The 141997-nt window shown below is 43.7% G+C and overlaps 10 protein-coding genes and 1 long non-coding RNA gene across 18 annotated transcripts in view; 4 read left to right on the top strand and 7 right to left on the bottom strand.

Annotated features, from left to right (window-relative positions):
- Window positions 1-13555: 13555 nt before the first annotated feature.
- On the bottom strand, window positions 13556-66275 carry tbc1d1 (TBC1 (tre-2/USP6, BUB2, cdc16) domain family, member 1). 8 transcript variants are annotated; one of them, XM_029259062.1, is made up of 22 exons: window positions 66247-66275; window positions 64824-65366; window positions 44926-45483; window positions 41935-42024; window positions 41153-41257; window positions 39463-39595; window positions 39077-39168; window positions 38330-38446; window positions 37646-37768; window positions 37194-37283; window positions 36805-37067; window positions 36321-36482; window positions 35480-35602; window positions 33730-33878; window positions 27698-27868; window positions 22591-22752; window positions 21294-21452; window positions 18945-19189; window positions 18596-18755; window positions 17636-17805; window positions 15116-15292; window positions 13556-14721 (listed from the first exon to the last, which is right to left on the bottom strand). In XM_029259062.1, exons 2-22 carry the CDS (start codon window positions 65331-65333, stop codon window positions 14494-14496), a joined length of 3987 nt encoding a protein of 1328 aa, XP_029114895.1. In that variant the 5' UTR covers window positions 65334-65366; window positions 66247-66275; the 3' UTR covers window positions 13556-14493. The 8 variants fall into 8 exon arrangements, with proteins under 8 accessions (XP_029114895.1, XP_018593492.1, XP_018593491.1 ...); XM_018737976.2 differs by lacking the exons at window positions 35480-35602; window positions 36321-36482 and having other exon boundaries at window positions 64824-65051; window positions 65256-65366; window positions 66247-66268; XM_018737975.2 differs by lacking the exons at window positions 35480-35602; window positions 36321-36482 and having other exon boundaries at window positions 64824-65051; window positions 65184-65366; window positions 66247-66268.
- A 1250-nt stretch (window positions 66276-67525) lies between these two features.
- pgm2 (phosphoglucomutase 2) lies at window positions 67526-77940 on the bottom strand. Its single transcript, XM_018737843.2, has 13 exons — window positions 77724-77940; window positions 76041-76208; window positions 75569-75760; window positions 74051-74134; window positions 73321-73514; window positions 72200-72389; window positions 71412-71509; window positions 70896-71076; window positions 70450-70543; window positions 69797-69926; window positions 69431-69620; window positions 69204-69337; window positions 67526-68824 (listed from the first exon to the last, which is right to left on the bottom strand). The coding sequence occupies exons 1-13, from the start codon at window positions 77796-77798 to the stop codon at window positions 68722-68724; spliced, it is 1833 nt and encodes a 610-aa protein (XP_018593359.2). The 5' UTR covers window positions 77799-77940; the 3' UTR covers window positions 67526-68721.
- A 1669-nt stretch (window positions 77941-79609) lies between these two features.
- On the bottom strand, window positions 79610-81163 carry LOC108925685 (thymosin beta-b). Its single transcript, XM_018737840.1, has 3 exons — window positions 81066-81163; window positions 80574-80687; window positions 79610-79886 (listed from the first exon to the last, which is right to left on the bottom strand). Exons 2-3 carry the CDS (start codon window positions 80671-80673, stop codon window positions 79852-79854), a joined length of 135 nt encoding a protein of 44 aa, XP_018593356.1. The 5' UTR covers window positions 80674-80687; window positions 81066-81163; the 3' UTR covers window positions 79610-79851.
- Window positions 81164-81759: 596 nt separating this feature from the next.
- Window positions 81760-88700, top strand: slc25a51a (solute carrier family 25 member 51a). Its single transcript, XM_018737839.2, has 2 exons — window positions 81760-82015; window positions 85041-88700. The coding sequence occupies exon 2, from the start codon at window positions 85090-85092 to the stop codon at window positions 85978-85980; it is 891 nt and encodes a 296-aa protein (XP_018593355.2). The 5' UTR covers window positions 81760-82015; window positions 85041-85089; the 3' UTR covers window positions 85981-88700.
- LOC108925686 (uncharacterized) lies at window positions 82010-83740 on the bottom strand. Its single transcript, XR_001965425.2, has 4 exons — window positions 83678-83740; window positions 83250-83389; window positions 82501-82657; window positions 82010-82124 (listed from the first exon to the last, which is right to left on the bottom strand). It is a non-coding gene; the product is annotated as an uncharacterized LOC108925686 (long non-coding RNA).
- Window positions 88701-91072: 2372 nt separating the features above from the next.
- On the bottom strand, window positions 91073-100342 carry frmpd1a (FERM and PDZ domain containing 1a). Its single transcript, XM_029259294.1, has 15 exons — window positions 100242-100342; window positions 99917-100071; window positions 98956-99058; window positions 98794-98839; window positions 97986-98090; window positions 97401-97496; window positions 97049-97174; window positions 96814-96933; window positions 96501-96637; window positions 96160-96283; window positions 95968-96060; window positions 95611-95793; window positions 95309-95453; window positions 94142-95042; window positions 91073-93506 (listed from the first exon to the last, which is right to left on the bottom strand). Exons 1-15 carry the CDS (start codon window positions 100340-100342, stop codon window positions 91073-91075), a joined length of 4869 nt encoding a protein of 1622 aa, XP_029115127.1.
- Window positions 100343-116993: 16651 nt separating this feature from the next.
- Window positions 116994-123625, top strand: LOC108925700 (F-box only protein 10-like). The gene is made up of 10 exons (XM_018737861.2): window positions 116994-117578; window positions 117687-118478; window positions 118908-119057; window positions 120539-120675; window positions 121038-121108; window positions 121358-121510; window positions 121704-121979; window positions 122105-122415; window positions 122512-122702; window positions 123445-123625. The coding sequence occupies exons 1-10, from the start codon at window positions 116994-116996 to the stop codon at window positions 123623-123625; spliced, it is 2847 nt and encodes a 948-aa protein (XP_018593377.1).
- A 917-nt stretch (window positions 123626-124542) lies between these two features.
- Window positions 124543-129505, bottom strand: polr1e (RNA polymerase I subunit E). Its single transcript, XM_018737869.2, has 12 exons — window positions 129309-129505; window positions 128789-128892; window positions 128573-128649; window positions 128351-128436; window positions 128205-128263; window positions 127907-128051; window positions 127041-127151; window positions 126682-126778; window positions 126468-126601; window positions 126226-126307; window positions 125647-125778; window positions 124543-125070 (listed from the first exon to the last, which is right to left on the bottom strand). Exons 1-12 carry the CDS (start codon window positions 129370-129372, stop codon window positions 124911-124913), a joined length of 1251 nt encoding a protein of 416 aa, XP_018593385.2. The 5' UTR covers window positions 129373-129505; the 3' UTR covers window positions 124543-124910.
- Window positions 129506-131274: 1769 nt separating this feature from the next.
- On the top strand, window positions 131275-135847 carry zbtb5 (zinc finger and BTB domain containing 5). Its single transcript, XM_018737838.2, has 2 exons — window positions 131275-131932; window positions 132270-135847. Exon 2 carries the CDS (start codon window positions 132273-132275, stop codon window positions 134454-134456), a length of 2184 nt encoding a protein of 727 aa, XP_018593354.2. The 5' UTR covers window positions 131275-131932; window positions 132270-132272; the 3' UTR covers window positions 134457-135847.
- Window positions 135848-137841: 1994 nt separating this feature from the next.
- On the bottom strand, window positions 137842-139467 carry LOC108925699 (stabilizer of axonemal microtubules 1-like). The gene is made up of 4 exons (XM_018737860.2): window positions 139351-139467; window positions 138917-139102; window positions 138521-138714; window positions 137842-138332 (listed from the first exon to the last, which is right to left on the bottom strand). The coding sequence occupies exons 2-4, from the start codon at window positions 139081-139083 to the stop codon at window positions 137842-137844; spliced, it is 852 nt and encodes a 283-aa protein (XP_018593376.1). The 5' UTR covers window positions 139084-139102; window positions 139351-139467.
- Window positions 139468-140194: 727 nt separating this feature from the next.
- LOC108925709 (perilipin-2-like) overlaps window positions 140195-141997 on the top strand; it is a 2807-nt gene continuing 1004 nt past the window's right edge. Inside the window, exons 1-5 of the mRNA XM_018737872.2 lie at window positions 140195-140298; window positions 140675-140716; window positions 140831-141026; window positions 141317-141399; window positions 141585-141858. Of these exons, the coding sequence (XP_018593388.1) occupies window positions 140242-140298; window positions 140675-140716; window positions 140831-141026; window positions 141317-141399; window positions 141585-141858 (652 nt within the window). The 5' untranslated portion in view covers window positions 140195-140241. The remainder of the gene's footprint in view (window positions 140299-140674; window positions 140717-140830; window positions 141027-141316; window positions 141400-141584; window positions 141859-141997) is intronic.

Raw genomic sequence — 141997 nt, forward strand, 5'->3', positions numbered from 1 at the left:
TTGGAAAAAAGTATCAGCTAAATTAATCAATGTAAATTTGAAAAAAGGCAGTTCTTATTGCATTGTCTATACGGCCTATAAATGGCTGTTGGTTTCTGCACCGGTCTCAATTGGAAAGATTTATAACAAATATGTGAATTTGTTATTTGCTCTTTTAAAGATATTTAGCTGAGGTTGGTTTGTTTGAATTGCTTTTTAAGGAGGAAATCAAAGAATAATGATGAATTATGTTTCCTATTGAATTTATCATTTTGATTTTTTGTGCTACATTGGATAGGGTGGTGCAGATACATTTCTTGTCACAAACTAATAAAGCAGCCATAAAGAATCGATACAAAATTCTGAAATGTTTGCTGAAATGAATTTAAAACAACTTCAGGTCCAGTAAAGTTGCCTTATAGGTCAAATTTAGGTTTTGGCATTTCAGACATTCCTGAAATTCCCGTTCTCAGCGGTAGAACCAGTCTAAAGTACACCCTACATTTCTAGATGTGAATAATTTCACCTTGGTCAGTTCATGCTTTCTCACTCATAGTTAAGGTGTCATGAGTGAGAATAATCCAAAGCTCCTGATCTGACCAAGCTGGAACGAATTCATGCCACTGTCAAACTCTTGGTAATAACCTGTATTAACATGTCAGCATCTGTCTTTTCAACTGACAGGAGATCAGTAAGAGCAATAAATAATCATGACAAAAATAAGCAATATGTAAATATTTTGCATTGCATTTTTCTCTGAGATGTATGTTGTTTTGGAAAAACACATCTACTTAGTGAGTAAATGTAAATTTCACAACATGTATTTACTTAGCAGATGCTTTTCTCCAAAGCAACTTCCAATGGATACTATGTAGTGTTATCAGCCCACACACCTTATTCACCAAGATGACTTACACTGCTGGATACACTACTTAGAATGGGTCACTCATCCATTCGTCAGTGGAACACACTCTCTCTGTGTCACTCACACACTATGGGTGAACCTGCATGTCTTTGGACTGTGTGAAGAAACCAGAGCACCCAGAGGAAACCCATGCAGACACGGGGAGAACACGTATACTCCACATAGACTGAGCGGCGATCGAACCCACGTCCTCTCGCACCACGTAGGCGCTCCTCATATTACCTGTTTGCATTTCTTCTAGGGGAATGTTTGCTAATACATACTATTTTCTCAAATGATAAATTCAAGCTTGTTTGCTCATTACATACTAGATGCTAGAGCTACAAACTGAAAAAATATCGAGTTTCGGATGAGAACAGCCTTGACAATAGAGTTGAGAAGATAGCAGACATCTAACATGAACGAGTAAATGAGACCTGAAGTTGGTATGACTGCAAATAACTACAGTTCCGTGCATGATACAGGTGCTATGTCAAGTTGTCATTTGATTCGTGTTGTTCATGCAAGTGTGGGCATTTGTCCTGCTAACTCCTGGAGACGGGTGTCCACTATCTATTTGTCTCACAAAAGCTTAATTTATTGGTGTTCTTCTTATTGTTCTGGGTGGATAACACAATCCTCCTGAGAAGCTGGGCTCGGCTGAGGTTCAACGTATAATTTTACCTAAAGGTATTTACAGTACATTGGACAAAGTCCATTGTTCACGACCTGAAACTAAGTGACAGCAAAACCAGAAATGCAAGAATAAAGGAATGAACTCATTAACATACAATAAAGCTACAGAAATTCCAACAAACTTGATTTTAAAGCTATTGATGCAAAGGCATTGCAGCACACTGTTAGAGAAGAGCACTGCAGCAGAGAAAATAATCCATTTACCTTTTATTCAAATGGGTTTCAAAAATACATTACATTTATTCATTTAGCAGACATTTTTCTCGAAAGCGACATACATCTCATAGAAAATACAATTTGTTCATTACATTAGGAGAAAGAGACATAGCTGCAGATGTGGGATTCTTGCACTGTTAGTTTCTTTTCACCATATGCACCAATCTTCACACGATTAGCTGCATAAAACTCAGAATATCGACGATTCCTCATCACCTTCCTACCAATGTTTTTTTTATTATTGAGATACACAAACAGTTACGTACATTATAGGAGCAGCTGCGTAAAGCTTTATCCGGACATGATCTTAACGTTATGGTGCATGAACATTTACGTTTTTAAAATATATTTTTAAAAGATAGAAAATACTAAATATGGTATTTTTCTAAGTTCAGTTGTGTTAAAATTGTTTTGAATCAGAATACTTTTTCAGAACACTATAGGTGGCGCAGTCGTTAGCATCGCAACTTTGCGGTGGGATGCAGGCTTGAATCCCACCTCGTGCTCTAGTACATTTGATCAAGATCTTACTCTGAATTGCTCCCATAAAAATCACTCAACTATATAAATGGGTAAGTCACTTTAAGTTGTTTTGAATAAAAGTGTCAGCTAATAAAATAAATGTGAAATGTAATTAAAGGATCTGTGTGCCTGTGTTCACCCCTCCTGAGTTGGAGTGGTTTGGAGAGGAAACAGGAGAACTGTGTAATTGGCCACAAGTTAAGCGGGATAAAAAAGGAGTAAAATATACATGTGTAAGATATATAAAAACACTTTCTCGGCTCATTTTAACATAACTCTTAACAAAGCATTTAACAGCTGATTTGGGGTCATAGTAACCACAATCTTGTCTCCTTCAAAAATGGACTGCACAGAACTACATGTTTTTAATCTTCGAGGATCGTCGTCAAGTGTTTTTGAACACAATTACCTTCATGCCTCTGTGGGACAGCATACATGGAACTCCATAATTGGTCTCAGATGACAGAAAAGGAATTTTTGATGAAACATACTTGTAGCCCAGAACATTTGTCAGCTTTCAAAATGGATCTAAATTTACATTTACATTTATTTATTTAGCAGACACTTTTTTCTAAAGTGACTTCCAATGAACTCTATGTAGTGTTACCAGCCCACACACCTTATTCACCGCGGTGACTTACACTGCTAGATACACTACTTACAATGGGTCACTCATCCATACATCAGTGGAACACACTCTCTCTGTGTCACTCACACACTTAAATGTAAGCAGTTTGTGATAAATACTTGGTCCCACAGTCAATCCTTCACACAGCAAGTGCCTTGGTCCCCTTCAGCCAAGATTCCAGTTAACTGAAAGTTGTCAGTCATGTTTCTTTGTGCTGTCGCATCTCTCTGGGCCCTCATGTGAGGAAGGACACATTGCACATGGCATCCCTCATTGAAATATTTACCCATTTATCTGACACTTCTCTCCAAAACAACTCACTACTTACATTGATTTTCCCATTCATACATTTGGGTAATTTTACTGGGGCAACCTAGGTTAAATACCTTGCTCAAAGGCGCTACAACAGTAAGCAGGATTTTAACAAACAACATTTGGCTCCAAAGGCAAAATACTGATTTTCCCACTTATACAGAAGGGTACCATTAATATGTCAATTCAGGAAAGTGCCTTGGTCAAGAGGACTACAACCGGATTGGGGATTTAAACCCATGACCTTCAGATAGTGAATCAACAGCCCTAAGCGTGACACCACCTGTTGTCCCCATCAGAAATAGCGCACGCACACTGTCTGAACCGCTCATCCCATACAGGGTCGCAGTGAGCCAGAGCCCAACCCAGCAACACAGGGCGTAAGGCTGGAGGGGGAGGGGACACACCCAGGATGGGACACCAATCTGTCACAAGGCACCCCAAGTAGGACTTGAACCCCAGACCCACCAGAGAGTAGGACCCGGGTCGACCCTGCTCAGAAGGAGCATACAAAGACAAACCCTCTAAGACCCAAACTTGAATTTTGGCCCTGCAGAGAAGCCCGCCCCTCTCACAGTTGAAGTTTAACCACCCAGCTTCAGCTTTCTCCAGATCAGCCAGTAGTGGACAACGGGCAGCAACATAGCATACTTGCGGAGAAGAGGTGTGCAGCATTTTATTGCCTTTGAGAACAAGCTCTTGCCTGTCATGCTAAAAACACCATGAAGCTTTTGAACACAACAAAAGACTCACTCATTACTGCAGCGCAGAGACGGGGAAATCAGTGCTGGGAAATTCTGTCAGTCATTAACTATTTGCACCTGCCTTCTGTGTATGAAGGTAATGAGCAGAAGGCACCTAGCAGAATGCATCACCAGGGACTGAGGTTGAAACAAGCGATGCAATACCTGCTCCTACCTGCACATGGGAGTGAAGATTGCATAATCGGGTGCCCTTCATCAACACAGACACGTTTATATGCCCCAGTGATAATCTATTACACCGCTTTTGTATTTTCACACAACACGGTTCCCATAACGACGATATTTACAAAACACAGATCGCTTTCAACAGAATAGCCAAAAGTGTTCTTGGTGGTTTTGACAAATGACTGTATTCACTTGCCCTTGGGTAAAAAGGGACATTTTTGCATTAAATGAAAGGTATTAGTGTAATGTAGAAGAATAGAGCGTAGTCCGTCACTCCTCTTCCCAGCACAGCTAGGAACAGCTTCTTGTAGAAACATGTATAATTAAAAAGAAATAAATCACATCAGTCACACCTAAGGCAAGTTTCTGCGCTGTTAATGTATGAAATGTGCAGACTGGACATGGACTGGAAAGGAGGTTTGTGAGTCCACACATGGGTGTTGTTTTTGGAGCAATATCACCAAGGGTGTGGAGGTAAACAAGGACGCTCTATGCCTTCCGTGAATACCTGAAAGACCACACCTGGCCTCGCCCTTCTTTGGCATATTACCTGGTAAGTCTGTCTTTTTATATCAGTGTGCTACAGGGGTGTGCTGCTATGTGATCTACAAAAGGATGCGTTCATGGTCCAACTGATGCCAAAAACAGCCCTGCTCAGACCCACTGGCTATGCAGCATGTGCTCTAGACAAAACAGAAACCCGGCGAAGTGGAGATGTCCTTGGAGGACTATTAAGGCCCTGATCCATTCTCCAAACCACAGCTGCCTGTGTAAGAAGAACACGAACATTAAGAAATTGCACATTGATATAACTTTACTGCTTATACATGAGATTAGAAGCTAGAAAGTACCTCATGCTCCTCCAGAAGCGTGTCGGTGTCGTGTCGGTGTATTCAAGCACGTGAGCGTTGGAAAAAAAAAAAAAAAAACGGATAAATTCAAGGTTGTCAAACTCTGGTCCGCATTTGGCAACAGCGCTGCAATTTTCAGAAAAACATTTAATTGCTGGCTGATTTTACAACAGAAGACAGTAGGTGGACTTTAAAGCTTTTAAACCGTAAAAGGTCAAGCAAATACTATGATGATTAGAAGCTAGAAAGACCCTGCAATAAACAAGCAGGAAACGTAAAAGGAAATTCTTTGCATTATGTTTTGTCAGAGCAATGAGACTGCAGGTTTTTAAACAAAAGTTCTTTATTAAGTGCGGAAGTGTCCTTTTTTAAAGATAATACGAACACAATTAGCAAAAGATAAACTTAAAACAGAAAAACATTGAAAGTCTTAACCATATGCTGCAGGGAACCCTCTCCCTTGTCCAGACCGGCCCACTCTCCATACTCTCAGACAAGCTGCATTAAATATAGGTGCTGAATTGTCCCCTGAACAAGAGGCAGCTGGTCTGCTTTTTACAGACCAGGCACTGGGAAACTGTTCATCTCCTTTCCTAAATTAATTTACAAGTAGTCCTCAACTTACAACATACGCAACTGACAATGGCTGTCCCATCAATTTTATCGTATTACAGATGCTCCTCGGCTTACGATGGTTCGACTTACGATTTTTCGACTTTACGATGATGAGCTGGCCATAGACATTCAGTAGAAACCGTACTTCGAACTTTGAATTTAGGTTTTTTTTCCAGGCAAGCGATACGATGCTCTCTCATGATGCTGGGCAGCGGCAGCGATCTCCATCTCCCAGTCCGTCACGCGGTCGCGATATAAATACCCCCTGTATCTACGCTGTGTTCTGTGCATCCATAATGTCACAGAAACACCCATCTCTGCCTGCTGTTACTGGTGGGAAGAAGAAGAGGAGGGCAATTATTCTTGAGGAGAAACTCAAGATAACTGCCCAGCATGAAGCCAGCAAGCCCGTAATGGCCATCGCACGTATGCTAGGCTATGATGCTCGGTAGGTTAGGTGTATTAAATGCATTTTCGAATTACGATATTTTCATCGTACAATGTGTTCTGCGGTACGTAACCCCATCGTAAGTCGGGGACCACCTTTATTTTTGAGTGCTGACATTTCGCAGTAACATTGGACAAGTACTGCTCCATTTGCTGCATGATAACACTGGCTGGTCCCACTGCCTCAAGGCATCACCTTTCTTATTGATTCAGTCACCGTGTCCATCAGCCACAGAGTTTTATTGACAAAAATGTTGTGTTATACACTGAATAAAAAAAACAATATAAATGCAGGGAATTTAATGTCTGAAATCCAAAGTAAAGCGATATGTTACTTAACAGTCACCTGTGGAGAATTCAGTTTGAGATTCATTCAAGCTACTTTTTTTTATTGATAAAGTGATCATTCTGGTGGAGCTCAAAAGAAAAATCCGAAAAAAAAGATTTAGAAAGGAAAGCGAAAATAACAGTGCAGCGTGAAAATATAATTGTAATACAGTAATAATGTATTATTGTTATTATTCTATATTAGCATTAATTTTAATAAGTAATGTGTAAAATTTGCGAAAAAATATAAGAAAGCCCTGCTGTACAACATAGCATTCATGCATGTCACCTATTCATATGTCCTTGCAGTTAATTACAGAGATGGTGACTTAGGCAAAATCGACTTACAATGAGGTTGTTGGAACGGAACAGAATTGCAAGTCGAGGCCCATCTGTATCGGTACTTAGGAATGCCACAGCAGGAAGTGTTAACGCAATGAAAAGTTTTCAAAATTCCTGTCATAATTAACCCCTTGTGCTGTGTCTGACAACTTTCTGTCTTCTTTTGGCTGTATTTGACCAAGCAAACTACATACAGCATGTATACAATCTGAATATACCATGTAAGACTGAGTGAAACTGGTGATCATTAACTTCATGTGGTCGGTATCTAAAGCGGAGGATTTCATGAAGCCTTATGGCAATCAGAAGAAAGAAACCCTATTTATGAGGGAGAAAAGCTATAAACCGTCCGAATTCGACAGGAATACCACCCGATGGTTAGCAAAGCTGTAATATGATGTACACCAAGAATATGATGTAAAGTGATTTCTAATTGTTAAATTTCCACAAATTGAACTCACAAAAGGCCAAAATATCAGCAATTTTCATACGTGCATTGAAAGAGATGTCCATACAAAAAAAAAGTTAGTATTTAAGAAAAAAAGAAACTTTCTCCACATACTTCACACAGCGGTATCACTCTCGGTGAAATTATATTACGCATACACACAGACATTCGATTATTTCACCCTTGCTAAGGAAATGCAGGGCAAAAAAATTGCCTTCACCAGGTTTTCAAGTTGTATGTTCGACAAAAGTCACTACTGGTGATCCTGCAGAACATCAGTTCACAACAAGGGGACAAAAGTCATTGCAGGTCTTCATATCAACTTCCATCATGTAATTTCAGTCCAATGTCTCCTCCTCGCCAAGAATATAATAGGGTTACAGGCTCTCCCGCATACAGATGATATTTGAGCCACACCCACTACTGGTGACTCTTTTTTGATTGTGGGATGGATTTAATGATTCTACCTTTACGCTGTCCCACTAAACTGTCCTCAGCTGAATGGAGACACATGAGCTAAACGTGACTCGCAGGTATTACCTGTGCTTCGGTTACCGAGATTTAATATTCTCCCCTTATCATTCTTTAGTTGGCTGATGCCTTTGTCCAGGGCAATGTACAGTGTCAAGAGTTCCTACAGTAAACAAGAGCAGAAAGCGGCAGACAGATAGACTGCCGTACGCACGCATGCACACACACAGATGCAGAACTTTGTATAGTAATTGTTGGCTAGCAAGTACTACATAAGCTTTAGGACAACAGAAACATTTAGGAAGAAGATGGTTACGCACACAGGCCAGCTGTTAAACTCTTGACACGAGGAAGCCACACCTCGAACTCTCAAAAGACCCCTCTTCTTCGCTGCCCAACACAAGCTGAGAGCACGTTTTCTCTGCAGCAACAAGACAGCTATTCAGAGAGACCTGGGGGGGTGCATGCTCGGGTCGGGGTGTCACTGCAGCTGTGCTTTCCAATGCGGGTGGGAGGGGGCCTTGGCGCCACATTTTGGGCGCGCCCCATTTGCCCTGTCAGCACATCCGCTTGTTTCCGAACCCCGCCCAGTCACCCCGCCCTCACCCTGTTGACCGTGCAGCCGTCCACCAGGAACAGCCCATTTCCTACAGAGCGAGGCACATCGACTCAGTGGGCCCACCCACACTGAGCACTGCTTATCCACTGTACAAAAAAAAAGCATGTAAACTGAAAGTACATGAAGAAGGACCTTTGCATCAAGCTGCCCATGTGTGGCCTCCACTAACTTGGCCACCAGCACAAAGATGTGCACTGCGGAGAAACTCTTGGTTCAACCAGGGATCTCTGAATGCTTGGATCCAGGCTGTCTGAAGTGCATCAGAGGTCCTTTTCTGGAGTGGAACCAGGGCCAAGCAGCTAAACTAACCCACTTGGCTCTGGATCTCAACCCAGTGAACTGATGTTCCTGTCTGTCTCCTTGTGGCCAGACTCCCAGCCACCTTCTTGGGAAACCATGACTCTGGCCTTGCAGGAAGCAAAGGAAGCGAAACTCCTGGCTTCGACGCCTCCTTACATCCGAGCAGCCCGAGCAGAGCCAAGAAGCCTTCCCAGAAGTGCATCCAACCTCCGCTACTCGTGAGTGCCCACAGCCTCAGGTTTTACTAAAGTACTTGTCAAGGGCAGATGATGACAAAAAAAGCTCTTCTTCTCTTGAGGTCTTCATTTCTTGCAAACCATTCCTCCGCCATTCAGCAAGACGCAAATCTACAGCAAGATGCGCTCAGCGAAACAGCCAGATGACTATGATGTAATGCATTCCCGTGGCAATGGAATGGAGTTGGGGCACATCTACTGTACGACTTTACTCCAACAACTCCGTCACTAGTGCGACACTGCAACTAACTTTTACATCTACCCACCGCAAGGTTCCCATATCGCTGTAGTAACAGGGAGCATAAATCAGTCTGCAAAGCTATTCGCTTCCAACAGAGAGGTGGAGATAACAATCTGCACACATCCAGACTAGTCATTCCGGACCAGCTGTATACCTTGGTAGGACCTAGGGTTCTGTGGAGAGAAGCCAGCTTCCTATCATCAACCCAACACCCAGGGGTACCAAGATGTGCCATATTGAGATTAAATGGTCCATCTCATTCTGGCACTCAGAGAACCAGGTGAGAAGGCAGTAATTTGAGCCACAAACCAGGAAACCTCTCACTGACGCAAAGTATAGATTCCAGCAATGTTGCTTTTACATAAATAACCTGAGGGCAAAAGGCAGAGGTTCACAGTAGTTCATGGTCAACGGAGAGACAAGTTGATAACACTGTTACACCAGGTACCTTCAGCATTTACACTGATGTAAAGGCAGATACTTTATCAGTTTTTCTCATATCATGTGTCAGCAGCTTGTTACTGGTGCAAAACCGTTGTGCAATCATATAGCAGATTTACCTTATTATCCATGGAGTGGAGGTCCAAAATGCTGTTACGTTACCGGTAAATCAACCTGTTTCTTACCAAAATTTAGTAACTACCTTTCTCTTTTAGAAATTAAACAGGAAAAGCTTTTTTTAAAAGTCTTCTATTTGGTGATGAGTCCTCACTATACTGATGAGCTCACAGAGGCTTGCATAGTGTTTCTAAGAGAAGCCTTTGATAAAGTTCCCCTGATAAAGGTATTCAAAAGGGACTGATACTCATGTACTTATGGTTTCATAATACAACGTGCTTCCTGAACTTGTCATAAACTGTAATGTGAGTGGAAATCTACTGGGGGCATGGTGGTACAACAGGTGGTACTCTCAGGCTGTGGGCTCAGACACAGATTTGAATTCAGCTTTCTGTGTGTAGTTTCAGTGCAATGCATTGCATTATCCACAACCGTTCGTCCCAAACGGGGTCGCGGCAAGAAGGAGCCTACCCAGCAACACAGGGAGCAAGGCCAAAGGGGGAGGGGACACACCCTGGATGGGACCTGTTTGTAGTTATAATATAATATAATATAATATGGATTTTACTGTGATTGTATGGGTTTCCCACTGTACAAAGACATACATTTCCCAAGTGAGTGTGTGTGAGTGTGTGTGATTGCCCTGTGACGAACTGGTGTCCCATCCATAGTGTACCATGTTTATGCCCTATGTTTCAGGGATAAGCTCCAGACCACTGAGGTCCTGCACTGAATGAGCAGTTATTGATAATGGATGGATGATGGAAAACGACTGAGCAGCATGAATTCAAGTCAGCATAGACTGAACAATTTACTCTACAAAAGGCTCTCGATACGGATCGCTCCTGTTACTACTCTGAGCTGATAGGAAATAAAAACAGACCTCTTCATTTTCAACCCTGCAGTTAGGCTCAACAAGAAGAAATTAGACCTCACGTTGCTTGGCGTAATTTTAGGAGTCCATATTTTAAAGATTTTTTCAGAGATTTAATCCTAAACAGAAAAGTAATACTAAAGCTCAGAGCCAACCTCGTCTCCTAACTGCAGAGATGCTTTGCATCCTACAACAACAATGCTTCAGACATAGTTGATGAACTTGAAAGATTAATCAACAAGTCAGTGTTGCTGGCAGGGGGTGTGGTGGTGCAGTGGTGCAGTGAGTTAGACTAGGTCCTGCTCTCTGGTGGGTCTGGGATTCGAGGTCTGCTTGGGGTGCCTTGTGACAGACCGGTGTCCTGTTCTAGGTGTGCCCCCTCCCCCTCCAACCTTACACCCTGCTGGGTTAGGCTATGGCTCCCCGCGACCCCACATGGGACAAGTGGTTTCAGATGGTGTGTGTGTGTGTGTGTCATTGTTGCCTATCTGACAAATCACTCCAGTACTAAAAATATTTGTTGTTACATGCTGTCAAATCAATATCGACTCTTGGCGACCATGCAAACAGTTCACCCTTAGACCATGGTGCCCTTTATTTGTGTCCCTAAGTTCCAAAGTGGTGCATCCATTGTAGCTACGACAGCCCAGCTATTAAAAATATTTAAACGACAGAAAGGTTCAGTCTTGTTTTTGCTGTGGTCATAGCGCTAAAACTCCATTAAATACAGGTGATAATGACACGGTTCTGCTGTACTGCTGCTATTCATCCATATTTCTGTGCAATCTTTGATGAAATAGATCATACTCATAGACAGTCTAGAGTCATACAATGGTGTGTGGATCAGTGGTTTCCCTCTTATCTAGGAAACCATATACAACTTGAGATTTCTGATTACTGTGCCAAATCTTAGATGTTTCAATCTAAACGTGTCTATTATGTGTCATAACCACAAATACGTGTGTTCTTCCTGAGAGCAATGAAGGCATTGTTTTTCATCTGCTTACCAGAGGGCATCTGGATGAGCACCTGACCACTCCAGAAACTGCTTATAGAGACTTACTTCTTGGGGGCAACAGATAGCATTGGGGTTATAGATGTCACTTGGCAATCTGAAGGTTCTGGATTCAAATTCTCATTCCTGATATAGAATTCTTAAGGTAATGACCCTGAATTTCACAGTAATACCCTATTTACCTATAAATGGGGAAATCATTGTAAAGGTGTAAGTCACATTGGATAAAGGAAATAAGTAAATTACCGTTGGTAATTTATTGGCAATTGTGCTTGCATACGAAGAAGGGTGAACAATCAGTCAGCCTTGAACTAGAGGTTTATTTTCCTCTTGGACCAGCCTTGCTACATGTTTCTTTGTGTTATTTGTGTAATACTTTGTTAGAATCTCTGAAGCAACTTTTTGGAAAGGACACTACAAAAAAAGTAGATGGTATGTGGACTACTGCGAACATTGTGCAAGTGGGAGAAAGACGGGAATAAAATTACTGTCACAGACAATTACCTGTCAAACCAAAACCAGATTTAATATAACTCCTTAAATGTGGCATTTCATAAAAGTCATTTTCCCACAAAACTTTTTTTGCAGTGAGCATTGAATTCCAACTTCGCAAATATCAAAATCTCTCCAGTGCCTCCAAATCTAATTGGGAATTTTAAAGTGTCATCTGAATAAGTCAACATCCAAAAACTGCCCAAAAAAAACCACACAGGAGTACAGTGATCAAAATAGAGAATGCGATATTCACTGCTTTCCGCTGTTCTGTTTGTAATACTATTAGAGGAGCATTTACTTTGATTCCCTTGTCATATTTCCACCCAATTTTCCACAGGTTACCATTGTTTATAAACTGATAGGAATCAGATCAAGAGAAAGTACAGCATGGCACCTCCCCATTAGCTGTGTGGAAACAGACTGCAGCCCATACAGCTGGAACCCCTGGAGATGTCCTGCCCTTCCACAGTGCCAGGAGAGGTGCAATGGTGGTAATTCTCAGGGCAATGGATGAGTACCTTTCTGACAAAGGCCAAGACTCCCAACTGCCTAACATGGGATGGTATTGTCATTCATGCCTCACAGTGGCACGGTGGCACAGCGAGCAGCACTGCTGTCTCGCAGCACCTGGGTGGCACAAGAGAACATCGGTGCGATCCCTGCTCAGTCTGTGTGAAGTTTGCATGTTCTCTCCGTGCCTGTATCGGTTTCCTCCCACAGTCCAAAGACATGCTGTTCAGGTTCCCCCATAGTGTGTGAGTGACACAGAGGAGTGTGTTTCACTGATGTATAGATGAGTGACCCATTGTAAGTAGTGTATCTAGCAGTGTAAGTCACCTTGGTGAATAAGGTGTGCGGGCTAGTTACACTACATAGTACCCATTGTAAGTGGCTTTGGAGAAAAGTGTCTGCTAAGTGAATAAATGTATGTCCCATGTTCTGTCTGGGTAAAAAGGCAACATTTTCTAAGTCAACAGAGTCAAGGGTTTCATTAACTGACTGTTCAGCTGCACACTGAGCAGCTTGGGATGGAGAGAACTGGTACAGTGTGTGAATTCCTCCTGAACAAAGGAAGGACAGAATCTAGCAGCCTGTGATGCCTCATGGCTGCTGAGGACCCAGGCCAGTCTCATTCGCTGACAGACAGATCGGCACTTTGAGAAGTACATTCAGGTTCAAGTACAACAGGTCTGACCTGCACAGAACACTTACAAAGGGTTACCCTAAAACCAAGGCACTGTGATGGAACAGGATTGCATGTTCTCCTTAAGGCCACACCCTGTGGTTAATCTCATTTCTAAATCCATTCCATATAACTTTATTTTCTTATTCTACTTACATGGAGCTTTTAATTAACATATTTAATGCTGATTAAATTTGTACATTGAAAGCTTCCTGTAAATTAACTCCCTACTTCCTCACTCCATTCTATATCCAAAAAATAACTGGATATAACTAGACAAAAGCTTTCAAGAAAGACAGGCATGTGACGATCATAAAAAGAAAATCTTTACTGTGATTTTACTGGAAGAAAATTAAATGTAAATTAAAGTATACAATAGTTAAAACAAACATGTGCAAAGGGTACAATGAATCACTTCAATAGAACTTGCATACAATGTAGTTTGGGAGAAAAATCATAGACTGACAAGTACAGACACGCTCTCACATACACCTATGTACAATGCAGAAATTCATCTTCGACAAACAGTTCTTAATGTCTCCCATTTTGAACAGCTTAAGCTGCACTTAGTGTATCAGACAGTAAATATCTTCCTTCTGCAACATACAGCGGTGGTTAACCAAACAAAATTTAAGCATGAAGGCAACTTCAAAACATGAAGGCCTTACATATTATTCTGATTGTTACAGGTCAGACAAAGCACATCAACATCTTTGTCACAGTGTTGATGTAAATATGCATAGCACAAGGGGAAATAAATGTAATTAAGGTCTTTAAAGCCATTTTTACACGTAATGAGCAATAAATTGGAAAAGAACTCTTTGGGTGTTACAAAGCAGCCGAGGTCTGTGTTCCATGTGACAGTACATAACTGAGTGGAGTGCGACAGTACTCCCTACTTAGACAGTACTACCTACTTACCAGAAAAGAATGTGGAAGTACTTTCACTCAAGTACGTGTGAACCTAACACCACATCCATGTTACATTAACTTAGCCCTTGCTATTCAGTGCGACAGTAAGGAGGGTGGGGTCCAGAGGTCCCATTTCCCACTAAATACAATCTGTATGGCCTGCAGCTGTAACACAGAACGGGATCTGTAACAGAGTCTCTGATGCTGGTTTACAATGCCTCTCTCATCAGTACTTGTGGAGGACTGCTGTGGTCATCATGTGTCTGGGTCACGGTGCAAATGTCACAGCCGGCACAAGTAATGGAACTGCTCAGGGGGCATCCTGCTTCTCTGACCTGCCACTCTACAGCTGACGGAAGGGGGTAATGGTTTCTTAATGCTGGATGGCCCCCTCGGCAGCTAGGCTCTGGTCCCCGCTCTGGTTTAGGTTCTGGTTAGATGGGTAGCCAAGCTCTGCCAGCTGAGCCTGGAGCATGGCCACTGTGTCTAGCAGCGCAGAGCGCTCCACTTCCAGGGACTGCACCTCTCGCCGCAGCCGGCCCTCACTGCTCACCAGTCCCTCCACACTTTCCTCTAGGCTTCGGATCTTGGCATGGGCCACCTGAGGTGCAAACAGAGGAACACAAAGGAGCATGAAGTTTCCACAGAACTGCTGAGTGCCTCACAGGATTGAAGGAAGGTCAAAACAAAAGTCATATTCTGGGCTCATTTCTTTCTTGAACCCCTGGCAGCTATGTAAATCTGCATCACATTGTCACAGTTTTTGTATTTATTTGACAGCTATTCCAGTAATGTGATCCAGCAAAAAGTGTCTGAAGTTAAAACCCTTTGTCAGTGAAATGCAGTTTTCTTTACTCTGAGTTTGAGAAAAGCACCTGCTAAATCAACAATTGTAAATGCAATGTAAATGTGAAGGGCAGCACTACACATCAGGCTTTCAGCTTTCCATAACTCAGATTTAATTTTTGCTCATGAGGGATGACATGGCAATGCACCTGCAGCTCCTCCAGCAGATCCATGTTCTGTTGCCGCAGGCTGCTATTGGTCTTTTCCAGCTGAGCAGCACGCTGCTGCTGACTGAGTGGTGAGGGTGCATCCAGCAGCTCATCCTGCAGCACATGGTACTCCACCTCATAGGCCTGCAGCTGTTTGGACAGGTCCATTTCAAACACCTGCATGCAGCCAGAGAGACCGGGATGATCAGATGGAGGGTGTGGTGACTGGACAGGCTCCACCCTACTCCTTGTTTTGCACAGGGAAGAAAAGCAGTTATTAACTTCTAATCAAACAAGTAAGCTTACATAAGCTACGCCTTATACATGTTGAGGTTTTTAAACATAACAAACTGTTTAATATATGCTGTAGTCCTTTTTATGGTGTTGATTCAGAGATTTTTTGACCAGTGAGCGTCCTTAAACCAATTGTGCTGCTGGGAACAACGACAGGACCACAGCCCTGGATACAGTTACAGTGCAGAGCCGTGACCCCATGGGCGAAACCACGACCCGTGACACACACAGCCAGTCTCAGATCCATGGCGCCATGCCATCACACAGCGCGTGACTCAGTGGGGGCCCCTGGGTGGGGCCTGACAGGCAGAGACAAGCCAGAGGCCTGGAGCCGGTCTGAGCATGCCCCATCAGCTGCCGCTACAGCATGTCCTTCAAATTGCCTTGGGATGGGGGGATAAGGAACAGTTTACTTTTTAAATCCACCTTTTAAGTTGTATTCTATCCAAACCATCTATCACTGTTCAAGCCTCAAATGACATGTGAACACTATCAGATAAATTGTGACTAATAAATGTACTTCATAAAAATGGGAGTTTCCTTTGGGAAAACAAAGGAATACTATGCAACAGAAATACTGCTGCATTTATAGTAAAGAATAATAAAAGTCCTTTCGTGAGGCTAGCTCAGATGGAGCTGAGATTGTAGTGGACGTCAGCACTTGTCTCAGACACTGTGTCACTGTGTCTGTGCCCGTGTTTTGTTTGTGGGACAGGATGGTGTGGAACATGTGGCACAAGGAGAGAGGAAAACACACTTCGCTCAGTGGTCCAGCCTTGTGCCAGGCACGGTTGTTACCCATTACCACAGTGCAGTTGCACACAAAGGCCTCTTCTGACGGATACGAGACTGCAGTCAGCGTCTAATGTGCGTCACCTCACAGAGTTCAGCTGTGCCAACATGCAGAACATCATTCTCTCTGATGGGTCATCAACATCATATAAGCTGCATCAGTGGTACACTAACCAAAAAAGGCATTTCTCTTCAGTTATGTGTACTGTGCCAAAAACACGTGTTCCTCACCCTGTTATGGCATAACTGGTGCAATACTATGAAATTTCGAAATAAAATATGTCCTAAGACAAGAAGATCTCCATGGACATTATTAAAAGCAAAAAATCCTTTGTTTTTGCAAATATTAACCTGTTTATACATTTTCCCCAGTTCGGCCAATGCTTTAATCCTAAGCAACTTGCAACTGTTACTCATGTATACAATGTATTTTCATGTATTTTCCTGTGGAAGCTGAGGTTGATAAGTGGCTTGAGGAGACAAGAGCAAGTCAACCTTCAGGTTACATATACATATTATTATATATATATATATATATATATATATATATATATATATATATATATATATATATACACATACATACATACATACATATATATATATATATATATATATATATATATATATATATATATATATATATATATATATATCTCCATATCCATCCCTAACCATTAGGCCACATGGAAGTATCTATCACCAGACAAACAAGGAACAAGTCATTTTATTTCATCTGCTGATAATAGAATGTTGCCTTATTACAACTTCAACTGGCACTAAGGTTTTTCACCCTCCTAGCTAACCTGATCATATTTTATTCCCACATTATGTGCACAACAAGTAACGGTAGGCAAAGTGATCACACACTGTGACCTCATCAGTGGCAACTCCTGCAGAAACACACTACGGTCTCTCGCATGGCCACCGGCAAAGTAAGACTTGCTGTCACTTTAATGGTGTGAAGTGGAGAATTCTGAGCCACTTCCTTATTCAATAAAAGAAAATAACATTGTCTCCACTGAAATGCATCCTTTCTGCAGACTGGAGGACCCAGCCCATGTTTGCACCGCTCCACAGGGACCCACACCCAGAGCATGACCACGTCACAGAGTTGTTTGTTAAGAAATATGTACTGCTTAGGAAAGTTTCTGTTACCTACAAATTAATTGCAATCAGTAATTTCCTGTTTGTTTCATGAGTGTACACAGGCAAAATGCACACCTGTGGAAAAACCCACGGCCATTAAAAAAAAAAAAAGTGTCAGTTTTGACGGCTGGTTGACTAAACATTGAAACAGCTCATCAGTGTGACAACCTTAAATATTTAAATCTTAAGCCTATTTCTCCATTCCATTCTCCTAGCACACACACACACACACACACACACATAGACACCATACAAGTCACACAAGAACCCCTGGCCAAAACTCACCTGGTTGATGGTTTTCTCCATCTGCACCAAACCCAGGTTTGGCAGAGTGGTCTTTATAAACTCCACAATGGCCTCCAGGTTGTCGTGCTGCATGATCAAGGGCTTGTGACTTCCCAGCAGGCTGAGGGCCACCTTGAAAATGACCTCTGACCCCTGCAGGAAGAGCATATCTGCACCAAAACACAAGAACACAGAGACTTCAGAAAAGGAAAACAGACATCACACCACTCATTTTGTGCATGGGGACAGCAGCACTGATCAGAATGGGCCAATGTCTGGAGGACACAACAACACATTCCTGTGGCTTCCAGTGCAAACTGGCAACGTCAACCTAATGATGTAATCCAATTATACAACAGGAGAAAGTAGCTATTGCACAGTATTGTGCAGTGATTATCATGGGTTTGGGTCAGGATGCCTGATTAGAGCTTTTCAACCATTTTCCACGGAGCACCCAATGAGGTATTCGGACAAAGAAATAAAACTAGCTGTTCCCCTCAGGAACAGCTGAGCTGAATGTATCTGAATGTATTGGGTGCAGCGATGGCGGCTTAGCATCTTTCCTGATCACGTCAGAGCCTCCACCCTTGCCAACATGACTGCACTGCTATCAGATGGTGCTGCTTCAGTGACCATGGAATGTATGGGTGGGAACATGGGGGATAAGGACCAAGGTCACCTTTCACAGGTAAAAGAGCGCTGGTATGCTGACGACTTTGACTGGCTGATCACACCTGGTGTGGGAACACCACAGTGGCCTTGGCGCCCGGCAGACTAATGATCATAAAAACTGCGCCAAGATCTGTCTGGCACCAAGGCTGATCTTGTCTATCAGTATCCTGATCATGCAAAAATATGTACAGTAGGAAGAACAGCCCTTTCCATGGAACAGGGCAACGATGAGGTGAATGTGATCTCAGCTATGCCTCCATGACATTAAAAAGCCAAAATGATGCATACCAAAGACACGTGCAACGAAGCCCAGAGGGAAGTGCGATGCGAAGGCTGTGAGGAACCAAGGTGCAGCATACAAGCTGGGTCCAATCTCATGTTGTTCAAGGTGGCAGTAGAGATCCCGATGGTAGTCATGAAGCAGCCGGGAAAGCTGGTACATCTGGATCTGAGAGGAAAACACAGGAGACGGGTAGGGTAGACCCCACAATACAGTGTGTTACCAGCACTCTTACAAATGCAACAGACACACATCAATTTGTGGTGCTTACAATTACCTTTGAAAGCACGACACACACACACACACACACACACACACACACACAGAAACACAAGAGGTTGCAGGTAGGAGGCTCACCTGTAGGATGATCATGTCAGGCCGGTACTGCCTGCGCAAGCCCATATCGTACATGAGGAACTTGAGCATTTGGAAGGCCTCCTCTTCACCCATGTGTAGTAGCAGGACTCCAGCCACAAAGCTCAGCCCCTGGCAATAGCCAACCTCAGGGTCCAGCAGGGAATAAGCCTTCAGTAGGTTGTAGAGGGACAGCTGACCTGCCCCAAGCTGGGCCGCGAAGTACGGATGTGTGGGAAATGTGCGGCCTGTGTGGACAGAAAATGTCCATATTATCACAGCTGAGACACGGCTACATTGCTCACTGGAGTGTAGGTTACAGTCCATCATATTCTATGAAGAGGACGGATTTCAAGAGAAGTGCAACAACTGCTACTCTTCCAGATACAGCTTGCCACATAAGCTGCCACTCAACAAAAGGAGGGGAACACCGTGGTCAGTGTTCAGTCATTATTTTTAAGGAACGGTGTTCTGGGAAAAGCAAGAGTCACCAAATACTAGAAAAGAAAAAGCCAAACGTATGTGAAGGTCAAAATTCACAAAAAAAAAACCAATTTAAATGCAGGTAGCTCAGGAAAACACTGAATTATATAAATGAGTCCGTTTTCTACAAAGGATGCTACTGCCTGGTGGCTATGTGCCAACAGACTGTGGACTCTTTTCAAGCTTCTCTTCACAGAAAATAAGCTATTTAACACTCAGAACAAAAGTCTAAAAACTGCATAAATGCACCCTTACAGCCCCACAGCAAGAATCCTGTGGCTGTTCAGCTCATCCCAATCCTATCAATGGAAGTACATTTATAATGAGCCCTCCCCACTGCAAAGTGTTTTCAAACAAATGAAATCATAACATCCATCTGAGTTTGATGGCAAAACCCAGCAAGGAATCAAAACACAACCAGGCCATTGCGAGCATTGCAGGTCCGTATGAGGCAATCCTTGTCCAGTAAGAACCATTTTTCATGGTTCTGCGTGGGAGGTGATAATAGAAAGCAAACTGACGTCAATGGACACATCTAACTGAAGAAATGAGACGAGGATGTAAGTAATGGACAGCTGAATGAGCCACAGTATTACACTGTGGATTCCAAAGGAAGATAAAGAAAACATCAATTATCAAACTCTAACTAAAGCTAGGATTTTGAATATTTTAATAGACAGGAGCGGAGAACAAACAATATCTAGAAGTTTAAATTTGACTAAAGCTGGAGAAAGTTTTTAGTTATGTAATGTGGGAAAGAAACACACACACACACACAAAAAAAACTTTCCTCCACCAACTGTCTACTCCAAGAACAAGATCAAAATTGCTTCCCTTTGAAATTACTTACGAAAAATGGTTGTGCATTCACTAGCAGTTCACCAGGTTTTTGAGTCATTCTTCACATGGAAAAATTTTAAGCAAGTCACACCCAAACTGAAATCAGTTTCCTCTAAGCACAACATATTTTGGATTTCCAAACCTGAACCTTGAACTCAAAGCTGATGTTTAGTAAACATTGAGCAATAGTGTTATTTAGAAATATTGAGCATACTGCACGTACAATGTTTATTAAAAAAAATTACCTTATGAAGAGATGACAGAGCCTTGCCACTTCTAGTAGTATTATGAGACTAATAATGTCAAATATTTATGATTTTGAAAGCCAGAGAAGACATGGTGTACAGTGAAGTATTTGCATTGAGTAACACAAAGTTCATGGGTTATTTATTACATGGAAGCAACACCTTTGTATCTCCCTGTCACAAAACAGATTACGTGGTAATTCTACAAAGATAACAAGGAATTACAATGTAACATAAAACAGTTCTAAAGAAACCCAATAAACATACTTTTGATTCCTCCATTTCTATGGTGTATTTCATCCATGCAATGAATTGCGTTGTTTTGCAAAGCTCTTGTAATATACTACTGCAGACATGCCCACGTGTGATATTTTTTTGTAAAGTGTGAAGGTGTTTTCTGTTTTTTAAGAAAAGAAAAAAAAACAGCAAGTGCTGCAAACAATTTACTGTAACCATTACACTGCTTGCCTACCCCTGGACTAACTTGCATGGCTGAACCACTTCCTGAAGAACATTGGTGTAATTTTTAAGGAAGTCTTCAAACATGGAAAGAAGCCTGAAGTTCTCTTCTCATCAGCTTTATAAGGGCAGGCCTCTTCTACATAAGATCCCATATGGCTATAAAAAGAAGTTGTACAACTGCGCAATTGTCTCCTTGGAAATAACACAGCCAGGGTGACATACTATCAATGAACTTGAGAGGACAGTGGCAAGTCTGAACCAAAATGGATCTCATCATATTTGTTTTCCAAGCTGGGAATTTGGGGCTGGTCCCCCAACTCACCCAGGTCAATGAGGATTGCATGCTGCTGGGAGGTGAGCTGTTTCAGCAGCTCCTTGTAGGGGGTCTCTCTTTCTGGGTGCCGACTAGGGACTTGCTGTCGGAGGAGGTACTGCTCGCTCAAGAACTTCCAGATCTCCCCACGGTGATGTCTGGGAACACCTGCACAGGACCACAGGCAAATTGCATCACTTGATTTGTCATGCTACGCCTCACATGGTGTGCTGAAGCCATCTGGCAGAGAATCCAGCACGCCAGCCATAAATGTCCTGTAATAATGTCTGGATGTCAACACAACACAAAAGGCAGCTCTCAGGCACATTAATCATAATTTGAACTGAATCACAGCATTCAGAGCTGTATAAAAAGAATTGTTTGCATTTCCTTCTACATACAGAGCTAAATGAATTAAGATTTTAGCATATTTGCAAGAGAGGAATAGGTCCATGAATCATCACCGCTTAACTTTGCATTAATTTAGTTCTGTTGTTCCATACAGTACATACGAATTGTGTAATTTAATTTAAAACATCATTACTGGAAATGAAAATTTTTTTGCAGTGAGTGGTTTAGCTTCTCAGGAGAAAATATACATCAGGTATTAACTTCTAGACAGCAGGAGTTAAGCAGGGCTGTAAAACCAATAAAAACATGGAGAAAATCAGACCGATCAGATTACAGCAGGATTCAGCCGACCTGTTGTGAGCCCTTGCCCTGGGATGCATTGCTGCTTGCCCACCTCCCCAAGGCACACCTGTTATTTTAGTATCAGCATGGTCTTCAGACGGTGGGTCAAGGTTCACAGCTGTGATATACAACATCTAACATTGTCTGAAGTCCTTTATTGAAATAGCTTTGGTAATTCTAACATAGATGCAGAGGCATCAACCTACTGATTTCAAACACCTAAGGTCACTGTTCAACAACTCTTGCAATTACCTCTTATCAATTATATAGGTAGCTACGAGCGTGATGTGCATTTGAGAAGTGTGTTTGCATCTCTCTCATCTGTTGGTGAAATACAGTTTTGTTTATCCTTAGCTGTATGTCACTATGGTGAAGAGCACCTCAAAAATGAATGGAAACAAACAACGTTCCCCTGTCTTAAGACAACAACATGAATAAGTCCTACTCCTGCTCAGTTTCAAAAAAAAAAAAAAAAAAAAAAAAAAAAACCCCACCAGATATATTTTCCAAGGACTCCATCAGGAGTTCAGAGCAGGAGCAACGAACCCAGGTGGCTAATAAAGCAATAGCTTACGCTAAGGGGTTCCCTGCTGGTTCTTGGCAGAACCCTTACCTTGTCCCACAGCCATATGGATCTTCTCTGTGTCAAACTTGACTTTGGCCCGTCCTGGTGTCCCCAACATCTTCTCCCACACCTGGGTGACATCTTTCAGGCAGGGTGTGATCTCTTCATAGTCCAGCTTCAGGCGCCTGTTCTGGAGGTCATTTTCTGAAGCTGAAAACATAACACATGGCATATGAGTAACCACTTGTCGGACCACTGATCTAACTTGACACCTCACGAAGCATAAGAGACATCAACGTGATTATGGACATAGACACCATTTGTTTAAACTGGTAATGGCATTCAATAGCAGAAAAGGGAAAGGCTCTGGAAATATGCTAAATGAAACTCAACATGCAATCCTAAATCTTCATCCAGTTATCAATACTGAAGCAAGCTGAAGAAAAACTGTTTGAATATCAAAACGGTGGATTTCACCAGTCTAAAGTAATAAACAGAAAAACCACCCAAATTATATTATCAGAGCTATGGTACGCATGTATGTATGCACGCAGGTACGCACGTACGTGCACACAGGGACAGCATTGTGGTATTTAGGATTATTAAGCTTCACAGGATTTCAGCCACATTTTCACCACAACATTATGACGAGATTAACACACACACACACACACACACACACACACACACACACACACACACACACACACACACACAAAAAAGGACCAGAAACTGTCAGGTAAAAATACAGATTCAATTACTGGATCTGCTTGCATGTTAAAACTTTTAAACAGAAATCCTTTGCAAGTAACTTACTTAATGTTTGTATTAAGGCAGTTCTGATATTTGAGTTTGTATCAAATGTATACAATAAAATTATCTTTTTCAGTCTCTACTATAATTTTTCTAAGGTTTGTCATCCTTTAACATGGCCAAATGGCTAAAACAAAAGGATACCACCATACTTCATTGAGAGCACAACTTGTTTCTTCAATGCACAAAAAAAAATTAATTTTCTAATAAAAAAGGCTAAAACAAAAGGATACCACCATACTTCATTGAGAGCACAACTTGTTTCTTCAATGCACAAAAAAAAAAAAAAAAAAAATTAATTTTCTAATAAAAAAGGCTAAAACAAAAGTATACGACCACACTTTATTGAGAGCACAACTTGTTTCCTCAATGTGCCAAAAAAAAAAAAAAAAAAAAAAAAAAAAAAAAAACATTACAATGTTAAAAAAAAGGGTGTTGCAGCTGTGATGTTATCTGCCCTTGGGTTAACCACCAACAGGTTATTTCAACAGTGTGAAGACAGTGCCCAGAAAGGACCCACAGGCCCGCATTCCAGTTGAGACGTTAGTGAGGGGCGTGTGATCTGTCAGTGACACGGGTAAGCCTGCACTTTCTAAGGAAGATGTGTGAGGGTGTGCAAGTGAGAGTTTGTGTATGTGGCCCTTACACCCATCCTCTCTCACCCAGCACCTGGTTTCCTGACTGCTGCTGCTCTGTCATTGCCTGTAGCTTCCTAGACTGTAGAGCCACACAGCCACATTCAGCTCTGTTCAGGGATGGTGGGCCCCTCCATCTGCCCCAGGAGGCCCACGCAAACTACTGTTTATCACCTGTACACAGGATGTTTCTCTGAACAAAATTATTAGCTACACTTATAGTTTAACCACTGTTACTGAAAATTTTCAAAGGAATGCTTACCAACAAGGATATTTTAATGTCTTTTTTGCACTAGGAACCTTTCAGCATGTGATTATTACTGCAAGTATCCAAAAAAAAAAAAACAATGCACACAAACCTGCGATCTTCTGGATGAGTTTACTAAAGTGACTTGTTTTATTTAATTATTTCCCCTTTCGGAATTAAATAAAGGGGCATAATACATCTGTCACTGTGCCGCAGAGGAGAAACCCTTAAGTTTGAAAATGCACGCAGCTACATGCTTGCCCCACATGAGGGCAAGAGGCAGCAGAGGGAAACAGCTCCAGGGGACAATAAAAGAGAAGTCGGCGGTACAGGGCGGAGCCCCACCCCTCACACCCACTCTGATAACAGTCTCCTGTATAGAGTCCCACCCTTCCTTCAACTGTCACTCAGCAGCTGCCCACCCACACCACAACATAGCTGCAGACAAGGGTCAGGAAGACTTAGGGTGCAAGAGAAAAACGGAAAGGAGGGGGCCAGACGATCCTTTTCCCTTTCCATATTATGGATGTTACACCCCTTTTCCCTGTATAAAGGCTACTGTCCACACTGGGAAACTGGTCATCACCCACCTGAACAGTACTACCTCTCCAATGGCATGTATCATGCAATGGACTATTTTCTCTCAGAGCTATGGCAGCTCTTAGTAAGCTAAGCTCTTTAACCCTAAGGGTTATGTGGTAGAACAATGCAGTTGTCAAGCACCCATAAACAGCATTACACACCAAATACAGAAGGCTACTCCTCCCTTCTCTATCAAGTTACTGTTAAACACACCCTCGATATTTTTGTCTCTTAATGTTCCTTCAATTACACAAAACAATATGATACTGGATTTGGTCTGAATCTGATCCAAGTACTGTGTATTGTATATGTGTATCGCATATTACATGTGTATTGTATATTATCTGTACATTGAGTCATACATGTATGTTATGTGCATTGTATTATATGAATACTGTACATATTATACAGGTGTTTATTGTGTATACTGTATATATTTGTGGTCTGCATACTTGCAACTCATGCTGCACAGCTGCGGAGAATGCACCAAAGATTTTCACCACCTGTACGCTTGTGATTATGGTGAAGTGACAAAGTGATTTGATTTTGTATAAAAGTAACATGACTAACCCAGAACACTTTCAAAGAGGCCTGGCTTCACGCCATCATATACAGCTTGTTGCTTTGTGTAGGATGTCAGTTTGCCTCTCAAGCCAATGGGTGAAAGCAGGGCGTGCTGGAGGAAGCTGAAGAGACACACCTTGCAACTGAGGCACCTGTCCTGGGCTTTGACATGGCTGCTTGGTTGGCTGGCTGCCTGACATGGCACCTGTGGAGCCATTCCATTACTCACTTGGTGCAGTCCTGTGTCATCCACATGCCCCAGGCTAGAGGTAAACTTGATACCGAGTTATAACCCTGCCACCAATTCATAGAACCAGATATTTACTGAAGTACATAAGCATATTAAGGACATTTCTGAGAGGCCCTCCCCAGAAATTTGTACTTTGTTTTCTAGCCTGTAATGGACTAGTGTCTTGCCCAGATATTACCCCCCCCCAGCCTTGCATCCAGGGATTCCGGGATAGGTTCTGGACCACCACAACTCTGGCAAGGAAAAGCAGTTAGCGAAAGTGAGCGAGTGAGTGAGGTCACATTAACACAGTGTTCTGCTGGGATTACCACTTATTTCCACACTCCCCAGTGTAACCTCTCATTTACATCATACCCCCGATAACGGTCTGGAACCACACTATTGGTCAACATGTAATAAAGAAAAGTTTAATACAGAAGGGAATTCCCCTGTTGCCGCAACCAAAAGTTCTCTGAATCATATTTACGATTAAGTGAAGACTTCCTTATCAAACGTTACATTATGCAGCTTTGGAACGCTCTTGTGAAATAAAGGACTACACAGTAGACCGTTTGCTTGCTCCTGCGTCAATATTGACCCGCATTCCTGATGTCAACACCCTCTTCAGAAAGCTGTGGTTGTTTATTCATTACCAGGGGGAGACAAAAACTGGTTATGGAAAGCGATGAAAAAGCTAGGAACTAGGTTCTATACTGAAACATACCCTTTCTGTTTTGACAGAGAGAGAGATGTGCCGACATACGGTTGTAGTTTTCTTAGTAGTCACACCTTGGTTGCGATCTCAAGTCCCTAACCACATCAATGACCCTTTAAAGTGTGCCACTCTGTCTAATCCTTTGTCTTCCAAACCACTGGATGTGTTAAAAATGTAACGGTTAAGAAACGATACTGACAGATCTCCAAGAAGAGTAAAATAAACATTTACACAGAATAGCATCACTGAAACGGTACTATAATGTTTAATGTGGAAGGAGGGGAACCATCACAACAATGATAGATATTTTCTGGCTTGTTATTGTATACACTGCCGAACCCCCCCCCCCCCCCCGATGTCTGACCTCTTGACCTCTACCCTTACACACAGGATTAGCTGAGTCTTTCCACTGGATCAGGCAGCACTCACACCACAGCTGCACTCCAAAAACACTCTCCCTCACACCCAACTCTTTCCATTTAGTAAACATTTACACACATCTGCAGAGTGAGCTCCCGGGTGGCCTCTGTTGAGGGGGTAGGGGTGGTGGTGCTTAGAGGCATGTTACACTCCAGCATTAACACTAGTAACACACGATAACTGTTGTGTATTGATTATAGTGAAAACTCCAGGCTAAGTGTTAATAGGCCACTCTTAATAGCACCATGGGTTAGAGTTTGGTTGGCCGGCAATATGTACAGAAAAGGGTAGAAGAGTTGTTGCTGCACGTGGTTCAGTAAAGGAAAAAGAAAACATTATCCATCGCGTCTTATCTTTATTTGTGTTCGAGTGTAGTTATTGCACCCGTAAACACAACAATAACATCTCTAAGTAACAACTGTTAGAGAGACCCATCTGTATATGGGTTGAAGCTAAATAATGTACCTACAATAAAATGTAATAATATTTCTTTATCTATGATTCTTGTTTTTCTTGTCATGATGGAAGAGGATCCCTGCAAGAAAGGGTCTTGATCAGCTAGTATTGCCCTAACTCTGCCATGGACGGTCCCAAGCCCAGCTGAGAAAGGAGGAGGGTTGGGTGTGGGGCTAGCTACCCCACACTGTAAAAACCTTGTCAGCTACAGAAATGCCAGCAAGGAAACTTCAAGGAGAGCCCTTGTTGGCAGCCTATGCCCCAGGAGGGGTGGAAGGCATAAGGAGTGCCCTGTCGAGCATCTACTACAAATCTGTCAGTTAACCAGCTGCCAACAGCAGACAAGTCAAACTCCTCTTTTAGTGCTTCTCCTCTCCGCCATGACAGTGGAGAACTGTAGTGTGCGAAGAAAGCAACCAAACTAGTAGGGTATTGGAGGCATCTGGACAGCCATGGAGGCCATTGCAGACATAAATCCCCTTATAGCCCCTCACCTTGTAGCTTCTGGTTCTCACGCTCCATCCTCAGAAGCAGGATCTGTTGTAGGATGGCCTTCCGCCACAGCTCCCTCAGCTCAGCCCTGGTCCGTTTCCGCCTTTCCTCTTGCACCACTCCCAGGGTGCCATCCCCAGGAGCTCCCAGCTCTGCTGAGCCCTCACACCTCTCTGCAGAAAAAAAGAGGAAGACCAGAGGATCTACAAGTGAAACAAAAAAAGTATATGTCCATGACATCAAGCTTTTCCTTGATGAATGCTTTACTGACCATAGGGACATAAGATGTAAGGTACAAGCAGGGGTTAAAAAAAAAAAAAAAAAAAAGACAAAAAAAAAATTCAGAGACATGATTTGATGATACCACCTGCCATCCAAAAAAGGCCTTTAGAGGCATTATACATGATTTATAGAGATGTGAACATCTTAGAATGCACCATATATAGACTAGAGTGTTAAGATTGTGACAGCAGTACTTTGCAGATAACACTGGACTCTTACTAGATGAAGGTACTTTCTGTCCTATGAAATTAAGGACCAAGAAAAATCTTTATATCCTGTGTGCCTTTTATAACATACATGTGTGCAAGTTCTAGCCCTCATTGGCTAGCTGGGGAGCATCCTATTTCTTCACGTTTCATTCATCCTCAGGCTGAGCTCCGCTCCTTATCAGGTCAAACCAATCATTGACCCTCCCTGTAAATAACCCATCATTCCTGCCCATCCGGCTCCTGGGGAAATCAAGTCTGGGCCGTTTCCTCATTTTATTTTATTGTTCCAATTCTTTTTTTTTTTTTTTTTTTTTAAAAAAAGAAGAGAAAAAAAAAAAAAAAGTGTGCTTTTCTGTGTTTTTCCTCCAGCATATGTGCATATAATTATCATGTCTGAATCTTTTAATTCTGTAAACTACACAAGAACATAGTATGAGCGTTCCTGTCTTTGAAGGGTTTTTGGCTTCATGTTTTCAAAAGCTAACACTTCACTAAAGCATTATACAGCAAACATGCTCCAGTGCACCACACACACACACACACACACACACACACACACACACACACACACACACACACAAAAACATACACACAAACACAAAAAGCCTTTTCAAGGCCCCACCCAAAACGACAGGGTGGATCTGAAACCTCAAAATACCCTGTTTTGCTTTAAAATAAAAACCTCTCCCTTGTTGTTTTCTTCCATCACCCTGACACAGAGTGAACTTGTCTAAAGGACTCATGCAGAACAAAAATCCCACCCTGCTCATTTGGGAAAGAGGGGCTGGGGGAACTTAAATGACCCCCGATTTAGTACCATAACTGCTGCTGGTCAGGGCATGACCTGTGAGAACAGTCATGTCACCGACTGTAAGAGGCTGTGATGACTCTCTGCAGCAAGTCGGAACATTGCACAAATGATAAAGACCCAAAAAGCATGTGGGATTCCTCAAAATCTGAGAATATTTGGATTGTGTTACACCGTGCTAATTACCCCAGCTCTGCACTAATTTCTGCAAAACCAGTTACAGGCTTGTTTTCTTACATTCCACGCTGTCCATAAATTACACCTGCATGAGGATCACAGGAAAATCCCAGACAGCAAAAATGTGGGCAGCACAACATTGGCAGGGAATAATACTTTCAGGATTATAGGCAAAAAAAAAAGTGTGTTATCTGAATTTAATTGAATTAAAAGTTCTTCCATGAATTTGTATATTTTTAGTATTTTACTTTTACAAATACTTTTCAGACAGTGCCTGAAGTTCAACCGTATTATCACTGGAATGTGCTGAACGTACATAAGTTAAGATGGTTTTTAATAATTAGGTTATGCCAGACCTTCCTGTGTACATTTTCCATGTTGCACATATCACACATAGAACAACGTGCAAAAACAGTGCTGCAGACATACAGAAAAAGCAAAGCTGACAGATGTACTGAAAGCTGAACGATTCAGAGGAAATGCGCACATATCGACCAGAAAGCTGGTGCTCACAGGGTGAACATGGCCCAGCCGCTCATGCTGAACAAACAAAGTTCTCGCCACCATCTCCAACCAACTTGGTGAGGTAAAGACAGAGGGGAGCAGCCCAAACATGACGTCTTCACTCAACCACTCTGCACAATTCTCCTTGTCTTTCACACTGCAAACAGACAAATTCTGTCACCAATGGGATAAAGTAACCATACACTTATGTGTATGACAACAAACAAGATTACGAGGTTTACTATATTTGTACTTTTAAAGAAATAATCTCAGAATTTTGATGTAGCACTACAGTAGGCTAAAAGAAACGTGAGAAAGAAGAAACTTTAAATATATTTACTAACACTTTTCCCCCAAACTAACATAAAACTCAAATAAAACAAAAGTGCTTTTCACAAAAGACAAAAATATCTAGACACAGAATCATCATTGCAAAGTTACATATAAACACAACATATCAAACATTAACCTCAAAGTCTCAAGGAATGTTTAAGATTCAAATCACCTTGCCATTTTTGTGTAGTCTTTCGCAATTCCTTTTTATGGGCATCAGAAGTCTGACGGGTGTGAACTATTACTCAACTTATCAAATGGCTGAACAAAACATTCAAAAATAGAAACAAAACACCTGCGCCGTAGGACTCAGTCAATCAGATCAAGTGGTATGGTGTGATTACAAAACAATCACTCAAAATATTGCTTTAATAATGAATCTTTACTTTAACTACACATGACCCTTCCAGTTATGATGGAAGTGATAAAACTGAAGCTTTACTCATCTTCACTTAATAGAAATGCCAATATACTTGTTCTGTGCTTCTCTCCCTCTCACACACACACTTATTCATTTAGCAGACACTTTTCTCCAAAGATACATACAACACACACACACACACACACACACACACACACACAATGACGCAGTGGCGGCGGCTTGCAGGGCTGTCCACTCCCTGTGCAAACACGGCATTCGGCCAACACCCAGCACACACGAACGCCACAAATTGGGTCAGAGACAAAGAGGCGCTTTCCTGCACCCGTGTGATACAGCTGTCAACTACACACTCTGAGACACACCAAGCACTCAAACTTGAATGACAGCACTCCCTGCTGCACATTAAACTTGAAAACAACAGGCACAACAAGTACAGTAGGTGTGAAAAAATATCACATTAGAGGAGTAACTTGCCACACAATACAGACCAATGGTGAAAATGAAAAATAAGCCTTAATTTGTTCCATCATAGACTTAAACATCTGGAAAAAAAAGTATATTAAATCTGAATGAATTATAAAACTGCAGACTTGTTAATGTTTTTGTAGCTACATTTTCTCCCACAGAGAAAATTACTACAAATGTGAATGATGTTCAATTCCATTATTCCACAACATTATTCCCTTCTACCTACAGAAGACATTTGTTCAACAAGGCAGCATTTCGCATTTCACACAAGCACATCCGTGTTCCCTTTCCATCTTTCCTTCATCTGTAATGTACATGACAAGAGATTTCAGTACATGTGGGGAATAGGAAAGCCATGAATTACTAACAAAATCCATTACGTTTCACATTCTTTAGAAATATCATACACATATATGACGGGCAGCTAGTAGTGTAGTGGTTAGAACTACTGCCGCTGGACCCAAAGGTCTCAGGTTCGATTCCCACCTATGGCTGTACTACCCTTGAGCAAGGCAATTACCTTAAAATTGCTTCAGTGAAATTACTCAGTTATATAAACAGGTAAATAATTGTAAACACCTCAAGATTGCAAGTCAGTTTGGAGAAAAGCATTGGCTAGAATTAAAAAAATTCAGATGACAGAAGTATGCTACCACTGAACCAGGGGTTCTTGAAGACTTCATATAATAAATGATGCTTTACCCCCAGTTATAGGTTAAGTTCTCTAAAACAGACACAAACCTGGGACGATGTAACAGCAAGCTGGGGATATCCTAGAGTAGCAGGTAGTGTTAAATATCAAGCCATCACCTAGCATTTGAAGGATCTGGGTGCAAAATCTTGCTCCTGCTTATCACTAAGCCGAACTGATACAGTAGAAATTATACAGGTGTGTAATCAAGTAAATAACTAAACATATTATACAAATTTAACCCTGTAAATCAGTGCGGACAAAAGTTCCAGCTAAATGAGTCAATCATGATGGTTGCTTCATTTGCGTCTCATATAAACAAGAGGGCTTAGCAAGAGGGATGCAACGTATAAAGAAAGTAACCTTCATGGTGGGGGTGTCAGAAGCATTAACAGCCTGCCTTCCAATCCCCTGAAATAGAACTAGAAACAAGCAAACAGGGGTTTAGGCAGAGGGAAAGTACTGGCACAGGATGAAGAGTCCATATGAAAACACACTTACTGCGCTGGTCCACATAAACAAAGGCAGTCCAAAACCCAGAATCTCAATCTCACCGCTACTGGATTGACACATAAAATCCCAGACATCACCCTTTTTTCTAGCCCTAGACACTGCAAGCCTAACCCCCAAGGAATCTAAAATAGACAGTTACAACCTGGAGCAAAACAGCAGCCAGAGTAAACCTTGTCATCCTGCCACAGCACAGATGATAGAGTACTTCATTTCCTAGTGTTGACAAAGTGGCATTGACAGCTGAAAAAATGGAGTTCCCTCTCAGAACACATTCTGGCCCACTGCCCACCTGAACATAACCTGCAATTTGCTAATTAAAAGGAAAGGATAGAGTTAATGACACAGAGAAGCAGGCGGTATTACAGAGGGCTGTGAGCCACAAGCTCAAACAGGTGCACAGCTTGCAGCTCAAGGCTTTGAACTCCAATCACACAAGAATTGCACACTCACCCTGAAAACATCCTGTGTAAACAACCCAGTTACCCGCTAATGAACATCAACGTCTAACATCGCACCAACTTTTGAAGTGAAGGATTTCCACAAAGATGCAAATACAATGTACTGAGTAGTTGTGTTGTGAAAGGTTCACTCTTTTGTCCCTTAACAGCCATGGTACCCAGGAATCATATACCTGAGTATTTGGAACCTCCTGGACAAACATGTGTTCACACATAATTGGAATCCCTGGAGAAATGTGGACACTCATGTGATGGAAACATTCCCACTTTTGAGGTTTCACCCAGTACTGATTTATCAGCTCATAATTTAGAGCATATCTTGCAGGCCAAACTGAAGATCTTTCTACCCCCGGCATTTTTCTAATTATATATCTGTGACAACAAGACACCTTTTACATAGCCACTTTTACCATCCATTTCTTTAGGGTAAATAATCAAAATCATTGATGAGTAGGAAGAATGGTTAAGTTCAACATTTTCTCCAAGAAGTGACCCTGAGATGAGTCTCTGGCTGTTTTTTTTTTTTTTAAAAAAAGATTACTCATTACATCCATAAAGTTCAAAAGAAGATCAAATATGAATAAGCTAAGGAAAATCCAGGTTGTCACAGAAGAACAAGAAATTTAATAAAGTACCTCATAACGGAAAATAATAGAAATATTGGGGAAGATGACAGCAGGTAACAGTGAACAAGGGTACTACACTGATCTTTTTGTTGTTATCCTTCAGGTACTCCACTGGTACTCCAATTTACCTTTTCATAATACAGTAAGTTATGAGGCCTAGAGCACATAAAAAAACAAATTTTCAGTTACATGTTTAGTACAAATATTGCCATCTTCCAGTATCATTTATTCTAATGACGTTAGAGAAAAAAAGAAATTAACCTGAATAACCAAAAAGCTAAAAGGAAGATACTTCAGCCCCTGCAAATGAATTCAGAATATTTTAAAAGTCATTAACACCCCACTCCATGACAGGAGTCGCCGCTTTTTATTTGTGTGAACACCAGAAAGAGCACCATCTATCGATTTCACACCTGCAAAATCACACATAGAATGCCTACAGCTCACCAACATAAGTGAAGTACCTGACCTAGAGTCCCTCCCTTTCTACAGGTCTCCCAATAATGTGATTGCCCATGAGAGTAATCCACTGGGACTACCTAACTATGATGGATGAAAAACATCGTTATGGGCTAAGTCTTACCGTCATATCTGGAAGGGGGGTCACAGGTTTTTTGGGGTGTGGCTACTCTGAGAAAGATCTGTTGTCTCCAAGAGTGTCGATGGCTGCGCAGGGGGCTGTGCTCACCAACTACACCCACTGCAGATGGGCTGCTGAGAGCCGCCACATCGCTGGAAAAGACAGACGAACTAGGTCACAAAAATACTATTAGAAATAAAAATAAGTTTCAATGACGTTTGAATTAAGAGACAAATATGCCTATATAACCAAAACAAACATAAAGAAATGTTTTTCTCCGTCATGAAAAATAATACAGCTTTAAGTCCTGCTTTATAATAACTTGTTTATTCATGGTATGTTGCAAAATGTTCTCAAACGCCTCTGGTGACACCTCCTGGCCTTACTAAGAAGTTAATTTCTCCTTTTCCTAATAGTATTCCTACGCTAGGTGGCGCCCTGATGTACGTTTACATTTATTTATTTAGCTGATGCTTTTCTCCAAAGCGACTTACAATGTTAAGATACCTACAATTATTTACCCATTTATATAGCTGGGTAATTTTACTGGAGCAATTTAGGGTAAGTACCTTGCTCAACGGTATTACAACTGCAGGTGGCAATGGAACCTGCGACCTTTGGGCCCAAAGGCAGTAGTTACTAACGTCTACACTACCAGCTGTCCCATTCATCAGCTAAACTGATTCATCCAGACATAACTATGAAGGGTCATGTACACGTGAAACTAACTGGCGCAAGGGTTCTACAATTCTGTTTTAATTTAATATGCAGCTACCTGCGTAATGTGGAAAACGGTAGTACTGAACTAAGTGACTCTACAATCATTTGTCTGCAATTGCAATTAGAGAAATGCAATTTTGTTTACTCTTGAGTTACATTTACATCTGTTCACTTTAATTGACGCTTTTTCCCAAAGCAACTTACAGTGTTAAAGTTACAATTATTACAAGCTTACAATTATTTACCCATTTACACAACTGGGTGATTTTTTTTTTTTTTCCCTGGAGGAATTTTAGGGTAAGTACCTTATTCAAGGGTACTATAGCCGGAGAGGGGGCTCGAACCTACTACCTTTGGATCCGAAGGCAGTAGCTCTAACCACTACGCCATCAGCTATTCACTGTTTGCCAACATAGAGAAGAGCATCTGCTAAATGAATAAATGTAAATGACAGCAACATGACAGCTCTGCATTTCATATAGGAACATCTAAGCACCACTGTCTCTGTCCCTCTGCATGCTGCTGAACAGCCTGTGGAGACCAGACTGGCAGACAGCTTCATGCACATGTTCTGAGTCCCCTGGCTGAGTATTTATGACCCATTGTAAATTTTTATATAAAAAAAAAAAACCCCACAATAAAGAATCTAGCAGCACTTACTATTTAACCTTACTATTAGATGGCACATTGAGCTAAGCTTTAGCGTACTGTTTGAATTGGTATGCTGGTTTTGCTTATAAAAAAAATACTAAGTACATCTCAAAAAAGTTTAATGGTAAAAAGTTATTTATTCCTAAGTCAGGGAGTCACTGTACTTGTAAAGAGAATGGATGGCATGAGCCCACACATAGACCAAGAGAGTCAATTTCCAGCTGCAGTAAGTCACTCACATTAAGAGATGAATACAACTGCAGGACTCCCTTGCCTATAGCATAGACCTGTGCTAACCAATGCTGCCAGTGTTCAGTCGCTTTCCTTCTTCCACAGAACCATCAGTCAAAACCAAACTGTATGGAGACCAAACTGTCTGTACCTTTTCTCACTGCCAGCAGTGCGGTTCTCATCTACTGGTGCCAAAAATTTGAGAAAATTGGGAACAGAGGAAGAGGAGTGCAGTCGTGTCCGGAGACCGCTGAGATGCGAGGAGCCCAGGGGGCTGCAGAAGCAGGAAGCAAAGAGGAAAGAAAATGGGGAACGTAGAGCGTGTACACCAGCACCGAAGTGTTCACATACTGTGCAACTGCAAAAGTTCTACCACCACCACCAGTTCTCTAATTCCCATTATCTTCTGTATCTGTGGTTATGGCAACAGCCATGTTTATGACAAAGACTGGCTACTATGAAAAGCATTGACTAAAACACCATCATAATAAACAGCACTCAATCCCTGTGTTTGTTGGCCCTCATAATTCACCCAGAGTGGCACACACCACACCTTTAATCTGTCAGAGTCCGCATCAGCCACCCTGCTCAGCATAATGTTCTAAAAATGTTCCTTTCTGTGAGAACAGCACAACTGCCTTGAACAGGCCCATGAACTGTGTTAATATTTAACTTAGTGACATCTGTACCAAAACAACCCAGAACCATTAAAACACAGCAGCTCTGCTGACCAAGAGTATTCCAGGAGCTTCTTGCACCACATCTGGGTATAGTAAACCAATCAATAATCCAAATTATAAATCTAGGTTATTATGTCATGAGAGCATGTGTGTTACACTCCACTATCAATGGCAGCTAAAAACTAGTAAACATAAATCAGTGACTTCTCTTCAAACAATTATTTGACATGTTGACAGCTTTACAAGCAAAATATAAAAGCGGGACTAGTAGCCCAGCCTTGCTACAGGCAGGGGAAATAAGAGGTGTCTCACCTCCGTTTGGGCAGCCGGCCACCATGCTCTGGACTGGGGTTCAGTTTAAGAGATCTAAAGAAGCTGGGGGAGGAGGCAGAGGGCACCAGCTGGCATGTAGGGGAAGATGTAGCTTCAGGAAAAGAGGAGGTCATGTCATCCTCACCAGCAGGCCTTGTAGCCCTGCCCGCAACAACATGGGAATCAGAAATCAAGGAGAGCAGCACAGGAAGGAAGAAAGAATAGCAGTGTTACAGGAGGAAAGGCAGAGGTGGCTGTAGAAAGGAAAAACGGGGCACTTACAGTCTGAGTGTGCTAAACAGTCATGTCAGTGGAGCAGAAAAACAGAAGAGGCGCTTCTAGCTCAGTCTAAAAGCCCCAAGACATATATAAATGCTGTGCACTAAGTCACACCGACATATGGGCTACACAGCTGCTAGTCAGCCACTGAGGTACTGCTGCAGTGCTGCAAGACAGCCAGCAGTAGAGCAGCCCCTCCCCTTACTTGCTCTGGTGCGGACTGTCAGTGCTGACAGAGTAGTGGCGGACCAGCTTGGGCTTGGTGGCAGGTGTAGGCTCCTGCTGGATGGGGGGTCCTGTTGGAGAGGTTATGGGCAGGTGGCTGAAGGTGCTGGCACGCCGGCGGAACCCTCGCTGCTTGAGCTCTGGTGATGCTGTCTCCAGATGCTTGAGATCTCCTGTGGAATTGTGAGACTTGAGGGGGCTGGAGGGCAGCAAGGAGGACTTGGGCTCTTCTAGGGAGGCATTCTGCAAGCCAACAAAATTTATGAATTGTGTGTCATACACCACAAAGTTTTTTTTAATGGGATCAGCGCAGGATTAACAACATGACAAATAAGCAAATGCTACTGGGGGGGTCTTTGCATAGCACACCTGAGACCTGCTGTTGAGCGCGGAGCTGGAGGAATTGGAATAACCCTCTCGTGTTATATTGCCCTCTCGCTGGACTCTGGACCTGCTTCCCTGAGGAGGATGCAAGAGCACTGCTGTAAACAGCTGTGTCCCAAACACTGCTGTGCATTGCATCTAACCACATACATGCAGGTTTGCTTAGACAAACATACAGCTGTAAGGAGTCTGACAAAGTACTAGCAATTAAATACATACAAGATGGCAACTAATGTTAAACCAACATTACGGTACTGACATTCAAATGTTTCTATAGACCCTTAAACCTTTAGGTCTTTGGTATTTAAAACCCTACGGCTGATTCACTATCAGTCTACCTAGTGCTGTAAGACAATAGACAAAGAAAGCCACAAATACTGAAAAAAGCAAACACTGACTCAGGGACCTTGAAGCCTGGTAAAGTTGGTTTCACCAACCTTCAAAATGCCCTCCAGAGACTCTGCGAGGGACTTCTTTGCACGGCTCTTGAACTGCTCCAAACGTAATCGGCTGCCACTCAAGCCTGTGTCCCCAGCATCTTCTGTTGCTCCCTGAGCCACCTGCAGAGAGCATCAGACCTCACCACATGCTGGTCACCCTCTCAGCACTATGGGGGAGCAGGTTTTCCCACAGCTGTTTTAATACCAGCACAAAATTCAGATTGAAAGAAACATAAGTTTAAGAGACAAAAATCTTAAATATTCAAAGCTGAAGGAGGCAAGAGAAGAAAACTAGGCGCTGCTCTAATCTAAAGCATACAATTTTACTTATCTATGCAGCTGGGAGTTTTACTGGAACAAATGTGTTAATTAAATCATTAATTCCAGAGGGAAATTCAATAAAAACTTTGCTCAAACTAATGGAATCTGGGACCTAAAACTCCAATCTTTCACTCACAAGTTTGAGCCATTAAGAAAAATACTACCTGCTGTCCAGAATTTAAGAGTTAGTGATATCAGCAAATAAAAGATTTTACGTTAATGTCACAATTTTGCTCTTTAACATGAAACCTACTCAGCACTGTGGGTATACAATATTAAGTTCTCAGTCCTTTGAGCCCAGAGGGATTCTTCCCTTAACATTCAGGTCCTTTAAAAGGCCCAACTTGCCAAAAGGTATACCTGTTTGACCCCTCCATTGCAAGTGTGCAGATGGCTCTTCTGGCGCTCCTCATACAATCTGCGGAGACTGGACACAACCAGTTCATTCTCCTCCTGCTCTGTCTTTGGCCTGGCTTTCTGCACATGTAAAATGACAAATGGATACACAGAACATTAGTCTACAAGACAAAAGGGTTCGTTCAAAACAATTACACAACATAACACCTCAAGACAGGTTCTAGCCCAAGACTCACCTGAAATTTCTGAATCAATGTATGTAAAATCAGAACTGTATTATTTGTTCACTGATGCCGTTAGGCCTTGTCTGTGCATAAGGTGGCATGTGACTCAAGAGAGAGTGGTAGGCAGATTGTAATTCTGGGAAATGGTTAATCTGCATTCAAGAAAAAAGTGGAAATGACTGTTAAAGTAAAATGATAACTGTGAAGTAATGCAGCAGATTTCCCATATCAGCTAACTTCAGCAATGGAAATTGGAGTTTACCTTGCAGCTTTAACCTGTGTAAATGTAATTAGCACTGAAATTAGAGGTTTGCTAAAAATCAAACTCTAATCCTCCTTTCATTAAACTAATTGAACAGAAGTGTTTATCTGAAGCTGTCAAGAATTAACAAGGACTGGCCACAAAGACTGAATATTAATTCCTTGATAAATATTAAACTAGCAGGTGAATGAAGGTGGCTCATGGATAAGTAACACAGGGAAACTGCCCCAAGAGAAAGAAATTACACCCTTGCGGTCACCATACCATAGTAGTCTCAAAAACGGAGGCCTGCACTTTATTGTCCAGGATGGCTAGATGCCTCTGTAGCTCCAACTTGGCTTTTGATGGGTGGAGACCTGTATATGCAAAGTCAGAAAAATGTATCCATATTCATCAATATGACTGGTGATCCCTAAGCCACCTCAAAAACTTTCTTCCCAGTATCACTACTTCCTTTAAAAACACCAAAAGAAAACCGTAAGTAACTGCTGATCAAGGGAGCCACAGCTTTCACCTGCTGTCATGTCTCTGCTTCACACACACAGGTCTAATGAATTGTTTCTGTATAGATTTACTACGATCAAGACATAAAAGGGAAGATGAGTCAAGAGGCAGCAAAGCAAAGGAGAATGCAATTATAACCCACTGACCTTCTATTCTCTCGCAAAGACGGTGCAGTTGCTGCATGGGACAACTGTCACACTGCTGGGGCTGGATTCTTGAGGTCTGTTGTAGGGCAGCCACAGAGAATGCTTGCTTCAAAGTCAACATGATCTCGTCCACCTATGCAAACAGATAATGCCAGAAGGCATCGCTCTCTAAATTCATTGTTGCATCATTTTCACTGCCTTACTTTTACAGTAACTAGACTAATCCAATTCCATCTAAGTGATAATTGTCTCAGGGGGGCGTGGAGGCACAGCAGGTTTGGCCGGGGCCTGCTCTGGGGTGGGTCTGGCTTTCGAGTCCTGCTTGGGGTGTCTTGCAACGGACTGGCATCCCATCCGGGGTGTCCCTCCTCCCCCTCCAGCCTTGCGCCCTGTGTTCGGTTCCGGTTGGGACAAGCAGTTTCAGTCAGCGTGTGTGCGCGTGTATATATGTGTGTGTGTGTGTGTGTGCGCATGTATATATGATAATTGCCTCTACACCAACAGAGGTATCAAAACATCAAACATTCATTGGAAGGTCAGCCCAAATATTCTACAGGTCTCAGAAACATACACAGAACTGCATTACCCTCAAAAGCAGCACCAAGAGGAACAACTTGTAAATTTGAGCATCTGACTGGATTTCCACAGGTTAGAGCTTTTTCACAATACCAACCAGCAATCGCATCAGTGGAGAGAAAATTCACTGAAAGCTGTAGTTGACTCATTTTGCTGCACTGAAAGCATCCTGAACTGCTTTCAAATGATCAATACTTTCCTCCAACCGATAAAGTCCTTGACTGAACCAATGAAGGTCAATCAGCTTGATTCCTTACTGCAGGATCCTCTCTGAAGTGCAGAATAGGAAAGCAGATGATCCAGCTAGAAAAACCTGCAAGGCTTTGCCTTCACTGCTCTAAAGTTATCACAGTGTTTCTGTGCTCATTTAATCTTTTGAACATGTTTGGAAAATAGCTATGAATTCTCGGGGACTGCTTTATATTAACATTTTGGAGAAATCTTGAAGTTAGGAAAAGGGGCAGAGAGTTGTCTTTTTTTTTTTTTTTTTTTACTTAAAGCTAAAGTCACTCATTCAGTTGGCACAGTTCATGGACTGGAAAGTCCACACTTTTACAAGGACACAGACAGTAAAATTTTACTGGCTTGTGAATCACAAGACTATTCAAAGGATAGTCACTACTTCAAAGGTCCATATTAGTTGCAGTTTAACTACTAACCGCTAGATAATCAGTTCTGCATACTGTGTAGTCAGATGTTTTATCATTTCTGTGTTTTAGACAGTAACCGGAAAAAATTCTCCCTTAAAGAGCAATAACAGAAGTATATTAAGAAGCAGCTGATCAATGCCTCACTAGATTCTGCTTCTCTGCATTTGTCCAGTATGCTACAGATGTGGTAAAGATTTAAAAAGGATTTTGATATTTTCCCTATGTCCAAGTCATTGTTTACAATGAAAAGTTTAATAAATGGTTAAAAAAATAAAATTTGGATTTTTTATAAGATTTGCTTCACAACAAGGTTTCCTGAACGGCTACATGGTGTAAGGATTCAGCACAGAAAGTCAGTAGTGATACTACTACTGAAAAGAATGTGTAAAAAAAAAAAAAAAAAAAAAAAAAAAAAAGACTATGTGATTGCTTTACTCCCCCCCAGGCTCCACTTTACTCCTCACCAGGGCTTCGTCAGTGCACTGGAAGACATAGCACACAAACTGACAGTTTGCACTCTCCAGGGACTCTCTGCAGATGAAGCCAAAGTGGTCAACATGCCGGATTCCCTGTGGGGCAGCAAAGCACAGGTCAGCTCTCACAAAACAGTGGTCCAATGACTTTGCTAGGCTCCCCCTTACTAATGTACTACCGTGACCTTGATGCCATCACTCATAAAAGTCTTTAAACTTTGCTCACACAAGCTGTACACAGAATACCTGCATATGCAGTGCTGCTTGAGAGTATGTGAACCCTATGGGGATAATCATTATTCTTCTATAAAATATTAAAAGAAATTTATAAAATTCCAAACCTTAAAATATACACACACACACATACAAACAGAGACTGAAACCGCTTGTCTTGAGCGGGGTCGCGGCAAGCCGGAGCCTAAGCCAGCAACAGAGGGCACAAGGCTGGAGGGGGAGGGGACACACCCAGGGCGGGACGCCAGTCCGTTGCAAGGTACCCCAACCGGGACTCAAACCTTAGACCCACCAGAGAGCAGGCACAGGCCAAATCCGCTGCACCACTGCACCCCCTCTACCTCAAAATATACTAACAAATAAATTACTATGATTAACACTCCTGATTCTACTTACCTGCTTGGTTTAATCAATGCATAGTACACATATGATTTCCTCTAAATAAACTCATGGAATTGGAAGTTGTCCTGTTGATTTTAGGATGGCTGAATCAAATACAATCACGTGGGTTTGGGACTGTAACGAGATTGTTTACTGACCTGAGAACAGAAGGATATCTCTCTGAATCCCTTTTCCATAGCCACTTTCTTGGTGTCAGGACTCACCAGAAAAATTTGGGATTTGCCAATCTGCAAAACAAACAAAACAAGAAATTAGTCCCTCTGCATTCAGTCTTGACCTGAAAGCCCAGAGAAGTCAGCGGTGCTTCTGGACCGTGTTGATGTATGGCTTTTTTAAATTGCATCTATGGTTGCAGCAGCAGCAAATGGTGGTGACTGAAAAAGGTTTACCACAGTATTCCCGAGCCCATGTCACAATATCCATTACAGACACATGACAGTTTTTTAAAACAGTGACATCTGAGGGATCAGAAATCATATACATTCGGGAGTGGTTTTTGGCCTTGCCCTTTACGCACCAAGATTTGACAGGATTCCTTGAATCTTTTCATTATATTGTGTACTGTTAAAGGTGAAATGCCCAGAATCCTACCATTTGTTTTAGGGAAAGTTGTTCTCAAAGTGCTGGATTACTTGCTGACACATCTGTTGACAAATTGGTGAGCTTTGACCTATCCTTGCTCTCGAAGGACTAGGCCTTTTTTGGAGGCTCCTTATATACTGTAACATGATTGCATCACCTGTTTCACATCACCTTGTTATTTCAACATTTTTTATTAGTCCTAAACTACCAGTCTAAATTTTTGGTATGTGTTGCAGACAATTTCAGAATAAATGTATACCTTCAAAAATAATGCAGCTGAATAGGTGAAACATTAAATGCCTCGTCTTTATACTGTTTTTGTTTGAATACAAGTCAAAGAAAATGTACAAATCACTCCTTTTTGTTTTTAGTAGCATTTTTCCATACTGTCCCAACTTTTTTGGAATTGAGGTTATACTTAGAAAGATATACTTTAAGATCCAAAAATGCATGCTTATATTTCAGTGTTTTTTGTATGTGTCTCACTTTGAACAGCCCTGATCGACTAATTGATTTTCAGCATGAACCTCTAAAGATTCCCCACACAAAGTGAGCGGGAAAAACTCAGAGTTCAGGGTGAATTTTCCCAGCAGAGCAGCAGGGAGTCCCAGTCAGACATCCAAATCCAAGCAAGGGTGGAATTTTCAAAGGTGGACCCAGATGTCCTCAGCCCTCAAGCTTCCTGTCTGAGATAAGCAGGGGGAGGGGACCAAAAGGGACACAGGCACAGCAGAACATGACCGAAGGAATACGGAATGTGCCAAGTCACTGTGAGAGATGGGCTCTGAGCCAGCAACTGCACAGTACCAGTGTCACAGGACTGATCTACAAGTTGGCAGAACATGGTCCTCATTATTATGGCAAGCCATTAGAGCACTTTGTTTGACATTATTTTCTAATCTCACGTTCTACTCTCCCTAAAAAAGTACCAACAGTGGTGGGTGTAAACATATATCACCAAACCTACAGCATAAAGTGCTGTAGCTCAGCGTCCCTTCTGAAGCTAGAGTTTCAATCCTTATGTGTCAACAACACCAGCTCTGCAGTTCTCCCTGTTCAGATTTTGCTGATTATCTACCATGTGCACCTCTTAAAATAAAACCATTCTTCCTTGTAAAAGTGTCAGAGGCAAAAAACACATCCTTCCCTGTGGGGACAGAACCTGTCATTCTGTTGTACAGTAAGCAAAGCTGTTGAAATCCATCAAGCTCTATTCCCTGAAAGTTAATAGGCTTGCTATAAGAGCCAGTTTCTATATATGGTGCAATTAACTGTATAATTTATGCACTTTCTTCACATTACTACAGAGCGTGTTGTTGAGTAACAACAACTAGTACCATTTGAGGTACGCTAAAATTAAAGGGCTTTTTCCAGAAGGCAAAGACATGAACATAAATGCTACTGTTCTTCAAAAACAGTGTGTATATATATATATATATATATATATATATATATATATATATATATACACACACACACACACACACACACACACACACTATTTTCTGGGATATATATATATCCCAGAAAATCCCAGCATCCTTTACAACCCCATTAATAGTGTGGTCTATGCTCACTTGAGCAAAGTTGGTTTAATCCCAAATCTTAGGGCATACTGACCAAATCAAACTGTCATCATTACACTGTGTACTTTAAACCAGCCTCGTGAAAGTGCTAACTGATGGAGCTATGAAAATATATAGTACTGGGTAAATGACATACCAGAAAATAACAAACTAAGGGGCTATCTTTGGCATTCAAAGTACACAAAGTGACATCTTAGGCATTGTGTTCCACAAAGATATGGAAATCAATACAACAAACAGCAATATTCTGGATGATAAGACATCTATGAAGGAAGGTAAGAAATATTAAAAATATCAAATTAGAGGGGCTGTGAGTAATAAGTGGCAGTAGATTATTCCTTAAGCCATCAGAACACTATGTCCCCCTATAAAAGTTATTTCACAGTTCATAGGAACTTACATTCCTCTCTCTGTAGTCCACAGAACTGGAGTCTCACATTCCTGTGTCAACCTAATATACATAACATAGTTCTATATTCCTGCTCCCCCTACTATACTAGAATAGGCGAAGTTAATGAGTCCACCCTGTTCATTTCAGTTGCTGCAGGGATCACATAGAAATCAAAAACGCCACAAAATTTTAAACCATCCACAGTGAAACCAAACTGGGCACATCTGTCTTAGTGTGATAGATGATGTCCCTGTTTTGATAACAATAACTGTCAGGCGAATCACAGACAACACGAATAAGACATGTTAAGGATAGCATTTTTCAGTTGATGGAACTGCTTTCTCATCACCGCTGAAGACATGCAGTGTGTATTTATTTCATCTGGGTGAAGTTTTATAGACACCGAGGTTACAATTGGAACTGTACCTCTCACTGCTACTGCTACACATATAGCACTGTGGGCAATAGAGAAAAAAAAAAAAACACAATAGAGTGAAACTGGAATGATTGTGACCAACCAAGTATGAAAACAGGTCCATCAAAGAGAACAAGTTAGCAAGCTGCAGTACCGTGAAGAGCATGGTGCGGTTCTCCTGGATGCTACTGGGCTGGACCCCACTGGGCCCATTGGTGCTCCTCTTGTGTAGCTCAGGAGAGAGTCCATTCTCATCCAGAGCCTGCAGAGAGGGAAAGCTAGGGTCTCTCCGGAAGAAGATGGTCTTCTGGCTGCTGCCAGGGGTTGATCTATTGCCCCCCAGTGTCCCCTGGGCCCCATCACAGGTTGGCTGAGAAAAGAGGGCCCGCTTGATGTGGGCAGCTGCATTGGAAGAAGCGGCAGAAAGGCTCCCCACAGCACTGTCACTTGTCTTTGGGCTACCTCTGCTTTGGTCCTGCACTCTATTTGCGTGGCTGAATTTCTCAATGCACTCGTCAATTAGGGCAGGTGGGGCGTTCTTCTGTGCCACGCAAGCCCGTCCACAGAACAACACCTCAAACTTCTTGACAAAGGCTGTATCATCACCGGCATCATCCAGGGCACAGCCATCTTGGAGCTGGGGCCCAGATGCCTCCTCCTGCCTGGCAGAGCTCTTTCCCGCCTGCCGGAGGGTGCTGATAATCTCTGGAACCTGCAAGGGGGCCAAAGTGGGAAATTAATGCTTTTGGCACTTAAACAGGGCAGAGCTGTTTCCATATCCAACCATGCTTACTCAGTTGAATGAAACTGTGTGTATACCGTATATCACATATGAAAATTAAAATAAGCTGCCATTTTAAGTTATTCTAAAGTACTGATAATAAATATAGGCACAAGAGATGCCTATGTGAATGTGAATGCAGTACAAAATTTGCAAAGGAGCTTGTCCAAATAAGAGTTTTGCATTTTCTGCAACGACATCAATATAAAGAAAAAAAAGGGGGGAGAAAAAAAAAAAAAAAGTTACACAGAGGTTCCCACACAAGACCAGTTCCAACCCATCTAAATCAAAGCTATAAATTATTCAGTCACCTAAATGCCTTTTGTCTGACATAAAAACCAGTTAGGTTGGTTTGCCAGTACCTGATCTCCATGTGCCAACCTGAATTTTCCAAATACATCCAACCTGGCTTCAATGGATCTATTCACTCTGCTGCTGGCTGCCCCTAAAATCCCTTGTTCTGTATGTTCAGACAAATAAAGCAGAATTTGCACTATAAATGTCTGGTTATTACACTGGAAGCCTTTTGTAGATATGAATTTTCATAATCACAGTGGAAACCGGATAACACACAAGTAATCAACACATCACTTCTTTCAAATTATTATACCAGTGACCCCATGAAAAAGTGAACAAGTCAGTATCACACACACAAAACTAACAAACCAGATAAACAATAAGCTTAAAGACAAACCAAGACTGCAAGTATTCTGGACCATGGCAGAAAATACTTGTTTCTTGAAAGTTGATATAGTACCTACATTTACATTTATTCATTTAGCTGACACTTTTCTCCAAAGTGACTTACAATGTTAATCTCCCTACAACTACTTACCTATTTATACAGCTGGGTACTTTTTTTACTGGAGCAATTTTAGGGTAAGTACCTTGCTCAAGGGTACTACAGCTGGAAGTGAGATTGAAACCTGTAACCTTTGGGTCCAAAGGCAGCAGCTCTTACTACTACGCTACCAGCTGTCCCTTACCTAGTACTGCTGCAGTGTTTAACTTGCTGCCGTATCTGCAGATACAGCAATAATCTGCCAAGAAACACTGTCAGGACAGCAGGATGCAGACTGGAAACCTGAAGGTTAAAGTCCAAGGACCACTTTTTCTGCATAACCCTAGACCAAGATAATTTACCTTCAAATTTTCAATTGGAAATATGCAGATACACACACTCTCCCCTTGATTAAGAGAGTTAATTTGTTCTGTTAAATGACCTCCTTAAGCAAATTCGTGTTGAGGAATTTCTTGAGGGATAATGTAATTGGTTTCATGACACAAAAAGAAAAGGTATTTTATACATGACACATACGTATTTTATAATATTAAAAAAACTAACTTCTTTTATATGTTATACTTTCATTCAGTACACTTATTATCAATAACTGCTTGTCCAGAAAAGAATTGTGGTGGATTGAAGCCGACCCGACAAGCCCAGGGTGAGAGAAATGGTAGACGAAACAGTGGATAGAAACATTTTTATAATTTGGCTGACACATTTACAATATTCAGAAATATCCAAGATATTTCTCAAGATCTTTGCCTAGGTTACTCAGAAAATTAGATGTCAAGCTGTCGGAGGTGCTATGTCGCATTATGAACAGATGTGTAACTACGTGATCTTCATGTTCTTGATTGTAAGAATAAGGACTTATTTGCAGTAGCATAAGGGTATTCATGTTATCAAAGGTATCTATATGACTGTAGTTCATGAATGTGATCGCAGGAGAAGTGATTGCGGGGGGAGGATGTCTCCATCATTCTATTTAAACTTTCCTGCCAAAGAGAATATACCCATTCCCCATGTTCCAAGTCCCTCATTGTTACCCCTCACCAGCCAGAAATTCTGTCAATGACAGATTCAAAGGACTGAGGTTTGTAGCTCACCTCCAACTTTAACACACTTGATTAAGCTACTTACCCTAAATTGACCTGTGGAAAGATAACCCAGCTGTATAAATATGTAAATCACTGTAAATAGCTTAACATTAAAAGTTGAATGATGAAGAGCATCAGATAAACGCTGAAAAACAGTAAGAATGTTGTTTCCATTGTGATATCTGACATTAATTTATGGGTATGATAGTGTTATATGATTTAATCCTCCCAAGCTGCCTTATGTTAAGAATAATTAAGTTTCTGAACATAGTTAAAGATGTGTTTTGTAATTTTCTTAAATGTTCCACTGAGTATTTATCCCATGTTTACTTTTATCCTGTTGTGACAACTGACTGCTCTGAATGGATAACCAGTCATGAGAGTTGGGTTTACATGATGAAGTAAACTAACTGATGGACTGAAATGCTGTTGTGCTGAAATAGAAGCCCACTAGAAGATTAAAATATATGTTATCTTAAGCCATTGTAGCCAGTTTGTGAGGGATAGGCGTACAATGCTTTGTCAAGCTTAGAATATTACAGGAGGCGTAAAAGGGGAAAGGCTTCTAAAAAATCTGCCACTGTACTGAAGGATCATCAGATTTAAGACACCAAACAACCTTTTGTCTAAAAAGACTGGCTGCTACATTTTTGGGGAGAAATACATTGTTTGTGTTCTAAAAGGGGGGTCATTACAGAGCATGGAAGAAAGGCAAATATCACAACTGAGGCTGGTAAAGCCACCATATTTCATCCCATTCTTTGTAAATTGTCAGCAGATTTTTACTGTCTGTAGAATAATTAGCCAGGCCTTTCTGTGTGATGTTGCTATTTAATATCCCCATATGCGTGTAGCAGTATAAATATTAACAGATCACCACTCCACCATCCTCCCAGTGTTGAACAGGATGAGCTGGGATTTTCCATCTTTCACATGTAATAGACAGAACATACTACTTTGGTAACAATACAATTCCAAACATCTGGAATGACCTCAAGCCTTTGCACCATTACTGACAGCTAACTAGTGCTACTAGCACCTCACTATGTCCCAGTGGACCTTCAAAGCAACGCAGCAGGAGCCAGTGCATTACACTTGGGTAAGCTGCTTTAAAAAGAGACCAGAAGACTGATTCCTCACTCACTACTATCTGCCATATAACACATTGTTTTGGAGGGAGCCAAGATTAGAGAAGCAAGTGATTTGCATTGTGTTCAAGGAAGGATCAGAGTGAGGCACTTGAACCTGTACAAAACATCCTTTTTTAAAGACAGAGACAAAAACAGCTGCATCCAAAGCCAGGCCGAGTGAGCAGACAGGGTATGCAGTAAACACTGACTAGCCCACTGCTATAATGGGCTTTTTCCTTATAATCAAATCAAGGCTCTGTGGAACGTGGCCTTCAGCCCAAACCTATTTTAAATAACTATTTTAAAGCTCCTGGGAACCCAGCACTGCACAAAAGATCTGACGTGGAAGCAAAACAAATATATTTTGCATGAAATTTATTGCAGCAGAAGGGTGAGGTCTGTGAATTAGAATACAAAGCACTGGGTCTGCTCTATGGTTACCTTCTTTGAACACAATGCTTTCAAACTCAGAACCTTTCACTGAGAGGCAGAGCTCCATAAAACATCATAATCTCACAAATGAACACACACACAAGTTCTGGGCCAGCTCTTTTGGTAAACTACTTCCCCTGCAGAACTTCCTCTTGATTCCCACTTCAGGCCACCCCTCTCAGCCATTTCCGCTGCATTTCTACATGACAAATGATGTCAGTGGTCAAAAGGACTCCAGACCAGAATTAGAGCAAATAGTAAGTTAAACTAATATTAGAAAAATAATGAATTCAATCCCATAACAGTGACCATGATGTTACATATTAAATTACCATTGTCAGAGTTGCAATCTAGCATGAGCCTTCAGTGAAAGTGAAGACAAATGTTTCACCTTTAGACAGCTCATGAGGACACTGCTTAATGTCACACCCCAATTAGCTCTTTTCACATTCAATTTACTGTATACAAGAAAGGTAAATGCCTTCATTGCTTGGAGACTGAACAAAAGCATTTGATGTCCAACACAACATGCATACACAAAACTTCAGTGGAGGAGGTCAAGGGGGAAGTAAATGGAGACATGGGCCACAGAGATGTAGTCACAGCTCTATGATGCAATTGAGCACAAAGCCAGTTTTGCAGGACTTTGGATCCTGCTGTGTCTTGTTCTCATTGGGTGTGCTCCTTTATCCAGGCTAAACTTGAGTCTCTCCTGAAATATTGCTGTTTCTTCTTCCAGTATTACTCCAATAACAAAAAGAACAAGAGTAGAATACCCCTCCAATGACAATATTTCCAACTTAGTAGAATACCACAAGATGCTTCTGCTCTTGTGAAAATGTTTCACTATCTGTTTTCTAACAGCTCTAACCAATGTACAGCATGTATTTAGATTTATTCATTAAGCAGACACTTTTCTCTAAAGCAACATACCTACAATCATTCACCTATTAATACAGCGCAACAATGTAAAACATACGCAGAGCACAGAAAAAGTGCAATTTAGAATCCCCAACTCAAATAAAACACACATCTTTTGATTGCAGGAGGAATCCAGGGCACCTGGAAGAAACCTATGTGAACACGGGGAGAACATGCAAACAGACTGAGTTGGATTCAAACCTAAGTCCAAATGCGCAGTCCATTAAAAATCTAAAGAGATTTTTTTGTTCTTTGTTAAAAAAAATACACCAATACTTCTACTATTATACATGATCAAAATGAGTCCAAGGGGGAAAAGTTGAAATAATCACAAAAAACATGAACAATAAACCTACTTACCCACCAAGAACACTGACTCCTGTAAAAAAATAAACCAACAATATTCACTGCTAGTGAATGATGGAGAAAACCCTGAACTCCAATCAAAACTGACCATAGCACATTTTTGCCACAGTGTAAGGCCCCTCTAGCCTTTCGCAGATTTGGTTAAGTGGGTACTCAATCAATATCCATGGCTGGAGGTGAACCGTCTACTGGTGGCTGGTTATTTTCTGGGAGATACAGTAAAGGTAACAAGAGGCAGCTCACAGTGTCTCCTGACTGCCCGTAACCTGACGCTTCACCTTCACAGTAACCCTGCTCGCTCAGTGACAATGCACACCCTGTTCTTAAGGGTGAGTGAATTTATGTTCATGGTTCAGCAAGGTTCTGGAACTATTCTTTTGGTTCCAGAATTTCCATCTTGTATTTATTATACTCTAAATGCTGACCAAGTAAAAACACAGGTTTACACACACTGCACATAATAGCATACTGTTTTGAATAACATTTTTGAGAAGTTTTGCATCAGCAGTGACCCAAAAATTTGTTTAAATACATCATGTCAGATATACTTCAGAGATCCTTACCCTGAAGGAAACACAAGATCTCTGGATCTCAAGATCAAGGACTCTTTGCTGCCTTCCTTTCAATTCCCGTGACCTAAAGTGTATATTTTTCATCATCCATCATAAAGCATCAGTAAACACTACAGAGCAAGTAACAAAATTCAGTCAGGTGACATTTTTGCTTACCAAAAAAAATGCATTACTGTAATGTCCTAACAAGTACCTAATTCAACCAGATACACTTCTTACTGCAACCAAGCCATAAATGGAACAAGTTATAAAGGCTAATATTAAATGCTATGGATTGGCATCCCATCCAAGGTGTACCCATGTTATCCTATCGCCTAGTAATTCCAGGAGAGGCTCTAGACCAATGTGCCTTGACAAGGACAAGTGGTTATTGAAAGTAAGTGAGATAAATTAAAATGGACTATAAATCTTCTAACTTCAATATACATATAAATTCAAATTTCAGTATCTTAGATATCTGAAAAGTAAGGTTTTGATTTTTTTATTGTTTTAATTTGTAAAAAATAAGAACTTGCTTCCTACATAAAAAAAGGACTAGCAACTACAACTGATTAGAAATTTGAGATAGAGGTCTCCCAGTCTGTTGGACTCATCAATCATGCCTGGAAAGTTTTTCTTGGAATTGACAACTGTATGCATATAAATTACCAGAACACACAAATTATGTACAGGTATACTATAAAGTTGAGTGCAAATTTTGTCCTAAGTCTACGCCATTTCCTGTATACAGTGGCACTTACTTAGTCTGAGAAAGTCAGAGTGAGAGAGCGCTCCATTTCACTAAAAGGTCATAGAGTCAACCCACTGTTTACTCTTCACATATACAGAAGGAAACTCACCATCAGTGGCACAACATCTGGAAACCTAAACTTCATGCTGGGTACTGATAAAAAAGTATCATAGGAGTCTCAGTGAGTGCTGTACATCAGCTGGTTCCAAAACAACAGAAGATCTGAGTGTCATGTCAAAAGATTGTTGGTTCAGATGCAAGCAAGAACATTAAAGTTTGAGACATTATCGGGTTCTGAACCAGTACTGCTCTTAACTCCACTAACAGTTTCATACCAGCAAGGCTGTCTCCACTTGCACGCAGATTACATTCATGACAGAAACAGGAAGCCCTGCATTTTAAAGAGAATTCAACTGTGTAACTAGCACAAGTTCTGCAGCAAAAGATTTAAAAAATTAAGATCCATACTAACTGTACATCAAGCTTTCGTCAAACAGAGCATCTATTAAAAAATAAACCACCATGGCTTTGTGCTTTAAGAGGACATCGTCACTCCTCCCAATTATCTAACACTGAATGAGGCAACTGAGCTGGTTCTGTTGAGGTTCAGCTCCAGTTTAAGAGAAGATGTCTAACCTAGACAGTATACTCAGAGATGAGGAACAATAGCATCCAAGGTCCCTTTCTTTTTTTTTTGGTAATTTTTACTGAAAATGTAGACTCCAATGGAAAACGGAAAGATGAAAGCCACTAGAGTAAACTGGTCATGCTATTGATGTTGAAAAAATTTCACCACTGCATGAATGACAATGTAGCGTAATAGGTAAGAACTCTACCCCTGTGTTATGTTCTAGCTGTACGGCCACATTACATGACTATCACAGTGAAAAATTCAAATGGGCAGGAAAAATACCGGATCAAGGGATTCCCTGAGAGTTTTGTGTTTGGACCCCATTAGTTACAATGGATACATCATTATCTAATGTAAGTACTAAGTTTTGCCAAGGAATTTTGGTTTAAGCTTTCAGCATGCTGTGCAGCGATTAAAGAACATTCTTTCAATAAATATTAATGATTTCCAGTCTTTTTTGCATCAGTGTACAAAAGATCATCTATGCTATCTAACAAAGAAAACTGAGAAGGCAATACAACTCCTCACTTACCTTAGTCACCCAGCTGAACAAGGGTGGCATTTCCCAGCCAAGAGGCTTCCCCTCTCTCTGCTCCTCCAGAGTGAGCTCTTTCTTCCTTTCTCCACAGGTAGCATTTACATCCCCTTGCCTCCTACGTCCTGCTTTAGCCCTTTCAGTCTGCTGTCCGGCACTAAGCACTAAATGTGTGGCCTACAAAGCTGAGAAACTTTCCTCCTGTTTTTCTCCAGGAACTAAGAGCTCTAATCAACCCACCCCCTTCTCTGTTTCAGCCAACATGCTTCGTTCTTTTCAGACTTGTGCAGCAGCCTGTTGATGATGTCATCACCCCCCACCCCCACCCACCTGCACTCCCCCAAAATTCCCCCTCACGCCTGCTCCAGACTTCCCACCCCCTTTCCCTCAGCTCTTGCCTTCTTGGACAGTGAAGACTGTGTGCAGAAACTCCGAGGAAGTAGTTCCCACCCCTTTCACACTGACTGACAGACACACACAGAAACTCTGGACAAGGACAGCAGTGTGGCCAGCACAGGAAGGCAGGAAGTTGGCTCACTGACTCAAAAAGAACCACTGAAGGACCTTTCTTAAAGCAAATCGGAGAGGTGCAAAGAAGGGGTAAACAATATTCACTCCTTTTGAAAAAGGAATAAACAGAAGATGCAAACGATCATTTGTACTATATGAATAAAATTACTTTTAAGTAACCATATTTACTAATCTAAGAGAAATCACAGATCAGATAAAATTCCGGTCAATAGTACTTCTAGTGGGACAACAGTGCCAAAGACGTGGTATGTACCCACTACTTTGATCAGACTATTCAGAATGACTTAGCATGTGACAACCCACTGGAATCCTATCCTGATAAATCTGTGACATTGGACTTAATTTAGTTGAGTGACATTCAGCTGCATTCACCCACAGAGAGAGAGAAGACAGATGATACAGCTGGGGTTTAGAGTCCACAGTCAAGAGGGCTTGGCTCACTTTTTAATAAACACTGCAAATAGGCTTTTAAGTCTTAATTGTGCTAAAATCTGTGCACCCTTACTATAGTAAATATGAGATATCTGCATCATCCATCCCTTCAATCGAGGCAAGTTTTGATCACTTCAGTTAACAAAATGCTACATAGCTGATGCAAATTATTTATTACCAATAACCACTTGTCCAATACAGTGTCTTGGTGGTCTGGTGTCTACCCAGGAAACAAAGTGCACAAGGCAGGATACACCCTGGATGGCAAATCAGTCCATCACAGGGCACTCAAACACACACATACACAGTGAAGAAAATTAACTAAACATAGCTGCACCAGAAACAGGAAGAAGAGAACAACTTTTAAATCCTCCACACCCCATAGGTTTTGTACTGTAATGGTCTGAACTCACAACTCGTGAAACACATCAACTGGAGATATAATATCGAGCTCAATGCCAGGGATGTGATACTGCTCCAAAATTCATCGTCAGTTTGACATTAAAATGTTAAATATAAATATTCCTAATGTGCTCTCAACAACATAAGCCACGCCTGCACAATTTGAGCAATACAATCATGGCAAAAAAGTATTGCATAGACTAATATATTTATTAATTTAGCTGATGCTTTCCTTCAAAGCAACGATTATTTACCCACTTACACAGCTGGGTATTTTATTGGAACAATTTAGGATAAGTACCTTACTCAAGGCTACTACAGCTAGAGGTGGCATTTGAACCTGCAACCTTTGGATCCATAGCAGCAGTGCTAACCAATATGCTACCACCTGCTCACTCACACACCCATTTTCTTTTGTTAACCGTTCGTCCTTGTCAGGGTCACGGCTGCCAATCCTGAGATCACTGGGGGCGGAACTAGGAGGGGTACACCTTGGAAAGGAGGCCAATCCATTGCAGTGATGCCACACAGAGATACTCACTCGCACAGGCACACACTATAAGCAAACCGGAATGACCAATTTCCCTGAAAGACATGTCTTTAGACTGTGGGAGGAAACCAGAGCACCCAGAGGAATCCTATGCAGACAGACACAAGGAAAACATGCAATCTCCACACAAACTGAGCTGGATTCAAACCTATGCCCAAAAAGCCCAGGCAATGTGATGGAGCAGCACTACCTGGTATGCCAACATGCTAGCGCAAACTGATAAATCATAAACAGAGGTCGTAAGTCATCAATTAGTTGAATATGATCATTGACTACTTCTCCCAACACACAGAACAATGCCAATCAGCACTAATTTCAAAAATGATGACTTGTAACAACATATTTAAATAGCACTGTTGGAAAATTTGAACCCATGAAGTTTATTTCCCTCCACTGAGTCACACACTGTTGGAAAAAAGCTACTGTTGTTAAACTCAACAATTTTCATGTCCATTAATGTATAAAATGTGGCAAGTGAAATGTATATTATTTTGTTATACCACAGAAAATTTGTGCCAGACTGTGTAAAGGTCTAACATCATATCCTGTGAAAAGTCTTCACATCATAGGGAAATATGTGGAAAAATCCTACAATTTAATGTGAAACATGATCTTACTATTACAGTAGTTACCAATAATCATAGACTTTCAAATGTGATACTGCTACAGATCTTCAAAAGCAAATCTGACTTCCCATATAAATTTGGATGTTCAGTGACTGTCTGACCAGCAAGGTCTAAGGTCAAATGTCACCAAATAAATTTATGTGATGTGCTGCTACACCACAAAAAAGTCAACTGAAGCCAGGGAGAGCAGGCCAGGGCATTGACGTCATGCCAGAGCTGAACAAATTTTCTATCATGATGGCTCTTCAACGAGGGGAGTCAAGTAGCCTCTGGACTGGTTTAAAAGAGGGGGGGGGGGGGGGGGGGATTCACAATGAATTCAGGGGAAAGGGACAAAGGAGCTGACTGGCTATCAAGTCAATTTTCTCATTTTCAAGAATCATGCAAATTTCCCACATGGTTTTGTAGCACCAATTTGACATGCAGGACAAATGTTTAAAACAGGGGGAAAGAAAGGTGCTCTAGGGCCATTAAGCAAACATTGATCATGCCTGTAGAAGCTATGCAAGTACCGTGCTGCTTCACAGCAATGCCACAGTAAGTAGAGGTCACATAATACAAACAGTCGAACGTAAGTGCACGTGACTTCCACAGGACTAAACACACATCTTTTTTTGATGCTTTGGATCACACCAGAGTGGCAATGACAGTGCTGTGTCGCAGCAGCTTGGATAAAATTGAAGTCCACAAGATTCTCACACATGAAAGCCAGACTCCTCCAAACACTACAAAAAAAGACAGTATGAAAAAATTCAGTAGCTGGACACATGGAAGTATATTCACTTCAAAGTATTTCAAAACTGTATCATTGGCATGCATACACTAAAAACCCTAACTTTCCACTTCAATGCATCTGTAAAGACAAATTTCCACTTTCTTACTGGCCACTATCATAATATATCTGGAAGTATATTTAAGTTGACATCACACAAATTTAATTACTCAATAAAACCAAGTGAGATATTTAATTATGCAACTGCTTTCACATGTTGAGAGAGGTGGAGACGCAGACTGCGTGAACCACGAAAAAGCTTGTGAAAAGTTCCCGACTTTACACTTTCATATTGAGGTGCACATAAACACCAAGGAACAGGTCTGTATTTTGCACATTTATTCACTCACACCTCTAGTTGAGAGTAAATCCCAAGGAGTCAGTGCCAAACAGTCATTGTGACACAAAATACTCCAGGGGCACAGGCAACCACCAGTAGACAAGCCTTTCTGCTTCTTGATTTTGGCAAAAGCCATGAGAGCTTAACACAAAAACACAAATGCTGTTTGTCTCCGAGAGAGGACTATGTAGTATGTGGAAACACTGTCCAACCCTGTGCTTTACACGCATGACTGTAAGATACAGTAAAAAATTGCCAGAGTACTACTCCTGCAAAATTATATACTTATTCTTCTCCATAACTTGCAGTTTGACAATGTAAAGAAAAGTATTCCAAGAAACAAAAAAAAAATATTTTGGGTATTCATTTGTATTTTCTTCTTCAGTCACATTTTCCATATTCGATTGATAAATTCCTTAAGAGCTACAAAGTATTCAAACTTCAGGAACTTGCATCTTCAACGGGTTTTAATCTTAATGAGAACAGCAGGTGGATTGAAGGTTGCTTTAGTATGAGATCATTTTTCTCTTACAATCAACCATTCTCAATGTGGTTGGGGGGCTAGCTACACCAGTTACAGAGGTCTCATACATAAAAGCATATTAAACCTTTCATAAACAAGGCCTTTTATAGAACAGGTGATCTCGTGACCATTTAAGCATTCAGAAATTATTACCATTTTGCAGTTTTGAACAAAAAAGTGTTTAGCCAAGACACTAAACAAAAGCAAACTAAAAAGAAGCTAAAACATTTGCATTATGTCCCCAGGAAATATACTGGTCATGAAATATAACATGGAGCTTGCATGTTCTCCCCATGTCTATGTGAGTTTCCACCCAGTGCTCTGGTTTCCTCCCACACTATAAAGACATGCCATTTAGGTGTACTGGTCACTCTAAAATCACCCATACTGTGTGTGTGAGTGACAAAGTGTGTTCACTGACGTATGGATGAGTATCCCATTGTAAGTAGGGTATCTAGCAGTGTAAGTCACCTGAGTGAATAAGGTCTGTGGGCTGATAACACTACTTAGAGTTCACTGGAAGTCACTTTGGAGAAAAGTGCCTGCTAAATTAATAAATGTAATGACTGTTACAGACAATCCTGAGAAAATCTGTACTGTCCAAAACTGATCAACACAAAACATAATTATTTGTTTAAAGAGACATTCATTAAAATACAATGGGTGAAGCATGTCCATGCTGTTTACAGGTTTTGGTTATTATATGAAGGTTATTGGTTTGGGGGGGCACGGTGGCGCAGTGGGTTGGACCAGGTCCTGCTCTCTGGTGGGTCTGGGGTTCGAGTCCCGCTTGGGGTGCCTTGCGACGGACTGGCGTCCCGCCCTGGGTGTATCCCCTCGCCCTCCAGCCCAGCTAGGCTCCGGCTCCCCGCGACCTCGTATGGGACAAGCGGTTCAGACAATCATGTGTGTGTGGGTTATTGGTTTGGATCCACCTCATACTGAGGTACTCTTACTTATCCTGAAAGCAACTGTAAGAAAATACTCAAGAAATGGGTAAATCATTGTTAATGTTACGTTTTAAGTTGCCTCAGAAATACGTATCAGCTAAATAAACTTTAAAGAACAGTGAAATCTGAAGACTCCATTCCGAATCAAAAAATAAATAAATAAATCACTCCGGAGTTACCTGTTCAGGTAAGCTGAATTCTCACACACCTCCTCCGCAATGCGGATGTGTCAACTCTCACTCAATTACAAAAGTATTAATACGAATTAGGTAAATAAAATTGTGTGGACCAGGCTACACTATGATTTAATTATGGTAAAAATTAATTTAAAGAGAAATGCAATGGGTAGGCTTAAATTAAAGTTTAACACAAGAGCAATTTGCGTTTCGATAAGTGTCCAAGGTTAACTATAGACATAGAAATGAAAAAATAAAAGGAAAATAATACATAAAACAGCTGAAATTGCCCCGGGTTAGCTGGCTGCCAGGATAGGCGGCTTTAGATTACTCCCCCGGCTCCCACTAGTTACACAAAGAACGAGGTGCCGCAGTTCACCGCTTAAATAAAAATAGAAAGTCGATACTTACGGTCTGCTCTCTCCAAGTGTCTCTTTTGAGCAAGTTGAACTTGTTTAGCCGCGATTTCATCCCAACGCCACTGTCTTATCCTGGACCGCATGCGAAAGTCGCCTCAGTTTTCTGTGTGCTTCAAGACGAGGGAAAAACCGCGCCGTCCTCGCGGACACTCGCTCGCTCCCTCACGCGCGCATGCACTGACTGATTGCCGCCAACGGCACTGCCGCCTCTTCCAGGCAGGAAAAGCAACTTTTGACCCGGTCGGGGACGCCGCGGACGCGGGAAGAGTACAGCACTGCCTGGGTGGGCAAAGTGTGCGGCGTTGCTGGTCGGCGTTTAACACCGACACTGTACCGCTCAACACTGCACTCCAACACGCTTACTCATAGAAATAAAAGTCCCCCCCCACCGTGAACAGGATGTTTCTTTTCACTGTGAACATGATTTCAGCCATTTAAAGAATATTTCGTTGAGTTTCACTGACGTCTCTCTTCTTGTTGTCCGGAAAACGACGTATCCTCAGTCGTGTTTATTTTTGAAGCAGCAACTTTTTAAGTCGAGTACATGGATACACACACACACCACCAAAAAATACTAAAACTTTTTCTTTGAATTATCTGCCGTCAGCATTAATATTTTAAACGCGGCATCCAAGAAGTTTGTTTCCTACGCGATGTCGTTGTATTATGGTCTGTTACAGACTTTACATGAGCTACCACCTAGTGGCTCCAACAGGACGCGGAGGACTCGGTGGAAACGGCCGTCTTTCAGGGGCAGCACGTTCGCTTTTTGTGGCGCTATAACATCTGGACGTATTTTTATTTGAATACGGCAGGATTGTAAACTGCGATGTGGTGTTTGAACACGGTTGGTAATGCCATGTCGTTTGAGTAGGGAAAATAACTCCTAAAGGGAACCTCGTTTTCTTCCGGGTTCATAGCGGACTCTCATCATGTCTCCTAGTTACAGTTTTCTCTCTCTCACTCACTACACACACACTTTTTGAATTACTGGAGACAGGCCAAAGTCAAAACTCACATCAAAAGTGCTCTTTTCTATGCTTCAGTAACTTTTTATAAATTGCGAGACACCATCTTACCTCGGGTATTTCGGAATAAGTTCAGAAAGACACCGACTCCCTAGTAACATGTCTTACATTACTTCTGCAACAAAGTACACTTCTGTCTTCAGTTATAGCTACAAGTTTATGGATCATTATTATCCTTCATGTATCTGTTACGCTTGTTCCAAGCTGAATTACACCATTAATAATCAACTTTACTACAGTTTACCCATTAATACAGCAGAGTATTCCTACTATATCAATTCAGGGTAAGTACCTTTATTAAGACTTCTGCAGTGGAATTCAAACCTCGAACCTTAGAATTCAAGGGTAAGGCCCTGAACGCTACACTACCTGCAGTAGCACCCCTAATTACAGTTATTCAAAGTTGGAAATATGGATGCAATGATAATAGCGATGAAAAGTAGGGGCAGCTGGTAGTGTAGTGGTTAGAGCTGCTGCCTTTGGACCTAAAGGTTGCAGGTTTGATCCCCACTGCTGGCTGTAGTACTCTTGAAGAGGGTGCTTACCCTAAATTAGTCCAGTAAAATTACCCTGCTGTGTAAATGATTGTCAGCATGTAATAATTTTGACCTTAACATTTTAAGCTGCTTGAGAAAAGCATCAGCTAAATGAATAAATGTAAATGTAATACAACAGAGATCTTGAGTAATTACATATTGTGGAAAATAGCAGCAGTCCAAGTCCTGAAAATAGTCAAATAGACATCGTTGACTGCAGACCTCACGAGACAACAGTGCACTTTCGGATCAAAACATTGCATGTTCCAAGTGACAGATATCATGTCTTATTGGAGAACTGTTCCACTAGGGGACCAAAAAGCTCCAAGTGCACATAAATAATGTGTAATGTAAATTTAGTACATAATTTCATTCATTTTAGCAGACACTTATCCAAAGGGATGTACAACTCAACAAAAAAAAGTACATTTCACCAACAGATGGAAAGATATAGATGCAGATACGATGTCACCTAAACTAGCATAGATTACATTGGTAGCTGCATACAGAATTGGCAGAAAGTTCAACATTTTTTAAAAGTTAACATGAATAGTAGCATTACATGAGTAGAAGTCTATACATTTTATAGGAAATACAAAGGTATTAATGACAAATGATATAATCTACATTTATGGGGTAGACAGGAGATCTGGAAAGAAGTGATTTCAAAAGACATTTGTTTTGAAAATCTAACTGAGAGAGGAAGAATTTCACCACACTGGATCCAGAACCAATAATCTTAAGGTTTTTGATTTTGGACTCCTTGTGTGTGGGACCACCAAATGGCCAGAGGGAGAGGAGTGTAATAAGTCATCAGGTCTTGTAAGTATCAGGGAGCAGAAATGTTGATGGTAGACTCTTACATTTGATATGGGCAACTACAGGCAGCCAATGGAGATAAGCAAGGAGAGGACATACATGGCAGGTCAAACAACTTATATAGCAACATCCTGTACTTTCTGGAGAGGTTTGATGGAGGAGGACAGGAAGCCAGACAGTAGTCTAGGCAGGATACCACCATGGCAAGGACCAGAAGCTGTGTGGAATTTATTGTGAAATAAGGGCGCATCTTGTGAATGTTACACAGGATGTATTTTACAGGACTGGGTTATGGCATTGATGTGCTGAGACAATCGAAGCCCTGAGTCAACTTTTACTTCCAGACTTTTAATCAATGAAGCAGAGGAAAGGAGCAAGTTTCTATGGAGGTTTCCGACAGTTGGACAGACCAAGTGTGAGGTGATGGATCTCAGTTTTGGTTGAAGTTGTTGTAGATGGTAATGAGTCATCCAAACCAAGAGGCAGTGACATACACTATGAAGATGTGTGTGTACATGCAGGAGGAAAAGAGAGCTAGAGCTGGGTATTGTTGGCAGTGATAATAGAATTCCTGGGAGGCAATGACCAAACCAAGGGAAGAAGAGTAGATGGTCCAGAACTGAGCTCTGCAGAACACCACATGAGAGAGGCTGAGAAGAGAGGGAGCCACACCAGATTTACCTGATAGGTAGGGCTCAGACCATTTCAGTGCTGTTGCTTTGAGGCCAAGTTGTCCAAGAGAGGAAAATAGAATCCTGTGGTTTACAGTGTCAGATGCTGCACACAGATTGAAGACAATGAGAACCAAGGAGAGGGAGGCTGCTCTAGCTGACTGGGGAGCATCTGATATTGCAAGGAGGACAAGTCTTGGTGAAGTGGTAAACTGAATTACACTGATAGGCATCAAGGAGATTGTTCTGGGCAAGCATTGCAGATAATTAGTAACTGTATGTTCCAGAGTTTTGACAGAAAAGAGTCCAGAGAAGATTTCTTCAACAGTAGAGAGATGATGGCAGTTTTGGATGAAAATGGGAAGCAACCAGTGGGGAGCGTTAATGATAGGAGAAATGAAAGTAAGAAGTTACAGAAACAGCCTGTAGGAGAGGTGAAGGGATGGCATCAAGGGAGCAGATGGCTCAGTGAGAGCGGGAGGTTGCAGATTGGTGATATTAGAAGGTGATTCTAATATGAGCTGAAATTTAGACACTGAGGCTTTGCTGGGAGATCCTACATGATTGGTATAGATGGATGCAAAGTACTTGTCAGTGATGGAAATGACTTTGTCTCTGAAGAATAAGGCAAACTTCTCTGCAGTGAAAGGATGAAGGAGGAGGACAGAGGAGGGAAGAAAATGCAGCAAAGAGTTTGCGTAGATTGTTGGCTACAGACTGAAAAACGTGTAGGAGTAGTATGAAGAGAGTGGTCAAGAATAATTTATAGTATACTTATGATTAGGGATCGGTACCAATATAACTCAGATTACTGCCTCGTTTGCAGTTGATCTTCTACTCAGTGGCTCTGGTCATGACACTGACTTCCACATAGACAGTCAGCCTTATTTTTGGACACCTCTACTAAAACAGTGATGAGTCAAATCCTACTAGAAGAAGTGATACAGTGTTCTGATGACAATGACTGACGAAGCCACAGGAAATGGTTTCTATGACGACCAAGAATTTATATCCTGTTTGAAGACAAAAAGGCAAAAAACCAGCTAGGGCAATTCAACCCACATGCAGCTCCACCTTTAGAAATACACTAAAGTCAAAGGATGAACAATCAACTGCTTTTTGCTGGTGTCCTCTTTTCCGGTGCTGTGTTGTGACCTTGAGTAGATGTTCTACTCAAGTTGTTTGTTCTAACAAAAATGGGGCATGCCTATCTTGCACTCAATTCACAGAAAACCTCACAAAAGTTAAACTGTAACTACTCTACCAGTACTACAGCATCCTTCATCTTTTTGCTCTAGTCATCATTAAATTAAATTGTTTTAAGCAGTTAGTTATGAAAACATTTAACAATCTCTTTGAATAGAACATTCAGAGTGACAAAGGATCTGTAATGGGTGGAACAGAAACTGTCAACAGGGCTGTAGCAGCTCATCAAGAATTGATGCTGGTTGCTGGTTAATAATTTTTCTGGTCATACAGTGCCACAGAAAACCAAGACATTATTTCATTTAGCAGACGCTTTTCTCAAAAGCAACTTCCAGTGAACACGGTGTAGTGCTATCAGTCCACACCTTATTCATCCAAGGTGACTTACACTGCTAGATACACTACTTACAATTGGTCACTCATCCATACATCAGTGAAACACACTCTGTCACTCAACACACTAGGGGTGACTTAGAGTCACCAATCCACCTGAACAGTATGTCTTTGGACTGTGGGAGGAAACCAGAGCACCTCAAGGAAACCCACACAGGAGAGCATGCAGACTACACACATACTGAGCAGGGATCAAACCCACGTCCTCTTACACCATCCAGGAGCTGTGAAACAGCACGCTACTCACTGTGCCACGGTGCTGCCCAACATATAGGATACATAACAAGAAACAAATACTTGAAAGCCTAATGAGAACGGCATGACAAACCCAGGACAGTGCTGATGAAGATCGTACTTAAATTTCAGCATGTGTGCAGCTCAGTGGTTTCTCTAAGCATTATGGCTCCCTCAGAACAAAACAGTGCAGTCTGACGATACCTTTGTGCTATCTGAGCTCACACTGTCATACTAGAAGCAGATTTCTTTGTCTTAGCTGACTATTAACTAGGCGTTCCCCTAGACAAAAGCGGTCCGTATGTCCTTCGTACCAAAATAAGAGGCCAAAGTGTTATCACTGTATCGCATATCAAACAGCTGGATATGAAAACAAATGCTGATGAGGTCACCCCCACCCTGAGCAACACCCAGCTTTTTATAGCCAGACCGTTTAGACCAGCTGAGCTATGACCTTTCCTCTACCAACATGCTAAGTCCTGTAAGCATTCCTGCTCTCTTCTCCCTCACTCTTAACAATAAATGTCTCCTTGACAAATGCTCTCTTAGTCCCATCCCACATTACATCAATTTATTGGTTTAAGGCTTTGAAATGTGATCACTGAATGGTAAAGCCCCAACAGCTGACTAGCAGACAGGCAGCTTTGCATATCCATTTGTCTTTCCCCATCAGGACGTGGCTGAGATACTAGCTACAGAGCCAAATAAAAAACATGTATTCAGACTAAGGTCTCAATTTGTCAACAGTAAGTATAATCCTAAGCATATCTGTTGCTTCAGTTATATCCTACATATTACACAAATCTTTTTTTAGCATTAACAACTTTAGCAGTTGTACCAACATCTTATTCCTTACAAAGCAGTGGGTGTTCTTACTGTATTAAGTAAAGGCAAGTATGGCCCTAGACCCATTAGGTGTTTTTATGAATCTCAAGTGCAGAGAATCCAAATTTTTTGCAACATAGTTTGCTGATATTCCACTATTTCCAGCAAATATCCAGCTGTGTATCCTGTTGTGCCCGATCGATAGCTGTCATCTTCTCGTGGTGATCAGGCTCATGCACTGCCGTGACCCAAAGGGCTATACTGACTGGATAACACTCCTTCAGATTTAACCTTGTCAGAAAGACCAATGGTTAACAGTCAGACAAAGAGCAGTGAACCTCATACTGGGCAGTAGCAATATGGGTCGGTGTTGACGGCGGAGGATCACATTTCAGTGACAACGGCAAGAACACCAACATTAACTGCGCAGGAGAAAGGCCTGACAATCTACTACTGTATCCTGCCACGAAAACTCTGTGGATAGTAATCTTAGCCGGTTGGTGGAAGATCGGACCCTTTTCAGGACAGCTATCCATAGACACGCTATGAGTTGACGTTGACTCGACGGCACCTAACAACAACAACCTGTTGTGCATTGCTGAGTCCCCTCATCAGACCCTCCTCTTCCAGTACTCACCTTTTGGTGGTCTTCACAGCAGAAGACATAGCAGGTACTCGAACACCGGTCTCGGATCAGACAGCCAAAGTAGCTGGGCTCCTGGCTGTTGTGGATGAGTTTGTGGACGTGGTGAGGCCGATGCTCAAACACCACCGTGTGGTGCAGCGGGTCCCAGAGACGTCCCGGGCCCGTGTCCAGGAGGCAGCGCACGCAGGAGGCGGACACCTGGAGACACACCGGCTCATTCTGGAGGGTTGAAGAGAAGTCGTTGCCACTTAACGCTCCACCATTCCCGTGATGTTTGGGCCTACGAATCTCTGCCACTATCCAGGGCAGCATAGCCATGGTGGTGAGCGGGTGAACAGGAAGTGAGCCCACCAGGTGAAGCCTATAGTGGATCTCCTCAACCCCCTCCTCTGATTCATTTTCCAGTGGGGCTGTCTGCTTCACCTGGTCATGCGTCTGGCTATTAGTCCATCCCTGGCTGGAATCACATTTTCCTTTTACTTCAAAGCAGAGTCCATCCATTTCTCAAGATATGAATGTCCTTCTCAGAAGAAACTACATGGACAGAAAATCAGAATACATTGATTATCATCCCTGTAAAATGTCCTTTATATTTAAATTGCAAACTTTACACAACCAATCATAAATTATGCATTTTGTAAAAACGTTAAGGACTGATTTCATTAAAAAATCTCAGAATACTCATGACAATAACACTTAAAATGAGTTTGGCTGGGGGGATAGATGTAGGTAGATCTACATCTGGATCTACAATAGATGTAGTCTAAAAGTCCAACATCGTTTACGATGGCAATTTTTTCGGTCTGGGTAAATAAAAGTTGACAAGCAACTGCGAACTGGCTCAAGAGTGCCAGTGCTCTCTCTCGCTCTCTCACACACACAAAACCCAACAGCATATTTATAAATCAGAAGAGGCTCTCTGGCCTGCAAGGTCATTGCTGACACCCTGCCTATTTAACCATCCATGTTTACTCTCTGGGAACAGCTGCTGAGAACTGCAGAAGCCCTTTGGCGTCCAGCAATGACAAATCACGCAAAGAGTCAGTCTGAAGCATTTACACATGTGATCTAGAGAAAAACACGTCTTCATAAATAAATGAGCCAGTGCTGCTCAGTGATGTGCAACGTCTCATAAGCTGCATTTCCTCGAGGGCGCACTGTGACTGAACAAGTTCTGCGAACCCTCATTTCTAATGGACGTCCTCGAAAGCCCTTGGCTTTATTGCGAGGTCCTTGGGAGAGAAAGAAAGAAAAAAAAACAGTCGCATGTCCTGTGTCATCAACTTTCCGGCGTTCAAATGTTCGAGAAAACCTGAAATGCGTTGAGCAAAATCGCATGACGACGCCGCGTGGAGAGAGAGACTCAGAGAGGAGGGGAGAAAAAGTCCAAGTTGTGCGAAAGATGAGAACTCACCTAGAACCTACAGCACTCCTGTCTGAAATGCCCAGCACCGTTGTGTGTGTGTGTGTGTGGGGGGGGGGGTGAGCGAGGGATCGAGCGATCGCGCCGGTTCCGGGTGCTGACAACGGCACGGGGGGCTCCGTCCACCTGGCCTCCGCGCAGCGCTCTGAAAGTGAAAGCCCAGGCTCGTCGCGGAGGAGCTCGACTCCTCCATCCGCAGGCTCCTCGCTGGAGACGTCGAGATGTTGACACACAGCAGACGGGACGGCTCCTGCTCGCCCCAACACAACACGGTCCGGCCACCAATAGGTGCAGCAGTGCAGGTCAGGTGTAGAAATTCCTCCACAGTCCAACACCGGGGGGGGAGAAACGGTAATTAGGAATTATTATCAATCTCTCTCCCGTTCATCGTCAATAACATCCGTAAAACACGTTCGATTACCGACTTTGATTGAATGAAAGGATGCGATTGCGCGTTGTATTCTCTTTATAATAATAACGAAGCCTCACTCTTTCTACCGAAACAGTAAAAAAAAAAGAAAAAGAGAGAAACGAAAATTAGAACAAGGGTCTTTCAGTTTCCCTCCTCGGCGGAGTTATTGTGTTGCCTGTGCGCTCGGATGACAGGTGCCGCGGCTTTTCACGCTCTTTTACCTGCCCGGTCTTGTGTTCCGTTTGTTTTCGGTCAACCCCCCCACCCCCCAGAACCGCAGTGGACGGATGGTGAGGAGGGAGCACTGTGTAGCCTGTGCAGAGCGCGTGTGCGTGTGTGTGTGTGTGTGTGTGTGTGTGTGTGTGTGTGTGTGTGTGTGTGTGTGTGTGTGTGTGTGTGTGTGTGTGTGTGTGTGTGTGTGTGTCCTTCCCCAACCGAGTGTCAGACCCCTTCCCGGGCTATTAATATCCCACCACAGAGCCTCAGATACAAAAGAGCCCCAGATCCATAGACAGAACCTCTCCTGAGGATGGGTTAGTGGTGCTCTGCATCTATAGGGGACAAACACACTTCTGGGAAGCAGGGATGATTCCACATTATTGTGGGGGGAAATTAATGGGAAAAAAAAAGATGTTCAAGCATCTGCTGGGACCTGTAACCAAATTGCTTCTTCCCAGAACATCCTTGTCTTATCTCTTTTGTCGTTGTACTCAGAACTCTACTTGCACATCACTTACTTATATCTGGATCTCCTGTAATTATTTGGTGGATCTGGGACTGAAATGTGGAACTGTGTTCACGTCTGTCACGCTGCTTTATTACACAGAGCAAAAAAAAAGGGCACATTTTGTTAACAACTCATCTTTATTTAAAACATCGAGATATCTATAAAGGGAAGCCTATTTTAAATGGTTAAATTACTCTAACAAGTACAGGCATAGGAAAGGTAGAAAAAAAAAAAAAAGTATATTCCAACTCACTCTATTGGCTTTTGATTAAAGTGCAATTAAAAATGTTGTAGACCTGCTTTAACAGTTCTGCTCTCTACAAAGTCATGAATTAAAGTGTTCAAATGACTTCTTTGCAAAATTTGTTTAGTTCCAGTATTGAATTTAGTACTGCTCTTGCTGCTGAATTCCACTTACATGAAAACCTTTTATTTACTAATATAAAGCTAAATAATGAGGACTTCCTGCCTGCACAGAAACTGTTTTGTGCAGTAATAGAACAGTGTGTAATAATAAGTCTAATGGAATGTTTCATTTCAGATTACTGTCTTTATATTGTATGCAGTTACAAATCTGCATATTGTTGATCTCTTATTCTGGAGTTTACAGAAACATCCACACAATACAAATTGTGAATGATGCAATGCAAACTTAGTAAACCTCACAATGCTTAAAACGGAAACTGAGGATATATTTTAATTCTTGTCAAAATGGACTTTTTGCACAAAAGATGTGACTACGTGAAAGTCTGCAGACATGTTGGACATGTTCTACTAAAGTTATGAACAAATATTGTGCAGCAGGGGCCAAATTAAAAAGGGGCAATATATTTCACAAGAGTGATTTTACAAGATGTTAAATTTCAAGGATCCATTTTGTAAGACCTGAAACTGAAACATGTCAATTCAGCTGTACAAATAGGAAAATACCAGGAAAAGTATAGTAACTAGATACTGAGTTCCTTTTAATTTGCACTTCCAGAAATATATTTATCCTCTGTCAACCACACCCAGTCCAATTATTAATTGAACACAGAGGGCAAATTACTAAGACAATGCAATTTTTGTGGCAATTCCTGCAAAAAGCTACATATTATCAGGACTTAAAACTGCAGAATTTTTAAGACATGTTAAGACAGGTCACCTGAAACACAACCTGTGCGAAATACAATCAAATTTTTAAAAATAAAAAAATACTGGTCCATTCTCTACAATTGCTCGGTTGACAAAGATCCTGGTATGAAAGGTAAATGAATTAAAGGCATTTCTGTTACAGGTATACAGTTGTTGATGGCAGCTAATACAGGCACACTGTGTACTACAACTGTTACTCTGGCCTTGGTTTTAACTTGTTCTTCTCTGGTTCAAAGAAATATTGCACAATGGCATCCACCAAGTTGTCCAGCTCTGCCTTCAGCTGTTTCACATCACTGGAAGGAAAGCAACAGGTGTTTAGAGATGAGCTGGGCCATTCCAGACCTCATAGTGCATTAGTCCTGCGATAGCTCCATTTCAACACAACAATTAAAAAATAAACATTTTTAAACCGTAAAGCAAATGGGTCATTAATTAAGCGTGATAAGCCTTAAAGTTGAGAGAACAAATTAATGCAAAAAAATTGTAAATTACATTTAGATTTTTGCACCATCTAGTGACTGACTAAACCAGCTACAGCTTCTTTAATCACTGCTGCATAATAACATACTCGATATTAAGTTTCATTAGGAGCTTTCTTGTAGAAACACTATATAGAATCCCTGTTTTCCATGAATCTAAAGCCAAAAGGGAACAAAAGATGACGCCCGATACCTGTTCCCAGGTGCAGCACACAGTTCAGTGTAGTACTTGATCTTAGGCTCAGTCCCACTGGTCCTCATAGTAGCCACACCCCCATTGGAGAAGGTGAAAGTTATCATCTGACTGCTCCTGCTGGTAGGCAACGTCTAGGAACACACGAGAAGGACAAGACGTGAGCTTTCCAGTCTGTTCTCTAACTGCTGAGCCAAGTAAACTGCCTGCCAAAAATCAAAGTGTACAGCTTTCTTATCCGGCTGGCTGCTGTCGTAGCCGGTCGTAAGGTCCCGCACTGCAGATACTGCAAACTCCCCACACTCCTTGGGGTATGTGTCCTTTCCGATGTAGTTGCGCAGTCGCTCAAACAGCTGCTGGATTATGTCCTGATCGTGACAGATGAAGTAGGAGTTCTTGCTGATGTGGTAGCCATACCTGTAGTTAAGAGACACATGGAAAGCTCTGAATGATCAGTGCTACAATGCTGCATGTGAATTTCGTACATTACTGTGCTTCACATGCGTTAACGTAACATGTTCCATTAGCAAAACAGGACAGCTGCAATAACCCATATGGTGGGAAGGGGTCCCTTGTGGGGACGAGTCACTCACTCATCAAAGATGGCATTGAGTTTCTGGGTGAGGGTGGTACCCTGTGTCACTAGGTAAGACGTGAGCTCCGCAGTAATGGCAGCTGCGCTGACACCATCTTTGTCCAACACAGCTGGGCAGCACATGTAGCCTAAGGGATGGAGGAAAGACATTTCATTCTATCGAGTACAAAGGGCAGAAATCCAAGCAAAATAAAAGCAATATGTAGCAAAAACAATTTTTTTTTTTTCCTTTTTAAAGTAACCCTTTCTTCATGCTTCTGGAGACCCACTCATATTAGCTTTTGACATTTACAGGATGGTCAACGCTTTTCTGTCTTCTACAAACAAATTAACGTTTCTGTACCATAACTCACTGTATGCTTCCTAAAATTTGGAGAAAAAAGAAAAAAAAAAAAAAGGATTTTGGATATATTTGTAGCATGTCTAGGGATCTGTCCAAGTTCTGCCCCCGAAAATGTGAAGTGATTTAAAAACAGAATGTCTTCACTAAACTGGGACGCAACACTGCAACCTTCAGCTTGGGAGATACACAAAATGTGTTATCAAAAGCGGACAGAAATTTGACAAAATTTTGGATAAACCATATTCACAGCCATTTAGCATGCCAGCCTGTGCGTTAACCCAGTCCTGAGCGAATGTGCAGTACAGTACCTATGGCCTCCTCAAAGGCAAACAGCATGGTCTTTCCCTGGTCCAACAACTGCTTGGCCCTGTTGCCCATCCACTTGAAGCCAGTTAGGGTTTCCTTATACACGAAGGAACAAAATGTAACTTAAATAAACAAGACTGACACAGAACGAGGAGAAGCAAAACCTCAGCTCTCACTTCATTTAATATCAGCAATGGGCAAAAATTAGAGGAAAGGCAAGAGCAAGAACAAAAAAACTACAAAAGGCTTAATGTTCCAAAATTACGGTTCAGTAAACTATACTTACCCATTTCTCAGTAAGGGGACTTTAATGCGATAAATCCTATTTACTGTATAATCCTTGTGATTTGGCAGTATGAAAGAATAACAAATCCAACATAAGAACCCAAGGCTTTTTGAAAGGGACGTAGGGCTTTACTGAAACCCTCCCATCTGCCAGCCATGGTACCTCGAAGTGGAATCCTTCCTTAAGTGCAATGGCTCTCAGGATCTTGGAGGACACGGTACTGGCCAGCATGTAGACATCCTTAAGAGCAGCTGGCTCTGGATGCCTCTCCTTCCAGCAGCGGAAGAGCCACCAGCCCAAGAGGGCACCAAGCTCATTGCCAGAGAAGACCCTCCACTGGCCACTGGTCCAAGAATGATCAGATACATCAAGGCAGAGGGTCATTCTCTGGATTTAATGTCAATCACAGTGCAAATGAGATCTACATTTATCTTGTAAGGCATGAACATCAGCTGCAATGTCTTGAGAACAGTCAGGATCAAGACATGGGCACAAACCAAGTCAAGTGTTTAACAAAAGTTTTAAAGTGCCTAGACAACCCCTGCTGTTGTACTCTGCCTGAAAGCTATGTGCTGAGAAGATAAAACAAAAAAAACTTGTGTTACTGGAGACAACTGCCTCAGCTACTGATAGCTCAGACAAGGGCTAAGAACCAACTGTGGTGGCCTGTGCCCTTACCTCTTCTGCTTCTCCGCCACTGCCAGGCGATCTGCATCAGGGTCATTGGCCAGAACCACAGTGGCCCCTTCTTTTTCGGCCAAAGCAAAGGACAGTGTCTGCAGGGGGCAACAGACACATATGCTTACACCTCCAGGGGCAATCAGGTCAATTTACCATCATGTAGTCACTTAATTACTGAACGAGTGCATGCCAGTTAATCAATCGTGCTTTATCCAAGTAACACTGGGGTTGTAGAAACCATAGTATCACACACACTAGGTATCTTACAGAGCAGGAAATTTAATATCAATAATGTTTTGAGACTGCAAGCAAGAAAATACACTACATCAAATCATTAATTCATGAATATCCCAAATAGAGAAAAAAAAATGTATACAGTACATCTAAATTGAAACCAGTTTGCACTGGGGTCACATTTTAAATAATCGCTCCCTCCATTTAAGAAAGGTCTTAAAACTCATCTCTTCCAGACACTTCTTCAATGATCTCTTAGGTACATGTAATGCGTAAATGTTCATGCTCTATAACTCTGAGATCATAACTGTTCAATAACAAATAAACTTTCATGCAGCTACTCGTGTGATGTACATTGGTTCATATGGTGGAAAGTAACAAATTAACTGTGCTTTATAATCACACATCTGCATCTAAGTCTCTCTTTCTGCTAATGTAGTGCACACATTATATTTCCTGAGATGTATGTCTCTTTGGAGAAAAGCATCTGCTAAATTAATAAATGTAAAATATAAGGACACAGTCCCTGTATCCATGGAAACAGGACTCACCAGCACACCCTCCCCTTCCTCTGGGTTGGGGTACTTTACTGTGGGGAACTCAGGGTCAGGGTCTTTCTGTTCCACCACAGCAAAGGGAGGGCACAAGTCAAAGGCCTTAAACACAGACTGGACAAAAGTGTGTCCCACTCCGTGGACAGAAGTGTGGACGAACTTCACTTCTGAGCTCTTGTTGAGATCCCTGGAGGAGAAAGGAAAGCAGTTTGCATTTATTCTGCTGCTATGAACTAAAGCTTGTGTGCACCTCACCCTTTAAAGATTACACAAAAACACTTCAAATGAGGGGGCATGGTGGCGTGGTAGGTTGGACCAGGTCCTGCTCTCCGGTGGGTCTGGGGTTCGAGTCCTGCTTGGTGTGCATTGCGACAGACTGGCATCCCACCCTGGGTGTGCCCCCTCCAGCCGTGCGCCCTGTATTGCCGGGTTAGGCTCCGGCTCCCCGCGACCCCACTGGGGACAAGTGGTTTCAGATGATGTGTGTGCGCACTTCAAATGAGTGAACAGATGAGTCTGATCCTCCTCTTCTAATAACAGAGAGGAGCCATACAGCTGTGTAGCACCACCCATTGCTTCAGAAAGGATTTACAGCAAGTTAATGAATCCTGTACTGAAACAAACTCTTGGATCCAATCTTTAGTCTGCGACCCACAGTGGTGTCAACATTAGAACCTTCAGCGGCTCATCAAAAGTACTCTCTCATATGCATACACTATGGACACACAAATGTGAAACCAGAATTTGTGTACAAACCAGAACTACACCTCCCTACTCAAGCTTAACAACCAAAGGGCATGCCAGTACAGCTTCCAGTTGTTCCGTTTGACCAGACTATCCTGACTTATTGCATAGCGCAGTATGTAATAAGGCAAAAGGAATGTTTTTATTTTCAATTTCTGTGTTTATACTATATGCAGTTGTGACACAATTTTGCCCTTGATAAGACCTGTCATTACATATAATACTTGGCACCTTCTTAAAATATCTGATTTCATTGGCTTCGTTACATTTTAGTGCAAAATGTATAGAGCAGGAGGAGTGTGGGAGAGTGGTCTACATTAAGGAGGAAATCAAGGAGTAAAGATGGGTCTAGCCCAGCTCAGGTGGAGCAGCACCTGTGGAAGCAGTGCTGCTGAACTGCCTTGAAGTATTCCCTGCACATGTCCTCATAGGGATCCTTCAGCAGCAGGCTGTTGAGGGCCAAGTTCTCATCCCAGGATTGCGGCCAAGGCTCCAGGTTCTCACTGATGGCACTGGCAATCCCACAGTCATGAGGGGGAATGATCTGGGCCCCATTCTCCCAGTACACCTGTCACAAGACACCAACAGCATACAGATGAGTGTTAGGTGTGTTTGCCATGTAGTGTTTCTTCACTAACACTATCCATCCATTATCATTACCCAATATAGGGTCGAGGTGGCCTGGAACCTATCCCAGCAGTACAGTGTACAAGGCAGAATATAACCCGGATGAGAGACCAGAACATCACAAGATACTCACACATACTTATTCAATCACCCATTCACTCACACAAATTTAGAGACAGCAAATAACCAGAAACACAGGTCTTTGGACTGTGGGAGCACTGAAACGAAATGCACACAAACACAGGGACAACGCACAAATTCTACACCGACCGAGCTGGATTGGAACCCATGGCCAAACACACAGCCCAAGAGCTGTGAGGCACCAGTGGTACCCACTGCACTGCCCCAGTAACAGTATTAAGAGTAGAAGTATGCATTTATATACTGTGAACACTGATTTACAGTACTTGTGTATTTCTGCTTGTACACATTATGTCCTTCTAACATGGACAAAGTAAACAAAGTTCTAGGACCCACCTTGTAGCCGTTGTCCTGTTTGGGGTTATGGGATGCTGTTACCATGATTCCAGCACAGAGAGACAGGTGGGAAACAGCAAAAGGCTGGGGGGGGGTCAGAAAAACAAATGCAATATAAGGCTTAGGCAAACATTTCTGTCTGGTGTGGGTGGAAAAACAACCAGAGAGAAATCACTAAACAGTGAAACGTCACTTTGCACACCAAACCTTTTCAAAATTTTTGTAAATCAGATACAAAGAAGGAAAAATAAAGACATGTAGAATAGGCAGCATCTCAAAGGAGATAATAAATATGGATGAGAAATTCATCAATATTCACATTTGTAGGGCTTAAGGGTTATAAATACTCTTGATAACTAGAAATGTACAAGAAATTCAAACTAATTAGACATTAGAAATGTCTTCAGAGATGTACAGTAATCTCAGTTAATTGCTGTAAAATAATAGAATAAATGTACATCTCTACAGACACCTTTGCCTGTTTTCATCAGTTTACATTTACTGATTTAGCAGTTGGTGATCCCCTGGTTATCCCCTGGTTTCCACTCCTTATGCATGGAGCTTTTTGTGACAGCTCCATCGGTGGAGTGTTGGAAATTAGGCCAGCATTGCCAATTAAACTCCAACCCCTCACACCATCGACCTCCGGTACCGCATACCGTACCAAGTCATGTCTAGCCCTAAAAAAAGATTATTTCATAAATCTTATGATTATGACCAGTGAAACAAAATGAGCCATTATCCTCACGGTTGTTTGTGTCTATCGACTGCTTATAGGAGCAGAACTGCAGCACACTTATTCCCCGCTACAATGCACATCTGCATGTGTGATGAGTCATCATTCCAGCTGTATATAAACCTGCTTAATTCTGAATAGCCATAATGTGTTAGGGCGAACCAGTAAACGGGATAAAGATTTTACAAGGAAAATCATCTCATCTCGCTCACTCACTCGTCCACCTCAGGGTGACAGCGGTTGGGAGCCTGTCCCAGAAGCACGTGCCTACATAGAGTCACCAGTGCATCCGAAATACACGTGTTTGGACTGCGGGAGGAAGCCCAGGCGAACACTGGTAGAAAAATCAAACTCCACACAGATTGAGCTGCATTCAGACCTACTTTTTCCATTTATTTATTTAGCTGGAGCTTTTCTCCAAAGTGACTTGCAATGATTTACCCATTTATACAGCTGGGTAACCGTAAATAAAGCAATTTAGGCTATTCAAATCTGCAGCCTTTCGATTTGAAGGTGGCAGCTCTGACTGCTACGCTACCAGCTACCCCAACCTATGCTCCACTATAACAGTGAACCTATAAAATTCTCACCCCTGCATGTAGTTTTATTTTTCAAAGAAGTGATTTGCTGTTGTTTGACAATCATCACTGAAACTGTAGCCAATATTGCAAAAAACTAAATATGAAGGTCCTTGAGGTGACCGAATTACATAAATAATATTATTTAGCCGATGCCTTCGTCCAAGTAGACTTAAAGGGAAAAGCATTTGTGAGAAAACTTACCACAAACGGCGTAGGCGTGATGTCGTGGAAGAGGTAAACAGGAACACCACGGCTTATCATGACTGTAGCAGCTAGAGTTGCAAACCTCTTGCTGCAGCCCCCGCTGGCTGGGTGTGCCCGAGCATCGAAGCCAATAACAACACCCCTTTCCTTCAGGTCCGGGAAGCTCTTCTCCAGATAGGCACAGAAGCCCTGAAAGGATATCACTGACACTGTGGCTCAAAGTAGAGTCTTCTTGAGAGCATGGTCATTGTACAGTACTCAACTGACCATATGTGCAGTGGTAAAAACCCTACCGTGTAGTTGTTTCCCACAATATAAGAAAGCCAGGGCCTTGATTAGTGACATGATTGCTTTGCACAACACTGTATGCTTACAGGGTGACATGACAGGCCAGAGTGTGCAGCAGATACAAAAAGACAGGTCTATCTCAATGAGCAGTGACACCTGGATATGCCACAGACTTTCTTACTTGGGTGGTCTGGATGATTGTCAGATCGTTCATGCAAGAGACACCAGGCCCCATGGCGGCCCTCAGCCCCGCTGTCCCAAACTCCATCCGGGCCCCAAAACACTTCTGCAGCTCCTCCAGTGCACCATCTTTCACCATCTTCTGCACTGCAGCCAAGGTCTTGGGGTTCTACAGCCAGAGGCACGCATGGAATTAGCAAAGACAAAGGTGTTTAAGTCAAATTCCATAGTAGTAAAGATGTATTATAAATTATAAATACAATGTACTTTACATAGTGAAGTCATGACTGCCATCAGTGCAGTGGTCTGACACAAACACACATGGGAGCCCCCCAAGCAGTTGCATGGAAGAAAGACAAACTAACTCAGTTACACATCATGTTCACTCAAGCACACCACTGAAATTAAGTTTGTTTCTCCATCAAGGTTTGTTTTACCCTGTTGTCACTATTTATCTATCATCTTTTTCCAATACTATTAAACCTTCTTTCTTCAACATGAAGGCAGAATTAAAATGACATGTATTATTATAGGTTTAATTATAGGATACAAAAGAATATAACAAAATGCAGTACACTAGTACTCACTCAGTAAATGTGAATGAGAAGTGAGTCAGTGGAGGAAGTTGCAACATAACAGGATACAACTTTGCAATGAACCGTACAGTTTCATCTACTGAACCAAAGATAAATTAATGTACATGTTCATATGCTATACAGTGAATACACTGAAGGAAAAATGTACAGTCTGTGAGCCTACATTATGGTTTTGCTTTTATAACAGAGACTTGGCTGCACTTCTACATTTCGCACTATACAGTACAACACAATAAGGGCTGTAAAAGGGCAAAGGTAAGCAGGGTCAAGAGTAATCCATCAAAATTTTCCACATTTAGGAAATAATTGACTGATAAAAATAACAATGGGAGCAAGAACCCCGTTAACTTCCCAGTGCCATCTTTCCCAACTTCCCACAGCTATGAAAATTTGGATCTTCATGGGTCCACTTAATTCAACCCATATGAACACAGGCCAGACAACCCTTTAAAACCATGCACATGCTTTTCTCTAAAGGATCTAATCTGGTTAGCCATGAGGGGCTTGTTAATTTAATTCCCTTTCCCACTGCATTTGGTTAAATGCCTCAGCCCCATCCACTGGAAATGCTGAGCTTCTTGTGGACCGTTTCACATGGCAAGAAGCATGACCACCCTAGATAGGATGCACATTACTTTGATTACCAAAACAAAAGTACCACACACCTGGAAATGTGTACATGAACACAGAAATGCATACAAATAAAAATAATACACATCTCTCAGTGAAGTGTGTGATTGTTTCCCCCTGTCACATTACATATGGATCATTTACCAGCCACCATGTTTTGGTTATGGGCTCATATGCTTAACACCAACGTAATCACATTCCTTAATTTCAGCAATGATGGAACTGTTTTCAAATAAAGCAATTTCGTACCTGAAATACGAACAAAACTGCACATACGTATCAAGGTGGTATAATCAAGCAGCCCTTACAAAATTGCTTTAGCATCCGATTAAAAGATTACCATTTTAACATCATGGTTATGACCAGCTTCCTAAATATCCGTTATATTTTAATTATAATACCATGGTATTTTAGTGTAGAGCATGGCACAGCAGATTGATCATGATTCACTGACTCACCTTATCTAATCTCAACCACTGTACAACAGCCTCGTCCAATTTGGCATCACCCGTGCTCACCACCTCCTTGTCCATGCTTCTTGTCTTCGTATTACAAACTCCTTTAGACACTTCAGGACAGGTAAATCTGTAGTAAACCCACACGATCTGCCACCAGCTTGTAACAACCGCTTCCTCGCACTCACTTCTAATGGACTCATTTCAGTCAGACTGGGAGAGATCCGGACATGCGCATTAGCAACTGTAATGGTCGCCGCAGTTCGCGTGGCTAGCGAACTCTCTGATTGGTCAAAATGTGGACATGCGCATGAGACGCACTCATGCTTTTCGCAGCTCGCAAGATCAGGCAGCGCTCTGAATGGTGGTCTGAAGAACGCCGTGGCCGTTGTCATGGTTTCCGCAGTTCGCGTGGTCAGCCGAACCACTCCTATTGGTCGGTCTAAACATGCGCACTAAGTGCCGTCTCCAGGACCGTGATAAATCACGAGTTCGGGTTAATTGAGCAAGCCAGGTTGCTGCACAAAAGCACTAGAGTTGTCGTGGAAATTGTTAAAAAAAATAAAACAAATGTTAACACTGTACCTGGTAAAGTTTGATATTTTATACTGTGCTCTAAAAGTGCGTTGTCATAGACATAGTTACTGCAGCAGGCTGTGACACATCATAATGATCATTGGCGTAGAATATCAGGAGAAGGTATCCACTCGCATAAGGCATTTTCTGACAGACTCTCTGTCATCATTAATTTTTTAAGTATGCCTGGATGGCGCAGTGCAGGTTCCGTAGTTATAGCTTTAAAAATCCTCGCTGCGGATTTGAAAGGTACTATGAGCAAACTAAGTCTGCATCGCTTTCCAGGTTTTCGAGTTTCCCTTACAAATACCCAGAAACGCTTTTCCGTCACGTGTCTTGGAAGGGACTGATAATGAAAAAATAGACCTGCCTTCACTTAGATCGTTTTCCATCTTATATGGACAAGAGGTTAAGCAAATAAGCAAATCCAGCTAGAGTGTCATTGCTGCCAGCCACATGGTAACTTGCTGCTGTGTGGTGATCCCTGAACTGGAGGTACATCAGTTTCAAATTCTATTTGAAAATTATAGCATTAACTGATACTTGACAGCAAATCTTTAATTTATTCCTTGTAGGGCTACCATCACTACAAAAACTACCCACTGTTTTTGCTCTTGGTATATCACTAGTTGTGGGAAAGTACCAGAGTGAATTCTTTTCTGGAAATGGCAAGACAAGTTTCCTCTGCTGGAATGGTATCTTCCCAAGCACACCCTTTCCCTACTTCTGTTCAAACGTTGCAGGAAGTGTTGGTTTTCTTTTCAGCCAAGTTATCCAGCATGATTACAGTCATTTGTGGAAATATTGCTTTTGCACATCTAAGTACAACCCATCAGTATTCAACAGGTGATACCTGTCTCAATGTGGGTCTTTAAGGCTACAAGTGCTGTCTTCCAGCACTACAGTCTGGAATGTGATACAAGGGAGCAAATTTCATTGCATAAAATCCTACTTTAATATACACATACCATTCTGAGCTTTTTTGGAAGAGATCATTTACAAGGCATACATGAATGTACATGTGAGCATAGTATGTTGTGGTACATTGGATAATGCATTTTTTGGCTAAATGAGTCAAACGTTTTTACTCCAAAATGACCCAACCGCAAATCCAGACCACATGGACAAGGACACAGCCACACCATACCTTGCACCTAGTGACAGAACCTTATTGAAAACCCAGCCCACAAGATCTGCATTTCCACAGCTTCTATATGTGCAGACTATGAATTATTCCCACACAATGCTCTCTTGTACACCTGTTAATTACCTCTCGTCAGAGACTTCCAGTGAAGTGAAGACAGTACAACACATTGAATAATCTAAGAATTTTATTCAGTGCACTCTGACCATTTGTACAGACACCAACAGGTTCTTATCCTTACAGTGATAGACATTGTGTGTGGGATACCGGCAGACCGCATGCTTTATCCCGGAGCGGGCTGCAGAATTTAACAGTCCCACGTGCCACATGTACGAACACAGGTGTCATTCTTTTTTTCCCCAGGCGCGTGCTCTGAACAAAGCCCATTTCCCCATGTGTGCGCTCTCCGGTCTACGACGCCTCGCTTTGCTTTTCTTGTTCAATAGCTGCAAGGAGGTTTGGGGGAGGGAGGGAGGGAGGACAAGGGGCAAAACACATCACAGCTGGTCAGAAGGCATCAGGATGGTCTTCGATCACCTCCTGAAGGTGAACTTAAGTGACAGGGCTCTGGTGATGCATCATATGCTCAGCCTCGGGGCATAAGGGAATCATTGGCTGAATTACAATTCAAACAAGATGTTGCTACTACCCTCATTAATAGATGGAGGGAGGGGAAAGAAAAGAAAAGAAAAAAAAAAAAAAAAACCCAGTGCAGTGCCAGAAGAATTCAGAACCACCTAAAACCCTTAGCACACACAAGGGCAAGTCAAAGAGTATCCGCAATACATACATGTATGAAAATTAAGACACCCGATCTTTCATCTGTGAGGCACGTGACCACTCAAACATTTTAAATCAATTCGCTGCGTTCAGCCCAAATGGGAGGGAAGAAGAAAACGCATAACTGCACGCAGCTGCCCCGCGGCTCGACGGTGGAGACGGGAAGGGAGCGGCCATATTCACAGCGGTCCAACAATTAACCACCACCTTGGAGCTTTGTCCAAGTTGCTGTGATACACAAAGCTCACAGACGCGTGCGCACCTACCGCTGCAACCAACAGCATCAAATATAAGTTGAAACATAATTGCGGATACTTTTTTTTTTGGCCAAAACGAACAGGAGAGGCACCCACTTTCTTTTGTAGGGAGTGTGTTCTTCTCCTGGGTCTCCGTCTTCTTCAGCTTACTTTTGTCAAAGTGGGAGATCTCGCTGATGTCGGGCTTGTCTGCCATCGTGCAACGTCGTGCTGTTGTAATGACAGAATAAATGTTTAATCTGAGCTTTTTCCATTGCATCCCCCCTCCCCATCTTCGCTATGCGGCATTACACGGCTTTAAGATATCTCGAACAACAAGCATTGATTGCAGAACACTCAGGATCTTAGTGATCAATGTTTTCCTTTCTCATTTTTGAGAAAGTGAAAATCAAAAATATCGTGAAAGTATAAACTATCTTGGACACGTGCAGTCTCTCCTTGAGAAACAGTAAACGACACAGAAAGCCTTTAAAACCTCGCTAAAGAAAAAAAAAAAAAATGGCAGGAAAAAAAAAAAAAAAGCTTTCGAACATCCTTAACTGATGGAAAATACATTCCGTTAAAATACTAAGGCAATCAGGTAGTTACCAGGCTGCAGCAGTGTGCAGGACCACCGGGTATGAAGTAGTATTCAGAACAATAGAGGTACCGCCTTACTCTGCGGAGCCTTTTTATTAGGGGTAGCTGTGACGTCATCGCACAAACGAGAGGAGCCTTGGGGGTGGGGGAGTCTGAGGATGCAGTTACTGTATGTTGGGGTGCTATTTATTAATTTTCTTTTACATTTCATAAGCGTTTCTATGCTATAGTGTTTACACCTATAAAATGATCCTGTAGGAATGACGGAAACCATGTTGATGTGCAACTCATATTTCCAGCCAAATGCACAATTACTGATCACATTTGATTAACAACTGCTGTACATTTTGAAACCCGGGTGCGACCGAACTCTTGAGCTACATTTTATGCAGTATAAGGTCCTTTAATTAATATGCAACTAGACTGTAATTTCATTTGACTGTATGTGATCTGTACTATCATGTATTGACTTAAACTTGTGTACAAATTAAATTATTTGTATATGTTTGTAAGTTATTACCTTTTCTGGTTTTCCCTAAATGTATTAAATGCGTATCATTAAAATAGAACTCATTTGTGTTCATAATACCAAGATCGGCTGCACGGCGGTGCTCTTCCCTGGCAACACCGCACTCTTTCAATCCTCCCACCAAACGACTCCAGCGCCACTAGAATGAGTGGAACGCTTTGGTTTTGTTGCGTCATATTAGAACGACTGGCGCGCAGATTTATGACGTCATCATCATAGCGCCGTCGCACAGCTCGTACTGGCAGAGGCGGACGAGGGTAGTGGCAGGGACAGACGTGGGTGTGATCCAGTTGCACCGGGCTTTTCGTTTCCATTGAGAGGATCGAGGAACTGCAAGCGTACACAGCCGGCGACGAACAGATACAAGCGAGAGAACGTCGACGGTGCACCTCAATGATCGTGTGCATTTATTTTTGAAACACCAACCAGGGTGAGTTCAAATTGCCATGATCATCATCACGCATGATGACGATGACTTCGTCTAGAAACAGTCAGTGTGTGTCTCAGAAGAATGAAGAGTTGCTGTGATCCAGTTGCACCTGTTATAGGACATGTCAAAACAAGTATTATTAGTATATGCCATTTTACTAATCCATATGGATTAGCCAATATCTTTAGTTCAGTCAGTTCAATTTAATTTTATAGCATGCTCTTCTCACCAGCTTGACACAGAACAATGTTAATTATAACACATAAGTAAATGACAATAGTGTAAGCCAGCTGGCAACAGTGGAGAGGAAAACAAAAAACTCCCAATGAATGACAACCAAAGGGAGAAAAATGAACCTTGGGGGTCCAAGTACCAGTGGCTGTCCATCTCTCCTGGGCATTCTACTGTGGAACCTGTGCGATTTGTTTAATACAAAAAAAAAGTGTTCTTACTGCTGAGTATGGCACAGCAGAATGATCTCTTACCTTATATAATCTCAACTGCTGTCAAGACTGAGCTACAGTCTTCCATTTAATTATCTGGGCCCAAAGTTGCTGGTCTTGTTGGTCATCCTAGAATGTCGATGTCTTCCAGCAGTAAAGTATAACAAGTGTCCTGGGTCAGCAGTGGCTACCATGGGTACTGGGGAAAGACAAAAAAAAAAAAAATAATGCATGCAGTGTACCACATACAAGAAACTCTTTATTCCCAACATCATTACATGAGAGGAGATGATTGTTTCTGGGAAACCACTGCGGAGAGTGCAACTGCAGCTAAAGCTCTGGGTGAATATGGAGGTACTACCTGATCTGCGAAGATGAGCGTTGCACTGACTGCTGATACTCATTTTGCAGGTACAGGGCTTTGAATCGGAGCGTGTGTTTAACAGTCATGGTAACCAGCCTTGGGGGAATTGGGTGGTAGAGACTGGGGTTTTATTCCTGCTCTGTGGTGTATTTTAATATCATGACTAGTTTAAAGAGATGCAAAAAAGTGTGTTTAAAAAGTTTACTCTTTGACAACTCAGTGTCGTATAGGCTTCATGGTGTATATGGGGTATAAATGGTGTTTTCTGTAGGGACTTTTATTCTCATTGTCAGTTGTTGCTGCTCCAGTCGGTGTGATGTATTCTGGCCACTTGCGGTACAGCGTTTATTTACAAGCTTGCATTTATTTTTCATTTTAGCTGACGCTTTTCTCCAAAGCCACTTGCCAAGACTGTTAAGCAACTTACCATATTTACCCAGTTTACACTGCTCGGTAGTACCAGTTCGACAACTGTGAGAGCTGGAGGTAGGATTCAAAACCTGTGTGTGACCTTTCCAAGCAGCTGTAACCACTTCGATACCAGTTTAACAGCAGTTAGGTGGTTATCTGAAAAGGAAACGTGATAAACATGATAAACGATTTGTAATGTTTTATTATGACTTCAGTCCCCGCATAAATTGGCATATTATAAAAAATATATGTCATGGCATAAGCGGTCGCGGGTAGCTAAGTAATAGTATTTGTCGATGTGCAAACACTTAAAGTTTTTGATCAGTCGGATACATTTTGTAAGATATATTATTCCATTTAATAACTGTGGAATATGCGAAACGAGGCTTGGTAGTAAGAACAGAATATCTGAAATGAGATATAACACTAAGAACGAAACGAGACCTTCTGTAACGACGTTGGTTGGGAAGGTCAGTTGTTTGCCGGGAAGCGAATGAACGTCATGACGTCATTCACAGCGCGTACGTGTAGGTCACGCAACGTGCACAGGAAGTCGACCTTACGTGTCTGACAGAATCATAGACATACGTGTATGGATGGGCGGAATATTTCCACAGGAGTGTGTAATGGCGTGACGTTTGAAGTCTTAGTAGCTCTGGTTTTGTTTACAACTTCTTATTCCACGTTAATACAAATTAAAACTACTTTAAGAAGTTACTTTTTATCTCGTAAGTGCATTATTATAAACGTGTTTTTATGTTTAATATTTTTTTAAAAAATAAGTTTTTGTTGAATAATGAAGAAACAAGGCTTATGCAGCTCGTGTGAGAGATCGTTGATGGTGGAATGTCACGTGACAAAAATGATGGACTGTAATGTTAGAATCACGTTTCTGCAGCTAAATCTCTCCTTCTGTTGATGTAATGCACTCTTTGTACTTATCCTCTGAGAAAAATGTGAAAAGTGTCTGCCAAATGAATAAATGTAAAAATGAATTTGTGTGTGCAGCATGTGTTTCACTGACAATGAAATGTGGATTATGTTAGTCATTATTATTATTTTGTTTTTTTTTTTTTTTTTAATATAAAGATACTTTGGTTTAACTTAAAACAGTAAGTGTCTTCATCCAGTGTAAAGCTATAGTCAGTGCTGACAGTGGCCTGTCTTTGGTACACACTCCTATTTCCAAGCACACTGTCAGCAAGCCTTCAGAATGGCATTTTTTTAGTAGGGATTAAAAATTATGAATGCGGTTATCTCACACAAATGCATGTCGTTGGTTTTCTGTCAATGGCAGTTGGTAAATTGTCCAGCTTAAGGGCCATGATAACAGTCAGCGAAAAGAGATATTACAAAGTGGCAGTTTAATACTTTCAAGCCGAAGTGTTCTTGAGCTCTTCGACCTTCGCTGTCTGTGCTGCAGGCGTTTACCTGATTGAAAGTTCAGTTTGAAAATTGAAGGATGATATTGCATTTCAGCCTGGATACCTGGGGATGCATTATTTCTGTTTTGTCATGAACACGTTAGTGAAGTAAATACTGCAAAGTACTCCCAAGTTCAGTATCATGTGGCGTTATTTGATATTGTAAATAATTTGGTGATTGCATTTAATAAAAAAAAAAAAAAAAAAATCTTTCCTCATTGTACTTGTGTAAAGCACTGATGAGTACATGTGTTTCCTACCCATGAATGTAGTGACATATTGAAGTGTATCTCAATACTTTGTACAAGTTTCAGGCACCACATTGTTTACCCATCTTGTTGTTCCACTCATGACAACACCAGCTGGTTGTTTCGGCTTTTCAGGGTTACAGCAGAAGACCACTTTGGCCAGTTAACAGATGTGACCATCTCCATGGGGGTTGTCACCACCGTGACCCATGAGGCCCGGAATGGGTCACGGGAGGCAGAGGCGCTGATGGAGGAGATGGGCATGCGGAAGGAGCATTACATTTGTGGCTCCTGCGCAGCCTTCACCAATATCCTGGTCACATTCCCGATCCAGAAGGTGCTGTTCCGCCAGCAGCTGCATGGCATTCGGGCAGGTGAGGCTCTTCGCCAGCTGCAGCGTGATGGCCTACACAACCTGTACCGGGGGCTGCTGCCACCACTTCTACAGAAGACCACTACAGTGGCACTCATGTTTGGTCTGTACGAGGACCTCTCTCGCCTACTCCAGAGGCACGCTGAGTGGCCAGAGCTGCTAACGCGCAATGCAGCAGCGGTGCTGGCTGGCACAGCCGAGGCCGTCTTCACCCCCTTTGAGAGGGTGCAGACACTCCTGCAGGACCACCGGCACCACAGCCGGTTCAACAACACGTTCCACACTTTCCGGACATTGGCGGGTGACTATGGTGTGAGGGAGTGCTACCGCGGCCTGGTGCCCATCCTGTTGCGCAATGGGCCCAGCAACGCCCTCTTCTTTGGCCTGCGTGGCCCCATCAAGGAACAGCTTCCTGAGGCCCAGACCCATGCAGCCCATCTGGTCAATGACTTCATTTGTGGGGGCCTGCTGGGGGCCATGCTGGGAATCCTATTCTTCCCCCTTAATGTGCTGAAGACACGAATGCAGTCGCAAGTGGGCGGTCCCTTCTTGCCCTCACGCCAGGTGTTTTTCACTATTCTGAAGGAGCGTGATGGCAAGGTGATGCACCTGTACAGAGGGGCACACCTGAACTACCACCGGTCTATCCTCTCATGGGGTATCATCAATGCCACCTATGAGCTGCTGCTCAAGCTCATGTGAGAACAGTAATAGGGGGCATATGGCCTCTCATGCTGGGCAAAACTGGGGAAGCAGTCCATGTCCTGCATGTCCTCCCATTCCCCACTGTCTAGCTGTGTGAGATGAGCAGTGGCAGACAAGTCTGAAACTTTTCTTTTTTTGGGTTATACTACTGAGTTTACAATGTCTTATGTGCCTGAGGCTGGGAACTTATTACAAGGATCCTTGAAGGCGAAATATAGCATCCAAGAAATACAAGAATGAGTTTTACAGTACGATGAACTGAATCTGAACTGAATAGAAACCTATACTCTTTGTCACCACTGACTACACTCTAAAATCAACACTTGTATAAGTTTTTATTTTTTTATTTTTAAAATGGATGGCTGATGGAACCGTTGAAAGGTGTATCCACTGCTATTTGGAATCGTGATCTTTTCTTTTTTTTTTAAAGGTTTTGTTTTGTTAAGAAAAGTGAAGACAGATTACAGATTGAAAAAATGAATCTGGCCTTCCCTGTCTTGCAGCACAATGCAAAGCATCAAACTGTTCCTTTTGGTTTCCTTTTTTTTTGTTTATTTTTTTTTTTTAATAAAAAAAAAAAATAAAAAAAGGAGTAGCTGCACGTGAGCCCCATTCAGGAGCAGAGTTTGTTTTCACCTGAGCTCTAATAATTTTTTTTGTGCTTTTATTTTCCCAGTGTAATTCTAGATTTTCTTTTGTTGACCCTGTATGAATCCATATTTAATCATGATCTATCCATGAAATGCAACACCTTTTTACAACTTTTGTTGTACGTGTGAATTTTTAGTATAGTGCATCACAATACACTGGGTCCTCAGCTAGCATGTTGAATTAATCTGGTCCAACACTCTGAGTGTGTTGATGACTGACTAATAAAACACTGGTCACAATGCCCACTCAATAAATAATTTTTTTTTTCTAAATGAAGAGAATACAAACATTTTAATTTCTAATTGTATTTCTGAAAATTTGTAACTTGAATGTTTATAACATAGACACCCAGTGTAAATTGAGATATGTAAGTATTATCATTCAGTGTGCTTTTGCTTTGCTACAGGCAGAGACATCCACACTGTTGGTTCATGTCTAAAGTATACTTGCATTACTGTATCATTTTCTGGTAGCCACTGTGCAGCGGTAAGGTCACTTTCTCCTGGACAGAAAGGTCTATTTATTCTGGCTATGTTTTGGTTTGATGTGGAAATTCGTCCATTGCACAGCAGTCAGATCAAATATGCATGAACTGATTTCTGCTGTTTGCTGAGGTGAAGTGCTGTTGTTGAAAATCATGGGAGTCCTTGATATATGGCTGACCATAAAACAACATTTCAAATTTTGTAACGGCGCTTTCAGTTTTGGCAGTTCTCATTTATTCTGCATAGCATTTTTGTAAAGGACAAAAAGATTTTTATATTGCTTGGTGCTTTTTTCTTGTTTTATCTTTTATTTTGGTTTATGTGGTCTGTATTTTTCCCTCAAACCACTGGAAACAAACCATGTAATTTAGCTGAACTATTCCTTCCAGAGCCATACATTTAGTAATCTTTGCTTGGGAACAAAGAGAAAGAGATTAAATACTGACAATATTTCCCATACTGATATATCAAGGCCATCCTTTTCACATCTGAGGTCTTTGTAACTCCTTGAATTTCAAAAATGTGGTTACTTTAAAGGGAGCTCATCTGCTTCAACACTATGCTTTTACTGTGTGACTAATGTACTTTGTAGAACGGTCAAATAGCAGAGTGATGGCTTGTAGGCTGTCTTCTTGGAGAGACACTCAAGTATTGTTTCTCTGGGCATTTACAGTTCTGGAAAACCAGTTGTCAAAGAGCAAAATGTTGACCTGGAATTTCATACTTAACACCCCAGCTGACTGCATATGAGTAGATTTACTGTCCCATGCTTATATTATCAATGGACAAGGTCACCACTGTGGTTTTAAAGAATGGTCAACACAGAGTTCTGCACTGCCAATGTTTGCATTTTATTTTTGAGTAAAACTAAGGTCACAAAATTAAAATGCCTTAATATGCTGTTATGATAGTATGTACTGTAACATCCATACCATATAATCTGCATTTGCACCTCCCACCATGTTGTCTGAAAGCACATAAAGAAGGAGGTGACATTCATTGTTGGGTTGCAGCCATTTGGCTGGTCTACACGTCTGGCAGAATACATGGACTCCAAATGACGTGTCTCCTCACAGTCCAACAGCCAGTGGTACCAACAGTGTTCCACTTTAGCCAGTAAGTGAAAGAAGGCCATAGTTGTGTCATTTTTTTTCTACATACGGATCTCTTTTGTAATGAAGTAAGGTGTGGAGTTCATTCAGTGTTTGTATTCTATAAAGTGAAATTCCTATTAACAATGCAACCTGTGTTTGTGGAACAGTGTGTGTCGGCAATGCCTTAAACTAATAATAAACTTTTGTAATGTGCAAGCGTACGGTAAATTTGGATATATTTTTATTTTTGCATGTACAATCAAGTCATATACATCCGTATATGTGTGCTGAATGTAAACACTGGCTTATGCAAAACCATTCAGTTTGAGCTAAACACAGTATAACCAATATTACATCTGTAAAACCTGTCACGTAGTGTCACTGCGTGGCGAACTTCCAGGCAGAAGAAATCTGTGAGTTCTAACTTCCTGTAGTTTCAGTTGTTTTTTTTCTTTCTATAATGAATGAATATATTTCAAAATGTATTTTGCCCTTTCTATAATGAAATTAAAGTTTTCAGTTTGTTTGTACTTTGAGTATGTCTGTGCAAAACTCATGTTTTCCCTATTAATCGTAACTTACTTTGGGACAGTCTTAATCCTCAGAATCTTAATTATATTCACAAAAAACAACAGATTAACATAACTAAAGTTACACCATTTTACATAAATGTAGCGAGCAAGCCACATTTCATTTAGGTCAAAATACAGCTAAGGCACTACAGAATATTCAGCAGCTATTGAAATTTTCATATAAGGAATTTTATTAGTTACAGAAGGTTATTTACAATGCATGTATTTCTACAGTATAATTGCTATCCCCATCGGTGGGGGGTAGACCATTCTCCGAGCCTGCTACAATATTCAGTGACAAATACAAAAGTGCAGGGGAAACTGATGCTGCCCTCCTCAAGGCTTTTGTCATATTTGAAATGGCCAAAACATCAGCATTAAACACATGAATGAGCACTTTTTTTTATGAGCGGATTGTTACTCACCTCCCTGATCATCTGTAGTTTGTTTTCCATTTGAAATGATTTCCTGGGCTCCTGAACTAGAGGCTCGCTACGCGAGAACTCATTCCATGTCCTCCAATCTGAACAGCCATGAAGTGCTGAAATGATACCCATTTGTATCACGAAGTCACTTGCACCTTCTGCCAGTTTTATTGCATATTTGGCAAATTATTTTTAAACCAAATCAGTACGGCTATGAAAGAAGACTTTTTTTAAATGAAAGATGTGAACCCATTCAATACAGGCCATGGTCACTGCAGGGTGCAGCACCTTTGAGGCCCTTGGTATGAACAGGTTAAAGTTTCCAGTATGATGGAAGTATAATCCATCCACAGGGCTGTTAATCAATTAAATGCGCCCTTGAATTATGATATTGCACACAATTATGGGAGACAAAATGGTCAGGTGATATTTTCAGCTATTGGATAATCCGTCCCTGCTTAGCAGCATGAAATAGCATTTGTATTCAAAACTGAAAAATTGTACAGTTTCATTATTGTGCTTTCAAAATATTCATGTTCAAACCTCTAGATCTGTGCCAATATATGAGCCATAAGAGAGGGAAGCAAGTAACTTCAGTAGATGTGAAATGATATTTTGGGGAACCTCCAAGACCTGACTGCATTAGTCCCAATTCAAGTAAACAAGTCTATTCAGAAGTTTGAAAGAAAATATGGACTTCAACCTTGCACTGAAGGCACTATTTACTGCAGACGTCAGTGGAGGTGCTCATGACATACAGGTAAACTTCCATCATCTAAATAATAAAAGGTCTGAAAATGATGCATTCAAGTGTGAACACAAATAGTTAAGGCAATCCCTAAGAAATAGAAGCTTTACGAATATTATCATATAATTTAGAATGCATGTGTCTTTGTACTGTCTGTTTTTTCTGAAAAATTAATTAATATAAAAAAATACCGCTTTGACCCTTAACACTAGAGAGCCAACTACATCTGGGAAGAATTTCAGAATCCAGTAGATCCACCAAGACAAATGAGCAATACTTTGCTTAGTATTTCCAGATCATGAGAAGCAGTAACTAGAAAAGTGTCTGTGCTCAACTGACTGATATACGCATCGCACAGGGCCGTGCATTTGCTGTGCACCTCAAAAACACATTGCACACAACATATTCCAGCGACATCCATGTGAGAATGTTGACTCTTTCGGTAACCATTTGGCTTACACAAAGCATTACATTTTAACACCTTTGGTAAACTTTAGACAATATCAATACCAAGTTTTCTTTTCAGTAAATACAGTTAGGGTAGTAGTTTCCTTAGCAATCAGCATAGGGATTTTTAGTGCTAATTCCCAGCTGAAGAGCTTTCATTTGATAGAGAAATCATCATAAATATCAGGAATGGTCAGCTTGGTGTTAGAAGTAACACAATGTAAAAACTAGACCAACACTGTTTTCCACTCATTCAGCTCTTGAGACAGGAGGTAGAAAACTTCTGAGTGATGTGTGCATCAACTCCACAGAGAGGTACTCTGTCACCTGTTTGGTTCCTTGGCTTCAGACAAATCTGAGCCATTACAGTAGGAAAGCAAATAAACACTGTATTAAATATCGTACATAAATACCGACATCAAACAAATTCATGGAGGGCATATTCAACTGAAAATCTAGCAATGGCATGACTGGAGAGCTAGCAGTTGAGTCCTTTCTTGGTGTGAACATGGTAAATGCATGTATGTGCAGATATGGTTTGTGAAAGTCTGTGCAAACACACCTGCACATACAAACATCCATCAGCAAGATCCGAGCAGCTCCCAGCTGTACACCTGCAAGTTGTTTCTTAACCTAATGAATAGAACCCTCCAGCTTTGCAAAGACGTCAAAGGTCTGCAAGGGTGCCGAAGAGCTGCGTGAGGCTGAAGATAGAAGCGGTGAGCGCCGTGCACTGTGTGGCCAGTAGCTTGATGACCAAGTCATGGCAGCTCCTTCTACCGACAGCACTCTCAGCCAGCTGGGAAAACTCCCTGTACGTCCTGGTAATGTCCCGCAGGCTGTCCAGTACCTCTGCATGATGCCTCAGGCAGCGGTCACAGCTGGAGAACCAGAGGCACACGCTGGCCAGCTGTACCAGGGTACGGAAGCTCTCAGCCAAGGACAGCAGCATCTCCTCGGGGCTTTGGCCAAGCCGGATGACTCGTTGACAGAGTGACATGAGCTTACGCGCCTCACCGCGGAGGAGCCGCTTGTTCTCGGTAAAGTGTGACACGCATGTCTCCTGGTGGTGTTGTCCCCGACCAGCGGGCGCCCCCTGCAGTAGGCTCAGTAATTCCCCCAAATCTCGCTGTAACGAGCAGAAACCCCCCGGGAGCTCATAACGTTGGTTGCGTAGCTGGTTGAGCATGTCCTCCAGCATTGCCTCTGAGGACTCCAGAGGGGATGGGTCGGGGGATGGTAATAGGCTCAAGTCCTCAGAAAAAGGTAGAAAGGGATCTCTGGAGATGGAGGATGAAGCAAAGGCAGATGGTGGGGTGTTGATTAGGATAGCCCCTTCGGTTCCTTGTGTACGGCAAGAGAACTCATAAACTGTGAGCTCCTCATCGAAGCCATTCCCATCCCCACTAAAGCAGTTGGTGTAGACAGTCTGGCATCCACACACATCCAGGGCTGTCTTTTTCTCCTCAGCTACCGACCGACAGTCCAGGACTGATGCAGGGCCACACTCTACGGCAGCTTTTCCTTGAGGACATGAATGGGTCCACACCTGGGGTTGCCTGGGCTCACAATGTTCAGAAACATCACCGAGTTCTTTAGATGGTTCAGTTCCCTCAGTTCGTATTTGTCCAGGTGAGCCACCTTGTTCTTCTGACCTTACTGTAGCCTCTGTGTGGTGGGTCACAGTGAGCTGGGCTTGTGTTTGAAGAATGGGCCCTTTTGGCAACAGGGAAGAGTCTGGCTTCAGGACTTCCTCAATGTTTGGACTGTGCTTGAGCTCGTTTCCCTCTTCAAGCACTTTCATCACCTCCTCCATGACCATAGCGACCTCATCTGCATTTTCTTCAACAATGTCGTTGAAGTCTTCTACTTCTGTAACTTCAGCAGCCTCAGTGACGTATTTCTCAACGTGTGTAATGCTGTGACTTATCCCTATGGCCATGAGTGAGTTGCTCTCTGAGTTTCCAAGGGCTTCCTGAGAGCGGGCCAGGAGAAAAGGCAGGTTCTGGATCTTCCCCCGCAGAGTAGAAGTAGACAGGCGTCCCACCAAGCCCGTGGTGCAGCTTTGGAGATTGAAACTGCCCAATTCCCTAGGCATGACTCCAACTTCTTTAACAGCCCTGGAGCCAAATGAACTCTGAGCACCAGCCTCCTTGCTTCTGACACCCAGGAGGCTCTCGCAGCTGAGAGAGATGCCCCTCCGGATGGCTAGTGCCATACTGCCACTGTTTCTCTCCGAATGTTCCTGCGTGACAGTGTAACACTCAGGATCTAAATCATCATCAGTTGTGCCATCGTCCTCTTCTATGCTCGGTGTGTATGATCTCGGAGGATCCGCGGAGAGTGAAGTAGTAGGACAAAATGGATGGGCCGGGAAACCCTCTGGACCTGCACTGGGCTTCTCCCTTCCATTATGTATTTGGGAAGATGGGCAATCTGTTGGCAGGACTACACCCGGTTTCCCCATGGGCTCTTCCCCAGTGAGAGGTGCTCTGCTCTTGTCTTCCATCATGTCCCTGACAGCCCTGAAAATTGGCCCAGAACTGCCAGAAGAGACCTGACGTGGGCCAGGCTTCCCGTTCGTCTCTAGGAGGAACATGTGACGTGAGAATGGTCCCTCTGCAGGGCCCACGGGGCAGACCCCATCATCCCCCTGCTGCCTGCAGCTCTCCTTTCCTTCAGGCTCCACTCGGCAGCGCACCGCCAGGATCATGGGGGATGCCACAGCCAGCAGCTCAGTCACAGATTTGAACTCCATGGTGTCTGGCTCCATCTCCATGGGGCTGGAAGACAGCTGTTTGCTCCGGCCAGTCCGCTCACTGCTGGCACTGTGGCTGGAGGCAGAGAAGAAGATGGGCTTGGACTCCAGCTGGGCTGGCTCCCACTCGGCATCACTCAAGGAAGACACAGTGGGGCAAAACTGCTGGTTTGCCATTGCAACATCAATCCCGGAGTCTCCACCAGGGAAGGACACTCGGGATGTGTAGTTGGAGTCCAGGAAAGAACGGCGCTTGCGTGATTTTTTCCTGAATCTGGGGTCGAGGCTGTGATCCATCTCTTCATCTTCAATACTGTTCTGTTCCGCCGCATCATCATTCAGTCTCAGTGGTCTCCGAGCACAGTTGGATTCCAGGCCAAATCCTGTGGAAGGAGGTTTTCAACAAATGAGATCTACAATCTCCATTAACAATAGTCCTTTATTATATGTCAAAAATTCCACACTGTATAGAACCTTCAGTTACTGGCACATTGGTAGAAAGGATAGTAGAAAGCATGGTGCTTCCTTTCTCCAAAATGCTTCAGTAACTGAAACTCTGGTGTATTTCCCATATTTGTTATTTTCAAAAAATACTGAAATGGACTTACTCAGATTAATTACAATTTTATTTATGAGTACTTATAAAATCTTTCTTATTTATATACTCTATGTTATTTCATTTCACAGCTACACTTTTTAAGGACATCGCATTTATCAAAAAATGAGCAGAAGAAATTTTAATACAAGAAATAAAAGGACAGCAATAAATTCAAAGCTAGCCAGATTTTCTTCAGGGTTTTGGGATAAAAAGTTTGGGATTGATTTCAAGCCTGTATAAAATGGTGCAGTAATTCAAATTATGACAATTAGTTTAGCTAAATTTTCATATTAATCCAGATATCTGTAAAGTTTATAGCACCACTGAGGAATGTTGAGAAAATACATTTTGTGCTACCTGGCATTTCCAGCTGTAGAAACAGTGGGGCACACACACCTGTACCTGTAGTTAGTTCCCTGGCTGGAACAAACTCCGGAGAACTCAATCTGTCGTGGGCATCAAAGAACTCGTCCTCCGAGCTGCTGTCCCCAAAGCCAGGGGGCGGCTGAAGGATGGGGATGGGCTCTGTTTCCAGATGACCATCCTGGTCCTCCTCTTCCTCCGTTTGGGGGTTGTGACCATGTGCCGATTTGGTCAGGCTGCGCGCACTGTCAGGTGTTACGCTTGAACAGATGTTGTAGTAGTGCCGTGCATCCTTCTCCTCGAAGGTGAAGATGTGGTCCCCATGCCAGGTGCTCCCAGAGTCTTCCTCCCTGTATTCTTCCTCACTGGCTTCTGGGGGACTGGGGAGGCAGTCTGGCATGCGAGAGAGCTCAGCAAAGTGCAGGAAAGGCTCGCTTGCAGAATCTGCATCAGCCAATGAAGTGATGGAATGGACTGTTGATTGTGCATCATGGCCCTCCTGTGCAGGTGTGATTAGTGGGCAGGTGCTGTAGTCCCCTGGCTCCACAGAAAGGCTGGAGGAGCAGGCTAAGAGGTCATCCTCCTCCAGGGCATCCATGGAGTCGCTCGAGCAGCTTGGAATGAAGCGTGAATCTGTACGGCAGGAGTCGGACGCCTCTGACAACACATCTTCTTCTACCATGTGCCCATCGCTCCCTTCTTCCTCTACCTTGACATCCTCTGCCCCCTCCTGCCACTCTGCCTCTTCATTCTCTGCCTCATCTCCTCCTCTTTCTCCACCTTTCTTCTTTTCCTGCCTCTGATCCTTAGAAGCCCCCGAGAGAATGCCACCGGGGGAGAAGTATGTGTTCACCAGGGGATCGGCGGACTCCATCTCGGAGGATTCCTCTGAGTCACTGCAGCCCCGAGACACGTACCCTTCAAACACACAAAGGGAGCAGCAGCTGATCAGTCCCCTTTGCTCTGTGACAACACGAATTTGACCATACTAACTAATTAGTGCTGGAAGAACAGGTATATTCAGCAACCAGCAGACTTCACGTTGCACATTCTGTAACTCCTTTGCTAACAGGGGCAGGGGATAGGGGTGTTAACATGTAACTGGAGTTTTGATACTTCAAATGTTGCTTGTTCCAATTTTGGTTCCTATCTATCCATCCATCTATAAAAGCTCATCTCAGTACCTTCTTCAGCTGAAATGCGGTGCTCCTTTGACTGGCCAGTCCAAGGAAATATGGACTGTGTTGGGTCCACAAGAAGCTTGCTGTAGCCAGCCATCAGGCAGGATAGATCCTTTGCAGCCTGGGATTCCAGCATCAAGGTGATGGCCTGCGTATGCAATTCAGATGTCACTCTGGACTACATGCAACATCTACCAGAATATATAATCATGCAGAAGATGGTCGCCCATATTTTCAGGACCTTTTCATAGTGGATGTGCTAAATCTATCACTGTCATTCAAGTGGCCTCAGTGCTGGTCTGTACCTTGATGTCCTGCAGGTAGATCTTAACCAGGCTGACTTTGTCGGATTCGGGCAACAGCTCAACACGACTGATGCTGCTGAACTCAGCCAGGGTGGTCATGATGCTGAGCTTGTGATTGATGACCTGGCTCACGCCATACTTGGCCCCCACCAACAGGCTCACCATGGACTCTCTGTCCTGGAGCTGTGGGTGATGTGCACAGAGACAGAGCAAACCCTATGTCACCAACTTATTGTGGAGCTGAAGGAGCTGTGAGGATCACATTTAGGCCTTTGCTCGTAAGCAAGCAGAATTCGTATAACTTCCAATTTTACAAGTGATATTCATGAGAACACTGACTGTCAATGACAGTCCTACCATCATGGTGGCGGAGAAGGATCTCCCTCCGAAGGACTTGAGCTCCCCCAGTTCTGTCAAGTAGTTTAGCCGAGCCTCTGACACTAACATGACCTGTTTGGAAGGGGACCGGAAATGATCCCTCTTTGCATAGCACGAATAATGGAGCAGTTAACACAGAGTGAGCAATGCAGGACATGATCTATGTGTGACCTTATGCCTGGGCTCCGTGGCCTGGACCTTCTTCAGGTGGTAGCTGAGGGCCTTTTTCAAGTCCTTCTCCCTCATGTTCTTTAACAGAGTTGGGGACACAAAGTTTTCAATGCCCCAGTTCTTCCTGAAGGAAGAACAGAAATATGCTTGAGATATTAAATGTAACGTGAAGGACAGATGAAAGAAAATCAGGTAATATATATGAGGAGTTAATTCTAACTGTATTGTTGATTATCATGCAAAAAGTGTCTACAGAAGCAGATATGAGAACGTTGTCCATCTGCAGGAGTGTTCTGAGAGCCTCGTCTGTGTGCTCATGCCCTGGCAGCCCCTCGGCTCACGTGATACTCCTGAGCGAGGCCTTCTGCGTGTGTCCGCAGCTGAGCAGCCGTTCTCGGATGTGCAGGGCAGCGAGGCGCAGGGCGCAATTGCACTTCATCTCCACGGCAAAACGCTCCTGCAGCACGTCATTGACACTCTGGGGACGCATGCAAGTAGCACAGTCATCCAGACCTCCTTCATGTGTAGAAACACGCTTGACAGTCTGCAGTCTGCCATGATTCTTTGCCATGTACACTACCAACCTCCCTGCATAACATGTTCAGCTCTAGTCTTTGTGCTCCACCCAACTTCCTCCTCAGATCATGTGCTCACCTGCAGGTAGAGGTATTCGAAAGCCACAGGGTCCTCCTGCACCATGTCCAGGGGGTCTCTCGGCATGAAGCACACCCGGAACAGACACCTGTAGTCCTGGGTCTCCTTCTTCTGCACCACCTGGATGTGTGTGACAGTGGGTGAGGATGAGGAAGGGCATGAGGGATGGTGAGAGACACTGAGTGAGGATGAGCAGGACTATGGATATGGGAGTATGGTGGCTCCCTACTCCCACCTCCTGGATAAGCTCCTCCTCATGCAGCATTAGCAGCTTGTTTGTGCTGTACTGCTGCTCCAGCACCAGGGTGAAGTGCTCAATACAGTGGATGGACAGCTTCTCCTTCAGGGTCAGCACAATGTCCTACCATAAAACCACAGAGACCAGACGGGGAAAAAAACAACCTGGTCATCACGGTGTGGATCACACGTCACTTATGTTCAACAGAGGACGTGGATGACCTCACGGTTCCTGAGAGTTCTTGCCGTACACTCAATAACTTCACAAAGGTACAGCCTTAAGAGGTGACAGCTTTCCAATATCTGTGTACATTAAGGATGACGTAAGGGATGAATAAAAGATAAAATACCTTCACAGTAGTCTTGGGCTCAAACTTGAAGGCCTTGGTCTGGCCATTTTCCAGGTAGACCTTTAGGACGTTGGGCAGGAAAAGCAGAGAGTTTCCCTGGAGCAGATTAAAACAAAGAGAAGTTACACCAGAAAATGAACACAACACCTTCACTGCACGTATGTCGTAGACCATGCGGTAACACAACAGTAAAACAAAGCCGAGATCAGAAGAGAAGCTTGACAGCGACTGTTTTTCAATTGTTAGGAAGAGGTCAGTATCAGAAGAGGTCCGGTTTGCATGTGTGCTGAAACGTAGAATAAATGCATGCCGGTAAAAACACTGGTGAAAACACTACATATCATCAAGAAACTATGGCGTGGCGGAAATCCTCCCACCGGGAGCAGTAGGGGGATTATCGGAGTCTATAAAAGCCATATTCATATCCACTAAACTCTTTTTGCTTTGTTCCTGCCAAAAAACCTCTTTGGTTGTGATTGCAGTGCACATCAATGGCAAGCTGAGAGTCAGCTAAGCAGTGGTGCGAATGTTTGTGGGTCACAGTCGGGTGCCTCGTGGAGGCAAAGCGCCGTGAACATTTCGGACCTGAGAATGACCGTTGACTACCACCTCTTCTGCAAAGCGCACCTTCACCGGGTTGGTCTTCAGACGGGCACGCTTCTCTGCGGTGATGAAGGAGGACTTCGGCCCCTGGTCGACAAATACACGTCATCTCTCTTTACTCAAACGTTCGCACGCACTCCTACACACACACCAATACATAGATCTTAATAAAGACCTTCCTCGGGCCAACCTGCTGATTATCTCTGAGGAATCCTCAGTCTATGGAGCTGTTCCATTTACCTCATTACATGTCTGACACTTTTAAGATGGCACACACATCCGTACACAGTAATAATGGGAAATATTAAATGGATTAAGACATACTGTTCAGCAGCAGTGCACGAGACAGCATCATTAGTCAAGGGGCTGAGCGGAACAAAGCAATTACATATCAAAAATGCACACTGATATTCATATTGACTTGGAAACATTGCTTCAGCTTTTCCTTGTCGGTATCATAAATCACTGCTGGAATCAATATTAGAACAGTGTTTGGATTTTAGAAATATGAAGCTTTATCAGTGTTGTAGTTTGCAGGAAGGGTGGCTTTTAAAAAGGAATCAAGCTCCAGAGTGCCACTGTACACAAGATGGGTTTTCACTCAGCTGTTAGGAGTGCTGGTTACACTACAGGGTTTCAGAGGCATGAGGAAAAGTCACTTTCTGTCTGTGTAACTTGGGGGATACAAAAGGTAAGCAGCAGCAGTGTGCAAAGAAATTAAACACCTGGGATTCATTAAGCACAAATGATTAAATCTGGAAAAAACTGACCGCATGTAGCAGTGGCTTACCGCGGTGTGTCTGAGTATTGTCATGGTCACTGAGTCCTCAGACTCCCTGGGAAGAGGCAGGAGAGGGGGAAGTCATGTGATCGGAGGATGATGATGAAGATTGCCATTGGCACATCCCAGTATAAACAGGTTGTACTTTGTCCGCGTGTGCGTGTGCAGTACCTGATGATATCTGCAGCCTGCTCTGTGGACAGGTCTTCTGCTGCCACGCTGTTGATCTTCAGCACCTGGTCGCCAGGGACCAACCTACCATCAGCAGGACCCCCTGAATCCCAAGCAAAAGCAATCACCCACACACACGCACACACAAAACTGAATCACTACATCCATTTAGAATCATTTGTCTCGCAGCCAAGAGATAAAATCCTGTTGATCTGGCTCACTGGCAGGAAAATGCTCAAACAGGGAGTCCACGGTAAAGCTTTTAATAACTATAATTTTGCTGTTTTGAAAGCAATTTAAAAACGTGATCATCATCACTCTTTTGTTTTGATTTGACTAGTAGGAAAAAAAAAATGAAAGCAGAATAAGTGTGTCCTGGCAGAAAACTGATAGGTTTCTGTTCCAGTGAAGCCTGGAGAAATTGACAGGAGAAATGAGGAATGTGGAGCCCAGGAGCTGTCACACATTGAGCTCAGTACTCTCATTCCACCAGATATGGAACCACAGCGGAATTGTGTGTAACAGTAACACTGCATACTGGCGAATACGCTATACACACACCTGGATTTTAATTATTTTACCTATTAGCAGGAAGAAAGAGGCTGTCCTGCATAAAGACCAGGTCAAGCTTTTCATTCTACGCGTTGATGCCAAGAAGTGAAAACTAATTCTGGTGTCGACATTCCTTTCTGCTTCAGAATGGAAAAGTAAAAGAATAGTGGTGTGTGTTCTGTCTTTGGAAAAGTGGTGATGTGGTGAAGGGCGGTGAATCTACTGCTATCACAGTAATGCAACTGCAAGCTGTCATGAGCCCCTGGGTTCCTGCTGATGACCATCTTGGAGGCCTATGGCTGACAGCGTGCAGGTGGGATTCTGCGAGCTGCTCTGCAGAGGCCGTGATGGCAGTCGGGTGGGCCGATGGATGCTCACGGTGGCAGGAACGGTGACTGTGGGCTGGTACCTTGCACGACATCCTGCACCAGTAGCGGCGGTTGTGTGGAAAGGCTGAAGCCATGGGAATCCAAGCTGGGGTCCCGGTTGATCCGCACGGTCACCCGGATGGGGAAGCTTCGCTGGTCAGAGACTCTGGCTCTACCATCAGCCAAAATTCGCTCCCTGAGAAGAGGAACGAGCCTTTCACACCAAAGCAGAGCGCCCAAAAGCCAGAAATCACTGTCATATCTACATGAAGCTCATACAGTTGCTGAAAGGACCACATCCACATGTCAGGATTAATACTTAAGCAGTTTTGCATTAGGTGGGTCCCGCACAGAACCAGAACGCACCTACTGTTGGAGTCGCGGGATCGCCGCAGCCATCGGCCCACCACCTGCTCCACCCGGCTGGCACGACGGGACGGAGACCTGCTCCTCTCCTGCTCTTCCATTTAACTGAGGGGAACAGAGGAGCCGCGACATGAGGCCGCAGGTCACACAAAGAGAAGTGACAGCCATCCTTGGTCCTTTCATATTTCTGTTCTCCTGCTGTGGTTCACCTGCTCGCAGACTCAATAGGAAAGGGTTTAAAGGTCACGTAGGGACAAAACACTGTTCCTACGGCAATGTTTCCAAAGCGAGTCCATGCAGTTGAACAGCTGGATATTTTACTTAAAGGGTCACGACTCATGATTACAGCCTTTAGGTTACCCCCGGTGCCCTTAGCTGCTATTATAAAAGGTGCAGAGCTGGGTTCAGCTAGACATTGCTTTCGCTGTTGGCATTACACATCGACCTGAGAATGAGTTTTCCACGTGGAATGTGGAAATAAGTTTTCTCCCCTTCAAAATGTTAAATATTAGACACATTACACACTCGTAGCAATGTGACGGCCACAACCACGCGCTGGTACATCACCGGCGCCGGGACCTCGCAGCATCCGTACTCCATCCGCGTACAACTGAGGGGGTTATGTGAGGCACAAAAAGCAGATGCACTTGCTTCTAAGTAAGGAAACTAGAGATGTTCTCCTTCACTCATCTGCCCTTTGGCCTCCTAGTCGGGTGGCTGGTGGGTGGCTTCGAGCTCCTGCCTGGCCACAAGGGGGCACTCGCAGTCACTGTCCCCTGCGCTGACACCCACACGTTTTCTTCTCTGAGCGCCGGCATGCTTCCGACAGCTCCGAAGGGGTGCAAATGGATTCGCGCGGAAGAGGAACGGAGAAATACAATCCCTGAAATGCAGTTTTGTCCACCAGGTGTAAAACCACAGACACAAAATACAGCTGCGCTATTTTAAGTGCAAATCGTGTTACATAATCACATTAGCAACTCTAAGTGAGGTGGGGGGAGAGATGTAGCATCGGAGACCCTGAACTAAGGGGCCGAGGGCGAATCCAAGCTTATCTCTGACAAAACCCGTCCACACGAGTAATAACCGTAGAACAAGAGCTTTTGTCTGGCGCTCAAACATCTGCCGCGGTGAACATGCTGCGACTATTTTACTCCATGGTGTACCGTGTATAAAGCCATACAGGAAACATGTACGACGTAAGATGAACATTTTAATGGCTTGTCTCGCAGAATGGCTGCCCTGATGCCTACTGTTGTCAATCTTTGCTTCTCCCATGCGGATCTTTCTGCGGGAGTAATATGAGACCCCCCCCGACCCCACATCAAGCCACTGCTCCCGACCCCCCTTCTCTAACCTGTCTTAGACACACCGGTGGAACTGGAGCCGTGTAGGAGCTCGAAACAAGGGCCCGAAACCTGTCAACGTAGCTCAAAAGACACAAAGTCTCACTGCGCTCTTCCACGGTTCTAAAATACCGTCCTAAAAATATAGACTGTAATGGCTAAAATAAATATTCCTTTGAACACGATTCCTTCAGGCTTTCATTTTGATGAGGTTAAGGAACGATGTAAAAAGCGGTGACGAAGCGAGGAAAGAACAACCCAGCCACAGACGAGTTCGCAGACGCACACGCTCGCGAAGAGACACACACTCACTGACACAAAGACACACTAGGATGGTTCTAATCCTTGCGGACGCACGGGGATGCAGCAGATGGGCATTGCTGAAGGGGCTCCTTACAGCGCAGGCTGAGGATTCAGTGGCGGTGCAGACGCTCGCAGTCGCTTTATCATATAAGTCTCATGTTTCACCGAAAAGCCGCGCTTCTCGTCACCCTCTTAATTTCCAGTCACGTTCCTTTTAAATGGTTTCCATGCCATGGGCTTCGGTGGAAAGAACTCACAGACGCCTGTTACACATTTTCATTATCATACTGTATTATCTTTCATTGCAGATTAACTGTCAGAGTTATGATGTTCTATGCCAATTGTGCACTTACTAATATTTATGTTCTTCTTGGTCAGGCACACAGGAATGAAGAGAGAGGGGGATACTTGCCACAGCGTTCATCTGCTTCGAGTCGATGTGCTCAAAGCGAGATGCAACGTGCAACACACAACACGCACACACTTTCTGAACCGCTTGTCCCATTCAGGGTCGCGGGGAGCCATAGCCTAACCCAGCAGGGTATAAGGCCGGAGGGGGAGGGGACACACCCAGGACGGGACGCCAGTCTGTCGCAAGGCACCCCAAGTAGGATTCAAACCCCAGACCCACTGGAGAGGAGGACCCGGTCCAACCCACTGCACCACTGCGCCACCACGCCCCCTCAAACGCACAACAAACTGGAAATGTAAAGACGCAAAAGGGCACGGAGGCACGGACAATCTCACTGCGGTAATGAGCACCTTCAATGACGTACGACAATGCCAAAGAGGGAGCAACAGCTAAATTCTTCATCAGATAAATTATTGATTTGTGTTCCCTAAAGCCAAGTCAACAATAAAAAGCGGCATGAAAAAAAACTTTCCATTTAAAGCAGAGAAAAGCCTTTTCCTTTGTACTGTAACCTGTGCGGGACCTTTGAGACCCAGAGCCGAGCTTCAACGGACTACAAACAAGCAGAACTGTGCCTCTGTGGCTACGATAACCTTTCCAGAAGTAATAGTTGATAAAAGCATTCGGCAAAACAATCTCAAATAACGGTTATGTTGCGGTTCTTTTCAGTCCCACATTTTTTGAAAAGATCTCCGATTTTTTCCGGGAGAATCTCCCTCCGTCGTAATTAGATTAGCGGAACAGGGATGGAATCCAATTTCCCAGTATGTCTGATTGTCCATTTAGCTGGTCCGCCCTTGGTGGGTTAGGGATGGTATAAAGGGCAGGTCGGGCAGTCCACACTAACGCTAATGGCTAATGGAGCGGCTGCAATTCTTGCAAATCGGCAGATTTTCAACAGCTTTGTGTCTCTTTCTTCTTCGCCTTGGCTGCTTTTTTCTTTTCTCTCACACGCTCTCCCATTCACTGACCTCAAACTCTTAGCATTGAATGAGCCTAAAAACAAGTTTTAATGCGCAGTATTAGCAGGAGCGCATGAAGCCAGAAAAACATTCTGTCTTGAAAGGTGATCAATGATGTCCAGCATTTATACCTTGACTGGAATCATAATACACCCACATACACAATTTCTGAACCGCTTGTCCCATACAGGGTCGCGGGGAGCCAGAGCCTACCCGGCAACACAGGGAGTAAGGCTAGAGGGGGAGGGGACACACCCAGGACGGGATGCCAGTCCATTGCAAGGCACCCCAAGCGGGACTTGAACCCCAGACCCACCGGAGAGCAAGACCCAGTCCAACCCACTGCGCCACCGTGCCCCCAGAATCATAATACAAAGGATAAAACTGTTACCACGTGGAACTATCCCAGCAGAAGTCCACTAATTTCTTGTGCAATTGTGGATTATTCCATCCTTACCATTGCCCAGCCTAAATAAATTCTTGTAAAGCGGTAAATATGCAGAATGGAGTAAATGCAGCTCCTTACACCATTTATACATAACACTTACTGATCCTTATTAGGTCCCTGTAATGATCCTCCCTATAAGTTTACTGCATGACCGTAGATTTGAACCTGCAGCCTGAACAGTATTTACTGAAGAACAGACAATAAAATATGCGACCGATAACATCAGAACAAGGCCTCGAACTTTAGATGCGTGCTTCTGCCGAAGGTCTTTATAATTGTCGCAAAAACGACTCACGTTCTCTCTGACACACACAGAAAGAAAAACAAACGCATGCACTGACGCACACTCAGACGAATGACCCTGTGCCGGCTCTAGGGCAGCCTAATGAGATTACGTACGGCTGTCAGCAGGCTGTAACAGGGTGTGACTACGTCACCCCATTGATCCGGATCAGAGCGGCTCACCTGGGCGTGGCACCTGGACCACAGACAGAGCTCCAGAACGTGGCAGGACCGGGCCTAGAGCCCCCTACCTCCTCAGGGAGGCCCCATCTCTCGACAGAACTCGCGTGTCACTGTCCGTCATCGTACTTTCGACCCATCTCTCGTTATCGCTAACTCCTTATTAACATTCCAGTTGATATTAATGTATTAATATTGCTTCTGGCTGCTCATAAAGTACCGTCAATCTCAAACAGTGGGTGGATTGTCAGATGAGCCGACGTCCAGCGCTACTACGCCGGTGCGGTGCAGCTGGCCTCGTGAACATCCGGAGTGTCGTTGGCCTCGCAGATCTGTCTAAACGGCTGTAGTGTCTATCATACACCCTCCTCCAGCCCCCTTCCTCCCTGGAAGGTGCCGTGCTCCAAGAGGTGTATCCCCACAACGCGACCGCCCATCAGGATTGCGTTTTTCGATGCTATCGACCAGTAACATGGCGTCCTCTCTTAGGCAAATCTCGGATCGCTCGAGCACGGCTGCACAAGTCCCATCCAACACACCAGAGAGAGCTCTTAATGCAACAGGCCGGTTAATAAGACTGTTGCACCTGCTTGTTTCGTCTACACCGCCTCTTGCAGGATCGCGAGACGGTTCCCACAAAGTAATGGGCTGGAGGGCATCGCTCTTCAAAATCCGTCAGTGGCAAGCGATGGGCTAATAAGGCTTTTAGTTGTGGTGTAATTCACTTTGTGATGAGCCTCTTTAGCACAAGTGTAGCCTCTCAAACTGGGTAAATGAGGTAAACTGATGCTTTCAGACCCCTTCCTCATTAGGCCGTTGGCGGCCGATGCGCTGATGACCGACCCGGTCATTAGAAAGTCATATGCAGTATCAGCAGGGATGGGCTGTGCCCTTGACTTGTGAGAGGACCTCTAGCCCTCCTACGCAGCTTGCCGCTGCTGGCCGTACGCCTCACGCTGGCCGAGCCGCCCTGTAATGTCACTGCAACAGGTTGGTAGTAGTGCATTAGCACTGGACTGGCACACTTGTAGGGACAGAGTGTCTTGCAAACTAACGTGCTGATGTGGATGATTGCTTTTATTTACACTTACACAGTCAAGGAGGAAGGGGGCATAGGCCGCCACTGCTTACGAGTCAAAAAATTTGCTGCTGCATCACAATAGCAGGGTCGCTCAAAGCACACTTGGGTGCAAAGAGCTCTGCTAAACATCTCTTGAGCTTTACCATATTGTGTACAAGCATATTGCTGATCCTTGCTTTTACATAAATTACTATTTTTCATTAATGGCTCTAATGGAAGGCAGCACAGTTGTGCACAGGGTAATGTTTGTGCCTCACGGGGGGATGAAGGCTTGAGTGACAGTTCATATCCAGCTCAGTCGGTGGAGAGTTTGCATGGTGTCTTGCGTGTCCACAACTGAATTCATGTGGGTGCTCTGGTTTCCTCCCACATAAGCACATGTTACAGGTGAATCGACATCTCTAAATTGCCCTTAGTGGAACTGTGCGTCCGTGTGCCCTGTGATGGACTGACTTCTCGTGCAGGTTGTCCCCTTTCTCAAGCCTTCTGCTTTCAGACCACTATGACCCTGGATTGTAAAAGTGGTTATTGATAACAGACAGATTGTTTTCATGGAAAACAGCCTGTAATATTCCATTAAGTTTTATTCCATTGGCCATTGTTGGATTGTTGCTCTGATCATTTGGGTTGTTGCGATGCCTGTATTTTAACCCAGGAAATCATGCCTAGCTGTGTTATGAGACACAGAGGAGTCCAAGAAACCAATCAATGCAAGATGCCAGAAAAGGTCAATGACTCTTACTCACCTCAGTGCAGCTTCCTGGATCAGGGCTCGCCAGCATAGGACATGTCAAGGGGTGTTAAACATCAGCGCGGTGCTCTCTTCCACGATGAGCAAACAGGCAGGACTTGAGACTCATTAGGACCAACCAGAACTGCTCCCACTGACAGAAAAGAAGTAAAATGTTTTGGGGCAAACAATTCAGCATGAGCACATAAGATGTAGACACATCAGTTATTAGACATATGCCTGCATTGTATCACAATCATAAATCAGGGGTCATACTAGAAAATCATAGCTGCGGATCACAACTCATCAACCCAAAACCGAGAAACATCGTTGTTCCGGGCTCGTCTTCCTGAGACACACAATACAGCTAAAGACATCATCCATAAAAATAAATTCGAAAAAATAATCGAATGATCAGAAATAGCAGAGCATTCTAGACTGAAACTGCAATTACAGCTGAGCATGAAAACAAGCTCTTTTCAAATTCACTCACATGGTTTGTTTATAAGAAGAGACAGTGTCGCCACATGGCTGTTATTGAAATTTTCAAAGCAAATGACAGGATGGTACTGAACTTGCTTGGGTATTGTGTAGGAAAGTCTTCAGATATCATGAGATCCGTATGAATCAAAGCACATATTCGTCTTTTTCTCAGAGCAGATACCCTGCCTCGCAAATTCGCAAGCACCACTTGGAGACCACCTTAAATCAGCACGGTCCGTTTCAGCACAGTGGCCTGACCGCTGGGTCTGGTCAAATCCTTAAAAACCTTCGAAAACCTGAATGGCTAATAAAATCATAACATTAGCCCTTCATCACGTGTGCTGCATTTGAACAACGAATGAATGAAAGAAGCCCGTTGAAGAAGAGGCTCAAATCGGGGTGGGGCGGGGGGGTTACGTGGTGACAGATGGAGATGGGGGCCTATTCTCTTCTCTCCCGGAATAGCGCTTGAAGGTGACAAACAGCAAAGACTAACCTGTTTAAAGCCGAGAGGCAGACGTGTGAAACTGTGCATGCGCGTGTTTTTGTGTGTGTGTGTGTGCGTGTGCGTGCGTCCGTGCGATGCGCCATGCTTTGATGAACGTTTTGTCCCGGCACAATTTTCATTCAAAAGAGGAGGGCGAGAAAACATGAAAGAAGGTCTCCGCCCGGCGCTAATGAAAGACCGGGGTTGTAAGAGGAACCTCAACGCCGGGGTGGCGGAGCGGAAAAGAAAGCACTCAGACCCAGCTCCGCGGCAGCTTTTCCGGAGCCCGTTCCTCCCGATTTCCGCACCGCTATGAATATTTAACACCCTGCCTTCAAAAAACATACGGTGCAAGTGGGGGCGGCGTGGGGTTTTCCAGCCACTGTATGTTCTCCCCGAAGGGTGACGTCCACCAAAGGGGACCGCTTCCGCGTCTGCCCTTTCCTAGCGTGCGCCAGTGTGGCGTCTTCAGTTGTGCATTTGGGGTTTGGGCACAAGACATGTGGACGATGAAGTAAATACGGCAGCAGTCAAAAGTTTGAGTACGCCCGGGCAACACTTGTGTGGGAGAGTGAAAGTAAGTCAACCCACAGGTGTCCTGCATTTCTGGGAGGTGCTGCACGAGAGGTGCGAAGACACGGTGGCTCATCTCCTCATCGCACTCGTTAATCAGATGCCTCATTAAAGAAAAAAAACGCCTGTTTCCAGCAAGGGAACTCGAAGTTTTGACTGAAACTGCAAATGCAAGAAATCAGCTTATCAAACATATTTTCAGGGCCCACTTCCTTTTCATTATAGACTTGTATCATCCGGCTGGAGCGCTGCACATGTCCCGATACCAGGTGGGCGTAGCACGTTCCAGTTTCAGCCGAAGCAAGGTCTTGTGGAGGGATGGCGCTGAAATCCAAACCTCTTCATCATTCAGCGGTGGAATTTTCGATGTACCAAACCCAAAATTCCTGCCACAAAGATGCCGGCTGGCAGTCATTTTATATATAATTAAAGTCAAAACATTCCGAATGTGACTTCCACAGCAGCTTCATTTAATCCATTTTCAGACACTTTAAATGACTCACAGTGCTTTCTCTACATCTAACACGCAGATCTCAGCTAACGCAAGATTATTTATTAAATATTGCCGGGAGCTTGGGGGGTGACTACCGAGACACGAAGTGCACAGTTTTCCTATCGCTCGCTGTGGCCCAAAGTACAGCGGAGAGGCCCGCGAGAGCCGCTGCTGCAGCTGCAGCGCTCACCCGAGGGGAAAACACCCGGGGCCTTATCCTGGCACGCTAACACGTGGCAGCCACCCCACCCCCTACCCCCCTGACACCAGCTAATGCAGACAGGGCTGCCCCGCCAAGAGAACGGCAGCCATCAATAATGCATCCTGCTAATGCAGCTGTGCCTCCATTGGATTCCTGATATCCCACACCCAGAGCGGAGACAGCGCTGCAGGCAGGAAGGGAGAGGAAGAAAAGGTAATGCGTAGGTGAGGGCAGAGAGGCGGCAGAGGAATAGGAACTGGGAGCAAAAGGAGAGGCTCATGGGAAGGAGTCTGACTGGCATGGGAACGGAGGAGGAGGAAGATCTAGAGAAGTGATGGAGGGGAAGGGAAGAGGAACAGAACGAGGGCAAAACGGAGAGGGAGAGGTGATCGATACCCACCCGAGTAGAGAAACTGCGATCCCAGCACGGCACCGCGGCCCGTCCGAAGGGGGGGTTAAAGAGGCGGTGACCGAATGAGGTGAGAATTGAAGGAACAAGTCACAGAGGGAAACGGCTTCCCCAGCAAAGCCTGCCGTCCTGTGCGGTCGGAGGTCTCACGCTTATTCACGCACACGCCGCTCGATACAAAGAAGTCCAGCGCAATGATGAGCTGACGTTACCGCTATTAAGCAGAACGCGCCTAGCCGAACTAAAGCGGCTTCCTCAATTATTTATTTGCAGCTGGAGCATCGGAAAAATAGATGCCCTTCTGATTGCAGCAAACATCTGCGAAAGCAATAAAAGAAGATGGAGATGTACAACATCTGAGGTGTGATATATTGTCGCAATGGGAGTATACAAGAGACAGAAATGGGAAATTGAAACCGGGTGAAACAAGAGGTCACCAGATATAAAATATAAAATAATACAAATAAAATATACAAATTATTTACGCCTGGGGACGATTCTGTGGTGCAGGTCTCATTTAACCCGATCGTGTACGAAACAAGCGCAACGTTGGCAGGCTGCTGCCGCTCCTCTCGGCCTCCCGCCTACCCCTCCCTTACTTCTTCTCTCTGTCCCTCTTTGCCCCTCTCTCCTTTACGATGGCGCGGGAGGCGCTGACCACAATCCAATTAGCTCCGCCGTTCAACCCGAGGCCAACGGTTCGGGAAATGATGATCGCAGCCGACGGTTAACGCGCAGCGCGGGAAGCTGGCGGCACAGCCTCACCTCCCGTGACTGTAGCCGCGTAAATATGGCACAGCTCAGACCGGCAAAGGTCCACCGCTTCCCCCGAGGTCTTCTCTAGCTCTGATCATGTTGCATCTGTTCTTCCATTCTTCCGCTCAAACAAGTGGTCATGGAGGGGAACTTGGACTGGCAACAGAATCAATACTTTGTCTCCGCTCTTACAGGACATTACGAAGCAGCGTTTTCTCCATCTATCCATACATCCAACTGTCTGTTTTCAGGACCATCTTATTCAATAAGGTTGAATGCTTTCAGGTGACTAAAGGGCGATCTGCTGAGCAAGAAAACGAGTGAAATGCTAAGGTTCAATAACATTGTTACAGTAACAACAGAAGCATTACATTTACATTTATTTGCGCTTTTTTTTCCAAAGCAATATACAGTCCGTATACCAACAATGATTTACACGGCTGGGTAATATTTACAAGAGCAATTTAGGGTAAGTACCTTGTTCAAGGGTATTAAAGAAGGAGGTGGGATTCAAACCCACGACGTCAGAGCCAATAGGCAGGAGTTCCGACCACTATTCCACCCACTGCCCCAACATGCAACAGCACCAACCATATTAAAAAAAAACTATGAGAGCAGCGTGATCTTTTTATTGCACTGATAGTGATATTTCATCACGGCACATGTACACTTTGAGCATTCTGCAATGTGCCGATCATATCCGCTGCACAAAAAAAGTCCAAGGCGAGTGACCGAAACAAGAGCGGTTCCACCAGGAATTTACTCCGCCACGACCGCATTGTAACCGACATCCACGGAATAGACCTACTTCTGAAGCTCAAGCCAAATGATGGTTCTTTAGCCGAACATCACTCCTCACATATGTACGTACGCACACAAATGATTGTTCACCAAGGTCTCCCAGTATGCGAGAGGAGTTCCGCTCGTTCCTCGGTCTCCCCTCCACCCACACGTCTGCACTGCTCTCCTCCTGCAGGCAAAGCCCAGTCGCTCTATTAACGGAACGACAGACTGAATTAGAGCCACTCTAACTATTTTCCAAGAAACGTCCGATCATTAAATTCACCGCATTTTGGAAATAATCGAACAACTGAGCTACATGAGAAAACGCATTCATATTGGCTTTGTGCTTCCAGTGCTCGGCTCAGGAGTCGTTTCGATGTAGAACGGTGACTTGATAGAACCTCAGCATTTAACTGAAACTTCTTTGAATGTTAATAGTGCGATTTTAAGTATCATATTAAATAAATGGAAAATATATATGTGAAATATGTTCCAATGCCATGAATGCAACAATCTTCTCGGGACTTACGCCACACAAGTTTCAGATTTTATCAACAATTATTTTAGTTTTCTGTGAAATATATATATATATATATCACACACACTGTCTGAACTGCTTGGCCCCTATGGGGTCACAGGGAGCCAGAGCCTAACCTGGCAACACAGGGCACAAGGCTGGAGGGGGAGGGGACGGGGACACACCCAGGACAGGATGCTAGTCCGCCGCAAGGCACCCCAAGCGGGAGTCGAACCCCAGACCCACCAGAGAGCAGGACCCGGTTCAACCCGCTGTGCCACCACGCCCCATATAAATATACATATCTATCTCAATCAATGCATGCAAAAATCTGTCTCTGAAAGAAAATATATAAAGCTATTATGCAAAAACGAATGTGATTTTGATTCTATAACTGGCCATTCTAGGATTTCCCAAAACAGCCAGAGAATACAAAATGATTTAACTCACAAGGATGGAATTAAAGTTCAACCGGAAAACATTATCTCAATTTTAACTGTGTGGGATCAGAACAAGGTTTACATTAGCAGTAAACTGCCAATTAAAATTAAGGGTTTCAGATACTAATGTAATCCAGTGCTGATGTTTCCAGTAGGTGCTCAGTACTTGGTAAACGTCTTCTAAAGGCCCAGGAGGGCTGAAAAGTAATACGTCTTTCCTCGAGTACCAAATGTGCCCGGTCTCCTGGTGCTGCCCCCAAAAAGAACACCGCAGGGGGCCGACACCAGGGCTCGCCACCGCTCTGCTCAAACCCAGTGCTCCAAGCGGCCCCCTCGGCCAAAGCATTGAACAGAACGGACAAGGATGTCAATCAGGATGGAAAATGCAACGGTGCATCGGCTACAGTGACACTGTGAACGTGCAATAAAGTGTGGCTCCTTCTTATCATTAAAGAAATCCGTCCATCGATCCACTATTAATAATGCTTGTGGAGTGCAGTGTTGTGGCACACCTGTCTAACAGAGGGCAATCACACACACACACCCATCAGGCAGTTTAAGGTCAGCAGTCACACATGCTTTGCACTGTGGGAGGAATCCTATGCAGACAGACACAAGGAAAACATGCAACCTCCACACAAACTGAGCTGCATTCAAACCCATGGCTGCACCTTCCATTCATCTATACATACATCTAACAATCTATTTTTAGGACCATCTTGTTGCCCAAAAGGCCCAGGCACTGTGATGGAGCAGCACTACTTGATGCACCACTATGGCAGCACAGACTGATTAAAAAATCATTAACAGAAGTTACAAGTCATTAATTAGTTGAATATGATCATTAATTGACTACTTCTCCCAACACATAGAACAACGCCGATCAGCACTAATTTCAAAAATGATGACTTGTAACAACATATTTAAATAGCACTGTTGGAAAATTTGAACCCATGAAGTTTATTTCCCTCCACTGAGTCACACACTGTTGGAAAAAAGCTACTGCTGTTAAACTCAACAATTTTCATGTCCATTAATGTATAAAATGTGGCAAGTGAAATGTATATTATTTTGTTATATCACGGAAAATTTGTGCCAGACCGTGTAAAGGTCTAACATCATATCCTGTGAAGAGTCTTCACATCATAGGGAAATATGTGGATTCAAACCCACATCCCAGGACCTGTGAGGCACCAGCACTACCTGCTGTGCCACCCTGCTGCTCCGAAAAGAGAAACTTGGTTCAAATTTGGATGTGATCATATACCCACATCTCACCACAATTGTGCGGATTGCAATGTTACCAGTCAAACACCTCCTGTTAAAACTTTTATCAATAAGTGTCCAAACCCCTCATTATGTCAGTAGTCACAGGTGCGCCAGTAACCCACCTTATTACCTTATTTTTTCCAAAATTACAGTATGACCTTCCCCATCTACACTTTTAAAGTGTGGAAAATATTTTTTTCATACCAACTGTAATTCAGTGGAACTGAAACCCACCCTTATCTTCTGTCACAGGAAAGGATTAAAGGAAGAAAAACTCTTAACACTCACTGTCGCCGGGATAAGATGACACGTTTATTTTCCGGTATTAATGGCCATCATCATGTGTTTGTAAAACTGCGATGGTGATAACAAGTTCTGAAGAAATGTGTGTGTGTGTGTACCGTATACACACCGCGCGTCGACTATCTGCGTGTTATTTTCTTACACTTTATTATAACACAAATCAATCAAGCTTTGCCATTATTACCTTCGGTTGTGTGTACTGTGTGTGTGTGTGTGCGCAATAAAATCGTCCAGTTTATATAGGCGTATACATTTTATTTATATATAACTATGTAATCACATATATATATATACTGTACATAATAACACTGAGAAAAACAATATATTAAAAAAAACAATAGAAAACGCGAAAAATGTATTTCAATTAATTTATTTAAAAAAATCATATTTTATTATACAGTTTATATATAAATGTATACTGTATATTATGAACGTAGGCCTATGTATTAAACACATCATATATTTACATGTATGTATCTATTTGTCACCACCATGTCATCCGCCCGTTGGTTAAACAATATTAAAATAAACTTCCAAAGCAAGGGGTTGCGATACACAGTTAGTTGCGTTACGATGGACAATGTCCAGCGTGCAATACAGTACGCAGTATTACCATATTAATAGTCTATAGTATAGAGTTAATAATTAGTTCCGATTTTGTCCCACTGCGCTCATTTTAAGGAGATTAAAAGACGTGAAGAAGCGACTCACCTTTGTGCGCAGATGATGATGATCGCTCCTGAACCACACAGATCCAGAGAGATGACTGACGGGACGGTGTGTGTGAGCTGTGTGTGTGGATGGGTGTGTGGATCGCCGGTCCGAACCGGCCCTTCTGAGGGATGCTGAACAACCCGCCGCTTTTAGCGGCTCTAATCTCTTCTGATCTGAACATCCCCCCCCCCCCTCCCCCCCCACTGACTGCCAATTACCCCAACCCAGACAAAATATGTAAATGTGGAAACTGTTTAACAATCAGGGAAAAACTCATTTGTGAAGTACGAAACCCAAAATAAATTTTTCAAAAAGGCATAAAAATAATTGTGATAAAACGGCTGACTGGAAGTGTGTGAAAATGGTCGCGCGAGTGTCGCCCCCTGCCGGCACGTAGAGGCCGTTGTACAATGAAGTGCAGTTCGAGGCGGGTGAGGGGTCGCTGATGTTGGAGGGAAACCCGAGGAGGTCAATAAGCTTCTAAAAATAAATATGGCACTTAATTTGTACTCACCATGTCAATAGATAGATCCATGGTCTGGACAAAGGAAGCCAAATCATACCTTGTTACCAACTGTCTCGGGCTTATCCTGAAAGCATTTTACACTCGGGAAACTGAGTAAACACATGCACAGATAAACAAATACTAATTTGAAAATTCTACATCTCACATACACAGTAATCCTGTGCGATACCTGGTAAAAACTCCAGTTTACCCACAGTGGTAGCTGGGTGGCCCGGAGGACAAGTCAGTTGGTACAAGCAGAAATGTTTATGTATTCAGTGGACGCATCCGGCATATCCTTCATATTTCTCCATAATAATAATAATCTGTGAAGTGTGAGAAGATATAAAGTCTGAGCAGTTAGTGAGTCACGAAGAAGCACTTGAACCTGTATTCAGGTATATTTGACAATGCATATGCATGCATAACCTTCACTAGACCAGTTATAACAACTGCTGATTCAAGTACCAGGTGTACCCAGATAATCACAAATTGTAGTACATAAAGCATATTTGTGATCATAAATGCATAATGCATCATGATTCCTTCTAAAAAGAAACTCTTAAATGCTTTCGGTGGCTATAACCAACTTGAACAATCAGAAATATAGAGGGCCACCAAAAGCATATATTTCCTTTTCGAAAAAATCATAGTGCATTATACATTCATAAACACAAATATGCTTCATGTGTTTCACTGACAAGCAAATTTTACGAACCACAAAACTAAACGCAGCCGAATAAAAGTATTTTTTTCTATTCCTGAGTCGGCTGTAACATAAGTAGGTGAAATATAAACCTTCTAACAACACATCCCTCCCCAAGTGTCTGCGCTCTGGTGTCTTCTTCCTCTGTGGCCTCAAGTAATTAACTCCTCTTAATTATTCGGCTGCTTCTTGTTGTTACCGGGGCTTTGGTCAGGGAGACTGCAAAGGAGCCCTAAAACATATGCAAAAATAGCCCTTAAATATAGGGAATATTGTTATTTTTATCCAGTGTCATGATGGAATACACTTGCTGCAGGAGATTCATCACGGACGTCTTCTAAAGACAAAACCACAGGATGAGACTGAACACTGGTGCTGGTAGAGGATGACAACTTATGTTTCCATTGCAAAACAAACCAGACATTTAGTGCTGCTCCAGCTGCCAGTTTACCATGCAGAGGTACCAGTGAAAATAGAGTCTCCACCCTGAAGACACCGAGGAACCCTGGGTGACATCCCTCACTGCTTATAAGACAACAGGTGTGTCCAGGGAAACAACGTACTGCATTCGACACAATGGGGGAATGAGGTAAGACGTGTGTGTGTGTCTTTCTCATGAGTTTCGCTCTAGTCAGTTGTTTTTCGCTGGATCATGTACTGTACTCTAGCCATTGTGACCAGAAAATACTGTCAGTGACAATCAGGTTTTACCGTATGTCAGATGTGCATTAAAGAGCACATGTAAGCATCCTTCAGCCATGAGCTCACTCACCTGTACAAATCCTCTTAAAGTGTATATTCCTGCCCTTTCTATACTAGTCATTAGTGTAAAAATACTGTGAACTGCATAGTTTGTTCACTCTGAGTGGTATACTGATTTAGAGAGCAGCATATGCTGAATGAATACATATACTGCATGTGAAGAAAACCAGTACTTAATGATATTATTAATTTCCAAAAAAAACAGGCAGAAGTAGTGTTGCATATTTTTTTTTATTAATGTAGTTTATATAAGACGGGCTATATCTCGTATATGTTGCTATAATAATGACTGAGCAAGATTTTGATTATCCTTTAGATACTGATGATATCGAAGGCTGTCTTCGGAGGTTCTATAAGGGTTCGACCTACTGTACTTTACAGCAAGCAGCGTAGTGTCACGGTACTAAAGGCTGCCGACGGTGCAGACTCTAGTTTCACAGCTGTCGTTTGTCCACCACAGCCTTTGTCATCCCTCTTTGTTTAAGCAGAGGAAACAGTTTTAAATGGTGCTGAGAAGATCAAATCCCTTCCTCGCCTCCTCATTGCAGCTGGATGCCGAAAGGCCCTTTCAGCGCATAGCAGAGGAAATGGCGTCAATTTGACATATCAAATACGCTTCTTGCTCCGGAGTGTCGTGTCCCTTTGGCGGTTTTTAGTTTCATGAGTTATTTTTTTTTTTTTTACTTTTTTCACGAAACTTGAGTTACGCACTGCAGCGCAGTCGTCGCAGCCAGAGTTTCCACGACACAATCCCAGGGGTTCAGTTGTACTGGGAAGGTGGTGGCTTTGGGCTCCCAAAAGGAGGAGCCCATGTAGGAACAAAAACAACAAGAACGTTACGCAGCCAAGCAGCGAGACAGATGTCATGTCACACAACCGAGGCGCTACAGACAGTGAGGTGGAAGAACACAGGTCCTTGGTTAATTTCCTTCTGAAGGCTGAATGATGACCCCCTGCAGATCAGATTCCCACGGCACGGCCCACTCGCAATCACACCTGTTGGTATTTTACACGTATTTCGACATTGTACGTGTGGATACGTTACTAATTATGTCACTAAGGACATGTTTGCACTGGTTGCTCAGAATTCCATTTCGTCCATATAATATAGCAGATTTCTATATGTCCCACAGTACTGAAAGAGTGATAAATATGGTATTGTACTGCTCATTTGTGTATCTTATAATATTTAATAAATAAATTTAAAAAAAATTGGTGTGGGTATCAGGATTTGTCTATCCTCTGTCTTATGCACCTGCTTGAACAATGAACCTCAGTGCAGCAAGTGGTAGGGAACAAACTAGGTTTGCTTGAGACTTTCATGCCTGCAGCTATGTCTCCTTCTCTCAATGTAATGCATAAATTGTACTTTTGCTGAGATGTACGTCGCCTTGGACAAAAGCGTCTGCTAAATGAACAAATGTAAATGTAAATGTAAATACAGCCCAGTGTAGAAAGGTTTCTTCACAAGCACTGTTCTCAAAGGTATGGTAATGCAGCCTTTGCTGTTTGTGTCGAACCTGCTGTTGATGTTCACGCCTGTTAACCAAACTGCCCCCCGTTCCATTCCTCTGTGCCGCTTCTGGGGAGGTGGTGCAGTGGAACAATGGACGTTTGCAGCCTGCCCGTGGAGCTCTTTCGGGCGATCCTGGCCTACCTGTCCCTGGCTGACCTGGGCCGCTGCGGCACGGTGTGCCGGGCCTGGCGTGAGCTCATACTGGGCTTGGACAAAACCCTCTGGCGCCAGTTATTCTGGCGCCGCCCCGAGTGGCGTCACCCCAGCTGGCCCATCCGGCCTCACGAGGAACCCCCTTCGTGGAGGGAGGCCCTGCGGAAGAACCTGCAAGCCACTCGCATCTGGAGCCTGCACGCTCCCGAACTGGACCCCTCCAGCTGCCTCCACCTGTTCCGTCGCCGGAAGGAGTGTCGGTTGTGGCACGTTGGAGCCGGATGCGAACATAAGACGCTTCGGGGAGCCCTGGGGGCAGCGGGGGCCTATGACAGGGTACTCCTGCACCCTGGGGTGTACGAGGAGCAGGCGGAAGTGGTTCTGAAGGTACCTGTGGAGGTTATAGGCAACGGGAAGTTTGGGGAGGTCACATTACTAGTGAGCATTGACCAGCAGTGTCCTACTGCTCGATTCTGTAACCTGGTCCTCATGCCTCCCTGGTTCTCACCGGTAATCTACAAGGTTAGTGTATTTCACCGCATTTTTTAATGAGCCGAAGGCTCGCAGGTGAGTTTCCCAGTGTCAAAGGTCTTCCACAAATCTCACCTTCCATTATATTTTTCCTTCCAGACGTCTTCTGGCCACGTGCAGTTGGACAGCTGTAACTTGGAAGGTGGCCAGCTGCAGATTCGAGGACCTGGGACTTGCCTGGTCAGGTTCTGCTCATTCGGACGAGCAGGAGGAGCCAGCTTCCAGGGAGTGTCGCTCAGCTTGCTGGAAAACTGTGACTTCTCAGGCAGCAATGCCAGTTCCGTCACTGTGGAGGGTGCGCCCGTCTTGGACCGCAACTGGGCTTGGAAGCACCTGAGCGTCCTGGCCAGGTCTTCCACCCCTAACCCTACTGCAGCAGAAGAAGGGAACAGAAAAGAGGAGAGGACAAATGGTACCAACCCCCCGTGTGTGGCTGCAGCCCAGGAGGAGGAGTGGATGAAGAAAGGGGGTCATAAGAGGAGGAGGTGCTGGGAGTGCAGAGAGGACTTTGTGGTCAAGGGCAGCTGCAGCGAAAGTGAGCCAAGCGAGGAAGAGGACGGAGCCTGTGATGAAGGAGATAGCCTCCTTGTAGGAGCTTATACGCTCTCCCATGATCATCACAGCCTCGCTCACCTTTTGACGAAGCCGCAAGGCTGGTCTTGCTCTGGCCCCAGCATGGAGACCCCTGGGATACGCACTCTCCAGCAAGAGCTGCAGCTGGATCAGGAGGCTTCGCTTCTGGCCAGCTCGATCCAGGGCTGCGTCCTGCGGGGCTGCCTGTTCCGGGACGGCAAGGGAGGCGTGCTGGCGTGCAACGGTGGCCGGGCCCGGCTGGAGGGCAACGCGTTCCGAGGCCTGCACTGCGGAGTGCGCTGCGTGCAAAATGCCAGGGTAGCCACGTCCATCTGAAGCCACACACCCTTAGTTCTGGTGTTTGCCTATAGAGGAGACCATGCACACTTTCTCCTTCGCAATCATGTTAATAACTTATCTGTCGTGCAGGGCTGTTAAGAGCAACATATTATAATGAACCTTCACATCCATATGGTATAATATTTGATGGAGATCTCTTTTCCTGTCTGTGACTTATTTATGCTGCATCCGTTTGACCAGCAGATGATGCTGTGCCCAAAAAACGGTTGCCACGGGGAGGACGCGTTTCTCTGACTCCGGATCCTAAATGAGAACATGTTTACAAGCAAAAGGAAGCCTGTGTGGCACCAAGATTGCTGTAATTATTTTGTGCTGTGAACTTTTTGCATATATTCTTTCCTTGTGACTTGCTTTCCTTCTGCCGTCTCCCTCCTCCTCTCCCATTAGATTGTAATGCTGCGGAATGAGGTGTGTGGGTGCTGGGCATCTGGTGTGTTCCTGCGCCTCTCTGCCCAGGGGCTCATCGCCGAGAATGACATTCACACCAACGGAGAGGCAGGCTTGGACATCCGCAAGGGAGCCAACTCCATCGTCCTGGTAATGCACCGCGCAATGTGTCTAGACTGCCATAGAGTTGCGTCTCGACCCCCCACGGACTTACACCTCTAAACCACAACAAACTTTTTTTTTTTGCACTCTTCAAAAAAAAGTAACAGCAGACTGTTATATAAACGTTCTGCGATGGGAAAGGAACGGCACTCTGTGTTGGCTGAAGTGGTCTCTCTGACAGCCCTGTTGAATCGCAACAGCCACCGTGTTCACTCCAGGTTCAGATAGAACTGGGGGCGCAGTGATCCTTGGCTGAGTGTGTGCATTTACATTTGTTCATCCAACTGATGCTTTTGTACAAAGCGACTTCAAGGTTAAGAGCACACCGACACAGAACGTGCCTTGAAATAAAACAAGAGGTCAAGGCTATGGAAATACCACCAATGCAAATGTGACAAACCAAGTGCATGCATAACTCCACATAGTGCATGAAAGAGGAGTTCATCTCAACATTGGGGCAGCTCAGCAGGAAGGTCAACCTAGGCTTCCTATTCCATACTCACACCTTCATAACATTCTAACAAAGACAAAGTCATGTGTCATGACAACAGTGGAGATGGGCTCAAGTTTATGTGCGTTTATATTTATGTGTGTGGCAGACGCATTTCTTCCATGACATCACATCTTGCTCACAGTATACAGTATGTTCTGGTAGTGTAGTCTGGTAGTCCTCCTCTAGCCAACGGTCGCAGGTTTGAATACCATCTCCAGCTGTAGTACCCTTGAGAAAAGTACTTACCTTAAATTGCTCCAATAAAATTACCCAGCTGTATAAATGGGTGAACAACCATAGGTACATTAATATTGTTTGATGCCGCTGTTTTCATAGCTCACATATTCCAGTATCCACCTGTATAAGGGATCTACAAATGGGAAAATAGGTATGTAAAAGTAGGAGGTGAAGGGTGTTTGGCCAGGTCCCGCTCTCTGCTGGGTCTGGGGTTCGAGTCCTACTTGGGGTGCCTTGTGACAGACTGGCGTCCCGTCCTGGATGCGTCCCCATCTCCTCTAGCCTTGCGTCCCGTGTTGCCGGGTTAGGCTCCGGCTTGCTGCAACCCCGCTCGGGATAAACAGTTTCAGCCAGCGTGTATGTGTGTGCGTAGTAGCAGGTGGTGAACTATTACCTTACAAATCTGCCTTACGAAGGTTTCATGATGTCGGGAGGAGAAAAGGGTCTGAAAGAGATGAGTTTTGACATTCTTCCTGAAAGTTGGAAGGGAATCAGCAGTTCTGAGTGAACACAGTGGTGCTAAGATTGCCCTTTGGACATGACCTAAGCACAGCAGAGGTTAAATGTCATCTGAAGTGTCACTTTCGGTCTTCATTTACTGTTACGTCACTTATTACAAACGGGGATCAGTGATCTACAGCAACATTTCAACTGGGACAACCGAGCAATGCGTCCGCAGAGAAGAAAACACGTTTAGCCTTTCCTAATGCAGGAGCCGCAGCCTTCTTTCTGTCTGCAGTGTAACAGGATACACGGTGGTCTGCGTTCCGGGATCGTCGTCCTTGGAAACGGGAAAGCCTCCATCCGCAGCAACAAGATCTACGGCAATAAGGAGGCTGGCATCTACATACTGTACAAAGGGAACCCCGTGGTGAGGTGTGTGGGAGGAGTCCTAGGAGTGTGTAGTCAGCATCAGGACTATTGTACTGTTACTTTTGCATAACCCAGTTATCGGGGCATTGTCAGCACCCTTTAGCGCACAATTGGAGGAGTGCTGCACGAAGACACCAGGAGCGAGTGAAAGTGGTGTGCATTAGGTATCGTAGGACAGCTGGTAGGGTCGTAGTTAGAGCTTCTACCTTTGGACCCTCGCCTCCAGCTGTAGTACCCTTGACCAAGGTACTTACCGTAAAATTAGCCAGCTGTATAAATGGGTAAATACTTGTAAGTACCTTAATATTGTAAGCTGCTTCGGAGAAAAGCGTCAGCTAAACGACTAAATCTATTGTGCGTTACAGGGGGAACCACGTCTTCCAGGGCCAGGCGGCAGGAATTGCGGTCTGTGAGAATGGCAGGGGCCTCATTGTTGGTATGCTTCACTCACCGGGTCTGGGTGGACGTTATAACACCCCACACATGATACCATACAGTAAATTTCACCAGTAAGTACTGGAACAGGTCTCTGTTCAGGACAACCTTTGACAATGAGAAGTTAGTTAATGAAACAAATTTGGTCATGTTATTGTTCCTAAAATGTGTTCCCACAAGAAAATTTGAACTTCAACTACTGACGGTCAACAGCATGCACTCAAAGTTTTTTTTCCCCCCTCCATGACAGACAATGTGATTGAGGAGAACCAGTGGGGGGGTGTCGATGTCAGAAGGGGGGGTGACCCAGTTCTGAGGAATAACTTCATATGTCATGGCTACTCAGACGGCGTGGTACTGGGTGACAGGAGCCGGGGACTTGTCGAGGGAAATCACATCTACTGTGAGTGCAGCCTCTTTGTGTGTCTGTTTAGGTCCCCCGATGGTTTAAATTGAGAAGACTTCTGTCTGCACCGCTGCTCATGTGGAACATGAAATGATTATAAGACTCAATCTACGTTATAACCTCAAAGGCTACTTAAAACTGGAGGCTGGTAAGACACGGTGAACTCAACAGGCTGCTGTTCTCCCTGCAGGCAATAAGGGCTGTGGTGTTTGGGTCATGTCATCCAGCCTGACCCAGGTCTCAGGGAACCACATCACTCACAACGGGATGTACGGTGTGGCTGTGTTCTGCCACAAAGATGAAGATGGTGCTGAAAGAGGAGCAGGGGGAAGCGACCACAGCTTCAGTGGGGAGGGCGAGCTGCTCACCTGGGAGGGGAACTTGGAGATCGAGGATGAGCCTCCGCTGTTCCGCCGACCTATCAGCATCACCCTCGTGGAGAGCAACTGCGTGAGTCATAACGGAGGTGGGATCTTCTGTGACCTTCGGCACATTTCGACTTATTTAATGAGCCGACGCTGTTCTGCAAAACAAACGGAGCTCCTCTTTGGGTTCCGCGGTTCTGTTTAGCCGTGTCCCTCTTCCGCACAGGGGCAGGGCTGTACGTGAGAAGCAACGAGGCCCTGAACGTGGTCGGCAACGCCGTGCACAGTAACCTGGGAGCGGGTGTGTCTGTGCTGCAGAGCGATCTGCCGGCCCACCTGCTCGCCAACTGCATAGCGAGCAACAGCCACGCAGGAGTCACCGTGGAGACGGGCTGCTGCGTGGAACTGCGCGGCAACGGCATCTACGACAACGGAGGCCACGGGGTGAGCTGCCGCGGCGACGGGCAGATCGTGGAGAACGATGTGGTGGGGAACGGCGGCTGCGGGATACGGTTGATGGAGTCCAATGACATCAGGGTGAGCCGGAGGAAGACGGTGCGAATTCACAAAGGGCAGCGTCCACATGCTCAATGCGACATGTGCTAAACTACTCCATGCCCTCCCCTTTGCCAGGTGCTAAGGAACCGTGTTCAGCCGTTGCGGGGTTGTGGTATTGCGGTGCTCGGGGAGGTGAAGGGGGCTGTGGAGAACAACACGCTGTTCCAGAGCAGCCCTAGGAGCAGCAAACCCCTGCTCTACCAGGACCCCAGCAACAGCACCTGCCTGCTGAGCAACAACACCCTGCGGGCTTGCAGCTCATGGAGGTCAGCACACTCCCATTTACTGGCTGCCAATTCTTCTCTCAAGTGCTCATTTTCCCTTTTTGCATACTTATTTTCAAAGTCTCTACATTCTTTTAATTCTGCTCACTATGGTATTTATGACCAATTTAGTCAGTTGTAGTGGGACACCCCTGCAGGAGTGACAAATGCCATTGTGCGTGGACAGTGTATCATCGGTGTTGTAATACCTTTTAGAAGTTTAGTCTTTTTTTTTTATTTGCTTTACTTTTTATTAATCTAATTTTTATGAGCGGGGGGCACAGTGGGTTTGGCCTGTGCCTGCTCTCTGGTGGATCTGGGGTTCGAGTCCTCTTTGGGGTGCCTTGCAGCAAACTAACATTCCATGCTGGGTGTGTCCCCTCCCCCTCCAGCCTTGTGCCCTGTGTTGCCGGGTTAGGCTCCAGTTCGCCACGACCCCCCTTGGGACAGCATGTGTAATTTTTATGAAAATCCCCAATATTGTGTGAGGACCACTATTAAAATCTTCCACGAGTTGAACGCTTCGGCCTTGCAAAATTTATCTTGGAGTTTTTCCACCCGAGATCAGAATAACATCCAGCTGTTCCCTGCGTAACACCCTAGTGACTGAGTACGATGTACTCACCGTGGTCCGTGTCTCACATAATTCCAAAAAGACTTTTCTGCGTCCTCTAAAGTATTGATGTCATCCCATAAATGTTATGCTATTTGCCTGAACTGACAATACGGACACTTGCCTTTGCAGAACTGAAGAGGACGACCCAACCTGGGCCCTGGACAGCCCTCCGCCCCGCCCTCAGTTGGAGAGCCGGTCCAGCATCACCCCATCGACCACACAGCGGCCCATTACAACCACGGACCGGATCAGTGCCAGGGTGGAGAGCGCCTTCCCTAACCGTGCCAGTATAGTCTGTGCCATCCTGTGAACGCTGCCGGTTTCTAGGTTTGCATCTCAACTTGGCTCATCGGAGGTGCCTTTGGCAGGACTGGCGGAACATCAGCTGTTCACATTCATAATTCGTAAACCTCCACACCTCCCACGGTGCAGCACTTGTCATACATACAACCTTGCACATCAGACTACTGACAATTAGCACCGCAAACCTCGATTTAAAGTTTCATGATTTGGAATTACAAGAAGCCAATGGAGTGAATCTGTAAGAATACCAGTTTTGCTAGACCTTCATCATCCTCTTTCATACACAACATCAAGGACTTAGAAGCATCCCCATGTTTACAATGTGTATCGTTGGCTGCGGTGGAAGCGCTTTTTTTTGTGGTGGATGCAGTATTTTGACAGATCTACACTGTCACTGAAGAGCTTGAGGCGAGTTAAAACGCACGTCCTGCTGCGCCGAGATCAAACGGGAGGAACAGGGAGCTGTGCAAGACAGATGCCTGGCCTCTGGACTTCTGGAACCTTGACAACAGACACAGACTAGGAGGCTGTCAATAGCCTCCATGGACGGGTCTGTTTTAGGGAGCGAAAATACAGCATTCTGTTTGCAACGGCAGCACGAGCACTTAGATTGGCTCATGTAAGCAGTGTGACGTCTCCTCATTTCCTCTGCCGGGTTTGCCTGATGTTCTGAAACACCCAGCTGTTTACTGTAACAGGAGCCCAATAACAAGAAATCATTCTTCATGCAAACTGCAACACCTCAATAGAGCTTATAGTGTATTGCAACTTTTCTAAACCATCATGGAATGTTTTGCTTGAGAAGCACCTACATATTTTAGAGTCAATGTTCATAAACATATTCTATCATGTTTCTTCTATATGCATGTGTTTGTGCATTTGTCAGTTTGTGCTCAACCAAAGCAAGAGCCTTAACACATCACCTTGAAGCAGAATAAAAGCATGTTTCTTTTAGAGATCGCAGGTTATGTGGAGAACCGATAAAGTTTCATAATGAAAAACAAAAAAAAAAAAAAAAAAACATTTACATTCACAGCCATTACATACAATGCAAATGCTGCACTTAGTAAATGTCAGAACTGCTAATACACTGATTGTATTAACAGGGACATTTGGATCCTTAATCTCCACTCAAGACACAAATCCATGAAAATGGGTGGTAAATACAGAAAATGACTCGCGGTTGCAGTGTAAAACCAGAACAATAATGTGAGTGTGTGCAAGATGATGTGCCTGTGGAGTCCTAGTCCTCATCTCCAGGGCTCAAAAGTCCATTTACACCACCAGTCCTCCTAACGCATTTTTTTACGCTTACGGAGCATTGTGGGCTTCTCGTGTCGAACCAGCGGTAGCACTAGGGTGGCCATTCGGTGTTCCTCTAGCAGGCTGCCTCCTGCTGTGGTTAGCTGCTTGCTGAGCTTCAGCCCCATGGCCTTGGCCACCTCAACTATCCTGCAGCGGAGGAGAGGAGGGGACGTGGTCAGCGCACTTCCCACGTGGTCACTGAATGCTGCACACACATGCAGATTAGTGTCAGAGCTTTCACTCCAATGGCTCCAAAGGAGTAGCTATTCTTCCTATGTATAATATACGAGAGTTGAAATACACGATCGGCTTCTCCTTCCTATACGTGAAATCTTCTGCTGATTTTACACCATTGTACCAACACAGTAAGGTGGGTGGTTAAAGACAAAGTCTGGTTCAAACCCTAACACGGGTCCTGTTATGCAGATGAAGTACCATGGTAAAGGATACTATATCCCCTGGAAAAAAAATCCATCTTTCATAAAACCAGTAAAACAAAACTGGTCTGTACAAAACCGTCAGCAAAGTGATTAAAAAAACCACACGCAAAACTCATAATGTATCCGAAGTGCCAGACTTCTTGAATCTATTGCATGTTGATATTATGGATTTCCACTTGACTGAAATAGTCTGACATTTTGCTGACACCATTATCATTTAGCCTTTAGAGGTTAAGAGTCTGTCCAGTTCTGGGGAAGCAAACCAGTGCCTTGAAAATCTTACTTGGCCTCCTTCATGCCCAAGTCACGATGCAGCAATGTGAGGTCAGCCATCTGGTCCCCCATATGAAGCAGCAAGGCCAGGCAGTATGCAGCAAGCTTCACCCGCATTGAGGCTGGCACCACATGCTGGATCCTGACAAGAGAACAAGAGCGATCGAGCCACATAAAGGATTCCTCCTGCACACCAACCACAAAGACAAACACACCATAACATGAGATCACTGCTAATTCAGAAGTGCAGTATTTGTAATTTGAGGAATCCCATTCCAGCCTTCTCCTCCAAGCAGCTGAGCAGAAGAGTGAGCATCCACCAGTTCCTAACACCAAGTGAATTATGCACAGAGACTTAATGCATCTATTAATTTTGCACGGGGACATCTGCAAGAGTGAAACCAACAGGTTGAATGGCTAGGACTGAGGATAATGGATTTGCTGCACATTTACATCTCATACAGACCAACCCAAGCCTGAGACCACAACATGACACAATCTGACATTCAGCTTTGGAGATGGTGCTCATGCTCACTTCTGACAGCAAAGCTCTTCAGAGCTCAAAGAGAACTGTGTCACAGACACCCACCTGCCTCTACTGAACACCTCAGCAGTGAAGGTCTTCATCAGCTTGTTGGCAATAACACGGGGACAGCCCTCCTCCAAGCTAACTGGACATAATCAGAGCAAGACACCACTTACAATGACCTGATATACAGTAATTCACGTTGCACAGAAGCTACTGAATAAAAGGACTGGTAATCAAAAAGTGGTCAACTTAGACTGTCAGATGGGAGTTCTTAAGTGATCCAAAAAGCCTGTAGGACTCACATTTGCGATTGAAGTTACTCTTCTGCTGAGACAGTTTGATGAGCTGAAACAGGTACCAGGCACAGCGGGCTTGTCTGTGGCGCCTCTCTCCTTCAGTGGGGAGGGTCTGGAGTTGTACGAGAACTGACCTGGGGCTGTAGGCACAGAGGAGCTCCGTTAGCGAGAGAGGGCACATCTACGGTCGCAACTGAAAGCGGCTCCACTCAAAGCACACCTGCCATCCTGCTCCATCTTCTGCAGATCATCAGGGGACAACTCGGTCAGCTTCTGTGCAGGCACCTCCAGAGCCTTGTACTCCACCGGGGAGATGACTGATACACAACTCAAGAAATCTAACATGTAAAGAGAGCTTAAAATTGGTGGATTTTTTTCTAGTCATGACATTGTGCATGGATCTCAGTGGATCCATTTCCCCGTTTCTGTGTTTTACACACATCACAACGTAACACCACAAACCATGTCACCCACCACCCAGGTAAGGGATGGCTTAATGTTGGAAATGTGCATATATGTTTTGGGTATGGATTGCGCGCACGCACACACACGCACACACACACAGACACAAAAGGATACGGTCATCAAAAGGATAAACATCCTCTGGTCGGTCTGCATCAGGATGGCAAGGTGGCAGGTGCTGCGAGGCATCATTCAGCGATTCCGTCTGAGCCACGTCCTGCTCCAGGGCTTCAAAAGGTACAAGAGAAAGAACCATAAAAACTAATGTAATACTATCTGCCACAGAAATGCAGTCAGTAATTTAGATTAAGTATCTTGATCAAAAGCACTACAGTAGGAGGCTACACCCACAAAGGGGCGAGATACATACAGCTCCTATGGAATGCAATGCACGGAAGCACAAACTATAAGATAACGTTAATTGCCAAGTGCGTTTGCACACGCAAGGAATTTGACACGGTAGATGTTCCACATTCAACAGGGTAACCATATAGTAAACCATATAAAAGCAGAACAGTATAATTACAGGGGTATCTATGAGTCTAAGTAACAAGGACATAGAGGTGGAAAACAGTAGTAATGCAAAACAAAAAAGTGTGGTTGGTGACATTAATAAGTGTAAAATAATCAGGGACAGTTGGCAGCGTATTGGTCAGAGCTACTGCCTTTGGACCCAAAGGTTGCGGGTTTGATTCTCACCTCCAGGTGTAGTACCCTTGAGCAAGGTACTTACCCTAAATTGCTCTGGTAAAATTACCCAGATGTATAAATGGATAAATAACTATAGATAGCTTAATACTGTAAGCTGCTTTGGAGAAACATGTCAGCTACATAAATGTGTGTAGACCAAATTTCAGCTGCATTAATTTAGAGGGACAGGGGGATCTTAGTGTTTATTCAAATGGGGATATGGATTACGATGTAAAAGAGAACGTTTTGACCATTGTGTGTGTGTGTGAGTGAGAGAGAGAGAGAGAAAATACCTTCCAAGCCCTTCTGCTCAATGACACGGTTGGCTGCCTTGGCCACAGCATGCTGCAGGGCCTCGCTTCCCACCATGTTCAGTCGCCTGGACGTGAGGGCACGTTTCTGCTTGTTGGTGCCAAAGGCCTCGATCAGAGAGTCCACCTGCAAGACAGACGAGCAGACAACCCCTGAATCCAATACACCAACCCACCAATACCTGAGCGGTCGCTGGGTCGGAGGACGCTGACCAGCCAGCATTACCAACCCATATCAAATAATTTAAAAGCCAAAAATCAGTGCGAGCACGGGAGATACCTTGTCCCTGTATGACTGAGACGCATTCTTCTGAGGTTCATCTTCTCGTGTTGATTCACCTACAACATCGTGAAAACCAACACCTTTCAGCACTTGCACTACCCATGACAAGAAAAGCCTGCCATCTACAGTATCCCACCATATACCTGGAATTACAGGCTGCATGTTGAAGAGCTGAGCGCTGTGCACCTCCATGTTTTTGGTGGCCTTGTTAAGGACCCCAACATAATAGCTGGGGAAATAAATGTGACGAAAGCACACGATTGTTATTGTGACTCCACGTTAATAAATAGTGTCCTGAAGCATTAGGGTTATTCCAGAACAAGTTATCAGACGTTATCAGACGGTTCCAAAGAGCAGCGACCTACTTGCAAAGGGTGTTGCATCTCAAAGATCCTGTTCCAAAGTTATTGCCAACGTAAGACAGCCTGTCCGTCTCAGCTGCCTGCACAAATGGGGAAGGGGTGTTTAAAATAAAATAAAAATTAAAAAAAAAAAAAAGAAGAAATCAAGTCATCGCACAACAACGTGAGATTGGACCATGTATGAGCAGGACAAAAATTTATTAGCTGGAAGAAACTTACAACGATGAGTCGGCTCTTCTTCCGGGGGTTCTCCGAGTCTTTGCTGCTATACATGGAGAAGCTCACAGCATCTGTGTTACTCAGGTTCCCGTTGGAGAACTGGACTGTAGGAAACGGGGCAGCATTAGACAAGACCCCCCCAGCGACCCTCCCCAGCGACACCAGCAGCATCAAGACCCCCCCCAACGCCCCCAGTGACACCAGTATCTATACCCCAATACAACAACATCGACAACAACACCCCAAAAACAAACACAAGTCGAGTGGACGACCCACGTGGAGGTGTCCACGTGCAGCGCTCAGTCAGTCAGGTGCTGCATGATGATGATGATGATGATCGCACAGAACAACAAGTGACGCGCGCGATTCGATTCGATCGAGAACGTTCCGGTCACAGAGCAGTGTTAAAACAGTGTAAGAACAGTTTCACTGGCCCTTCAGTTCACGTCCTGTGCAGCTCGTGTCGTGCCTGGCTAACTTGATGAAGTTGATCTCTCGCGCGCGCAACTCTGATTCTTACCCACTATGAGGTTATCGCCCTCCTTCTCCTCCTTGCAGCTCCTCCACACACACCTCTTCGCCATGGCTGCGACCCCCCTCCCACTTTCACCACGTTTCCCGACTGTCTCGACTTGCTGTACCGCGCACCCCAGGAGCTTATAATGGACCGTTCTCACGAACCGAGCTGATGCTACAGAACACACTGATCTCAGATCAGCCGTTACGCAGAAACACACCGGAAGCGCTCGCACCAAAAGGCAACGAGAGTGAAAATTCATTGAAAGTGAGTGACTTTGTTCAACAGCGTCATCTTGGGGCGGGGAGGGTTACTGCAACCAGGATTGGGTACGAAAAAGTACATTTACATTTGTTCATTTAGACGATGCTTTTCTTCAAAGTGACGTACATATCATAGAAAATACAATGTGTGCGTCACATTATCAGAAAGACACACTTAGATGGATACGCATGATCGTAAAGCACAGTTACTTTCCACCATATGCACCAATGTACATCACACGAGTAGCTGCATAAAGGTTTATCCAAATAACCGACAATTCCAAATCAAATTTTCATTAAACATTTATCTTGCACGAGTAGCTGCATGAAAGTGTATCTGTTATTCAACAATTACGATCTCAGAGTTACAGAGCATGAACATTTACACATTACATGAACTTATGTACTTATGAGAGAAGTGAGTCTCGAAGAGGTGAGTTTTAAGACGCTTCTTAAATGTAGGGAGAGATTCAGCAGTTCTGAGTGAGAGGGGGAGGTCGTTCCACCACATCGGAGCTGAACCGAGAACTTTCGTGCTTTTGCTTTTGGACCTTTTGATGCTTTTCAACTGGTGTCCCACAGGGCTCGGTACTGGGTCCTCTGCTCTTCTCGATCTACACCTCCTCCCTTGGCCCAGGCATGGCCTCCCATGGATTCAAATACCACTGCTATGCTGATGATACCCAGCTCTTCCTCTCCTTTCCGCCTGGTGCGTCAGACACCTCCGCATGCATTGCTGCCTGCCTGTTGGACATCTCTTCATGGAAGTATGATCACCACCGCCAACTAAGAGTCTTGGAGTAACGATTGATGCGAGTCTGTCATTCTCTCAACCACTACTGCAACTCTCTCCTGTGTGGCCTTCCTGCTAATCCCATCAAACCTCTGCAGCTTCTACAGAATGTTGCTGCACGAGTTGTGTTTGATTTGCCAAAGTGCTCCCATGTATCTTCTCTACTCATTTCTCTGTACTGGCTTCCTATAGCTGCCCAAATCAAATTGAAAACTCTGGTTACTGTGTACAAATGCATCAATAGAACTACTCCAAGCTATTTACAAGACTTAATCAACCGGTACACCCCAGTCAGGCTCGTCGCCTTGGACTAAAGCATCTGCTAAATGAATAAATGACCTTCCCGTCACTCAGAACTGCGGAAACTGTCTATTTTCAAGAAGCATCCGAAAACCCACCTTTTCCGGATCCACTTCGCCCAAGATCTCTCCAGCTCATTTGGGTGTAACTGTTCACGCATCGTAACTCCAGAAGCTTCCCCAGATACAACCTTTATTCAGCCATTATGCTGGCATTTTACTTGCTCATTTGAGTATCTTATATTTTTAAAAAAAAATGGTGGGAGGGTATCGGGATTTGTCTATCCTGTGTCTTACTTATGCACCTATGATGAACCTAGGTGCAGCAAGTGGTAGGGAACAAACTAGGTTTGCTTGAGACTTTCATGCCTGCAGCTATGTCTCCTTCTCTCAATGTAATGCATAAATTGTACTTTTGCTGAGATGTACGTCGCTTTGGACAAAAGCGTCTGCTAAATTAATAAATGTACATGTAAATGTATTAAAAAAAAGCGCAAACGAGGGCCGTTGCGTTTGCGCCCCCTGCTGGCGCACATGGCTCACGACTCCGGCGCACCGAAGGTCTCACAATGCGCATGCGCGGTGAAACACTACCAGACGTCACAATAGCTAGCGGAGACACCAGCGCGAGCGGTGGCAGGGGGCGGGTTCACCGCCGTGCCTATATGAGCGTGTAGGACTGTGTATGTTCCGTACGTTGGGTAGGGCGTGCGGGGCGGATAAGCGACGCATACCGCGAGGGCGGGGAGGGATCCTTCTGCAGCCAGTGTGGAGGGGCGTGCGCGGGCGGGTGCGCGCGCTGCGAAGCCCACCCCACCCCAGCGCAGCCCTCCCATCCCATCCCTCCCATCCCATCCCGCCGCGCGCCGAGGAGGCGCTCCGTGCCGCCGTCGGGGACGCGGAATCGCCCTTTCCCGTCGCTTCACACGGCGGCGACGCGGCCTACAGCAGCGGTTAACACTGCGTGGAGTCAAAGAACACTGGGCTGGAGTGGAAAAAAGGCCCCAGGAGGAGCGAGACGATGTGACATGAACAGGGCTGAAGAAGAAGTGTTTGCGCTGCGTTAGCTTTAGCTAGCAGCTCAGCTCTTAGTCTGTGTCTGTCCAAATAACACAAAATGTCGGTCACGACGTTCTCAGTCTTCTTGCATATTTTTTTAAAAATTTTTCTTTAATTTCAATTCTTTGTGCTCGTATTAAACATGTCGCTGATACATTAACAATATTGTGGTCATCAAACTGAATACCAATTTCTCCATGCATTGAAAGCCAGGTACATCGCTGTGTGATTGTTGATGCAACAGTGTGTGTGAGCTAAGAGTGTATTTATGTAAATATGTTGGACCACTATATATATTTTATATATATATATATATATATATATATATACACACACACACACTTTTTTTTTTTTTTTTTTTTTTTTTTTTTTAACTGATCGCTGCATGAAATGGGAGAGTGGACGGAGGAGAATTAGCTGGTTAGCACTTGCAGAGTGGGGGTAAACTGAGTCCACACACACCCACGATGAACACGGTGCATTTTTTCCGCATTTCACTTCATTCATACCTTATGTCCCTTACCCTTTCTTCTTTGCTCTTCACACCCAGGTCATGGATTTCCCGGGACACTTTGACCAGATCTTCCAGCAGCTCAACTACCAGCGTCTCCGTGGTCAGCTGTGTGACTGTGTGATCGTGGTGGGCAGCCGGCACTTCAAAGCCCACCGCGCCGTACTGGCAGCCTGCAGCACCCATTTCCGTGCCCTCTTCACGGTGGCGGAGAGTGACGGTGGCATGAACATGATCCAGCTGGACAGCGAGGTGGTGACCGCAGAAGCCTTCGCTGCCCTGGTAGACATGATGTACACCTCAACGTTAATGCTGGGGGAGAGCAACGTCATGGATGTGCTGCTCGCTGCCTCGCACCTGCACCTAAACTCAGTTGTGAAGGCCTGTAAGCATTACCTCACCACGCGCACGTTGCCCATGTCCCCCCCGGGGGAGCAGTCTGTGCACGCTTCTGATCAGCACCCTGCTGCCACTGCTGCAGGCTCCAGGCTCCAGCGCTCTTTCCTTCTGCAGCAGGTGGGCCTCAGCCTGGTCAGCTCTGCCCTTGGTAAGGCGGATGGTGGGGCTACTGGGCTAGGAGGTGGTGGGGAGGTGGAGCAAAGGGCCTCCTTCCCCATCCGACGCTTTCACAAACGTAAGCAGTCCCTGCCTCTTGTGTCCCCTGAGGACCAGCCAAGGCAGCGACCCCGACCGTCTTCCGTTGCCTTGGAAGAGCCTACCCGGGTGAGGGCTGTTGTTGAGGGAATTGGGGAGGAGAGTGAATTCTTCTCGCCAGATTCCCACAGGGTGCCCGACGAGTCGAAACTGGAGACGGATATGGCAGTTGATGAAGATGATGATGGTGGCAGAAGTGGGATGCCAAGGGAACCGTATGGGTCGCAGGCAGCACAGGAGGATGCACAGGTGCCAAGTCAGTCAGACAGTGGTGTTGCCCGTGACCAGGGCCTGCAGGAGAAAGAGGAGTACTCAGACAGCCTGCAACAGTGCGAGGGTCTCCTCATCAAGGTAAAAGAGGGAGCTGAGGAGGAGGAGCAGCAGCAGCAGCCTCAGCAGATGCAGGTGGTGGTGAAGAGCGAACCCCTGAGCTCACCAGAGGCCCCTGATGAGACCAGTGACATCACCTCTCAGGCAGAGGGCAGCGACCAGGCAGAACCTGTTGCAGACAAGGCCGAGCTCAGTCCGGAGAGCAGCGACCGCAGTTTCTCTGACCCGCAGTCCAGCACAGACCGTATCCGGGAAATCCACCGGGTGGAAGCGGGTGTGGCCAGGGGAGCTGATGCAGGTAATGGAGAAGCGGTGGGAGGTCTGGCCTCCAGCGATGACCTGGATAGTAAGCAAGGGTTTGGCATGTCTGGCTTTCTCGGTGCAAAGAGGTATGGGGTGACAGGTTCAAAGCACGGACCTATTGTTGATGACAATTTGCCCAACACAACCACCGGTGAGTGCATTCTGGATGGAGAGGCTGCTAGGTACCTGCTGAGCCCCGAGTCAGCCAACGGTTCCTCTTCCTCTCTCCTGCACCCCAGCATCCACCACTCCCACCAGCACATCCCAGGAGAACCTCACCCTTTCAGTGACATGCAGACAGATTCCTTTTTCCTGAGGCCAGTGCAGGAAGGTTTGAGTTACCCTCGGGTTGGGTCTGATCAGTTTTCCCTGGACTGCCAGCGGCCCAACATGAGTCTTCATTCTCTGTCCCGCTCCTCTAGGGGTGGGACTGGTAGTGCTAACCTGGGTTTCCCAGGCTACCGCCGAATCGCTCCCAAAATGCCCTTGAACGGTGGTGCCGGGTCCATCCGTGCAGACAATTCTCAACTCCAGGACACAGCATCCTCATCGTCCTCTTCCTCCTCCGCGGCCATCTGCGGCGCACTCCTCAATGGGCCCGCCTACGAAGGGGTTGGGGTACAGCGAGGGGCCCCCGCTGCTGCGCCCCCTCAGCTGACAAGAGCCTCTGCAGATGTGCTTTCCAAATGCAAAAAGGCACTGTCGGAGCACAACGTCCTCGTGGTGGAGGGGGCCCGCAAGTACGCCTGCAAGATCTGCTGCAAGACGTTTCTGACGCTGACGGACTGCAAGAAGCACATCCGTGTGCACACGGGCGAGAAGCCCTACGCCTGCCTCAAGTGCGGCAAGCGCTTCAGCCAGTCCAGCCACCTGTACAAGCACTCCAAGACCACCTGCCTGCGCTGGCAGAACAGTAACCTGTCCAACGCTTTGCTCTGATCAGTCAAAAAATTCTGGCAGGATGGGGTTGGCTTGTTTTGGATAAGTGCTTTCTGTGCTTTTCAACGTCTAACTGTAAAATACACTAATGCGGGAACGCGACATCTTAGTCTATATGGTTTGTCGCTATTTTTATGTATCCAGACTTCTTAAAGTGAGTTTGTTGTAATTGTTTAATCTCTTACTGAAGGAGCATTAGTGTAGTTTTCCTGATGATCCTAACTTTTAGACATCTCGCCAGGAATGGGCATCAGCACTATATCGTGGTCTTTAAGGTGAGGTGTGTTCATCATTGCTATAAGAACAGACCTGCGTGGTTGGTAGGAAAGGGGCAGCTGGCTTTCTGCCCTTCTGTTCTGCTCGTTCTGCTCATTACATGTGTTTCTACTTACGAAGGACCCTAAAGTTAAAGGGAAGCTTTGTTCTATTTGTGACAGTGGTCGTGGGCACACTTAATAACCTTTATTTGCACAAAACCCAGGTTTTTTTTTCTTTTGGAAATATTAGAGCTTGGAGCGCAGTGTTTTGTTACCGAAGTGGTCCTGAGACTGATGTGAGGATCCACAATAAGCAGGTTTAAGGCCGTCTGTAGGCTGCTCTACAGTGAGATTGTGGCTTTTTTAAAAAGCAGCAGAATAGGGAACTGATTTTATAGCTGCCCCATTTTAAATATATTTCACCAAAGAGAACTTTTATTTGCATTGAACTTACTGTGGTAGCAATGGCATTTAACACTTAAGCTGTTAAATATTGTAAATGTTGGCGATACCTTAAGAAAGCATGATTAAGGCTGAATGCATTTCATTTGTGAACTTCCTTATGATTTGTTACTTTTGTTGAGGCTGCTTCTTCAACTGTTTCCCACGTTTTCTCTTCCCTTTTCATTAACAGCTTGTCATTTTCAGGTTCGCAGCAGTCTGGAGCCTGTTGCACAATCACTGGGCACATGGCTGTTAACGGTACACCCTGGATGGAATGCCAGTTCACTGCAGTTTATCCACCCACACATATTCACTCACGAGAACACTATATGGGCAATTAAGCATTGCCAATTCACCTGACTGGTGTGTCTTTGTACTCTAGAACAAAAGCTGAGTACTGAGAGGAAACTCATGTAGACATGGGGACAAAATGTAATCTCCACAAATACTTTGCTGGATTTGAACCCAAAAAGCTCGGGCACTGTGAGGTAGTAGCGTCACCATGAGTTTCTTGTGGGGGGAAAGAGACCTTTTCTATCTTCTCCATCAACTGAAAAATTGCTCATACTTTTTATAAATGGCTGTAGTGCTTGTTTATACTGTGATCGTAAATGGGTACGTATACTGCAAGTAGCTGTACCTTCACCCAAAACGTACTGGCCGTCTCGGGATTCCTTTTTTTTTTTTTTTTTTTTAAAAAAATTTAATTAAAACTCCCGTCATTGTGTCTGTCTTGTTTTGTATTATTTCCCAGGCACTGTATGTTTTTCCTTGTGTTGTATGTATGTTACAATACCTCATCTCTTTTGATCATATTTGCCCATTTCCCGTCTTGGCATTGTGACACACGAGAGACTCGGTCAGCGTCCAGACGCACAGTCTTAACTCAGTCCTGCAGGGACTTGTGCTTAGTAGGCAGAAGGGTAAACTCTGCAGCTTTCATTTTATGTTGACTGATGTCAGGTGTCGACTTATCCATGTGTCACTTATGTTGCATCGTGCTGCTGTAGTTGCTTGGAAACATTGTGCAGAGAAGTGAAATACATCCTGACCTTCCAGTGATAAAAGTGTGTTTACATTAGCTGAGCAAGACACATTGATAAAACTCAAGTGGAGAAAAAGACCTGTGAGCATCATCATACTCCTTAATACCTGTTGAAAGAACAAAAGACTTGGCATGTCTTCCTTATGGTCATTGTGACTGGCATCTTCTTTTTCTTTGTTTTGTCAAGGTTTTGTCTGACATTTGAACTTTACTGTTTTAATGTCAGTAAACATTATATGGAAAACATATTTTTTTTGTCACCCAAATGTAACAAAATTGTTACTTTTTTGTAATTCCACAGATAGCAGAAGCATTTGAGAAAATGTTTGTCAACAAGTTTAGTTGTCTGGTGTCACATCTAGACAGTGTGTAGAAACAATATATTCCATTTCAACGCAAGGCCCTAAATATACTTTTAACTCAGTTACACTGCATCTAGAACTCACCCATGTTACTCTATAAATGGCTTGTTATATAAAATGCATATGTAATAGTTCACTAATTTTACTAATTTATTTGTTGCTATAGTGCTGTTTCTGACTGAGTTCTGTTACTTGCATTATCATTTAAAAGTGCACTGTTTGACCTACTGCATAAACAAGTGTTTTGTATAAATGTGAGTATACCAGTATGGAAGGAAATAATGAGTACCAGTTGTGGACTTGACTATTGTATGAAGAGAACTGAACATAGATGCCCTTCACCTATGGCTTTGGAATTCCAGGCTTTGTGATGACAAGTGAAGTTCTGCTGTCCTCTATATGCTGACTGTAGTGTTAATTAGTGGAGGAGTACACATGCTTTGTTAAGAAGAATTCAAGAAATAAAATGTTCATTTGTTGTACAATCTATAATGGAAACACGTCATCAGTTTTTTCCCCTATCAGCCACATATTTGGGAGCTTTGGAGCATGAAGTGGTTTCATTTTTTACAATTTTGTTTATTTAAAGTGACCTCCAGATTCTCCTTAATTATACAGTGAGATAATGTTATGGAACAATTCAGGGTCTGTACTAGGCTCAGTGGAATTAGGTCTGACAACCTTAAGGTTACAAGTTTGTTTATAAACACTCCTACATATTACCTGGTGTAGTTTCATACAGATGTTTCAGACAAGCACTTGTTTGACACTTTGGAGACATTGCTTCTTTTGGGCTGGTGCCATATGCAGAGCAGATCCTGTAAAATGACTATCTTGTCTACATGTTTTAAATCTTAATATACAGTGTAAATATCTTGCTATGTACTAGATGATCTGGCATTCAAGAATAATCTTGATTGAAGGACAGTACCTCACAATATGGTCTGTATTCACAATCCATAAATACCCATCATTTCCTTGCTGTGTGGATGACAGTAACTAAAGTGGTGCTGTCTAAAATCACTATGACCAACCTCATCAGTTTTTTTTTTTTTTTATGAGTAAATACATTAATATTAATTTCTCTTTGTTCCACAGGTGGATTTTATTCCCAGAGGTACACTAAAATCTTTGGCAAGCCTCGTGTTGGAAATGGGACTGATGGCCTTGGTTGCGTAATGGCCACGATATAGTGATGTCCTTGAAACTGTGGCACCAACAGGAGGTGCGTCTAGGCCCACCAGAAGCGATAGTCCACCTCCGCAGTTGTGCAGGCCTCAGAGGGCACCTGTGTCCTGCATACCTTGACCAGGGGGCTGATTGGACACTGTGGACAAGTCCTGGTGACCCAGGAGGTTAGCATGATTGGAGGAGATGCTCTCCATAGAAGTTTGAAAGGGAGTGGTGCTACTCTCCCATGCAGCTTTGGGTGCAACCAGCATAGCAGCTTCCTCTCGCAGGTTGCTGTAACCAGGTCTGTGTGTGCCAAGACAGCTGAGGCAGATGATGCTGGGCTTCAAGGGCGGCTGCTGTGTGGGTTGCGCCGGGTGAAGGACATAGTGCTCCCTGTAAGTGGTCATGACCTCCATGGGCGCAGACTCCTTGCGTCTAGGAATTGGCTTGAAGTTGTGTCGAGAGCTAGGCATGGGCTTGGCGTAGAATTCATCTTGAAATGTAGTGGTGCTTTGAAACTTTGCCTTACTTGGCTTCAGGTTATCTTTATGCCAGAAGGGGTCTCGCTTTATGATTTCCCAGGGATGGAACTTCTCTACATTCACATGGAACAAAAGTCTAACATGTAAAATTTTGTCATTTTATTGTATTGCCAGAAACAATTTTTCCTGCATAACTTGGTTAGAGTTACCCAGTATAATCTGTCTTCTGTTTGTTAAGAACTTCTATTAAATTTTCCCAAAAAATTACCGGGTGTGATAAGACCAGGACGGACATGTGTACCTTTATATTCTGTGTGGCCATCCATCTTTGCAGTTGGTGCCCTGTACACCATGGTCTTACGAACTATGTTCTGCTGGATGGGATAGGCATTATAATCAACCGTGTAGCTGGTCTCCCAGTTCCTGCCGCATTTACACGATAACACCCCGGTGGAGTTCGGGACCCTTGCCGAGAGGTTTCCTGGGACAAAGAATCTATACAGAGAATTGGAAAGGTCAGAGACAAAGTTATCACCAGTTAAGGCAAGACAAAGGTAGCCTACACCAAATATTTAACTCCAAAGCAGAATGGCCGTGACGCAGGAGGGTTGTTAAGACACGACGGCAGATAATCGAGCAGGAAGATAGGGATCCGAGGGGGATCAGACTCAAGCTGTAGGGGTTCTGGAGGTCTCACTTGAAATCATTTGTATTGGACTTGTTGCCTTCTGTCGGCCGGAACTCATTCCTGTAGTTGATGGGTGCCTTGGTGACCCTGGAGCCATGGGAAAAAAGACATTTTCCACACTCTTTACAGCAGATGGGATCTGTGTTCGATGACTGCTGTTTTATTAGCGGCATCATGCTGGCAGGTGGGAGTGTCCTGTAAAAATATTTAGAAATATAAAATGTCCAACAGACTTAAATATGGAAAAGGAAATTTTATGGATATTTTGTAATCAGAAACAGTAATTATTCACTGTTGTCTGTAGTATTAATTTCACCGCTGGAGATCAAACTATCTGTAGTATTAATTTCATCGCTGGAGATCAAACTATCTGCTGCCGGGTTCCGGAGGAGCAGCACCTGGCATATAAATCTAGTCATTAAAGAATTTAGTCTGAGACTCACTGATGTGTTGGCCTGGCTTCTGTTCACTTTTGAATTTGCTCCCGTTTTCCTCGTGTTAAAGGGCTTATATTTTGCTGTTCATCTCAATTATTTTGAGAATCAACAATGAGTGGAAAAGTAAAAATCAAAAAGAAACAGAATGAACAGAGTTAAGCAATTAAAGAATTCCCTTCTATGAACTGTGTGTCCCATAAGAGAATTTGAACAGAAATATACAGATAAAGGATCTTTCAAACACCCTTCAATTTTTTTCAGATGATTTTAAAATTTACTTTATTTTGTTACTCATATGGTTTCATAATACAGTTTCATAAAACACAATACGTCTGAACCCACCAACAATGTGTATTACACTTTGATTTCTGCGACTGTTTAGCCTCAACTCATTCCAGGTGACTGAAGTTGTTAGAATTACTCTTCAGCCCACGTATGACGTAAGCTACAACTCTCTTGGCACGTGGGGAGAACGTGCACCTTTGGAATGACGTCACCTGGGAGATTCTAATCCGTTTTGTAGTTATTCAAAAATTGTAAGGTACTTTAAAAAGCATAACAATAGTTAAAATTATTACATTTTTGTTAACAGTGTTTTAAAGTATGTCCATTACCGTTATTATGATTGTTAAAATTATTTAGGATCATGTCTGAAAAATGCCCTGTTCATAACATTAACTCACGTTATTTTTTGATCTCACGTCTCCTCGAAAAAATTAGTCACGATCAACACAGTGAACATTTTTGTTTACTGGTCTCACTTCATAAACCAATATTAATCCCGTAACCAACGTTCCGTTGCTAGGACGCGGCCTGTGATCTCGCGAGAGTAGCGCTTATAAGTAGCGCCCACACCAATGAGTTGCTAGTTCGTTCATTCGTTCCTTTCTTTCTGTGATGCTGTGGAAGCGCGAGATGGGTGTGCGGCCTGGAGCGGCTGAAAAGTCAAAAGCTGTAGGTTCTCGTTAGTTTTTGCTGTTTGGTCCCATGAAATTATGGCGTTGTTGCTGCACGCCGAGCGCGACGTTGCAGACGCTGACGGTGGTGCTCGTTACACTGTAACACTCAGTTGAGTTCAGTACCTTCAGCCTTGGCTTTGAACTCTCGCTTGGTTTTCCTTACTGCGGAAGAAGTTACCGACCAATTCAAGCGGAGTTTTTAGATTTACTGATGTAAAATGTCCGTTAAAAATCGTTATTTTGAAACAAACCGAAGGGTGGCATCCTCCTGGGTGCTGACGGATGAGATAAAGCGCGGTAGTTTTCTTTGCTAAGGATATTTGTATTTTAAAGGAAATGCTTAATTTAATTACAAGTACTTTAAATTTCAGGTGACTATGACGCCACAGGAAGTGGAAGGTCATTCCAAACAGGTTAGTAAAATTGACTGCAATGAGACATAAGACTGAGGTTAAGGACCATGGATTTCAACATGCTTCAGACAGTAATCAGTAGCTGTGTATTTTTCTGTGTTTTTACCGTGGCAGAGTGCAGTACAGAGGCTGGCTAGTCTTCCCTTGGTGAGCTCCACCTGTCTCCTGCTGTCTGTTGTGTACTGTGCTGCTAAAGAGACTCACCCCTATGTCAAGTCGCTGTGTGAGGCGACGGAGAGTGGCGTGAAGACCATTGCTTCGCTGGCCGCCCCCAGCATCACACCCGTTGTCAACAGGCTGCAGCCTCAAAGTAAGGGTTTCATTTAGGTCCTATCACTATCAAACCCCTTAGCTGTCCTATGTGTAGCTACTGATCCCAGTTGGACCAGGACCCTATATCAATTCCAACCAGTGGTCTGACATTAAGGGGTTATTTTAAATGCATTAAAGAAATAAAGTTAACCTGGATTGTGCTCAAGTGGGTGTTTCAGTAGACAATGTGTTGGGAGCTGCCTTGGAGACTTCTAAAAAAAATTTAGAAAACTGTGCATACCTCAATTGTTTGTAGGGGATGTTTTTAAATGTACAATTCTTTCACAGTTGATAGTGCAAATGATGTGGCCTGTAAATGTCTGGATAAGGTTGAAGAGGCCTTGCCAATCCTTAACCAGCCCTTGGAGCAGGTGAGGGTTAAATGGTGTCTGTGATTTGATTTCATTACACAACTTTACTTCTCAGCTGTAGTCAGTTAAATGAGAGTTCATGCTAGCAGGCTGAACTTAATGAATGCTTTTTGTGCTGACCTGATTCTGTTTCTTGCATTTTCTTCTGACTGAGATGGATCCTAACAGTGTATCGTTATCTCTAGGTTCTAGCAAATCCCAGCGGTGTTCTGGCCCAAGCCAGAAATGGACGGGTAGTGGTGGTTGATGGTGCAAAGCATACTCTGACGGTGGTGCTGAACAAGGCTGGTGTGATGCTACAAGAGGCTGTGGGCCTCACCAAGGCTCTTGTGGATGGGAGTGTGAAGGCTCTGTCGGGCAGTCCTGTGGTCCATTTCAGCAGTGAGGCCTTCACTCTGGTGCTGGCAAAGTGTGAGACCCTGATGGGTTTCTACCTGGGCCTACCTGAGGAACAGCTTGGTGAGGGGAAAACCTGACTGATGTGGCTGCCCTGGTGCTCTTTGCAAACCAGAAACTATTTTATTTAACTTAAGCATGCTACAGTTATGCTAGCTATTGGTTTGCCCTTGGGACCACACAGGAAGTGACTTTCCAGCCA

This window comes from Scleropages formosus, chromosome 16 (genome assembly GCF_900964775.1).
Source record: "Scleropages formosus chromosome 16, fSclFor1.1, whole genome shotgun sequence".
Lineage (NCBI taxonomy): Eukaryota > Metazoa > Chordata > Actinopteri > Osteoglossiformes > Osteoglossidae > Scleropages > Scleropages formosus.

What these genes read in the sequence shown, in the direction of transcription:
- pgm2 (XM_018737843.2), bottom strand. Translation starts at nt 77,798, where the DNA reads ATGGACAAGGAGGTGGTGAGCACGGGTGATGCCAAATTGGACGAGGCT. An exon ending in CAGCAGCACTGCTTCCACAG is followed by an intron (nt 72,390 to 73,320) that starts GTGCTGCTCCAC and finishes TTTCTCCTCCAG; the next exon opens with GGATCTCAACAAGAGCTCAG. An exon ending in GCCAGCCGGATAAGAAAGCT is followed by an intron (nt 69,338 to 69,430) that starts GTACACTTTGAT and finishes GTGTGTTCCTAG; the next exon opens with ACGTTGCCTACCAGCAGGAG.
- slc25a51a (XM_018737839.2), top strand. Translation starts at nt 85,090, where the DNA reads ATGGGGGTTGTCACCACCGTGACCCATGAGGCCCGGAATGGGTCACGG.
- polr1e (XM_018737869.2), bottom strand. Translation starts at nt 129,372, where the DNA reads ATGGCGAAGAGGTGTGTGTGGAGGAGCTGCAAGGAGGAGAAGGAGGGC. An exon ending in CATGCAGCCTGTAATTCCAG is followed by an intron (nt 128,264 to 128,350) that starts GTATATGGTGGG and finishes ACGATGTTGTAG; the next exon opens with GTGAATCAACACGAGAAGAT. An exon ending in GAGGTGTTCAGTAGAGGCAG is followed by an intron (nt 125,779 to 126,225) that starts GTGGGTGTCTGT and finishes TTCTCTTGTCAG; the next exon opens with GATCCAGCATGTGGTGCCAG.
- frmpd1a (XM_029259294.1), bottom strand. Translation starts at nt 100,342, where the DNA reads ATGGAAGAGCAGGAGAGGAGCAGGTCTCCGTCCCGTCGTGCCAGCCGG. An exon ending in TAGTCAACGGTCATTCTCAG is followed by an intron (nt 97,497 to 97,985) that starts GTCCGAAATGTT and finishes AATCTGCTCCAG; the next exon opens with GGAAACTCTCTGCTTTTCCT. An exon ending in ACAGGTGTGTGTGCCCCACT is followed by an intron (nt 93,507 to 94,141) that starts GTTTCTACAGCT and finishes GAGACCACTGAG; the next exon opens with ACTGAATGATGATGCGGCGG.
- LOC108925685 (XM_018737840.1), bottom strand. Translation starts at nt 80,673, where the DNA reads ATGGCAGACAAGCCCGACATCAGCGAGATCTCCCACTTTGACAAAAGT. An exon ending in CACACTCCCTACAAAAGAAA is followed by an intron (nt 79,887 to 80,573) that starts GTGGGTGCCTCT and finishes ACCTCCTTGCAG; the next exon opens with CTATTGAACAAGAAAAGCAA.
- zbtb5 (XM_018737838.2), top strand. Translation starts at nt 132,273, where the DNA reads ATGGATTTCCCGGGACACTTTGACCAGATCTTCCAGCAGCTCAACTAC.
- LOC108925700 (XM_018737861.2), top strand. Translation starts at nt 116,994, where the DNA reads ATGGACGTTTGCAGCCTGCCCGTGGAGCTCTTTCGGGCGATCCTGGCC. An exon ending in AAAGGGAACCCCGTGGTGAG is followed by an intron (nt 120,676 to 121,037) that starts GTGTGTGGGAGG and finishes TGTGCGTTACAG; the next exon opens with GGGGAACCACGTCTTCCAGG. An exon ending in CTGCGTGAGTCATAACGGAG is followed by an intron (nt 121,980 to 122,104) that starts GTGGGATCTTCT and finishes TCTTCCGCACAG; the next exon opens with GGGCAGGGCTGTACGTGAGA.
- LOC108925699 (XM_018737860.2), bottom strand. Translation starts at nt 139,083, where the DNA reads ATGATGCCGCTAATAAAACAGCAGTCATCGAACACAGATCCCATCTGC. An exon ending in TCCAATACAAATGATTTCAA is followed by an intron (nt 138,715 to 138,916) that starts GTGAGACCTCCA and finishes TTCTCTGTATAG; the next exon opens with ATTCTTTGTCCCAGGAAACC. An exon ending in TGGCCACACAGAATATAAAG is followed by an intron (nt 138,333 to 138,520) that starts GTACACATGTCC and finishes ATGTGAATGTAG; the next exon opens with AGAAGTTCCATCCCTGGGAA.
- tbc1d1 (XM_029259062.1), bottom strand. Translation starts at nt 65,333, where the DNA reads ATGGATGGACTCTGCTTTGAAGTAAAAGGAAAATGTGATTCCAGCCAG. An exon ending in GACAGTCCGCACCAGAGCAA is followed by an intron (nt 36,483 to 36,804) that starts GTAAGGGGAGGG and finishes TGTTGCGGGCAG; the next exon opens with GGCTACAAGGCCTGCTGGTG. An exon ending in ACTGCTGGCAGTGAGAAAAG is followed by an intron (nt 33,879 to 35,479) that starts GTACAGACAGTT and finishes TGTCTTTTCCAG; the next exon opens with CGATGTGGCGGCTCTCAGCA.